General features: G+C 38.3%; 15 protein-coding genes and 1 long non-coding RNA gene across 19 annotated transcripts in view; 6 read left to right on the top strand and 10 right to left on the bottom strand.

The window, feature by feature from the left end:
- Positions 1-8596: 8596 nt before the first annotated feature.
- On the bottom strand, positions 8597-17634 carry psat1 (phosphoserine aminotransferase 1). Its single transcript, XM_023288621.3, has 9 exons — positions 17478-17634; positions 15668-15728; positions 15141-15210; positions 13875-14080; positions 12326-12498; positions 11680-11849; positions 10561-10689; positions 9704-9841; positions 8597-9030 (listed from the first exon to the last, which is right to left on the bottom strand). Exons 1-9 carry the CDS (start codon positions 17532-17534, stop codon positions 8928-8930), a joined length of 1107 nt encoding a protein of 368 aa, XP_023144389.2. The 5' UTR covers positions 17535-17634; the 3' UTR covers positions 8597-8927.
- A 2630-nt stretch (positions 17635-20264) lies between these two features.
- Positions 20265-30045, bottom strand: kiss1rb (KISS1 receptor b). Its single transcript, XM_023288623.3, has 10 exons — positions 29909-30045; positions 29749-29819; positions 28147-28612; positions 25982-27412; positions 25555-25801; positions 25033-25157; positions 24029-24164; positions 22765-23003; positions 22529-22681; positions 20265-21482 (listed from the first exon to the last, which is right to left on the bottom strand). Exons 5-10 carry the CDS (start codon positions 25772-25774, stop codon positions 21246-21248), a joined length of 1110 nt encoding a protein of 369 aa, XP_023144391.2. The 5' UTR covers positions 25775-25801; positions 25982-27412; positions 28147-28612; positions 29749-29819; positions 29909-30045; the 3' UTR covers positions 20265-21245.
- A 62-nt stretch (positions 30046-30107) lies between these two features.
- Positions 30108-36730, bottom strand: isca1 (iron-sulfur cluster assembly 1). Its single transcript, XM_023288633.3, has 4 exons — positions 36611-36730; positions 33021-33074; positions 31773-31878; positions 30108-31211 (listed from the first exon to the last, which is right to left on the bottom strand). The coding sequence occupies exons 1-4, from the start codon at positions 36689-36691 to the stop codon at positions 31063-31065; spliced, it is 390 nt and encodes a 129-aa protein (XP_023144401.1). The 5' UTR covers positions 36692-36730; the 3' UTR covers positions 30108-31062.
- A 660-nt stretch (positions 36731-37390) lies between these two features.
- Positions 37391-52386, bottom strand: tut7 (terminal uridylyl transferase 7). The gene is made up of 29 exons (XM_023288627.3): positions 52245-52386; positions 50980-51424; positions 50558-50712; positions 50249-50365; positions 49934-50111; positions 49685-49773; positions 48975-49026; positions 48773-48842; positions 48374-48500; positions 48130-48249; positions 47878-48012; positions 47366-47543; positions 45293-45990; positions 45042-45192; positions 44231-44317; positions 43970-44070; positions 43611-43668; positions 42922-43025; positions 42729-42818; positions 42490-42603; positions 42122-42199; positions 41834-42011; positions 40942-40989; positions 40742-40833; positions 40533-40648; positions 40238-40437; positions 39966-40039; positions 39780-39846; positions 37391-39075 (listed from the first exon to the last, which is right to left on the bottom strand). The coding sequence occupies exons 2-29, from the start codon at positions 51404-51406 to the stop codon at positions 39017-39019; spliced, it is 3963 nt and encodes a 1320-aa protein (XP_023144395.1). The 5' UTR covers positions 51407-51424; positions 52245-52386; the 3' UTR covers positions 37391-39016.
- Positions 52387-53260: 874 nt separating this feature from the next.
- On the top strand, positions 53261-56864 carry LOC111580746 (cyclin-O). The gene is made up of 3 exons (XM_023288620.3): positions 53261-54056; positions 55511-55696; positions 55788-56864. Exons 1-3 carry the CDS (start codon positions 53727-53729, stop codon positions 56403-56405), a joined length of 1134 nt encoding a protein of 377 aa, XP_023144388.3. The 5' UTR covers positions 53261-53726; the 3' UTR covers positions 56406-56864.
- Positions 56865-58040: 1176 nt separating this feature from the next.
- Positions 58041-60638, top strand: LOC111580765 (multicilin). The gene is made up of 7 exons (XM_023288650.3): positions 58041-58133; positions 58221-58293; positions 58429-58508; positions 58958-59018; positions 59115-59341; positions 59603-59713; positions 59828-60638. Exons 1-7 carry the CDS (start codon positions 58044-58046, stop codon positions 60263-60265), a joined length of 1080 nt encoding a protein of 359 aa, XP_023144418.2. The 5' UTR covers positions 58041-58043; the 3' UTR covers positions 60266-60638.
- Positions 60639-65086: 4448 nt separating this feature from the next.
- LOC111580759 (cell division cycle protein 20 homolog B) lies at positions 65087-81504 on the top strand. Its single transcript, XM_023288639.3, has 12 exons — positions 65087-65240; positions 65519-65567; positions 73378-73585; positions 74332-74441; positions 74926-74977; positions 75557-75673; positions 76819-77024; positions 77174-77268; positions 78498-78726; positions 79465-79590; positions 79669-79792; positions 80826-81504. Exons 2-12 carry the CDS (start codon positions 65523-65525, stop codon positions 80921-80923), a joined length of 1410 nt encoding a protein of 469 aa, XP_023144407.2. The 5' UTR covers positions 65087-65240; positions 65519-65522; the 3' UTR covers positions 80924-81504.
- Positions 67815-70605, bottom strand: gpx8 (glutathione peroxidase 8 (putative)). Of its 2 annotated transcripts, none has more exons than XM_023288637.3 (3): positions 70272-70605; positions 69924-70185; positions 67815-68428 (listed from the first exon to the last, which is right to left on the bottom strand). In XM_023288637.3, exons 1-3 carry the CDS (start codon positions 70548-70550, stop codon positions 68265-68267), a joined length of 705 nt encoding a protein of 234 aa, XP_023144405.1. In that variant the 5' UTR covers positions 70551-70605; the 3' UTR covers positions 67815-68264. The 2 variants fall into 2 exon arrangements, with proteins under 2 accessions (XP_023144405.1, XP_023144406.1); XM_023288638.3 differs by having other exon boundaries at positions 70344-70598.
- A 1666-nt stretch (positions 81505-83170) lies between the features above and the next one.
- On the top strand, positions 83171-89035 carry LOC111580756 (uncharacterized). Its single transcript, XM_023288636.3, has 5 exons — positions 83171-83366; positions 85150-85518; positions 86424-86732; positions 87160-87258; positions 87352-89035. Exons 1-5 carry the CDS (start codon positions 83321-83323, stop codon positions 87426-87428), a joined length of 900 nt encoding a protein of 299 aa, XP_023144404.2. The 5' UTR covers positions 83171-83320; the 3' UTR covers positions 87429-89035.
- A 585-nt stretch (positions 89036-89620) lies between these two features.
- LOC129349178 (uncharacterized) lies at positions 89621-109564 on the bottom strand. The gene is made up of 2 exons (XR_008602076.1): positions 108784-109564; positions 89621-93516 (listed from the first exon to the last, which is right to left on the bottom strand). It is a non-coding gene; the product is annotated as an uncharacterized LOC129349178 (long non-coding RNA).
- LOC111580749 (granzyme A-like) lies at positions 93850-98101 on the top strand. 2 transcript variants are annotated; one of them, XM_023288624.3, is made up of 5 exons: positions 93850-94000; positions 94181-94325; positions 95222-95369; positions 96978-97253; positions 97341-98101. In XM_023288624.3, exons 1-5 carry the CDS (start codon positions 93937-93939, stop codon positions 97497-97499), a joined length of 792 nt encoding a protein of 263 aa, XP_023144392.2. In that variant the 5' UTR covers positions 93850-93936; the 3' UTR covers positions 97500-98101. The 2 variants fall into 2 exon arrangements, with proteins under 2 accessions (XP_023144392.2, XP_023144393.2); XM_023288625.3 differs by having other exon boundaries at positions 93851-94000; positions 95231-95369; positions 97341-98087.
- LOC111580754 (granzyme A-like) lies at positions 100445-103572 on the top strand. The gene is made up of 5 exons (XM_023288634.3): positions 100445-100581; positions 100747-100888; positions 102415-102553; positions 102670-102951; positions 103052-103572. Exons 1-5 carry the CDS (start codon positions 100518-100520, stop codon positions 103214-103216), a joined length of 792 nt encoding a protein of 263 aa, XP_023144402.2. The 5' UTR covers positions 100445-100517; the 3' UTR covers positions 103217-103572.
- A 2692-nt stretch (positions 109565-112256) lies between the features above and the next one.
- On the bottom strand, positions 112257-118395 carry areg (amphiregulin). Its single transcript, XM_023288649.3, has 6 exons — positions 118224-118395; positions 117378-117554; positions 116615-116843; positions 116278-116439; positions 114507-114620; positions 112257-112610 (listed from the first exon to the last, which is right to left on the bottom strand). The coding sequence occupies exons 1-5, from the start codon at positions 118258-118260 to the stop codon at positions 114527-114529; spliced, it is 699 nt and encodes a 232-aa protein (XP_023144417.1). The 5' UTR covers positions 118261-118395; the 3' UTR covers positions 112257-112610; positions 114507-114526.
- Positions 118396-124116: 5721 nt separating this feature from the next.
- On the bottom strand, positions 124117-133042 carry LOC111580762 (proepiregulin). Its single transcript, XM_023288646.3, has 5 exons — positions 132882-133042; positions 128092-128172; positions 126645-126771; positions 126403-126558; positions 124117-125423 (listed from the first exon to the last, which is right to left on the bottom strand). The coding sequence occupies exons 1-5, from the start codon at positions 132919-132921 to the stop codon at positions 125357-125359; spliced, it is 471 nt and encodes a 156-aa protein (XP_023144414.1). The 5' UTR covers positions 132922-133042; the 3' UTR covers positions 124117-125356.
- A 908-nt stretch (positions 133043-133950) lies between these two features.
- epgn (epithelial mitogen homolog (mouse)) lies at positions 133951-135878 on the bottom strand. Its single transcript, XM_023288635.3, has 5 exons — positions 135723-135878; positions 135357-135506; positions 134859-134979; positions 134542-134694; positions 133951-134241 (listed from the first exon to the last, which is right to left on the bottom strand). Exons 1-5 carry the CDS (start codon positions 135754-135756, stop codon positions 134187-134189), a joined length of 513 nt encoding a protein of 170 aa, XP_023144403.1. The 5' UTR covers positions 135757-135878; the 3' UTR covers positions 133951-134186.
- Positions 135879-137572: 1694 nt separating this feature from the next.
- The window catches only part of mthfd2l (methylenetetrahydrofolate dehydrogenase (NADP+ dependent) 2 like), a 14903-nt gene continuing 12978 nt past the window's right edge, over positions 137573-139497 (bottom strand). For both annotated transcript variants that reach the window (XM_023288628.3, XM_023288629.3), the window contains exons 7-8: positions 138285-138410; positions 137573-138066 (exon numbers count right to left, since the gene is read on the bottom strand). In XM_023288628.3, the coding sequence (XP_023144396.1) occupies positions 137951-138066; positions 138285-138410 (242 nt within the window). In that variant the 3' untranslated portion in view covers positions 137573-137950. The remainder of the gene's footprint in view (positions 138067-138284; positions 138411-139497) is intronic.

Genomic DNA, 139497 nt, shown 5'->3' with positions numbered 1-139497 from the left:
CACTGCTATGATTCAGTGACATAAATTCATCATCAGAGGGTCCAGAGATTCTGTACAGACGCCTCCAAATTTCTGCAAAGGCCACCAATTGTGCATTCGTTGGAAAGCCAAAAAGAGCAATTTTGTCTTGCCTTGCACAGAATACATTGCACATAAACAGACCATGTCCTGTAAGCATTTTACAGATTACAGTTTATTAAGCCTATTGAAACAGCAGCACTGATATTTTTAATGTACATAGCAAAACTGTCAGCCTTCTTAGTTGTGTAATTTTCTGTCACTGACCAACATCTGTTATAACTCCCACTATTTTGTTCCCTGGTACCTGGAACAACCTTGAGAAAACACTGCAGCTTCATGATTTTGTTTGCATGGGAGAGTTCAAAGTGCTGATCAAAGATGTGTACAACTACCACTCCTAAGCTCAGTTTATTTTGTGCATCTTAATCCCCTGGTTGTTCCGATGCGTTTTATTCACTTCTTTTCCATGTCACTTGCGTTATGTTCGATTTAATATTTGCAATTTTAAAATGGATCGCCTAGACTCCGATTTTTTTTCCCCTTAAGAACTGGTGGAGGGAAGAGGGAATAGTGGATTTACATTCTCCATGTGGATGATCAAAGAAATGTAAGTACTGTTTCATATCTGCTATATTTAAGGGAGAAAAACATTTGTATAATATATTGGACTACCAAAAAACCAAAAGGATACTAGGGACTTATTTACAAATGAAACAAAATGCATATTGCAGATAATTACTCTGGAGAAGGTTTTATGTCACATAGAGCAAATATTTCCAAAAAAATTAACTTCTGGTGAGAAATACAATCTTTCTCTTTTGTTTAGTGGGGAAAAACTGTCCTAAATGTTCTGTAACGAGCAGTAAAAAGGGAAAAAGACATTAACTAGTTCAAAGATGCATTCAAATTTAGCAATTTTCCTCTTAAAGCAGGCAGCATATACTGTACATTATCTATAGAAAACAGCTTCTGAGGCTGTGTGTGTGTGACTGTATAAAGAATGTCAGTCACACTAAGTTTTCATGCTGCAAGCATGGATCTCTTGACATGAGACTCAATCAGCAGCACTAAAGCCTGCCTCTGCCTCTGCCACCCTACTTTTGTGCCGACTAATCTCCACTGTAGGATGTAGAGGAGCCATTTGATATTGTCTTCCCCGGTGTTTTTCATTATCACCGTCTTACTGCAGCCTGCCGGTGGCATTACCTCGACATTAGTGGGCTTGACAGGACGAGAATCACCACACAATCCTGTCACAACCTCCCATCTCTGCTGTAACCCTACTCGCATTTCAAAGCCCCTCTGCCTCTTCTTATCTTTCGCTTGCTTTTTTTTTCCTGCTTTGAGGTGGATCTGCAGCAGGGTCATGGACAATATTTTTTAGGAAAATTACTGAGAGGTTAGGTGTTTTGCAGGAATATAAAAGGCACAGAGTAAAAAAAAAAACATGCCATTGTGCACCTGATAGAGATACAAGAGCAGGATTTTCAATGAAAAGATTAAAAACATATTGCATAAAGCTAATATTATTGCATAATACTTCTCACTTAATACATTGCTGTTAAACTTAGCTCAACTGAATAACTGTCTTAACCTTGTCTAACAGGGATTTTTCTTAGAAGACACGTCTTTTTCTCAGGTTTGCTTTTGTCTGAGATGTTATTTCTTGCCTGACAAACTCAAGCTGCACCGTCCATTCAGAACCACAAGTACCAGCAGCAAGTCAAACACATTAGCTTGTTCCAATTAATGCATGACTGCTATTGATTATCCTGTCCTCCGGTGGCTGCTGTAGCCCACAGCTGCTCATTTTTAAATAGTTTGTTGTTTTAATGGACTGTCCAAGTTCTGCAGCTTCATCATTAACTCTACTAATGAGCAGTCTTACATCTGTGATTGTCAAAGGGGTTTTGTATTTACATCTCCTGATTTGTTTCGTTTCTTTCTCTAGTTTGAGTTACATGGCCTTCAGGGGTTTAAAGGTCTGTTGGATTTGCAATAAGATACCTGTTCAGTATTTCACTCCTGGAGCATAACTCATGTTGTAAAGATGCAGATATTGAAATGTCTCTCACTAATCCCTTTGCATAATTTCCTGTAAGTCACTCACAACAAGCAACAGTGGATGTTAGTGTACTTCACTCTGAACTGGAGGTCCCCATCCATCTACATAGGCTTTCAAATTTGTTACCAGAGGCCTGCATGGATTTCCAGATTGACTTTTCTAAGCTGGACAAGTAACAATGTGTCATACTGCTTTTAACCTCACAGCATCTACACGGTTGTTCAAAGCTTGATCTACCTGAAACTGGTAAAGCTTAAATCCAGAGACCGTATACAAAAGATGGACATAGTGACCATAATGTTACCCACTGGCATCTAGACTAATGTTTGAAGCCTCAAGTTTGGCATCTGACTGTCACGACCTTGGCCACATTAACGTAACAAGCGAGGGGTGTATCTAACTGAGAACCCAAGGACACGATGCACAAATATTGTCATGGCCTTTTAATCACAAGGTACCCTATTTTAATCTAACTGTGACCATAAATTACAAATTAAATATCGTATAACATTGAAGGAAATGTGAAACCAGTAATGGAGACCATAACCTCATGAGGAAACTGTTAACTGAGGTAACATATTAAGGGGCAAGTAAGATCATTTTGTCATAGTCTTCAACACAATCTGACTTATTTTTGCAACCAGAGAAGTCTCCTCCTGCTGGCTGTTAGAAAGAATGCAGGTTAAAGGTATGTCTGTATTGGTTTCAAGCCTAGAGGCAAAGTGCATCCATTATATAAAGTCTGTGCTCAAACTCTGCAAACAATTGATCAATCCAGAGATTATGGCAGATTTGTGCCACAAGTTAATATGATATACAGTTTGCACCCGACCATAGCAACATTGCAACTTGATGTGGTCCATCCAGCTTTTGTCATGACTTCAGCTTCAACATCAAAATATTTGTTGGGATTTTTTTTTTTTTTTTTTTTTTTTAACCTGAGCTCATTTTAGTCATATCAGAAACATGATTAAAATTTATAGTAATATTGGTTTCACACTATGGTCTTGACGAAATTATCCAAACTACCAGATTCATTCTACATTCATAGTTCCTGCAGGATGAATCATAGAAAAAACTTTGGTGATCCTCAGATTTTTACTCTCGCACCACCATGAATTTGACATGTCTGACATTTGTAATTTAAATGTATTGACAGCAACTGGATTGATTCCTGTTCAATTTGGTGTACATGTTCATGCCAGCCACATGATGACTTGTGATAACTGTGGTGATCCTTAAAGTAGTTTTCATCTAGTGCCTTTATCAGGGCAAAATATCAATTCCCCACATAATACCTCTATAATAACACATTTACATTAGCCTCAGCTGTATTTTTGTGCTAAATAGTGTGTTAATATGCTAAGCTAGGATGGTGAACAAAGTAAATATTGCGCCTACCAATCATTAGCATGTTAGTGTTGCTGATGCTGGTATGTTGGCATTGACCCCAAAGCACCAATGCGCTAAAATTCAACTTTACTGAGCCTCTCATATAGCTGTAGTCTTTTAATTAGGGTTTCCGTATCAAAAGCTGCTCTTCAACTTGATTTCAACACATCATCACAAATTTTGAAGTTGCTATCTTGTTCATTATGTTTCCAGGTTCAGTGGTTGTGAATTGAGACAGACAGTTTAAGTAAAACTAGGAGCAGAGTCAAAAACATACAATAAACTAAAATAGTAGAGAAATCTGTTGAGATGAAGTTGCTAATTATGCAAAGTCTCTGCACATTGAAGATCAGCTGCCAAATGAAGCAGCACTAAAGGTGGAAGTAGAGGAGCTCACGTGTGCACTGATGCCTCTGGGGTTCTAACAGGAGGTGGCAAACAACCATTAATTGATTACAAGACTAAAATGAGCACGATGCCAAAGTTCCTGCAGCTCATTGGGACGCAAATGCTTTCAGTCAGAGTTAAAGATGACCGTAAACTAACAAACTGAAAGACTCACTGCAGATATAAACGCAAAGAACAATATGTGACAGCGTCTTATCATACTGACAAATCTGCCTTAAAGCAATACTTCACGGCGGTGGAACATTTTTTACCTTTCAGCACACAAACCTTTGCAGCAGGTCCAACATCTCCCACCCTGGAGATCCAAAGTCAACAGCAGCATTCCGACTTTCTCCCCTGCTTTTGGTATTGATATTTGCTAACTGCCAAAATTACTTTTTGGGAAGAATCGCCTGGGATGTTATATAAAATAATAACTCCTGGATCAACTTTACCTTGTGTTTCATTACATTTCAAAATGAAAGTAAGAAAATGGCAAGGTGCTTTTGTGTGTGTGTGTGTGTGTGTGTGTGTGTGTGTGTGTGTGTGTGTGTGTGTGTGTGTGTGTGTGTGTGTGTGTATGGACACCAGCTGGATTCAGGAACACACGTACCTTTTAAGGATACAGTGATGTGCAAAAGCTTTAGGCTAATATTAAATCATCAAATGAATAGCTTTAAATTTTAAATTGACTTTGTATGAATTGCATTAAACAGAAAAGCCTAAATCAGTAAGTAAAAACTATGGATATATGATGTCTTGAACCTATTCAAAACCAATGTTGCAGGCCAAAATCCTCTGCACAATTTCTAAGGGAAAAAAAAAACGACATAGGAAACATCACTTCTACAAAAGCCAGCTGCAACATTTTAAGCCCAAAAACACTCTGAGAGACTCCCAGGTTAGTAGTTCAATTGCCATTTATGCCACCCATACAATCATTCATGCACTGACAGAGCTGTAAAGCATTAAAGATAAAAGCACCGACAAAAAGGTGCATCACATGCTCTATTAACACTCTATTGCCCACCGTGCACTAATAACCTTATCGTACCATCTGGAGAGGAATTATTCCACTTTATCACCTAAAAGGTCCAGTGGAATGAATTATATCATGTACATTACAACAATAACTGTGAACAGCATGCTTCTCTGTGGCTGATAAAGATGTATTTTCAGTGCTGGAAGGACTGAAAGAATGGGGAGAGTGTGTCTTTTTACAATCCCCAAACCATTATAAAGCAGAGATGTGTATTTTCTGAAAGGATACTGATTTATTTCTTCAGTTGAGGATGTTTTGCCTGCAGTGGTGAGTTGACCTATTCAGAGAAGCCACACTAGTGTCTAACAAAAACACAAATAGCTATTCTAAAATGAGAAAATAACAACAATTTCTTGTTTAAAGCGTCTTCAGTTCTATTTGTGTATTAATTATTGAATATTATAGTTGTTTCTTAATATATTATTGATCATGGTCTATCAGTCTCGATATATATATATATATATATATATATATATATATATATATATATATATATATATATATATATAGATTAAACGTTGTGAACAACACCCAACATGAATATAAAAAGACATAGACTCCCATTTGACCACTTCTAGGGCTTGCAAAAATATGTTTCTTGATGAACACTTCCACCTAGAGGTTATTTGGCACAAAAGCAACTAGATACCTTTGAGCGTGCATGTTTTGGGTTATGAGTGGGTATTCTGTCTTAAATCTATATATGTTACCTTAAGACTTTTCTCTCTGTCATTTTTTTTCTTGATTTTACCTAAATTGCGTCTTCCTTTCTTTTATCTCACGTTAATGGGATTTGTTTGACCTTTGTGTACTCCAGGTGTGTTATTAATAGTGATTCCATTTGATTTAATGTTATATGTCATATTCCAATTGTTGACTTTTCATTTGAAAAAACTGTGACAAACTTTGGGCTTTGAGAGGTGATCTACAAATAAAAATGATCAACTGTTAGTGCATATTTTTCAATGAGTGCCTGCTACATCTAGACTACATCTTGCTGGGCTGCTTAAATTTTTGTAACACTTCTTTGTACAATATTAATATTCTTATTTTCTGTATAAACTGCCTAAAGTACTAGAGAAAAGAAAGGACAAAAGTCTTACATGAACAGGGAGGAAAATATTTAACAATATCGTGACAAATGATACATCCTCGCAATGTCAAACCTGTTCAATTTAACCTTGTTACTCTTGCAATCCAACTTTTTTTTAACTTGTGCATTATTTTTAAAGGGAGGTTATAAGCCACAGAAGCCTAACATTTTTGTTTAGTGATAAACTGGAGCTGCTGGCAGGTTTGTTGCAGGTTCTGTCAATTAGAAAGACAGGAAAGAGAGACAAAGCTACAGCAAACACACACTCACCCCAGCTCGCATCATCTCCTCAAAACATACATTTCTATTCAAAAAATGCTTCAATCTCCACGAACTAAACCTACGTAAAACATCTTGTATTTTTAGTACCACCTCAGGATATGTTTCACCACTGATTCCTGTATTGAAATTCTCACTGTGCCACCTCCTGCTTCTTTACTTCTCCTCCCGAGAGGTCAGAGATCATGTTTAAACACACTGCTGAGCCTCGGCGGGTCGAACGCAGCAGGGACTGGCCTCTGGACATTCAGATAGAAACCATCCTGCTGCCCTGCTGATGTTATGCTTCCTGCTCACTCCTACATACTGAGCTGCTTCTCCTGTCAGCAGGCAGTGAAGAAGTAGGAGGTGATGGTTTAACCTCACAGGCAAAAGGACTAAGTCTGCTTGTAGTGTGTTGAATATTGTTATTGATAAGTTACTTGACAGCAGGCTATCAGAAAAGAAATAAATTTTCGCTGCACTCTGAGGGCAAAAGTTTCACATTTAATGCACCAGAAGTGATGCAACGGCACACTGACACACCCTGAAGTTCACCCAACATCACAGCAGCCAGATGAGACTTAGTTGAAGCACTGGAGGTCACGAAAGGAGGAAGATTTTCAGCTGATTGTTTCCTGATGCAGACAGCTGATGCTCTAGCATAGATTTCCAGCAAAAGCAGAAGTAAGCTGGATCTTTTGTTAAACTTTAAATAGATAAAATTTGGTTTTATTTGTTTTAGTTACCAGGTTGTGAGATTTATTTTTTTTTTTGCCTCTTCCCTAGTTTGGTGGAGGTGAAAGTTTTTTCCATGCTCTCCCTACTACAATTCCAATGTTATACAGTCATGGAAAAAATGATTAGACCACCCTTGTTTTCTTCAATTTCTTGTTCATTTCAATGCCTGGTTCCATGAAAGGTATATAACCTGAAGAACACAATGAACACGACAAAAACTGCAACTGATTCCATAACACTTTATGTCCTATTTGACATGCTTCAGCTTCATTGTGTTCCCAGGGTATATAAGAGGCCATTTCATTTCATAAGCAGCACAACTCCGATGTCAGTTGTCAGTTCTCAAATAATGCCTAAAACAAAAGAATTATGTGAAGCCACAAAGGCAGCCATTGTGGCACTGCTAGAAATTGGCATTGAGAGGCAGGCAGTGAAAAAACGGAAGATCTCCAAGACAGCCATTCAGAAGGCAGAGGAAAGACAGTTACTCTTTGCTGGGATCACAAGGATTGGACTGTTGAGGATTGAGCTAAGGTTCTCTTCAGTGATGAAGCCAATTTTCAGTTGATGCCCACTCCAGCTACCTTACTGGTTAGGAGGAAGCCTGGAGAAGCTACAAACCAGACTGTCTGCCTCTATAGTAAAACATGGGGGTGGATCAGTGACGATCTGGGGTTGTTTCAGTCTGGGTAGAACAGGGTAAATGAACCAGGTCATGTACAGGGCTACTCTTGAAAACAGTCTTCTTCCATCAGCTGGAAAACTCTTTCCTGTCTCCAATGACTGGATTTTCCAACAAGACAATGCCTCTTACCACACAGCAAGGTCGACTAAAGCCTGGATGGAGAACCAGAACACTGGAACCATGCTTTGGCAGCTCAATCACCAGATCTAAATCCAGCTGAAAACCTGTGGAAAATCATCAAAGGCTAAACAGAGAACCACAAGCTCCAAAACAAAGCAAATTTGTTTGAGTTTGTGCAACAGGAATGGGCTGCTGTGACAGCAGAACAATCTCAGAAGCTGGTGGTGAACATGACTACAGTCATCAAAAACAATGGTTATGAATCAATACTAACTCCTGTGTGGATCATGTGACTAAAACAGACAGAAAAGAAAACATGGAATGCCTAAAAGTTGTTTTTGGCAGTACAATGCCACAGCTACTGATGTAAGAACTTGAGGGATTTTGGTTAAGAAAACCATGGAAAATGTCTAGATATCAGCTCTTAAATTAAACTCTCATGAGCTATTTTTGTTGTTATCGTTACATTTGTCCAAACAAATGTAACTTTAGTTGTACCAGGCATTAAAATGAACAAGAAATTGAAGAAAACAAGGGTGGTCTAATAATTGCTTTCATGACTGTATGGCATTTCGTCAAGACAGCGCTGGAGTGCTTCATTAAGTCATAAATATCTTTTCTGTGCTTTGTTGTAACACTGTTCCACCCACAATACAGCAAAGCAGAATGAAGTTTAGCAGTGCTTCTCTGGTCTCTGAAGCTAAATCTTATCAATAAGGAAGTCTTAAGGTACAGAAATCCATCCACTGGAAAACAGCCTTTCAGCCAATAAAGTACACTTCAAAAAGTACATATGTTTTTGTGCGTCAGTAAGATTTACTGGAATGTAAACACATTTTGAACAAGAATTACCTACAGCATATGTACATCAAAGCACTGTTAGTCAACAAATTCACTTAAATAGTAATTCTATGATACACTGATATCATTAAATCTTTACTTGGAACAGCAGTTTAGGCTTTTTAGGAAACTAAGGGTTGGCGTTACAAAACAGGTGTCTAAAAGGACACCTTCCACATCCAACATGGATCTCAACGAGAAGTAAACAAGAGGATTTTTAAAAACTAAAGTAGCAAAATGCCACCGTGTGACATGAATCAACTCGTAGCAGCAGCAGTCGGTTTTATTGGTGCTCTTTGAGGAATTCCCTCATGTAGCCAGCGAGGGCTGCAGTGTCCTCTACTGTTACAGCGTTGTACAGGGAGGCACGGATTCCTCCAACTGACCTGCAGGGGGAGACAAAGTCAAGTTTGAGGTCTGCAAATGGAGAAGACTAATTCTTTGTGCATCTAGCCTTACATGTAAACAAAATTAAGATCTCTATGGGGGAATTATTGTAACAAAACTGTTCGTAAATGTGTATGGATGAGAACTGTGTGTCAATCTGTGTGTCTGTAGTGACATTTGTAAATGTGTACTGAGATTTGTCAATGTAATCTGCAAATGTCTTCAAAATTTGTGTGTCAGTAATTCGGTTTTCTAATGTGCAAAAAAATAAATAAATCTGCTAATCCGTATTAAAATGTGCACATGTAGTAAAACTTGTCAATGCATACAAATATCTGTGAATGTGTACACAGATATTTATAGATAGAAAAGTCTCAGTATTTGGCTACAAGTGCCGGACATACAGACAAATCACCAGTTACAAATCAAGCGGGCCTTAAAATTGGCTGTCTTTTTACATGTGTGAGATTTTGTATCTGTAACTGTAGGGTTTCTGTGCCCTGAGCTCAGGCTCACAGGCTCATTCATTCTGGCTGCATACCTCAGAAGTTATGCCGCAACTCTCCATACACATTTACAAATAGTTTTGCTACCATAATACCCCCATAGATGCTGTATTATCGTTAGCACCCATGAAACAGAAATAAAGTAGGTATTACTGGGACAACTGACCTGTGTCCTTTCAGTGATATCATTCCACGTTTGGATGCTCCTTCCAGAAATTCCTTTTCCAAAGCATCATCTCCTTCTTTCTTCCCCACACGAAACGGTACGTTCATGCGGCTTCGACAAGCCGTCTCTACAGGACACCTGAGCAGGTGAACATGGCAGTACGTTGTTACTAAACCCTCTGGACCCCAAGCAGTTTCTGGGCCTTTGCTGCTCCTGTCACATTTTTACTCGCTATACGCTCATTTTTCACTGCAATATAAAGTCCTGCACCTCTACTGAAGCAGCACAGCTATGGTTAGAAGTAGAGAGAACTCATGTTTTGTGTGTATTATGACAGTTATTAAGCCATAAATCCTAAAGAAAGACAAAAATAACAGCACTGTTCTACTTTAGTGTCTTCACATTCACCCATTCACACACGAATCGTGGCAGAGCTGTGAAGCAAGGTGCTAATGTGCCATCGGAGGCAACTTTGGGTTCTTCAGCATGCAGATGGACCCGAGATCAAACCTTTTGTTTTACCAACTGAGTCACAGAATTTGAAAAGACCAGTGGTTGGCCAGAGTGTTGTGTCACAAGATAGATACCCTAAAGCTTGAAAACAGAGCCAAGAGGAGGCATAGAAGGGTGTTTTCCTTTAACACTTGAGTTACAATATGGTGAGAATTTAATACGGGTTTTAATTTGCTCCTCAATACCAGAAAATGTCTGCCCAACTCAGCTTTAAATGTTGCCAGTATAGAGTGAAACAGACTGTGCAGCTAGACTGGCACTGATGCTTTACAGTGTATAATACTCCCAGAATGTCTTGACCCTCTCTGAATTTCCTGTTTTAACGCTGCCGTTTTAATACTTACGCATAGAAACCGTTAGAAGCGCTGATGATGTCATAAATCATGGCGGACTTCTGCTTGTTGAGCGTCTCCATGGCGGCGCTGCCGCCATTATTCTTAATCCACTCCAGAACCAGACCCATGATATAGATGCTGAACACAAAGGTAGAAATAGATCAAAATAGTCACATACAATAAAGTAGTAAATCCCATGTCTGTACATTATACCAAAGGCTATATAGTAAGCAGCTGGTTAGCTTAGCAAATAAAAAAGAACATAACAGGTTGAAGCAGCTGTAGTTTATAGTTGCTGTTTTAGTTTTGCCAGACAATCAGTCGAGACTCCAGGTAGTAGCTCTCAACCAAGAAACAGTCCAGCACATGAACCTCTGGAATGCTTTGAGTGGTTTTGCACTTCAGTTTTTGTAGTAATTAACTATGTGGGCTCCAGTTTCTAGGCACATTTTTCCTCACTGTGAGCTCATTTTGAATGCAACATAGAGTCTTTCACCTCTATGGAAACAGCATTTTTTGCCAGATGTAGAGAGAACGCCATAATATTTTTTGAGCAAGGAAAAATTTAAGTTGTTCAATTTTTTTTTCTTTTGGACAAATTTTCAAAACTTGTAATCAACATGTACAATATTTTTCCATGTACCCACAGGTATAACCAATAATGATAAAAATGGTAGCTCTACATAACAGAGATTTTTATTTATTTATTTATTTTTTTTAATTTTCAGTTGTTTTCATACTTATCTCCAATCTCCTCTGTGTAAATACAGCCAGCAGTTCAACTCAGTCACTGAAGTTTTTTTTATTTTTTATTGATTTTTTTTTAAAGATAATAAGCCTAAACCTGCCAGCATGTACTGTGGTTCAGAAGGTTAAACTGACACCCTAGAAGATGTTAACTTGTGAAATGTAGAAGTGCTGTTGATTTCTTATGTTCTATTTACAGTTTATGCTCACCTCTTGGCAACAGAGCAAATGTGCGCCTGAAAAAAAATTCAGCTGATATTTCCACAAGACCAACAGGAACCAGTAAAAAATGTTTTGTATTTTTCAATTTAATTTTGAAACATGTACATTTCACAAATATTGCTAATCTTCAGTCAGATATAAAACAGAGAAGCTGTGTACCTGAAGCACGGCGGCGTGTTGTAGAGAGAGTTCATCTCAGCCTGAACCTTGTAGTCCAGGACGATGGGACACTCCTTCAGAGCGTGACCCAACAAGTCTTCTCTCACGATGACCACAGTGACGCCGGCGCAACCCACGTTCTTCTGAGCACCCGCGAAGATTAGACCAAACTACACAACGCAAGAGGACACAACAAAATACAACGTTTTGTACAAACACATGAGCAACTTGTGGAAGAAGAACATTTGAACGTGGTGTGAAGGGGAAAACCTTTGCCAAGTCAAAAAGCGTTTATCCTCTCTACTCTGGTTAGCTTAGGACATTCAAATTGCCAGGCTCAATTCAGCATTGTCGTACTTTAAATTTTAATCTCAATATGCTATGCTGTGCTAATGGTATATAAACAGGCAAACAGGTGCTTAATGTTATAGCATGTTAACAACTCTGCTCTGTGATTTCTCTATTGTGTTTTATTCCTACAACTGTACTTATTTTGACTTAAATTATCATTTTATTATTTTTTAGCAGCAGTATTTCTTGTGTCGTGTTGTGCCTCTTCCATGGGTTCTGTTGTTTCTCATCAATTTCCATTACAGCGGAAGGATAATGAATGTTTTCCAGACTGTCAACTGTTCTTTCTTCTCACCTTCGACACGTCCACAGGTCGGGACAGGAAGTTGGACGACATGTCGCTGACGAGGACCACCCCGTTGGTTTCAGGTGTGAAGTTGTATTCCACGCCGTGCACGGTCTCGTTGCAGCAGTAGTACACGTAGGAGGCCGATGGGTTCAGGGTCCAGCTGCTGGGGTCGGGGATTTCTGGAGGGAGCAACAACACAACATATTTAAGAAGTTATACCAGTTTAAAGAGTCTATAGCCATGCTAGCAGCTCTGTGGGACTAAAGTGTCTAAATACTAACATGACTGCTCACAGTGATAATGCTAATATTAACAGAATAGACATCTATCCTGGGGCTGCACAGTGGCGTAGTGGTTAGCACTTTCGCCTTGCAGCAAGAAGATCCCTGGTTCACGTCCCGGCTTTCCCGGGATCTTTCTGCATGGAGTTTGCATGTTCTCCCTGTGCATGCGTGGGTTTTCTCCGGGTACTCCGGCTTCCTCCCACAGTCCAAAAATATGCTGAGGTTAATTGATTATTCTAAATTGCCCGTAGGTGTGAATGTGAGAGTGATTGTTTGTCTTTGTATGTGGCCCTGCGACAGACTGGCGACCTGTCTAGGGTGTCCCCTGCCTTCACCTGAGTCAGCTGGGATAGGCTCCAGCCCCCCGCGACCCTAGTGAGGATTAAACGGTGTATAGATAATGGATGGATGGACATCTATCCTTAATTTCAATCCATCAGATTGTTTCCACTGAAATACAAATATGTCAGGCTGTTGGTAGTGTTAGGAGGATCCCAACCTCAGTGGCAAGCAAAGAGTGCACATGGTCTTTGTAATAATTTGGCTTCATGATATCTTGTGCAATTAGAACACACCCACCATTCTTCAAACCAGTTTTCCTGCTCAGTTAAATGCAGTCCTCCACACCAAACCTCTCCCTTGTAAAAACATGCCTAAAGCGAGAACTGAAGATGAAAAGGACTTGCCGTCTTTCTAGATCTTTTTATTTGGAGGATTTTTGTCTCCACTAGCCAGTGACGTGGAAAAGAAAGACGAGTCGGCTGACTTTCTGTCCAAATTTTTAGGTGCTGCACATAAAAAGGAGAAACTCCTCTTTATAGGGAGAGCAGATGGTGTTTCAGGTCTAAGAAAAACTAGACGACGGACAATAGGAGCAACATACCTCAGATTTAGTGTTAAACAGCATTTATTAAGCTGCCTCTGCATATTTGGATAAAGAGGAGCCCCAATGTAAACCACCAATCAGACACAACCATGTGGAAACAACTGATTGCATACCAGAGTCTTTCACTGCGAGTCGTCTCTATTGTTTATTACGCAACAGTCTGGACACATGGCCTGATTGAGCAGCGAGGCAGTCCACATGCAGCCGGAATGACAATGACTATCTCCTAAAAGATCTACAACAAGTTTTCTGTGTGCTGACAATAATTAAAATGAACTTTATTTTTTTATTTAATCAAAACCTTGCCCTCAAAAACATGGTATTGGCCTCATTATTCACCCAAAATGGCATCGAGATATTTCTCCATTCACTCCCACACACTTACTTGTGTAACTATCCAACTTTGGATGGACGACGTTGACTTTTCCGTATTTCTCTGCTTCTTTCGCCGCTTTCGCTGACCACGTTCCGGTCACTATGTAATCGGCACACCGGTCCTCTTTCAGGCCGATCAGGTTGAGAGGAACACCGCTGAACTGTCCAGACCCGCCGCCCTGCAGGAACATGACTTTGTAGTTGTCTGGGATATTTCTGTGAAGACAAACATCTTCTGTGTTAAAACACCATATACAATGCAGACATTACTGTGTGCAGCAGTTAACTAAAAAAAATAATCTGATTCTTAAACCAAGCAAAGATCCAGGTTGTACAAGACACAATATCTCCCTGGTGCAGGTAAAGTGTCACAGTTAAAACATGCAGCCGTACTTTGTTCATCCATAGTTATTCTCTCTTGTGCATTTAATGCAAATGGTAAAATTAATGTAGTTATTAATCCTAAATTAGCGAGACTACTAAAAAGGTAGATTTAAGTGACTGCATAATGTCTTTTTCTTTAAAAATGATTTGATAATGGATAAAAATTCAAACCACTTATTAATCTAACATGAATATAACACCAGTTTCCACATTGTGTTTTTAGCTTTCGGTTTTCATGGTGATTCTTTATGCTATTTTCTTATATGTTTGGGTTTTGGGACTTCAGGAAGCCTCTCTTTTTTTGTGTACTTTAATACGGTTTATTTGTCCGATGATTTTATTTGCATGCTAAGTTATGACTGTACTTACCTACAAATATGTTATCTCAGCGAAGTCCCATACGTACACGTTTACAATAGCTTCGGTTTGGTTAAAATAGCATTAATTATAAATTTAGAAAATCCTTCACAATCCATACATTCTTAGCAACTCCACGGAGAAACACACCTAAGTGACTGACAAACACCATCTAAATTTTTTGGGCTTGTACGGCTAATTATTAATATTGTTCCTATACTTATCTCACACAAGAATTCATATGTAAGACCATGCTATTTTCTCAGACTTTAAATACCAAAATATTATGTGTACTTTGACCTAAAACAAGAAAAAAAAATGCTGTTTGGACATGTCCTGATGGTGTGAAGTAAAGTAAGACTGAAGAAGATAAGATAAAATAAAATAAGTTCTCAATTTTACAACAGCATATAAAAGCAAAATAGACTTTTTTCTTTCAAAAACAATGTTGACATCACATAAAATAGCAACTGACAAAACAGATATATGATGCAAGAATAAAAAAGAAGATGGTTCAGTACTAAAAGTCACTTACAACAACTCTCGCAGGAGATTCTCTGTTTTGTTGATGATTTTGTTGAAGTCTGATGATCGGTGGCTCATCTCTGGTTGGACAGAATCACAAACATGAGCATTTAGTCTCACTGTCATTGATATATACTCACATTTTAACAAACTGTGTTTCAGTTTTTGGTATTTAATACAGGAACATGACTAAATCACAGGTTCCAGAGAGAGAAAAAGCAACCATGAGAGCAGAATGAATGAATGCACCTGGTCTTTAACTCACAGTAAACACACACTGTGGATGAAGTGATTCAGAAATGGACTACAATCACCAACAAACACTTGTTTCTGTGCACTAAAAGCACAATGTTACAATTTTAAGAGTAGTCTTTAAACATCACTCAGGTGTCTATATGGAGGCTTAAACCAATTTACTTGCTGTAATTCTGCCTCCTGTCCACACTGGTTGTTAAAACATTCTTTCTTAATGCAGCTTTAGTCTAAGTGAGCAGAGACACAGGCCTCCTTTAGTGAATAAATGTATTCATTACTCACCAAGAACACTAATTCCAGAGCCACTGTAGTTGAGCAGCTCCTTCTGTGCTTGAAACAGCACCTGTAACACATCACACAGAATAATATCTCTTAAAAACACTAACAGAAAAGATGATGGTCGACATGTTTCATAAGAGATCTGAAAAAGAAAGTTTGAGCTGCAACAAGAAGTCAGATGTAAATCAAACTTCAACCAAGGTGACAGAGGCATTTTAACTTAACTTTATATTTTTCTCTTTAATTAGAGTCTATGTTATGCATATTTACAAGGTTTCAATTTAACAATTAGCACTGATTTATCAGCAGAATATTGTTTTTCACAATGAATCATCTGGTCTACAAAACATCAGAAAATAATTAATCACAACTTTCTGAAGAGTAATCATCCTTCCTGTCTGACCAGTGCACCGAAACTCAGAGATTTTAAATTTACAATCATGCAAGATGAAAGTAAAATGTTTGCATTTCTGCTTGAGAAAGACCTAAATTGTAATTAAAACTGATGCCTTTTAATGCTTTGTCGATCAACTAATCAATAAATTGGCTTTGTACAAAATTTTGAGTTTGGAGAAGTGGCTAACTCAAGTATTGTGGAGCTGAATGATACTTAGTTAAGAGCTCAAATGATACTGGATTTTTGGGGCGGATGCCAAAACAGATTCTTGGAGTGTCTTGGAGAAAAATGTTGATATTACTATAATGGCCAATATTATTTATTTTATTACTGTGAAGGAAAAATGACAGGGTCATTATTGATTACCTTTCCAGCAAAGTATTTCTGTCTGTATGAAATGGTGTCAGTTTGCTGTGATTTTACCTGTTTAAAATTACACTCAGTAACTTTTGTTGCATTATCTTCTGTACAAAAAGAAAAAAAAAGGATTGTATAACTGAGTATATTGGACCGTATATATGCTAATATCGAAATATCTGTAATATCGGATGATAATATTAGCAAACAGATACATTGGTTTGGTTCCAATTCAGTTATTAGGGCACAAAATGACAAAAAAGGAAACAAGAAGACGTAGAATTATGAAATAAGCATACATAGCAACTGCACATTAGTGGAATTACCTGTCATATGTTTTAAAGTTTTATCAATAATCAAATTGTCTGACTATGTTGGGATTATCAGGATCCACAAAGCCCCACACAGAGTAGTACAAACTCAGAGTACATTTTGTGCTTGGGACTGAAACTGCACATTTCACTGTTAAAAATGATTTTTAAATTAGTTTAATGCAAAGGATCAAAACTGAAACAGCTAATTCAGCTGCAGACACAGCAGAATGAGGCAGTTTCACCATAAAATCTGCACAAAATGTGACAAGTGAGACTGGAGAGTGGATCCTGTGGGGAGCTGGTTTTCTGCCATCTAGAGGCTGGATCTGCTGCTGCCACCCGTGAAGCACAAAGAAGCAGGTTTCCACATGAATGACTGAGGCTGATGCAACTCAACACACTGTTTTCATCCTGCTGGAGCTGCCCGCAAGTGGCAAGCCTCAGAAAGGCAGTCGTGTTCTCACATGACTGCATGCCAGCCTCAGATTCAAAGCTCAGGCAGCAGATCCACAGGGACAGCTGAGTTTTAAAGAACGATTTACAAACAACGCTAAATCAGAATCAAACACCACAAAGTCGAAAATAAAGACTAATCTGCAATGCATAAGACTCCTGCATCACAGTAAATTTAATTCTCTCAGCACAAGGGTCTTTTAGCTTTGAGGGAGTTTGCAGGTGGCTCCTGATTTCCAGCTTTTTCGCCGATTTTAATCGCTACACAGACAGAATGTAGATCCAGACTCACGGTTTGCGGGAGTTTTGCTGGTCCCGCTCCAAAGTTGATGGTTTGCTCCCGATCCATGATGTGGAATGATTGTGTGGATGTTTCTCGGTGGGATTCTGCGGTGCTGTGGACTGTCTTCCTCTCAGCTCTGCTCTCTGCTGCTGCTCCTCGTCGGTGTGGATGACAGCTGCCTGCGAAACGATGCGTTCAGGGACGCCTCCGGAAATTCGTAACCCCCACTTAAAAAGGATTTCCAAACGTCAGGTCAAGTCACTGTAATTTCTACAGCACATTTGAAACAACAGACCGTGAGCTTAAATGCTTTCCTATAGAGAAGCAAGATTGGTGTTTTATGCCTTCTTAAAAAAATCAAAAATTATGGGAAAGACCCAATTTACATAAAATATCAAGGTTAAGGTCTTACAATATTATATAGAATACACATCTACCTGATCAAAATAAATATTAAAGTAATTTCAATTTCTACAGATTTAGAAGGTTAAGATGCTATGAAAAAAATATAAAATGCAATGCACAATACACTTTAGCAGATATGGGGATTTTTGATTATTTTAAATGCAATGTATCTACAAATATGAAAAAAATAACAAGGCAAGAACAAATATTTAGCATGTTTTATTAAAAGTACATCAACAGCAACAAATTAGAGTCATCTCAGGTATAATAAATTTCAGGCAAACCCATCACTGGATGCACAACAGGCCTCCATGAACACACACTATAAAGGTCATAACTCCTGGTTTGACCTGTTTGGATAACTAACCTTATTAAGAGTCCCGATGCTTCATATTAACCATGGATAAACTTCTGTACAAATTTTTAAACAAAACAAGGACTGTGGATCATTCAGCTCGAAGCTGTCCTAGATTTAATCACACAACTAATTTTCTATGGCAGCTTCATTCTGTTCTAGCCTCATCCTGTGCTAAAATTAGACTCTTGACCCCAGATTTTCTATGTGCAACTGACTTTGTGGTCTTTTGACAGATCATTCTGGGCCTCAGATAATGATTTAGACCATGTAGGACTCATATTAGTTAAATAATCTAATTTCAATTTTTAGGTTATTTGTAGTTAAAAATAATAAACTACCTAAATATAGTTCAATGCATTGGAACATTTTAATCATCGTGTGGCATTTTGCTGTACAGTATTTATTCCTTCATGTGTATTCTGTGGTAAAACCTGGTATTTTTGGTGTCACCTGAAGGCAGCACCAGGATCCTAACTCTCAGCCAGTCATCCCATTGGCCAGGGTTGGCCATCACGGCTGTGATTGGCTAATATTGATTTGGCGCTCCGCTGATTGGTTCCTCTGTCACGCCACTGAAATGAGAGCGCGTAAAGCAGCAGGAAGTGTCGTACAGCTTCTTATATTCCCAGCTGACAGAACCACACAGTGTAGAATAATGGAAAGCAGTTTATAATAAACCTCTGACATTGTATTAAAGTCTTACATGCAAACAGATAAACTGAACTGAACTGAACTTTAAAATATGATATCTTTGAATGAGTGTGTTTCAAGGTGTCTAACTGTAAAATTAACACTTACTTCCTCTTACAAGTAATTTAGGTGATACACAAAAACAACAACCACCTTTGTTTGCTCTTTTGCAACATCACGTGTGTTCCATCAGCAATAATTCAGTGGTGCTGGTCAATATTTAAAGCTGTTTCTGTAAAGATACAGGATTTTTCTTCAAGCCATGACAAGAGGAAGGGTTTTTGAATGTGCAGAGCCTTTATGTGGGGCAGAAAAACATATTTTATTTAAACATTTTTACTTTTGTTTAAATGAAAGCGTGTTTCTGCTTTCACCTTCCTTTCCTTATGTATGTTCCTGCTACACACATTAACATCACACAGGAGCAGCTCACCTGAAATCTACAGCTTTCCTACAGCAGTGTTTAGATAAAGCACATTTTAGGTTTTAGCTAAATGCAGTGTCCTATATTCGTGCATGTTTCCCCACTATACGCTAGTTAGCAGACCAGCACAGTCTGAGTCTAACTATTAAATAAACTAAATAGCACAGTAAAAGGTGTGTGTAGAGACAGTCTTGTATAAATTGAAATAGGTCAATGTTTTTTCAGTTAATCAGACATAACCAGTTAGAAGAGCTGTGCTTAGGGTTGCCACCTTTCAGAAATGAAAATAAAGTACTCCCACCACGGCTCCTCGGGCCCACTACCACCCATGCAGTAGTATATTTAATTTAGAAAAAAAAAACATTTAGTCATATTTAAAGCTTTAAATGCACAGAACTGGGATTTTTTGTATTGTTTTATGATCAGAGGTTATGTATGAAAAGAAGTGGCACCATTTTAAACAGTGAAACTATACTAATAAAACAAAAATGTAAAGATTAACCAGTGTGCAATACTGTATTCTGAAAAACATAAATAACTGAATGCAGAATACTGAACAAAGAAATTCTCTACAAACGTTTTGTTTTTTTGTTTTTTTTTAAATCTAAATCTAAATTTTATCTTCACACAATTAGTACATTAACTTGTGCTGTTAACATATCAGAGTTCTGAGTGAATATTGAATCAATATGGGGCGCAACAATTAATTGTCAAATAAAGGACGATTCCATATTTAAGGGCCCCAGCTGTGCTACCGTGCTGGACAAAGGCAAGGGTTCACTTAAAAGAATGACAACAACGTTAAGAAAACAGTTCACGTAGAATTTGTTCAGCTTAAGGGTTTAACCCCACGCCTTACTTTATCATTTTCAATCATTGATTAAACCCTGAGATATCTAAATTATTATTATTATTATTATTGTAAATACCAGCACAATAATGAACCTTATTTCTTCTACCAACACAATTTTTTTTGTCTTCTTCTTTTTCTTATTTGTAACATGTGTGACACCTTGAATTTCCCAAATGGGATGAATAAAGTATCTATCTAAGGTTTTCCATTAAAATAATCTCTGCAGTTTGGATAGATTTGTTCCTCAGAAGTGTAATTCTGTGTTTTTGAGATTGCCATCGATACCCTGCATTTCACTTTTATGGCACAGACTGCTTATTTTGCTTATGATATGTCTTCCAGCACCATATGGACACTGTAACAAGGTAAAACAACTTGATTTTTGCAGGAGAGAGTCTTTAAATAATTCAAATTAGTGATGTTGCTGTCCACAAAGGATCCAGAGTTACAGTTGTTGTCCTGTACAGCTTTTCTTTTGTCCCGTTTTTTCGTCACCTTCACCAGAAGCTGCAAAGAAGCTAAAAGCAAGAGCGAGCTCAACCTGACAAATTGAGTGCACTGGTCCACCAAATCTGGAAAAATGTGACAAACATAATTGTATTTCAGTAGCTCGTGCTGGTCACGAGAGGCACCTGACTGGTTTGTCCATTTTAAGAGATCACATGGCAGGAATCACTACACAGTGTGTGTTTGTGTGCCTGTGGGTGGATATTTTTTGTTGCTGTGACCTATATCTCTTTACTCATTTACTTTATACAATTACATTATGGGACAAAAACGAGTCTCCATAATGCAAATCATTACATTTTAAGGTAAAGATGTGTTTAAAGGTTAAAGTATAGCAAATACTAGTTATGGTCAAGGTTAGAGTAAGTCTTCAGGAAATGAATGTAGGTCAATGTAATTCCCTCTGAAGCCGCAGAAACACAACTGTGTATGTGTGTGTTTGCCTTTGCACATAAATCACACTGAGCTGACTCCTCTCATCTCCACAACGTACCATAAATAAGCAATGAGTGCACAGTGTCCGAACGCCCCGTGTGGCCTTTAGGAGCCAGATGAAAGAAAGTGCATCTCGTCTTCTCCTTTGGGTGCCTGCGGATCCATCTCTCCCCCGTCCTCTGCGTCCAGGTTTCCCACCCTGACTCTCGCCCTCGAACGCCACAGAAACATGGTGGGGAAGGCGTTCCTGAAGGCCTTCCTGAAGTTGTTGCCCATGAAAGCGTAAACCAGCGGGTTGACGGAGGAGTTGGAGTAAGACATGCAGTGACCCCAGATCTTCAGCTGTGGAGGCAAAATGCAGCAGATTTAGACGGAAGGCATCAAACTAGAGAGTTTCTGTCACCACGGTCCTGCTGTTTACAGTCACTGTCTGAAAGGGGAACAATGAGGCTGAATTTATTGTTCAGTTTTCTGCCATAAATTGTTTTCTCTTCTTCTTCTTCTTCTCCATGTAGGTCTTGCTGACAATAGAGTAATGTAATATATTTGAACTATTTACTTGAATTAATTTCATGATAAAACATATCTGAACTTGAAACTGCTTATTCAAAAGCCTAAATTGCGTCCAGTGAGGCCAAATTTTACAATTCTAAAAACTTGATTGCGTTTATATAATGAGAGAAGAGCACCGTGAGTTTAAAGTCGACATCTACAGTGTACAAACAGGACAGATATTGACAAAAAATGTTCATAGCGCCTAATGTGGAAAGGCGATTGAGCATGAGGTACTGGGAAAATAACATTTGTATTTATTGCTTTTTTTATTTTTTACAAATGAGAATGCTTTTAGCAAAAAAAACAAAAAACAAAAACAAAAACACATCAACTCCTGTGTCCATCCTCTGCCATGTTCCACACAGTTAACCTTCAAAAAACTGATCACAAGGTAAAAGTAACAGCTTTATTCCCCAAAGCGCAATAATTACTCTGGTGATGATTTAAGGATGTTTCTGAGGATGACTGCCTATAGCCTATTTACATTCTGGTATATTTGCACCATGTAAAGTTAGATACAATCATAATGATTACAGTGATGCTGAAGAAGATGTTTAAATCTGATCATTATGAAACAAGAAAAAAATCTGATGTTCATGAGGAAGGTTGTTTCTGTATCATTTCTAAGCAGATTTGTGAAGATTCATTTGCCCTCAATGGATTATTGGAGATCGTAAGCCCACTAAAAACAGTTTATTCTCATTGTAATAAGTTGTGTATGATGGCTGTCTCTTAAGATTTGACTGAGGAGTGAATAGTACTTCAAAAATTCAGTTGAACCCTGACTACCTGCCAACACACATGCACGATAAGGATGATTTAACTTGACTCACCTTGTACAGAATGTAACTGCGGAGGCCGAAAGCTTGCAGGAGGATGCAGACCTGGATGGGCCCCCAGCAGATGAGGAACAGGACCACCATCACCACCACCATCCGGGAGACTCTCGCCCTCACTGCTGCTGCTCGCTCTGCCTGAGCCTGGAGCTGTAAAACCAGAGTGGCTTTATCATGTCTCTGTAAAGATCAGAAATATGTTGTGGCTTTGAAACGAGAACCTTTCCCCTGACTTGGTAGCTGCTGTCGATGGGATTCACGCTGGACTGGCCCATGCGCTTGAGCATGAAGGCGTAGCAGGCGGTGATGGTGAGCAGAGGCAGCAGGTAGACGGCCAGGAAGCTGTAGATGATGAAGGCTCTCTGGAGGCGAGCTGAAGGGAAAACCTCGGTGCAGTACGTCTGAGGACCAAACCAGTAACCGGCCTCCAGACGCTGGTAAACGGCTACAGGGATGGACAAGAGCAAGGAGCCTGGAGAAGACAAGGGGAATGGAGAAATAATGCATTTCTTTTAGGGCAAGTGTGTCAAACATTTGGCCCATGGGCCGGCGGGATGACTTTACAAAGTTTAAGAATTACAGAGGTGAAAATGAATCCTTATTGTGAAAATATTTGAAGACATTGACCATTATGCAATATAATGTCAGTCAGCAGCTACAGTACAAAAGAGTCTGGTTTGGTGGAATTGTGTCACAACTTTTATGTATTTTTTATGTATAAATTTCATACATTCACAAGACAGGGGGATAACTTAACTTTCTTCCTTAATAGTTCCAATTTAGTCTGTACAATGTGTCAGTTTAGGTGGTCAGGATTACCACAAAGATGTGGAAATTAATGTAAAATTAAAATAATCTCTAGATCTTGACAAGTAGTTTTGATCATAAAGTAAAATACTATATTATTGTTCAGTTCCTGATACCTGCGACTAAATGTTTTGTGCCTTTGTAGATACACTGTGATCTGTAGGTTGTTATGTGTAAATGATAAACTGAGGCAGAAATTGCACTTAATTTTCTTAAGAAATTTCAGGTTGTTCATAATGTTTTGTAAAAAGATAGGTCTTTAAATGTGAACATTTTCAGAATGTACATGTACTTTTTAAAACTAAAACAAAAGGAAATATTTGGAGTTGTTATTAATAGGTTATTATGCTGTGATTTTACTGGTCTGGCCCACTTGAGATCAAATTGGGCTGTATGTGGAACCTGAACTAAGATGAGTTTGACACCCCTGTTTCAGGGTTTCAGTTTCTAGTATTGACTGTGATTTAATAGTGATTAAACTGGCTTAAATAGTAACTTTAAAGGCATGTTTCTGTGAATGTTTCTCAGCCTGTCACACTGAGCATGCCGAGAGAAATGTCCTGTTGCCACTGTCACCAAAATCAGCTGCTCCATCTTTTCTGATTTCAACTTAATGCAGGATGTAATTCAAATCTGAGGGTGAGTTGTTGCCGCTGTCTCATTGCGAGTGTGTGTAAATGTGTGTGATACCTATCCAGATGGACACAGAGACGGCCAGAGCCATGCGGGGCGTTCGGTGTCGCAGTGACTGCAGGGGATAAACGGTCACGTAGCAGCGATCAACACTCATAGCTGACAGAGTGATACAAGTCGCCTGTGCAGTCACCTGAAACACATGCACACACGAGGAGCTTTTATTTTCTCAGTTCTAGTTTATAGCCACACTACATGAGGAACATTTCTCTTAGCTTGCCTTGTAGAAACGGAAAACATTATAATGTAGTACAAATCTGGAGGATTTTGTGCAGGATGTAATACACAAATACATTTTTTGCTGGTTCTTGTGTATACTGCACGTGCTATATGAAGGACACACACAAAGACTACTTACTTCATTATAAACATCTTCATAATGTAGCTCACCCAATATTTTGTAATTCATTATAACCCCATTATAACACGATGACAATGAATTTATTGCATTTTAGGAACATTATGCATTATTTTACACTATGCAATAATTAAATTGAATGCACACACTTACTTAACATCTAGCTTTTCTTTACATATGAAAATAACTGCAAATATGTGTGATGCAAATTTTAGTGTAAAAAGCATCATTTAATAAATCATATTTACTTAAGTGAAAGATTTGTTTTTGCTGTTGCTTTTTGTTTGTTTTAGGGTTTGTTTGTTTTTTGCACTAGCTGGGTAGCAGTAAATCTAATTGAAATTATTCTGTCCTTTGTATAATGCTCAAGAAAATCTAATTATTATTGCTGTGCCATGAATTGAGATTTTGGTTACTATGCTATAATAATAATAATAATAATAATAATAATAATAATAATAATAATAATAATAATAATAATAATAATAATAATAATAATAATAATAATAATAATAATAATAATAATGTGGTATAATATCATCTTTACAGTGGCTGTAATGGTTACGATGTTGTTTTCTACTGTTATTTCTCCAAATGTTCCTAGCCTGACTGTTATTTTTATGTGTGTGTTTATGTTTCTCACTTGCTGAAGGTAGTTCACCAGTCGGCACATAAACTCTCCAAAGATCCAGCTGGGCAATGGGTAAAGTGTGGCAGTGAAGGGCACACAGCAGACCAGGAACAGGATATCGGTCGTAGCCAGATTTACTGGAAGAGAACCAACAATAGTGATTCCTAAACAGAGAAATGTACTTTAGGATGTGTCGACATGAGATGCATTCAGTAAAATTGGCAAGTTTCTCTCAGAATGTGGCTTTTATGTTGTTTTTAATTGTCTTAGTCTTTGCACCCAAGACTTTCTGGAAAGCAATACTGATGCTGAGCGGATAATCTTGGTGAAATAGTGCAAATTAAATGGAACTAATCAAGGTGAAAGCATCAACATAACAGAAGTGGTGTTGGTTGTGATTTGTAATCATAGTAATGGTCAAATAAAACTTACTGGAACTCTTTACCTACTGCAACTTGCAAATGTATGGAACACAAATGAACCAAGAAGTGGTTGGGAGTGAAAGCTGATCCTACTGCACTGCAGAGATGTTACCTATGTAGAAATTGGTGACGGTCTTCATCTGCTGGTGCTTGGTGACCACATGGATGACCAGCGAGTTCCCGACCAGACCGACCAGCATGATGAGGCTGAAGAAAGTGGGGACCAGCCAGGCGTCGACCAGCACCGGTGGTCCCTGACCCTCCAGAGCTGAGGACTCGTTGCATACAGAGCCACAGTCTGGATCGTGATTGGCTGCTGAGTCTGCAATCATCTTCACAAACCAAAGCCAAGAATGTTTCTATGGCACATGAATAACATAGTCAGTGTCTGTTACATACATACAGCAGATTTAAATACAGTGCATGCATGATTTATTATTTTTCTTCAAGTTATTTAAATGAATACCGGATATTTTGGATTTCTGACACCACACCAAGCTAGATTAAGTATTTACGCACATTCAGTAAGCTTCTCCTACCTGTGTTGTGTCTCTCTGCTCACTATGTTGGTCTGCGATGGGCTGCTGTTGGTCTGTCTGCAGGTCTGAGATGAAAGCACTGTTATAAACCAGCAGAGCTGGTGGGGTGGGGGCAGCGGGGGTGTCTGGAGGTCGGAGTCATTTAGCTTTTTAGGTGAGAACGTCAGAGTGAGTTCTAAGCCAAATCTTCATCATTATGTGTAATTACCCAGGACTGGTTGCCCCTGTAAAATGACTGCAGCTGGATTCGAATCAAGTTGTTGCTAATCATCATGTTAACATTCAGTCAGTGTCTGCTGCAGCTCAAACTGCAGCTCTGAGCAGCCGAGCCAAGTCTGGAAGTGTAGAGAGGAGCCTGACAAACTGACCAAACAAATCTATAACAAATATATTGTTAGTCTTGGATGTGACAAAAGTCAAATAGTGACTATTGTCTGTGAAATCATATTGACTTCTACCACACACCAGAGTGTCTCGTCGAGGTGGTTCAGGGTCGCAGTGACAGTACAGATTGATTTCTCCTCACTTCCAGCACAACAAACAGCTTTTAAAGCTGTCATTACATCCTTCACTGAACCAGCTGCCAAGCAACAAGTGGAAAACCTGCTAATTTCACAACGTGATACGTGTGGAGAGTGAAGTGTGCAAAGGTAATGTTCGTTGGTTTTGCAGTTGCTGTTCCTGACCATCCAACATATAAAATCATTTGACATATTTTATTTTCTCAAACTAAAAATAAATGTAAACAAATTTTTTAGAGGAATTGTGCTTGTATGTAAAAAGATCTGTAGCTTGTATGCCCAGAATCTGGGCTTAAATGTGCTGAGATGTCTCTACAAATCAGGATACTTCGATCACAGTTGCTCCTAGTTGTTCTCTTTTTTTCTCTATTTTTTTTTTTTTTTTTTTTAAGATCACATATTACTCTCCATATATTTAAACAAAATTTGGAAGCATCTTTGGACTTGTGGAATCTCACTTAAATGTTTGGCTTTTCTCAATGTATTGCTGTGAAAAAAAACAGTTCCATTTGCTTTATGCACATAGAGCACATAATGGATTTTTGTCTTTTGCTGAAGATGATCTTACTTTGGAAATGTGTTGAAAAGAAAACAGTTTTTTATTAGCGTTTTTCATTTTCTGCATTGTGAATTTCTATGTGGTTTTCAACTCTTCAGTTAAATACAAGTTTTTAGTTGTCAGTTCTGGAACAATGATCAGTCTGCCACAAACTATTTCTGCCGTTTCAGTTGGATTTTTATCTTGTTTGTTCTTTTAATATTCTTCAACTGGGCAGCAAAGATCAGGGGTGGCGTGTAGTTTTTCCTTCTATCTGAGAGGTCCCTGGGACTCCAGATTTCTTTGAGGCACCTAAAAACAGCTTCCTCTGGAGGTCCGTCAAGTCCTCAAAGAACCACTCATTGGTCGGCCCTGGAATGATAAAGATCCAATATTAATTTACAAAATGGTCTCTCAATGTATCAAAACACTTTGCTGAATGAGATTATGTCTTTTCCTCTGACAGTGAAAAACACAAGGCCTTCGCTGTGATCACAAAATGGATTTAGTGCTCAGCAAAAGAAACTTTGCTTTTGTGGGAAGGAATATTTCACAACTTCCTATACTATGTTTTCCCTTTTAACATTATTATTCTGTCGTCACAAAAATCACAATATCAAAAATAAGCATTTCACATCTCACTTAATTTCTACTTATTATGATCTCAATAATGTCTGCATAATCGATCTCAACAACAGACGCTAATATTCAGATCAGAAATCTTAAAATTTTATCATCGATCATAAAGAAAATAATCACCTTTACTCATATTTGTAATTTACTACATGTCAGAATGCAGAATGAGTTATAAAGCAGCTCTTCCAGGCCTGTGTCTGTGATTTTATACAACTCATAAATCCAGAAGCTAACATTGTGTCTCATTATTGATTAGTTATTAACATAGTAAAGCTTTATTTCCAATCTGTGTAAGGTATGGTTTAGGAAAATACATATCCTGTTATAAGAATTACTTTGTTATTGATTTGATTTTCATTATAAGACACTGAAAACTGACTGTAAAACAGCTACAGCCTCGGGGCAGTGAGTGTGGAAGGAAAGCACTAAGGTTGTGTATTTAAGAAGGTTACAACCAGCTGTTTACTAACCAGGTGGGAGAACCTGTTGAGGCAGCATCCATTGTGCTTCACAGGACTGCTGTTTGTTCCAAGCATGCACTAGCTCCGGCTTTGTAATCTGCTCTCCAACACAGAGGATTGACTCTGAGGAAAACATTTTAGATTCTTCCGCCACATGTGCAGGAAAGACAGGATTTGATGGGGTTAAACTGTGTTGCCGTTGTTCCTCCTGAGATGAGGCCACTGCAGTGATGGAAGCAGGATCAGTTACTGCAGCAGATAAACTTTCACTTAGATAATCTCGCCTCTTGAACTGACACTGGGAGAGCTGCTTGATGTTTTCAGGGAGGACGGCTCTGGATCTAAAGCTACCGTGGATGTAAGAATTCCCTGCCACTGTTTTCCTCAGGATGGAGGTGGTGCTGGTGAGGCGGGGGTCAGTGGTGGCACAAGGCGGTGATTTCCACTCAGCCAAAGCCTTTATCAGGTCTGAAATCTGAGAAACAGCACAGACAGGCAGAAGATTTTCAGACACTGACACAGAAATGAAATATTTTTCATACATGTGTCCAAATTACATATTTTCTTCAAAAGGGCATAAGTAAATACTACCCCTGCAGAAAACAGATTAAAACATTCTTTAAATACTATACTGATAGTATAACAGTGATGATGACTTGTCCAAAAGTTTGAGAATCTTTCTTCTTAAGTCATTTCGTCTCACTGACAATGAACTGTCATTAGAAGTGGCCAGCTAATGACAGCTCCTGATCTTAATCATTTCTCCAGCTCTTCAGACCTTGAAATATCACTAAATAGCTATGTTATCATAAGTAACTGCCTGTAAATGAAGTTCTACCAATAGTTTGAAGTGCCACAAGAAAAAGGCGCTTAAGGGGGAATGTGGAAGTCAAGACAACACAAGAAAAACCAAAGCAACAAAGATTAAACTTCATGTCTGATGGGCAGAAAGGCACAAAGCAAAACCTCCATATGAGTTAGATTCTGCTTTTCTGGTCTCATTCAGTATAATGTTACTCTAATGTTTGATGCTGATATTGATGCAGGTTCTTCAAATCATGGCAATTTGCTTCTGCAGGATGGAAGACAATAAATGTAATATTGGCCCTGACAGGTCAGTGCCAACATCTAAGGCGTGACACAATAATCCACATTTCCATATTAGCAGCGGAGCAATCAACGTGTGTTCATCAGCTTAGTAAAACTTTTCTGTCATTCAGTTCATTATTTTGATCCATTTTAACATTTTTGCTCAACTCTCGCAATTTTATCAGTGTATTTTTTGTTGCTGTGAGCTACTTTTTTGCTGATATTAATTTTGTATGTACAGTTTTGTTTATCCACAGCAGCCAATAAAATATCAAATATAGCAGTTCTAAATAGCTTTTTAACTGTAATTATTAGCTAAATCACATTTTTCCTAACTGTGGTCATTATGAAATGTCATGATTTATGTGAATTCCTGAATGCAACAACGCATTTCCAAACATAAAGTCAAAACCAGATGATCTGTGCATCCCTTGATATTGACGGTATCCTTTACAGACTCACAGCATTCATGAAGTCGCAACTTTTCACCACTTAAATTCTGTAAGCATTGTTTCTCAATACCTTCAGGCCATGAAATTCTCCTCTGTCAGAATCTCCATCCTTACTTAGATTATCCATGACCCCCAAAAAACCTGAAACACAGTCAAGCAAAGTGACTCTTATGTCAAATTTATTGTGCTGAAATCCTTAAACAGTAATGAATCTTTCAGAATGACTGTACCTCCTTCTCCCTCTGCCTGAAGTCAGCTGATCAGAGGGGACAACAGCTGATCAGCCTCCATCATGATGCTTCACTGACACAGAATCTGACAACTGTGCTGTCTCCATGGCAACTATGATAAAGATTCTACTGACAACTGGTCCGTCTCCATGACAGCAGTCCCACAGGTAGCAAAGTTGGACATGAAACAGAGACCATATGACTTGGTTTAATGATTTATTATTTCATATGTACACAGACGTATTGCACAGGTTACATCTTAAGAGCACGCCATTTATACAAACACAAAGTTCTGGCTTCAATCAAGCAAGAAGAAACCACCGGCAACTTTGTGTTCTTTTATGTGAAGGATACATGTTTTTGTGCGTTGTGTTGGGTTTGTTTGTGCGTATTTGTTGTTCAACGGATTTACATTCTTTATATTTACACACACACAGAGATAAATATATAATTTTTAACTTTTCAAAAGATTTTACAAACTGATAAAACAGTTTCAAGACACTCTTCCACTTTTGCGTGCTAGTGGTACAGGACACGAGGACAGCACACCGTCTTACAGCGTGATTATCAAAGAGCTGATGATGGCTTATTAACTAAGGGTTTGGGTGGATGGATTCAAACCTGAAAACAGGATACCAATGGTATCATGCTTTGTCCTCAACTTAAACCTCATTAACTCCCAGCTGCAGTGACCACGTTCTCAGGCCATGCTGTACCATTTTCTCCTGCATGTAAAAGTCACAGTGAAGTTTGACTTAATTTCACAAAATAATGTGCGCATGTGTGAAATGGCAGCAAAAGCAAAAAATAACACCTTGCTTCTGAGGTCCTAAGGTTATCTAGATGCAAAGCCGAGAGTAAAAAAAAAAAGTTGTTGTAATCAGTGGGATCTGAACCTAAAATCATTTTTGTCGAGATGGTTTTGACGACACAGATGGTGTTGAAAACTTCCTCTAAGCTTGACGATTCATACATGGATTTCAGGTGTAGGTTTATGTGAGCGGTCTGCAGTAACAGCAGTGGTGGGAACTCAGGGAGGTCCACATCTCGTACTACTTCATGTCGGACTTCCTCTTCAACAGTCTCTCAGTCTTTCTATGTGAGACGGGGTTTTAGAGCAGGGAGGGAGCGGGAGGACGGAGGCTCCGTGACGCTCACATGTTGAAGCTTTCTCCACAACCACATGTGCCCTTGATGTTGGGATTGTTGAAGACAAATTCACTGGACAGCTTTGACTCCACAAAGTCCATCTCAGTTCCCAGAAGGGTCAGCTGAGCCTTCTTCTCTATAAACACCCTCACACCTGAAAATGGGACACAGTAGAGTCATCACTAGGTTTTAACCTCACATACAGGCTGGACTGAGCACAAAACATATGTGGTGGAGAAGCTGAGCAGCAGAATACGTGATTTTACTGACATCACGTAGAAGACCGTGAGCTTCAGTTTTGTTACTCGTTATACAAAGAAGTCATTCCCTCTATACGGATAGATTAATTTCTAAAAAATACACACATTTTGTAACCCATTTCTGTGTAAAAGGTCTGTGCACACCTCACATTAAAAATACAGATAGAAGACTGGCCAATTTTAACATTTGCAGCTGATCTTCACACTCCTGTCAGTGTAGTGTTCTAGCAGCCACTCTGCGAATGGTGTGCATTTGTTGCGTGTTCAGGGTAGTCATTCTTTCAGAGTACGTAACATTAAACACCTCTAAATACCTTTAAACCCCACAAAAACTAATGAAAACTTCCAACTTTAGCACCCTCCAGTGGCAGTGTTCCACTTAGAAAAGCACACCACAAATCAATCTATAAAAAGGTCTTCAATATCTGCGGTCTTCATAGTAGGACATAGCTTACCATCCTGTACAACTTCTTCATCAGATTTGTCTTTCTCCTTGGTGTAGTCCAGTGTATAAGTCAGTCCGTTACAGCCACGTGTTCTAACTCCAACCTTCAAACCGATCTGGTAAAGAACCAGATGCATGTTAACATCCACTTGTCTTCAAATCTCCTCTAAGGTATTCAGTACAAACAGAAATAATAGAGGAAAGAACGTAGATGGGTTAACTAAAACCAACAGGAAAATCTCATAACTGCATTGAAATAACACCTCAACAGACAAATCATTATTCCTACAATATTTCTCTGGGATTATTGTTACACAACTCAAAGCTCATTTGACTGATTATGGGATCCGATATTCAGCATTTCCTTGAACCAATTTTAGAAAAATAATAATAATCTAAAGTATAAAAGCTTTGATGCTGAGGCCAATCTCTCTCTCTATCTGTAGTCACAACTGTGATCTTGAGCAGTTTACTGCCAACAGCACTATCTGACTGGTTACATGTCACAAAGAGCAGCCTGTCAACACTCAAGGATAAACGCTGAAAAGTTCTTCTTAAATTAAAGATATATGAATCATAAATTAAGTCATTTCAATTAAGTTTTGTGCTGGAATGTGTCTTATTCTAAATTCTGGCACTAAGATTTTAATTTTTACTGTAAATGTACATCAGTTCCAAATATCTTTATCTTCCTCCTTGATTACTAAAAATCTGTATCAGCCCTGCAAAAAAAAAAACACCTGACCCCTAAATTTTTCTTTATTGCTAAAGCTTGTGTGACTCAGAGTAAATTAACAAATCAGTAAAATTTTAGTGTTTCAAAATGACTGTTCTGTTGCTGTTAATTCAATGGCTTTTTAAAAGGACAAGGGTAAAGGCTCTGATACGCTAGCACTGTTCAACAGATTGACATGTTGAGCCACAGTCCCATGCAAGGCTTTCTGATGTTCCTGTCATTTCCTCCTACCAGACATGACTTCCGGTTCCCTTATATGATCTTTCAATTTCACAATCTGTCTCCTAAAAAAAGAAGTATGTTTCACCAAGGAAGAAACACAGTGACAGTGTGGGCTCACATTTAAATAAGTGAAAATAAAATGTGCCTAAATATTCAAGAAAAGTAACTTATCATCCTGGTTTACTGAAAATGCAAAGCTCAAAACAACACAGCAATCTGTTGCTCTTAGAAAAGATGTAGTGAAGCTGTGTCCTCTTGAGGATGATGTTGCAGTGAATGATGGCCATATCAGTTACTCACATATTCTGGTCTGTCCTGCAGCAACAACCTGACCTTGCTCACAGCTGCTGGAGTCTACAATAAGACAATAAAAGGTACAGTGTTACTATTCAGAGGTAGGGTATACAAAGGATTCAGATGGAAGCTTTTATTTTGGTAAAACTGTGACTGTTTCCAACAGTGAGAGGAAGAATGACAATGCAGAAACAGGCTGAGTTTGTTTATATTCCCATTGCTGTTCCTTCACTGTGAACACACTGTTGCAGGGTTCAACACTTCAGCTTTTTCAAAATGACCTGCACTTCCATAGCTTCTCCTGTAACAGAGCATTTGTGGGTACAGAAAAGAGGGATCCTAAATGTTTGGGCTCTAATGTTGAGTCATATGGGAGACTGAGGTGAACTACATTAGCCACAAGGTGCTAATCTCGTAAAGCCCTTTAAATGTGACCATCTGTATGTGCTGCTGATTCCAAATGTAGAGTACATCCCAACCGTGTCACAGCTTGGAGTTGTTTCATAACTACACTGTTATGTCTAAAACTTAACTTGTAGGCCCTTTTATAGTGTGTAGTAAATAGCTTGACCAGCAACACAAATATTTGATACTAAATTGTAAATTCCCATTTCTTTTTATAGAATTTTTTGAAGGGTAGAATGGTTAAGCACATTGATATATAAAATGATATATGGTTATATCATGTTTGATGCATCATTTAGTAACATTTATGGCTATTGTTGTCCCTGAGGGCAAAAGTAAAAAGTACAGCAGAATCCTTATATGACACATCTGCAGTTGCGTCAGTATTGAAGGAAATCCCGCTACATTACGTTTACTTCAGTGCACTACCTTTATCAGCGCAAACCACAAACACTTTATCTTGCAGCAGTACTGTTGACAGAGCTCATCAGCTGATACTCACACGCCCATGACAACAAGCCACTACTTTCAGCTTCTGACACTCAGAATTTTATTTCATTTACAGGGTACTTAATTACTGTTTATTTTCTGGCATACTAGCTCCATCAAACAGCTAAAAGTGAAGAATGGCAGCATATTTGAGGGAAGAACATCACAGACATAAATGAGTGACAAAGTTAATGGGGCAACCTACCTAAAGCATTTTAGTAAGGTGCCTCCTTAATCACACATTTGTATTCAATTGAGTTGGGATTGGACAACCATAAAGGCCACAGGATATGATTAACAACATTTTGATACTCATCCAGTCCTACAGTGAGCTCTCGATCCCTGCAGTATTATGTTTCTCCACACATTATTCATAATTTTCCTGTTAGATGCCATGCATATGTATCTAACCAAGATCTGTGGGAATATAATATAGTTGAACTACAACACTGTCTAGTTTCATACTGAAGACCATATAGCTACTGCAACAACTGAATTAAAAAGTCCATCCTACAGGTTTAAACATAGGTCAGTTTATCTCTTGGGTGGGAAACTAGACTGGACAAAAAAACTCTGCAGTTCTCTCCAGGAAGTGCCAGAGTCGGCTCTTTTTCCTGTAGAGGCTCCAGTCTTTTAATGTGTGTGGCACCAAGCTGTGCATGTTTTTTCATGTCTGTGGTGGCCATTTTCTACACTGTGGTCTGCTGCAGGAAAAGCGCATTTAAAAGACCATCTTGGTCAAGGGGACAGATCTAGACAATCTACAAAAAGTAAGAAGATGTTGTCAAAACTCCTCTTTATCATAGAGAGCAACTCCTACCCTGTACACAGTGGTTGGCTAGCAACAAGAGTCCGTTTAGCCAGAGACTAGGAATGACTAATCCGTTGCCATGCAATCAGTTAATTACGCTTTACGATTAATTAAAATTACATTAACATTTGTTTTAATTATTTTTTTACATTTGAGCATCTGTTTCATGATAATTTCAATGTGGGGATAACTAGTGTTCTCATTTTCATTACGTTTGGCATAAATGTTGATATACGGGTTCAGAGGACTGTGTGCTCCTGGTTCAAGTTGTATCCATAAGTTTATATCTACAACTAACTTTAACCAATACACTCATAAAGAAATGGTGTCTTCTGCCATTATCCATGTCACATTATTATACCTGGTCTCTACACTGAATTATGATCAATCCAATTCTTATAACCAGTTGAAGCAGCTATAAAGGATCTATACAATTCATATAAAGCAGTTTTCCACTTGCCAAAAAGTAACTGCAGCCCCTACATTGTGACTCAAACATAAAATAATGCATAAAATTACTCGCTTTCATTCACAAGGGTTACATTTTAAAGATTACAGCCCACAGAATAAATATAAAATTCACCCATAAATCATGTTAATTACAGTCTAGTTTCCAAATATAAACCAGGATAGTAGACATACTAAACACATACAGCATAAACATCGGAATCAATACGATAATACTGACTGTAATGTAAATGATATGCCTCATTACACTATAAACTACAAGTATTTCGTTGGTGTCACAGTTACTCTGCAACAAGAGAGCTTTCACCAATCCATATCTTTGCAATTACCCCATACAAAGGGTTATGTGTATTTGCAGGTTATGACTGTTTGATCAAGATAAAAGCAGATGTAGATGTATACAAACTGAGAGATAATGACTTTTTTGGCATGTTGCCGGTCTTCCAGTTTAACTGGGGGTCACATTGCTTAGTGATTTTTGTTCAGAGTTTCAGATACTGGTGCAAACATCAGATAATTACAGTGGTATGTTTAGCATGTCCATGAGAAGTGCTCTAGTAAAAATGTCTATTAGAAATGATAGAAATCTAAAAGCACATAAATTTTAGTCTCTACATCATGAAGTTCCTATTTAAACAGCATAAACCACTAGCAAGTGATCATTCTGCTAAAGACAAGAAATGGAGCACAGAGAAAGCAATATGTAAACAAACATCCCCAGACAGCATGATCACCGGTTAAACTGGAACAACAGAACAAATAAAACGTTTTTGGTTGTACTATAGAGAAAAATGTGATCAAGTGTACATGGGACTTGCCAGGGACAAAAAAATTGAGGATATTCTCTGCTGGATCAATGTAAACCTCTCTTTTACCATCCTCTAAACTTAAAGAAAATGCTAAATTTAATGTCTGGAAGCTGCGTTTACTATCATGAAAGCTAAAATTCTTCGAAAATATAGATTTAGTTAAGTATTTATTTCAAGCTATTAGTGACAGCTTTATTCATCAATTACGCCTCGGCACTTTTCTGTACGTGTTTAACTGCTAATATGCAGTTCGCTGTCAAGGAACAGCCAAAGGCACATTACCAAACAACAGCTTAGTGAGCGTCCTGCGAGTAACGTTAGCATCTAATTAAGCCCAACGCCATTCTTGTAGAACCACTATAGCGTGTACAGCACCTAATATAAGCTCTTCAACATGATGAACAATGAATCGTATTTGTCAAAAAAGCTCGTGAATGAAACCGAGTTGTTCTGGGTGTAACGGTGAACTCGCAGATGCTGAGCTAGCTTAGCTAACTTACACAACTAAAGCAATTTAACAGTCGCTACCGTTAACGCCGCACTTTCTTAAGGGACACACCCTGGACTGACAAAAAGTGCCGTACGTGAGTTTATAACATAAATTAATAACTCACCAGGGTTAGTGCGGCTCTTGTGGGTAGTATCTTTCTTTTGCTGACCGCTCGGACGGTCGCTCGCACCATGGAGGCAGACATGTTGCTAATGTTAAAATCACAACATACAATTGCGCAGGCGTGTAAAAAACAAAGTCAAACGCCCCTAAGAGTCACCGCGCTCAGTGATTGGATACTATTGTGACAGACAGGCGCGACAGCCAATGGCCTGACAGATGAAAGTATGCCAAGTTTTCATCAGCTTCTGTTGCGTAACCTTCTTATAATATTGTACTGTTACAGAAGCACTGCCGATTCTGTTATACTCTTGTTTATTGTTCCTAGATCATCCCTCCTGTTCAACTGTCTTGTCATATTCATTACCACAAAGAAACGCTTAACTAAACGTCCACCAACAACACTTTTCCATAACTTGCAGCAATGACATTCTGGCTCTATAATGATGTTCTTCTCGGCTACATTTTGCGTCTTCTGATAGACGTTTAGATAGAAATCATAACACCCAGAGATCAGGGTGGACGAAATTCACTAATACCTTTCTGAATACGCTTAAAGCGCCTCGTGTAATAATGTACACTATATCCAGTTTCTTGTAAACTGGCCCATTAATATATATTACACAAAAAAGTAAATATGCAGAGTTACTCATTTAACCATAACTAAAACTTTGTCAGTCATTGCATCTTATTTTGGAAATGTCTGGTCACACTAGTGGCTTTGGTTCTATATAGTATGACAAATCCTTTGTCCTCAGAGCTATTTAAAAAAAGAACTCCACACTGGTATTTGATTTCATTTTAATGAATTTTTTGACACACAAAATGGATTGCAAGCCAACTTTTCCTGGCAGGATCAGGGTTCCTTAATACCAAACTAAACCTTCCATTTGAGTCCAACGAAAAGAAACACAATAAGGCTGGTGTTAAAACAAACCTACTTTAAAAATGAGAAATGTGATTACAATAACCACAACAAATTATTTTTTTTTAATAAAATTCATCAATATTAGAATGACAATAAAGCCAGACGGTCCATATTCAAAGCTGAATGATAAGCAGGTCTTTGAGACAGAATTAGCAGCAACAGAATTCAAGGGCGAGGACCCTCACAGTGCAGCTACCAATCCGTGGCATCATTACAATGACAGGAAGCCTCTGTGGCAAATAAATACATTTATCTTTCCAATGAACTAACTGAGATTACCTCTAGTTAAGGAGTGCAGTGTTTGCAGCAGTGTATGCCATCAGCTGGACCAGTCGATTGTTTGTCTTTTAAAAAAATTACCACCAAGTGAAAGCAGACAATCTTTTACACAATTTTGTCAACTAATATGTGTTGTTGCATTACTATTACCAGCCTTGGTAGCCTGTGTAGAAACACAAACAAGATGGGGCTAGCAGAGAAGTACAGTTACTGTCCTTCTGTTCGCACTTGCAGGCAGTTGCGGGGCAGTATGTAATCATGAATAGGTGTGGGCCAGCTATCTCACAGGACAAAATTATGATCCTGAAAAATGTATCTACGGGGTGGTTTCTCTAACAAAGAAGACACAGAGACACACTGCAGGTAGAGAGGATTTCAAGGCTTAAGGGGAAAGATGTCAGCACAGAGAACAAATTAAACCAAAATTAAAATAAGTTCAATAAAAAAAGCTCCTGGCCAATATGAAATGTACACTGCCATTTTGTTAAATCCCCCAAAACATCCTAACAACCCTTATAATTGGAAAATAAGGAATAAGCAAAATGATTTGTAGCTTATTTCAAAATGGCCTCAATCTTGATGATTCTAACTGACTTTAAGCCACTTGACTTGCAGACAACAATGCATACCATCGCCATGTTCATTTGTCTTACAGCTGTAGCATAATTTACAAACACCAGGGCTTACCAGTATGTGCAGACAGATTAATCTATACAGTGTCATAAAGTGTTAGCATCAAATATAGGACAAATACACAGTATGCTTTCTTCAAAAGACACCTTATTTTGGAGATCTAAGCTATTAGTCATCTAACACTGACACTTCTGAATTATTTACATTTTTGAATTTAAGAGATTTCACACTGAATCTGCGATGACATTGCGTGAAATGTAATGAGTTTAAAAAAAAGAAAATCTTGACTGGCAGAGTAGGTAAAGAAAGACATGAGGTGCATGCATAATGGCTTGTCTTGTTAAAATGAAAGCTTTAAAAAGCTCCTCTGAGGAGGAGGGCTTTAGGGGGAGAAAAAGAAACACATAAAAAGGCCCTATTTGGCTTCAAGTCAAGGTGTCCTAGCTTTGGCTTTTAACGGGCTCACACTGGCCCAACAGTACCATTCAGATTTAAGGGTTTCTGGACTTTGAGTTGCTGTCTGCCTGGACAGTAGTAGAATCTCAGGGTTTGTGTATCCACAGCTGCTGCTCATTCCACTGGGCTCTTCCTGTGACCCGAGCGACCCATATTTCTGCAGGCTAAACTACCTGAAACACACCAGAAAGCAACAAACATATAATTAAACTCACTGGCCACTTTTGTAATGTAAGAATACATGTATGTAATCAGGATAGATGGCAAATCGGGGAATTCTGATAAACTTGCAGCTGTATTTGCTTTATTTTTCTGCTTCCCTCAAATACTACGTTCTTATATACGTAGAAAACAACAGAAAAAGCAGGATCAAAATGCTACACTTCAGACAACACATCAGCAAGCGTTCACTCCAGGGTCCGGAGAAAGATGGATGAATCTGAGCCTGCAGCAAAATAGTCATGCCCTCATTCTCTCTCCTCACCAGCCCTAAACAAGACGGTAGACTCAGAATACAACAAGACACTCTTTGCTCTCTGAGAATAATGTCTTTGTATAAAGTAAACAGAGCACACAGTCTCCACAAATTATAAACATATTTTGGCTCAAACAAGTTGTTGGGGTCACAATGGAAAAATAATTAAAACATGGATTGACACTGCGTGCGGAAGAGAAATCTGTCATGAATGGAAAAATCATTTGTAGCACATGTGCATCATTTTCTGATAAATTAGGTGGAATATTTTTAATTACTTTCTATATTTAATTGAAAATAAGTGAGCTTGTGAATCAACTAAATGTTAAATGAACTATATAATAATGAAGTGATAAATCTTTCAGGGCGACAGTATCTTTCAATGGCTGTAAATTTAAATACCTGCTTGTGGACTTAATATCACATTTTGCTGCTTTCTCTTCTTCTTTTCTTCTTGTATAGGCAAACCCTGAAAAAAACATGGGAGATTAACAGGGGCACAGGTGTAGCAGTGCACATACCAACCAACCACAGTGTCAACAAGGAGATGTTTATTCATAGAATATTTTTCATTGACTGAAAACACACCTGTTTCTCCTTTTCTCTCAAATTCCTCAAGTGGGCCGAAGAGGGAGAAGAAAAGTTTTCCATCTTCAAATTACCTGCCAAATGACAATTCAAGATCAAACAGAAGCAAGTGACCTCTTCTCCATTATTGATATTTACTCAACACACATACTTTTTGTTTTTAGATTTTAAGTAAGGTTATCGAATGAACACAACTACCTATGAGGTTAACCGAAAAATCTATTGAAAGAGCTTACTAATGTCACATGAAACAATGAAATAAGTGTGTGAACCTGCAGGGCTTCTGTAAAGCTGGCAGTCCTTCTTGATGTGGGCAGTTGATCCACAGAGGTAGCAGCAGCGCATCTCCAGTGCATCTCTTTTCCTCCAGTGTTCACTCTTGTGTCTGACCTGATCGTTAGCATCCTCTGCTGTATCCATTCTGTCTCGCAGGTGCTCTGGCCTTTTCTCTGAATCCCTTCTGTGCTTTGACCTGGGCCAGAATCATTCACAATGTAAGTCTAACGTGGCAGACATTTAAGTAAGTGAACACTGATTAAATCGGACATGCTTTCTACTTATACCCACTTCTTACGCATCGGGCAGTCCTTCATGAAGTGGCCGATCTTGCCACAGATGCGGCAGCAGCGATCATTGGGAGCCACTTCTCCTTCAGTAAGTACTTCTGGGTCAAAGAAATACTCCTGGGATGGATGCAGATGAATCACAATGTCAGTGCTTAAAATATCACTATCACCACAATATGAAGACATAGTGTCTAGGCAGCAAATATTCACCATCTGACTGGGATACATAGGAGGAAATACTTTGACCGGTGTACCAAACACTGTTCTTCCATTGATAAAAGCCTTCATGATGAAGTTAGTCACTGTTTTGATGAGAGATGACAAAAAAAAGGGCACGTGAGAAGACATAAAACCTCTGAAAAGAAAGAAAAATAAAGTGGTAAAAGACAGAAATAAGGAAATAATCATACTTTTTCTGGACAGACCAGCACCCAAGTTATGATTCAGGTCAAATGGATCTGTAATATGAACAGGGAAAACAAAACAAAACAATTTAACAGGAAATTATGATTGCAATTACCTCATCACATTAATATGATTGAGCCGGTCGGGGAAGTTGCAGTTTACATCCATGTCTGCTTAGACTCATAATATATGTAATGAAGACATTGAAGTGTATAAGTGCATTGAGAGAAACAAAATATATGTTACTGCAAAAAAGCAAGAACTTTTCAACTGCGAACTTTGCACACATCTTGAGCCCAGCAGCACAGAAGATCTATGCAATCACCACACATTAGTCTCACCAATTTAGTAGAAAACCAAATGTCAAACATGGTCTCAGTCTCAGTGACTGTGGAACCCTTCTGTTCCTGAGTTTTGGTGTTGAATAATAGCCAGGGAAGTGTTTTTGACAGCTAAGTTGACTTTTGACCCCTTGGAAATAAAACCTCATCATTTAATCCTATTGGACCTTTGGTTGAAAATTTGTCATAATCAGTCTATGAATTCTTGATTATGGCCAAAAACTGTGTGGTCATAGTGAATTTTGACCACCAAAAAATAATGCATTCATCCTTGAGTCCAAATGGATGTTTGTGCCACAAGATTAAGACAGATGGACCTCCAAATCCTTCATAGCTGTCCCCAGCGTAGACACATACAACTATGTCCAAGAAGCCATACAGTCATTTAGATTGAGCAAATTTTTTAACAATACTTCTCAAAAAGTGTGACAAGCATTCAGTGTTCCATAGGTGAATATTTGAAATGTAGCGTAGTGATGCATATGTTCTATTTTTTTCATTTTTCCTTCGTCTTTTTATTGTATAACTTTGTGTCCTGAATGTCACAGAAACTAACCTTCAATGACAATGTATTTGGACGTCCACTGCTTGTTGAAGGTAGTGAGGCGGGCTTGCTGTCGGACACAGACGACATGTTCTCTGAAATCAAAGTCTTCAGTGTAAAAGCGGAGCAGGCCAAGCCACAGCTCCCCCACTGACTCCGAGTTCTTCCCATACTGAGGCCAGCGACTGGGCTGCAGGTGGAAGACGACAACGTTCATGTGTTATTAAGAGACAGTGTTAGATGTTCATTATAGTACTGAACAGGTTCACATAGAAATATGCACAAACACATCATACTTACTAGCGTTTTTAAATCATCGAAGAAATACACATTCCAACCATCAACTAGCACTTCTGGCTTCTTCTTTCCATCATAGATCTGCAATAAACCAATTAGTAAAGACTGTAAGACTGGAAATATAACATTGTAACCTAATATCCAAAATAAAATAACTGCACCAAAACAAATCTGAGTGAAATTGATTTTTACAGCTCTACAAAAAGGACTCCAGCAGCACAGTATTTGCAACATATCAAAATCATAAGGAAAATGAAAAAAAAAAGTAAAATATTTTCACATGGCAAAACTAAAACGCAAGCCTTCATAGAACGTAGTTAAAAGAAACATAAAAGCCTTTTTGAACATTGTTACAGACATTAAATTTGTACCTCTTGCAGGACAGGGATAATTGGTGGGTTTCTCTGCTGAAGGAAGAACAGCACCATGAGAGTGTAAGCGTAGGATGAGAGGCTGCCACGTGAAGCATCCCCAATGTCACACATCTGTAAGGGAATGAAAAAAATATGGTGGTCATACAGTTATGCTGATCAATATAATGGTACAAAATGGTGCATTTTATGAATATTTTACAAATATGCTTTGGCTGCGAGAGCTAAAGCATGTTCACCTTGGCAAAAACCTTCATGACATAACAGAGGATCTTCACTCTTCTGTCAATGGCAGCATATGAAGCCAGCAGGTGTGTGTTGTGCAGGGCCTGAAATGAAAAAGATTTGTCTCAAAACTTGTCACTAAAAAGTTATTTTTTTCCCACTGATCATTTGATCAATTTTATTTTATTGTGACAGAAGGAACCCTACCAGCGTGTTGTAGAGACTGATGTCTCCCTCCAAGCCGGTGCGAATGTGATAAAACTTCACAATGGGTACTTTTGCTGTGGTGATGGGTAGGATGTTCTTCAGACCTGGTGTCAGGGTGTAGATATAAAGACAGGTGAAAAGGGAAACAGGGCCATTTTTAGTTTTGTCAGTTAGGTTCCATTTCTTTTCTTACTTTACCAAGAATTATGGGACACACACACAGGAATTTCATTTGATCATTAGTTTTACTTGAAGAATAATTCTAGTTTATTTCAACATGGTATATTTACTATAAATATGGCTTTGGTGGCTAGGTAGGTCATGTTAACTTTGATCTTTCTGCCTCACAGAGATTCCAGGAAATTAATCACACACCCAGAATATGAACAATAAAAGCAGAAAGTCCAAGTTACTATTAATCATTTTTAAAAAAGTTTTCTTTTTGATTAAAAGTTAACATGGCTATTAGCTGCCATTTTTCTGGTGGAGGTGGAGAGTTTCATAGTTTGCATGATCCATACAACAGTCGCACTGATGGGAAATATGCCAGGATGAAATAAACCGGAGGAGTTTGTTGCCATTTGTTAAGAACTCAAATACATAATGGTGGTAAGTCACCAAACAAAAATATATAATGATGCACAAGAAGTACATGAATGCAGCTTTCACCCACACATGCTATGCCTTACCTGGATGTTTCTTCAGTAATCTCGCCAGGCTTTCAATGATGCTGATGCAGTCAACATCCTGTGAAGGGAAAAAAAAAAAACACAAATTAGGGATTCAAATTTAGAATAACAAAAAAAGTCACCATACTAATTACATACAACTGACTTTTGCCTGAGACTAGATATCAACACATTTATTTTGTTTCTCTAACAATAAAATACATTTTCTTTAAAGTGGTCAATTTCTTACAAAAATCTGAACTCAGGACAAATAAAGGCTGATCCTCAACAGAAACATAGCTGAACAGTAGATTGATAAAATGTGATGTACTCATGTAAACAAACAATGGGAGTAAAATATAAATAAATAACTAACTTACATCTATGGTTTCCTGTCCCTCCAGCACCATGCAGATGTCGAGGTCACTCTGTCTGAAGCCAAAACCATTTTTTGATGATCCAAACAGCTGTAGTCGGGCTCCTGTGTATCAAAAAAAAACACCATTTGTCATTTTAATCCAAAACAAACTCTGTTATGCATCTTGTAGTTCATGGAGAAGTGAATGAAATGTATTATCATGCTAAGTCTACTTTGGAAAAACTAGACGCTGCTAAAGTGTAAAGAGGGAAGTTTACTATACCAGCAAACTGTCGTCTGACAAAGGCCTCCAGGTCTTGAAGGATGTGTTCTCTTACACCCACTTCCAGTTCATCTGGGGCGAAGTCGCCTGAAAAGGGAGTGAAGAAATGACTTCAGAATATTTTGTGATTAAGTAATTTAACAGGACACAAAACCTACTGACGGTTCAGGCACAGGAAACACTTAATAAATTGGCTAAAACTGTTTAATACGCATTGAGTGCAGATTGCAACAACTACTTCTGCTGCAAGAACAAAGGATATAAGTGGTGACTTCACTTTGCAATCTTGAATTTCAATTTGTTACCAAATCTATTTTACAAAAAAACAATATATATTGTTTGAATAACTAAAGTTTAATCAATGCGAAACACATCACATTCCAAAAGGTGTTTCAGGTTCTTTATGCAAGTTCTGCTTTGCTTTAAAAGACACTTTTTGTCATCTAAATTTATGTCAGACATTTTTTTACATATCCAAATACTGACATGTGTTTTATTATGTTTTCCGCTGCTATTTTGTGCCAGCTCCATTTAAAACTCCCTGTTGGTTTTTTTTTTTTTTTTTTTAACACTTTAGAAGCAATTTACCGAAACCTGCAGAGGTTGTTCATGCTAATGGTTAAATTTCACAACACACAAAATGAAAACGACCAAATTACAACAAGGTCGAGAAACTAAGAGTTTGTGGAATTCTACTCTACTCTATTATTTTAGAATAAAAAATATATATTCTTGGCTTGAGTCCCACTGTTTATGCCACACATCAAAAAATTTACGTCTTAAAATACTTGTGCAATCACATAATACTCACTGTAGCACTGCTCACACACTTTGTTGAGGACACTGTGAAACTCCTGTGTTATTGGAGGTAAAGCATCCAGCTGCACTTTCTTGAAATCTTCCGGACAGTCTTTCTTCAGATGTCCGTCACGCTTGCACAAGCTGCAGACGACCATGTGTGACTACGAGATAGTGAAAGGAGTTTAACTTGGATGATCCACACAAGATTATTTATCAGTTAGATATTCATTGAAGTGAGAATAGCCATGAAGTCAAACTTGCCTTTCCTCTGGTGAAAGCTTGCTTGGTGAACTCATAAGACAGTTTGCTCTGTCTTTGTTTTTTATTTTCTGGGCCTTCATCTTTAACACTTTCTGCTGAAGGTGGAGGTGAAAGACTGCCAGCGACCTCTTCTTCCTCTTCCTCATCCATCGAAACAGGCGTGTCCAAATGTGGACCCTCTTCGTCAGACAAAAGCTCCTCCCCTGAGATCTCATCCACTGGGAAAATCTCCTCATCCTCTGTGGTGACGCTGTCCAAGTGGTGACGGTTATGCGTGTCCACATCAATGTCCACATCTTCCTCGTCCTCCTCATCCTCAGAGAGACTGCTTTTGCCCGGGTCCACTTTTTCCTTCTCCCTCTCTTCATCGGAGTCACTGTATTCTTCAACTTCCTCCTCTTCCTCAATAATGCAGTCAGAGTCTTCGGGACCGTTCTGTACAGCTTTAGGATGACTTGAATATTGTGACTGAATGTTGAGCTGACTGAAACCTGACAGTCCCTCAGTCTCTTCACCCAGACCCTTAGCATCGGCCCCTTCAACAGATCCTCGCTTTGAATCTCTTTTGTGATTAGCAGCTGGCGTATTGAGTGGCAGTGCAAAGTACTTGTATGTGGTTTTGAGGCAGTGGAGGATGTACTCGTACATCTGTTGGCTGTTCAACGTGCGAGCCACGTTTCTCTTTACAGCAAATGGGTCTGCAAACAGAAGCATTTGACAGAGTTAAACCACATACAAATATATGCTTTTCTTTGCTATTTGTATTCAACGTAAATATAAACTATGCTCAACATTTAAAAAGCTAACAGGCTTCTAAGAACAAATCTAGGGTTGTGTAAAATTTGTAGCTTTTCAGGACCACCTAATATCAAAACATTCTCATCAACAAAATCCCACAAACAAACCCAAAAATATTAACATATCCATTAATGACTGTTGTTTCAACCTGGCTATTATTATAGTTCTACTAGCCCTGATTATTATTCAAAATATTGATTGACCAATGTGGGATTTACGGGGTCAATACCAATCCCAATTATGGGTAATCAAGAAAGGTCGATAACCGATATTTGGAACCAGTATGTAATGTTTTAAACAGCATGTGATAGGCGTCTTCATTAATAAGGGTGACTATAACTGAATATGTAAAACAGAAATAAAAGTGAATAAATTAGGACAATCTTCTCTGGTTATGTGAGATTAACTGACATTGATCAGTTTGTCTCCTGCAGTTCTACTCTATTTTCTAAATCTTTCAGTTTTATCATTTTTACTGTCCACTAAGGTCCATATCCTACAGCGTTATTAATTATTGTTTTCCAGACACTTTTTCAGGGTAAGATATGGCTGCCTTCCAACCTAGCTGCTAGCTGTTTGTATAGCTTTAACCACTGTGAGAGTAGCTAATTTCCTGGTTTGTGGCAATGACTTGTGTTTTTTGTTTAGTTTTTGCAGTCTCTGCTTAAAAAAACATTTGAGATGATACAGATAGGGGCTGCACAGTGGCGTAGTGGTTAGCACTTTCGCCTTGCAGCTAGAAGCTCCCTGGCTCACGTCCCGGCTTTCCCGGGATCTTTCTGCATGGAGTTTGCATGTTCTCCCTGTGCATGCGTGGGTTCTCTCCGGGTACTCCGGCTTCCTCCCACAGTCCAAAAATATGCTGAGGTTAATTGATTATTCTAAATTGCCCGTAGGTGTGAATGTGAGAGTGCTTGTTTGTCTTTGTATGTAGCCCTGTGACAGACTGGCGACCTGTCTAGGGTGTCCCCTGCCTTCGCCTGAGTCAGCTGGGATAGACTCCAGCACCCCCCGCGACCCTAGTGAGGATTAAGCGGTGTATAGATAATGGATGGATGGATGGATGATACAGATAATTGGAAAAATGCCAAATATCTGCCACAATAATCAGGCAGGCCGATAATCAGTCTATCCCTCGTTCAAAACATCCCAAGTCAAAATTAACGCATAAAAAACATTTTTTATGTGATCCTTTTAACTCCCAATTACATCAAGATGAATGCATTAGCTTGATTTTGTACAAATAAGAAGAAGTCATTTGAGAAAGCTTCTGACCCTCCACAGCGATGCGTTTTTTCGGCCAGTCTTTCATCTCTCGGGAGAGGACAACACTGGTTCGCACACTGATCACATTGTCAGCCATGTTGAACTCCAGCGAGTAGAAGCGAAGCATTTCAACCCAGAGAAGCCCAACATCCACCGGCGGATGAGGGCTCTGAAACACCAGAGGAATCTGCAAGAAACCAGACAACACACACATGCATTATTACCAGTTTTTAAATACATGCCAAATTTTCTCAGGAACATTCCTCTGATTTGCCCAAAATAATGTTTTCTATTCACTGATTAAATGGCAATACAATCAATCTTGTCTTCAAATTAAACTTTCTGCATTTTGGTGTATAGGCTTCTGAAAGTTTTTTTTTTTTTTTAAACCACAGTGAAAAGCAAAGTAAAAGAATCTGATCTAGAAAAAGCACACTAATTTTAAAAAACACAAAAAAATATCATATCCAGTTGCCAAAAGTTAAGAAGATGAGAAACTACATTTGTGTCATCAAGATTACCTTCCCCTTTATAGTGGAGCCATCTGCTGGCTGCGATGATTCTTTGGCGGAAGGGGTGTAGGCCCAGTGTAAATATCCATCCTCCGTATGTGTGAGATTGAAGTCTGACAGCCTGCTGAGTGAGAACATCTTGATCTAAAGACAATCAGATGCTTAGGTTAATTTCCACTGAAAATAACTAGCAATACCAAAAGCCAAACTAATACTTGGTGTTTTGTTTATCATAGGGTTGAGATGAAAAGAAGCACACACCTCTTGGTTCAGGTACGTAGGCAAGAGAGACTCTTTGCGCTTCTGCAAGAAGTAGATAACCATGAGGGTGAAGACATACGGAGGCAGCCCTCCTTCCTCTGCACGGTCGATCTGACAGATCTAAACCAGAAGCAAAAATATCACACGCTAAAACCAAAATGTGACATTTGGCAAATAACATAGGCCTCTTGTACTAGCTGCCTGGCTAATGTGTCAAAGGTCATGGTATACAGTAGAAACAAACCTGGGCCCAGCGTCTGAAGCCCAGCACCAGCGGTAGGAGGAGAGGCTCCCGACTGGCTATAGCAGAAAGATAGGAGGTGGTTTGGAATGCATTTTCATTCCCTGCACTGACTTTGCAGATCAGGCCACTGTAGAAAGAAATAACAGTTTCAGTTTCCATTAGGGGTTTTTAATGCTCGTGCATTTTTGCTAATGAAAGCATGAGATGAGTAACTGTCTTTTTTTTCTCTCTTTGCATGTAAGAAAACCCATCGTGGTAGTTTCACAACGCCTTGAAAACTGGTCACCCAGAATCTGTCAAAGATCAGGACTTCAAAGCCTCTTTAAATCACAGAATTTGATTGACAAACCTCACAAGAAAACAATCTAGCAACTATGAACAACTGCAGTATATACTGACCTCTTTTTCTCTTTGCAGATGACCACAGGCACCCTGGCATGAAAATCAGCTTCCAGATCAACAAAGAGAGCTGGGAAAGGAATAACAAGGCATTTTAAATCGAAACCTTTTATGATAGTTTAACACATGATTGATTTTTCGATGAATGGGGTATTTTTTAATACAGAAAAAAAGCAATGGAATGAATATAAAGGTGACTCACGGCTCACAGAGAGGGTCTCTTTAACCAACAACAAGACGTCTGGCTGATGCATCTGTGAATACATTCCATTTCAAAGCCTTTATACAACATACAATATAAAAAGGACACCATCATCTATTAGAGAAACTCCAACACTTGCCACATTTAAGCTTCACCTAAAACAGTGGCTTAAGGAAAACCAGGCCTGTGAACATTTTTAGTGTAACTCTTCTTCTGTTTGTATTGTGATGTGTTTCTCTTTTTCTGTCACCTGCCTGGGGACTACAGATGGAAATTAGCATTTCTGCTATAATCTGGCATATTTACACTGCTATTGTTGCATGTGTTCATTAATATGCACTGTCCCTATTAAATAAACTAATAAATAAATAAATAAATAACATGAATGTGTTGTATCCTACAAGCACAATATTCACAAATCAATTACTGTGGAAACCTAAGATGTAAAGAATGCAACACATTTTGCCATTCACGCCATCATTATTTGTCTCTGCCACATACAGTCATATCACATGCTCATGCTGTTATTTTACATCTTCCTATTGCCGACCTAAAACTATTAATTCCTAACATCGTACAGATTTCTCTATTCTGCAGGGCGTTAGTTAGGGAGTTAACTTATTTTACCACAGTTCAGCAATTCTTAAAATTGATAGCAACGCTGTAATAATTTAGTATTCACACTACTGAACTCACACTGGGCTACTCACGTGAGGTGGATACTGAATGTCAATGTTGACATCAGAATCCTTAAATCCAAATGTCGTGCAAGATGATCCATACAGCCTGAGCCTGATCTCTACAAATGAGAAAACGAGAGAGAACAATGTTACTAGTATTAAAACGCAATTAACAGAATAACAAACCAAGCTAGCTGCCTGTTTGCTTTACAGCAGAAAGATTTTATTTAGGTCATGCTTCCGTCACTGAATGAATATTTCACAGTCAAGACATCTTACCAGGCAGGACGCACAGAAGGAGGTCTTGCATGACGGAGACAACACATTGTCTTTTCTCCACATCCTGGTCATTCATTCCATGTTCCTGTACAACAGCCTGAAGAGCAGCATTCACAGCACCGATCTGCTCTGGACCAGGAGGCAGAATCTCAGTCAGCATCACCTGCTCTTGCCTCTCCTATAAACACAAACACACACAAGTAAAAAGGTTGTCACCTCAGCTTTGAATGTATGAAGACTACTGCTGCACTCTGACAGTATAGTAGTGCCATCTATCAACAAATGCTTCTTATTATAAAAATGGCAATTTCTTACTCTGGCTCTTTTCTTGTGTCGTTTGTCTCTGATATGCCTGTAAGCATCAGACACTGATTCCAGGAGAACATCACACAGCGCGCAGGTGTAAAGAGCACCAGGGTTGCTGTGGGACTTCTGAACCAATTTAAAAATAGGAAAGCACAGATATTAGATGCAAAAATATTTTGAGACTGTCACAGATGCTCTTAACTCGCAAGCAACTTGTAAACAATTCAAACGTATCACTGAACAAGTGTAACTACAAAAAATTACATTGTCAGGTTTAACTACAATTGAAAAAAAACGTATGATAATCAGAATCTTTACCTTCTTCAGGGAGAAGATTTCCTCCCTGTTAAGCCGCCTCTCTGTTTGCCGCAGGCTGCGCAGCTCTTTGACTGAGAGTGCAGACTCTTCAATCACAGGGCCCCTGTTCTCCTCAGAAAAAGGTTTCTTTTTGTTTCTGTTTCTCCATTTTCTTCCTTGAAAAGAAAAAATTACCATGTCAAAAATATGTATGGCAATGTTTCTAGGTAGGTTGTGTTGGTCAGAACTGTTTATGACATAGAAGATGCAGTAGAGCCAGGTCTTACAGTCACACTTATCAGTGTGATCAGGACAATCGCAGTGCACTCCATTTAATAGCTCTCCATTCATACTTCCACCTTCGACAGCTTGCTTTAGATTTTAGGTGTAGATAGCCCTAACTGTTACACTCATTCCCTAGAGTCTGATTTCCACATCCTCACCTGAATTATTTGCACCATCATCCGGGATGTCTCTCCTTCCCTGTTCCCTGTCTTCCCTTGTACCTTCTCCCTGGGTACTTCTCCTCCAGTGCTGCTGCTGCGAGCGCTCTCTCCAGTTATCTTCTCGACCTCCACCACTGTTTTCAGGACCTGAGAACCACCGGAGGTCATCCCTCTGAGAGGGGCTGTGACCACCTCTAAATCCACCTGGAGAGTAGCTCAGGGGCCCCAGGCCTCCCTTCTTGGGGCTTGCCCAGTAAGGCCCACCTTGGTTCTTCTTGCCCTGCTGCTGGCCTCCCTCTGATCTGAAGTTCTGTCCTCGAACATGGTCCTGCATCCTCCAGCTTTCTGACTTGTCCGTTGGTGCTGATGCTCCCCTCTCCCAGCTGCCTTGCTTAGCCCGGTATGGCCTGCTGGGTTTATCCATGGTTCACTTGTGCTAAAACTAGAGGATGAAATGCCCAAGTAATGTAGATACAGTCCAGTTAAAACACCACTAACACAAACTGTATGTGCTAAACTTAAAGAAACTTTCAATGGCTGCAGGTTTTCTCGACATGTACTTCACAGGAGATTGTTGCAGATCTTTGCAGCTGAGGTGCAGATACTGAGTCAACAGGCAGCATGAGATAAATCTAGCAAATTTAACCCTCGTCTAACACAGTCTGACTTCTGCACATTCAACTTAACTGTTAAACGACTCTACCTGGCTACAAACGCTAACAGGTGTAAGCTGAAATTATGACTCCAGTATTAACATTGGCCATTCTCGGGATACCTTACCAATATTATTAAACGAATAACGGTCACTGTTTACGTTCAAATGTATCGTCTCCCAACGATCCAAGTTACTTGGCTAACTGCAACGTTAGCCCTCTAACCCAACTACCTGACTTTGTTTATGGCATGGTGTTAGCTTCAGCTAGCTCACTAGCTTCTGCTGTGTGATTTATCTCTAATGTCTTCCGCTCCCTCTAGTTAACGGTACATCATGTTATCAGGTATGTTCCTCACACACCGTCTACAAACGAGTGCTAGTCGCCACATTTAACGGTAGTTCCTGCTGCCATACAGCCACAGTCAGGCTAATGATAGCTGCGCTTGCTAGCTAGGGCAGCAGCCTGCTACACAGCTAGCAACAGCTAGCGTTGCTGTTTATTTCATAGTTTTTGTTGAGCTGTCCAAACTGCAGCTGCGGTCAAGGAAGCTGCCAGGTAAACAGCAGTAATAATTAACTATAAATGCTATTAAAGTCCTTACATTACCTTTTGTACGCGTACAGAGGACATACTTGGAGCCTTGTTCAGGTCTGACTTGGCATGATCTCTTGTCTTGCACTGGAGTTTGAAAGGTGACGTATCGGCTGTGTGTTTTCTAATCGTCAGCCTTAAAGTTCCGCCCACCGCTAAAAACAGCACAACTGGCTCCTCTTGTTGTTATTATTGCATAAAGTCACATCAAGTATTATTAATAATATTTTACACTGCAGCCAGGAAGCCTCCATCTAAAACTGAACTGAATACACTTTAAAATCTCCACAAATCTCTGCTGTTGTTCATGCTCCTGTTTGAGGACGTTCTCTCATTTAGTTTTACTTTATTTTATAATAACAATAATAATAATAATAATAATAATAATAATAATAATAATAATAATAATAATGAACAAATATAACCTAACACCCTTACATAACCTGACAAACAATATTTTGCCATATATTATATTATATTATATTATATTATATTATATTATATTATATTATATTATATTATATTATATTATATTATATTATTGAATAAATAGTAATAATACAATATGTATATTATATATTAAATAATTTACATAATATTATATATTTATGATGTATAAATTGTTTTGTAATTTTTTTCAGAGCTCTATTTGAATTTTATGAAAGGAGAAGGGGCATTTTTGAACTGTTCGTAGTATTTTAGTTGCATTGTTGTATTTTTATTGTATGTAAATATTGACTTTACTTTTCTTTGTTCATTCTCTGTTTGTTTGTGTGTTTGTTTGTTTGTTTGTTTGTTTGTTTGGTTGGTTGGTTATTTGTTTGTTTGTTTGTTTTTAGTAGCAAAATACAAGTTGTGCCCTTTTGACAGTGAAAGCATCCCATTTAGACAGTAATGCCTGTATAAAATAATCTTAGGACATAGTGTTTGGAGGGTTTCATCATTATATATTTTTTTCTTTTACATATTATAGGAAGAGTGTTGATGTTTATGGATTTGCATCAGGTTGGGAGTTGGGATTGTGAGTAGATTGTTCAATGACCCAAGTTTTCAGTGTCCAATTAAAATAAGAAAAAAATCATCTTAAATACAGTATTACCTGATATTGACTGCTATAACAATGTTTTTTCAGTCATATCTAGGTCAACTATAAATTAGTTTTTAACATCTTTGTCCGGTAACACATAAATCTATATTCAATCAATTATAATCAGGACAACGAATCTATAAACTCTCATTTATTTAGCAGTGAGACTTCCATCTCAACCATGATGGAGCTGAAAAGTCAACATTATATTGTGTTGCTGCTGTCTGGAGGTTGTTTGGCTTTGGTTGCCAGGGGCGACAGGAGAGAAGGCGAGCTGCACAAGCGGGGAAGACCCCGGGAAAAGTGACGTCAGCAGACAGAACTCCCCTCTCCATCCCATAGCCAGTATCCATCCTGGAGAGAACAGCTGAGCCGGACCCACCCGGCCACAGCGACATTCAGCTGCAGAGATGGTGTCGTTAATGGACGCGGAATGTGAAACTGTGCGCAAAAAGAGACGCACCAACTGCGCATCTCCTTCACCAGACGTTCTCACAACGGCTCAGCAGCGGCGGACAGATCGACACAGGAAACAGAAACTTCTGTCCACACTGAGTGACTCCGGTTTCGAGGAAGACTTGATATCCTCCCCGGCTCGGACAGAAGTTTCAGAGGAACCGGAGTCTGCAGCAGGACAACCGTCCACCTGGTACCTTCAGTATGGAGACGTCGGTTTCAGGATCCAGAGGGAGAAGGAGGCGCAGTTTCATCTCTGCAGAAGCCTGGCACGACAACCACAAGTAGGATGTTAAACATTTAGTACAGAGTTATCATTAGAAAACACAGAAATGTAGCCACAATGGAAAACAGGGCACAGAAATGTAGAAATGTGTACGACATTATTACTTTTGCACGAATTAGGCTTATTTTCTGCTTCTTTTTACTAAACCCAGTTAAAACTATATGAAAAAAAATCTACACAGTGAGGAAATGACATGTTTCTAACTGTATTTCTTTTTTTTTTTTTACACAATGTACTGTTTTTTGGGGGGGGTTCTGATTTTGCTTGTTTTGTTACATTGCAGACAATAAATCACAGAAGTATTCATTTACATGCAAACATTAACAAAAACAATAATGTCCACATTAAAAGTCTGTATTCTTACAAATTTGCTCATTTATGTTTAATGATAAAATTACACTGTTTTTACAGTGTTTTAATCTGCTAAAATATAATTATTTCACAGTTGTTTGTCAGTCTTTTGACGGACAAATTGAGCATATAAGGACTTAAAATTTGTACATTTTTTTAGACATGGGGAAAATATGTCCAAAACTGCACATCATGTCTATATCAAAAATCAATATTTTACAATTTGTAATTCACTCTTTTATGTTTAATGATAAAATTGCAGTATTTTTGAAGTATTTCAATCAGCAAAAATGTAAATTTATCAAAGATATTTTTCTTTGTTTGAAAGAGAAAAGTATGTATATTAACAAAATAAAAAAACGGCATGTCATTTTTTGAAACTATTATTTTATAGACTTTCCCTGTTTTGTTAAATTACAGATAACAGTTCGTCAATTTACAGAAAAAAATATTAGCTCACATGTTGACCATGAAAAAAAAGTCCAAAACTGTACATAATGTCCACATCAAACATCTATACTTCTGCAAATAGCATTTTTGTTGTTGTTGTTGTTGTTGTTTTTTTTTTTAACAAACTATGACAGTAAAATTTAATTTTTACTGGATTTAAATCTACTGAAAATATCATAGTTTTATGTCTATTTGCAGATTTGTGTAGTTTGTGGATGTTGCAGTATGCCACCATTTTTCATGAGTTCTTTTTGGTACCCTTGATGCACGACTTTTACCATTTTTGATGGGACTATTTTACAGGGTTTTTACATGTTGCACTAACAGGCCTACAGTTTACACATAAATATTGTTTTGTCATCGAGCAACAGGGCTCGTTATGGCTTGATGTGTTAAGGCAAAGACAGTATTTCAGACAGAAGACCGTTCAGGTCCATTGAGTAAACAAATGCATAACTGACAGAATACACAAAGATTTACAAATATATTTTGTAAAATGAAATAGCAGGTGAAAAGCACTTTATTATATTTTTGCCCATACTTTAAAAGGAAACACACACACTGTCTATCAGTAACTGTCCCTGATTGTTCTTCTGAATGTAGTACTCTCTATTTGCTGCTTATATCAATGGTTCTGTATTTTACTTGCAGTTGACAGCGGAGGCTCGGTGTAAGCTGGTCAGCTGGCTCATCCCTGTACACAAACATTTCCGTCTGTCCTTCGAGTGCTGCTGTCTGGCCGTGAACATCATGGACAGGTTTCTGGCCTCCACACCGGTCGCTGCTGACTGCTTCCAGCTACTGGGTGTCACTGCACTTCTCCTCGCCAGTAAACAGGTTCGTCACAGAGTGTGTAAGAAGCAGATTGTTTACATGTTTGGATGTCATTCAACATAACCAGCTATCTCCTTTTCTCTGCTCTGTGCAGGTGGAGGTGTGCTCACCACAGATCAGCCATCTCCTGTCATTGTGCTGTGATGCTTTCACCAAGGAGCAGCTCTGCAACCTGGAGTGTCTCATCCTCCTTCGTCTTAACTTCCGCCTGGCTGCGCCCACACTGGCCTTTTTTCTAGACTATTACTCCAACTGCATTGAGGCTGGCCAGCTTGTCACTGAGAAAACGAGTGCCGGCAGGTTTCTGAGAATGAATCCAGATACCAGAAGGCCCTGGCAGTGCAGCAACCTCGCACAAAAGGTGTGTGAGTTGAGTCTGGCAGACTATGCCTTCAACAAATACCCACCATCTCTGACTGCCAGCTGTGCACTGACTCTAGCCAGTGAGTTACTGAAAACTGAACAAGATCCTGCAATCATTCAATCTCAGGAAGACCAGTGGGACAGTGTTGTGGATGAACCATGTGCACAACCACCTTCTGGCCAATCATCTGAAAACCCTGAGCTTTCTGAGGGCGACTGTTTGGCCATGAAGGACCTGCCTGATGGTCAGAAGAGTTCAAACCACAATCTGGCACAGGAATGCAAAGACAACCTGAAGCTGCTGGTGTCACTAAACCAGGAGACTCTGGAAGCGATGTCCACCATGTGATTGCAAGTTTTCCACCCACATTCAGATGATAAAATGCCAAATTCCCTCTTCTTTTGGTTATATTCTAGAGCTTATTTAAACTCAGAAGTGAGGGTAAAGTGTCTTATTAAAGGTTGATGAAGGTGATGACTGGAAATATGTTTTTATGCAAACCTTTTTACTAAACCTCATATATACCTCATATACAGTCATTGGATGTTTCCCAACTTAGTATTATTGTTTCTTTTATTTATTTGTCATATGTTAAAGTATATTAATATATTATTTTTATCTTTAATTCATGATAATACGGAGTAATTCGTTCTGTATATGCACTGATCCACTGCAGGTTTATGAGTTATGTCACTTTTACAATCTCTTTACTGAAGGATTTGAACACTGTGTTGTAATGAATTGAATGTTGTAATTAAATAAATGATCAAAAATGAATATGTGCTGGCTTCTGAACTCTTATAATAAAATATGAACTTACAATTTCATTTTGTATGATGTTTAAAGATCACCTGAACTTGAAATAAGTTTGCCAGGTATCTGAATGTCTTGATCACATTAGTAAGGAATCATAAAGTCTGACAAAAAGCAGTGAAATGCCGTCTGTGTTGGCAATTTTACTGAATTTCATAGGCAAAACAGAGGAGACTACACAGCGCAGTTGAAAAACAGCTCTATTTGGCTGCTGAAAAGTAGACTAGATAAACCCATTCAAGCAGCAGACAGCACTTCGTTCTGACAGACATAAATCTAATAAACTACTCCACTGTGCTGTAACTGTGAGGCTGGATAACAACAGAAATAAACACTCCTCTGAAAGTCCTGATTTTTGCAGCCTATAGGCTATTGGCCTGTTTGCTTGAAGGTCAGTTTACGAACGGTTTCTGTTTACCGTTGGCTGTATTATTTGTAACCGACCTGTGCCAACACACTCTGGCCCACTGAGTGTCTTTATCTGATAATCCATTACGCGTGGCAGCTCGACCTGCTGACACAGTGTCGACCACACAGGTGCATTCAGCGTTAAGTAGACTTGCTCTTGTTTGTTTACTAATTGAGGCATTTGTCACGAGTGTTTACTGGGCTGTCTGCTGTAACTGCCCTTTTCCTTTTCCACTTGGCTTGAAATGTTGCAACAAGTCTTGGCCTAGTTTAAGTTGACATTTTACGCACAGTTGGATAGAAATTACGCACGGGCAGTTCTGGCCACAAACTCACTGACAGATTAATTTACTAATAACAACAACAGAAATATGTAATGAGAAATAAGAACGTTCAAAAGTTTTGTGTCATTTTTGAGAGAAATAAAGCTAGGTTTGGTGAGTTTATATGAGTGAGTATGAGCCTACGTGACCTCCATCACTCAGCCGCTGACGCAGGGGATATTTGGCCGCAGGTTGGAGGGAGGGCACCTGCTGCAATGGCGCCGTTACGCGCGGTACCACTTCTACACTTCAGACCGAAACCGTTAGTCTGCACCAATTTAATCTCCGAGGACGCTGTCACTCCCTGGAGACCGAATAAGTGCATCTGATTGGGTCAGAAGCATGAAACCGCGGCAGAGAGAGACACAGACCGGGAGAATGTCGACTATATCAGCTCTCAATCAAATCATGTCCCGTCAGTTCTGCAAACAGAACCGAACTGATGGAGATGCAAAAGGAGAGAAGGGCGTTTGGGGCTATTTGTCCCAACCTGAGGGGCCAACGGGGGAGCAGAGCTGCAGGAAACAATAAGGTATGACATCTTTCTTTATATGAAAGATGCACCATCAAAAATGCTCTGTGTAGTTGAAAATTTAGTAAAAATACTTTCTACTTGCAGGGTACAGTGTTGGTGCCAAGAAGCAGCAGTCCAGTCACTGTGTACGTTGAGCTCCCCTGCGTCACTGAACAAGGTATGCGCATCTCTGACGTCAGGGTGGAGTTTCATGCACTATCTCAGTGCATTTAAGTAAAAAAGAAAACACGTGTGAATAAGTATGCTGCATTTCGACGGTTCAGTCGTCAAGTTACACTGATTTGTGTTTCAGCTTTTTCAACAATTGCATGGAATGATTTGGAAGACTGTGCGTCTGTGGTGAGACAGGAGAGAAACTCCCTCTGCTCTCAGGTGAGGCAAAAGAACATCGAAACAGAAATTGTCTTATTTCGACCAGTAGCGTTTTGTGGCATCAGTTTTTTTTTTCAAGCCTTTCTAATAGTGCTGAAAGATGTAACATACTGGCAGATCTGCAGGTCTGCATCCCTCTGTTAATGTTTGACACGGTGTGCCGGAATCCTGCACGAATAGCATCGTAGTTTACTCATGACACACAGCCTACTAATTGGTCGGACCTCACAAAGTTTTTCCACAAACTGCCTCTTTGGCACAGATCACCGTGAGCTCATTACACACTGAAGGTCCACAGAAATGTCCACCAAGACATATTCTGCCTTTAAGCAACATCATCCTGCTTGGTCCTGGTGGCACTTTCAGGTAGATCTGTGACGATTTTTTGTGGATGGATTTTTAAAAATACATCCATATATGTGGTAACCTTCAGTTTTATTCATACACAGGTGAACGAATCTGATGCAGATGACCAAGACTTTGGAGATTATGCCTTGGATTTCATTGCAGGTGAGAAAAGATGCTATTACTGCTGCTGTTACTGTTACATCATCATCATCATCCACTCTAAAGTCATGCTACTCTGGTTGTTTGTCTCCTTTACAGATTCTCCTGCCACGCTGGAGAGCAGTCTGTCTCCAGCTGAACTGGTACCATTTCAGGGATGTGTCATACCTCCACTCACCCCTCAGCGGGAATTCTCTCCAGAGGACAGCCTGGTAGATTCATCCACAGAAAAAGGCCACCTGATCGCTCAGGATGGAGCTTCCTGGAAGGACATGGCACAGTGTTACAGCAGCGCATCCGGACATTCCATAGCAGTCAACAAACAGGTAAATCCTCACTGCACGGCCGCTTTTGTTTTATTGTCTTGTCTTGATGACTTTGGTGTACATGACAGAACAATATTTATATGTGATCTAAGTTATGCAATAATGAAATATTAATATTTTGATAAGCCTGGGTTTACCCAAGAAACCCCCAATGACACTTGCCATTCACTCTTCAGTCACCTAGACTCAAAGATTGTACATGAATTGGTTAAAAATTCTCAATCTCAGAAGCAGAACTGAACAAATTTGCTTTGTCTGCAGCTCCATGAGACTCTGAACAGGCAGCAGGAGGAGACTGACTCCCTTGAGGAAAGGAACGTTCACCTCCGGCAGCTGGCCAGTAGAGCAAAACACCTGGCATCAGTGCTGGAAGTAAGAATTTGATTGAGACAGACTAAACATGCAGACAATGCAACCTCCAACACTTGCACTGTTAGAAATGATGTCAAACATTTATTTCTGGTTTTGTTCTTTGACCGTTTTCAGAAACTGATGACAGTCAGAGACCCCAGTGTCAGAGAACCAGTGATGCCTTGCAGTGATAAAACCTCACTGAGTCCCTGTAAGCGGCAGCGAATGGACGAAGGTTATGAAACCGAGTCCTCTGACTCAGTGGAGGACATGCTGAGGGACGTCAGCACTCGCTGCAATGCTGTTCTGCACAGCAGCGCTACAGGAACAAGACTGCAGCAGGAATCAGAGACTGTACGGATGTTCGGAGCATTCTCAGGCCTGCAGACGACTACATCCAAAGACAGCAGCGTGACTCTCGATGGAGAAGATGCTGAAAGTGTGTCCTCTTTCAGAACCTCTGTTAGGGAACACTGCACCATAAGGACTCAGGTGTTTCCTCATGGACATGCTTTTACCTCCAGGACTCAACAAGGTGGATACCGCTTCCGCTGGGTTCCCAACCACAGCTGAATTCAAAGATGAGCATGTAAAGCTGTAGCCGTGACGTGGTTCTGATTAGTGATATGAAGGAGCCTTGAGTCTGTACAAGGCTGGAAGGAAGTGTGGGTGGGCATCAGCTGTTAATGCTTAACTGATAATCTATACTGATATCTGTAAATGATTAAATGATGGCTTCCTCAGGTAGCTCATAAGCTAATCTGTCAGAAGTGGCGTTCTACAAAGGAAATGACACTGCCTATGCTGTTGTTTACATTGCATTTCTGTTTACATGCCTCTATATTTTTGCATCTCACTACCGATGTTTGTACTGGAAAATATCAATGATTTGCAAATTTGGAAATAAAATCATTTTAAAGAGTGTAAAAAGGTATGTTTTGGGGGGGTTTTTTTGCAGACAACTTGGAATGGAATTATTATGAACAGAGGCCTTAGGTGATATTTAAGCAAATGGAAAGAATCTGTCTTCAGTGTGAACTTTGGTTATTTGAGCAGTGAAACACATGTAACCCCATGACCTGCTTTAAGAAGCACAGACTTCCTTCCCTTTTGTCTGCCTGACTGCGTGGTTTAAAAGAAAAGGACACTGAGTCATGAATGCTGCAGCCAACATCCTTGTTTATATCCTTCTTGGAAATTTAAACAGTTTTTCTTTTTGTCTAGACTACATGATTTATTGGAGCTCTGAACCAACCTGCTGACACTTTAGCTTTATAAACAGCAGAAGTCACAGTGGGGAAAAAACTTCAGGAGTCCCAAAAATGTTTATGAATCAGATTTTGGAAGCCTATATAAGGAAACCAAAGAGAAGGAATCAAAGCAAGCAGAAGAGATGAGCTTATCTGGAGAGGATGTGACCTTGTGACCTCTGGGTATCTGTAATGTATCTGGAGCTGTAAAGAGCAGATGAGGTGAGCAGGTCTGCAGGACAATGTCAAACCTCAGGTCAGGCACCTGTTTAAACTCCCCCAGACCTGGGCCTGTTTACTTTAGGGCAGTGAAGGCAACACTGCTGCCCCTCAGCTGAGGACATTTTACAGTTCTACTGCTGCTGTCATGAGCACAAGATGTATAAATGCAGATAAGAAGAATCTGATAGTGAGATGGACGTCTGATAAACACAGGTTTGACTTTTTGTTTGAGTTACATCACAACAGGAAGTTAGATGCATTTGAGGAAACTAATAAACAATTAACAACAAATTAGACGGGACATGATTTGGATCAACTCAAGTTGGATTCGTTTAATTTTCATCACTTTATATGAAGGTAATCTTTGCAAAAATGCCCCCAAAAAAATCAAGTTTCATTGTTCATTATGGCACAGATATAAAATATTTACACTGTTTTCACTTCTAAAAGTGAAATATGCCTCAGCAAAGACCCACTAAGACAGATAAGTATATTCAGTAGATTCTTAAAAGCATATTTATGGAATATGTGTATGCACTACTGCTACAGTGCATCAAAAAGTAGACTTGTGTAACAAAAAAAAGAATAACACAATATAGCAGCAGAATTCAGACACCTTTAACATTAGAAAATGCATACACTGTTTTTTGTACATGCATCTTGCAAAATCTGTTGCAATGGTGCATCAACAAGTAGAGCTGTGCAATAAAAATAAAATTTAAAGAAAAAATAAACTACAGAAGGCAACATATCAAAGGTGCATTTTTTTCTATATCAGCAGATTTGTCCAACCTGTAATTTGGTCTATTAATGTTAAGTGGTGAATTCCAAAAATGAAATAAATATATATATTTTTTAAAAAAACAACCGGTCTTTCAGATGTTTTTTTCAGGCTTTTTTTCCATGACTTTTTGAGCAACAATGCAGAATTCTGGCACCTTTAGCAGCGACTGACCAAACACTTTACTATTTGAATTCCAGCTGCCAACGTCCATCGATCAGGACGTTTCTCCTCAAACCTTCCTGTCAGCTTCGCTCATTGAGCCACTCGGACTGCAAACAAACGCGTCTGTCGCCGAGCAGAGCGCAGCACCGGAGCGAGGAGCTTTGTTTGAGCTGCTTGTGACACATTTGACCGGTTAAGCTGCCGCCAAACTGCGGGAGGGCAAAGAAAAATACAGACACAATGAGTTTCTAAGGTGACTGAAGCCAAACCTGGAGGGAGGCTGCAAACCACACGGAGTCCCGCGGGAAAAGAAAAAAAAAATCATTTATTCTTCCTGATCCTGGGCAGAATTACTGAGGTGCAAAGACTTCTGGGAAAATATGATTATGTCAAAGCTAAGATTTTATTTAAACCTTTTTATTGGCAAGTTGATTTTTTTTTTTTTAAGAAAGCTGCAATAAATGAGGAGAACGTCACAATTAATACACATGCAAATATAAAATTAATTAGATTCCCTAATTTCCTCATTCTTTGTATATTTTCATATTTATCATTTGACACCTTATGGCACATTTTTAACTTTAGTACATTTTTATCCATAATATATTTTACAATCTAGTGTACATTTTGTACTTTAGGACATTTTTCTTATTTATTTGTATTATGGTGGTGGTCACTTTACTCCTGCTTGCAACTCTAACAACAGAATTACTAAAATATTTCTATTCTTTTCTATTAAATTAGAATGTATTCATATTTAAATGTACGTGTAGCAAAAAAAATAGTTTAACATTTGTCATTTTGTGATTACTGAGACATCTAATAATGGATTAACAGTACAGTCTATGGGTGAAGTCAATAGAAGTGTCAAAAATAAAATGCAAATCTCAGACTTGCAGCCTTTTCTAAAACATACATTCTTTTTGTTTCTGTGTTTGGATAAACAGCAGCCTGAATTCTTGACCCAGCAGAGGGTTTTTAATGGTCCTATACATGGCAGCCTGCTGGTTCTCTCTGGTTCAGCACCTGTTCAGGCTCCAGGTCGAGGTGTGAGCGCATCTGTTGGTGGCAGGTGGTCGGTGCCAGAACGCGCCTTTCTGCGCACTTAGCGCCACACAGCTCCTCATTAAACGGTGTGACGCGCGGACGTTGCGCCTGAACCCGCAAAAAACACAGTGATCGTTACCTGGAGATCTGTTACGCGGCATTTATTGAATCAGACTGATCTAATTTAATAGTGTGATTGTTCAGGTTATTGATTTATTTACTGTCCACTGTGATAACGCAGTTTTACAAAGTAATTCAAGGGACCAGTAATCACCTTTTAATTAAATTCTAATCGATAAACTTTGGGTGCACATGATAGTTTTTGTAAAAGCAGCAACTTACATTTCAAACTTAATTCAAATTATACAGTTTTGACTGTAACTTTTTGAACAACATGCTGTTATTTTACAGATGTTCCCTGTTTTGTTACATTACACACAAGTAGGGAAATTACAGGGGGAAAAAAGAACCAATTTACATGTTAACCATGAAAAATCCCCAGAAATAAGTGTTCAAAGAAAAAAATCCACATCAAAATCTATATTTTCACAAATGGTTATTAATTCTTTTGCTGTATCTGACTGTAAAAGTCTACTGTTTTTCCTGTCATTAAATCAGTCCAAAAAATGTTCTTATTTTACAGTTATTTGCTATTATTCAAAGGGAAAATAATGTATATTAAGGACTGAAAAAATGATAAATAATGTTTTACTTTATTGACATCCAGCTGATCAATTTTTACAACATTTGGCTGTAAAATTACACTACATTTATATTTAAAATATCTTTATTTACAGATTTTGTTTTTTGGGGGGGAATTTACAGGATTCAATTTTTTAAAAACAGTGCTACTTTTTGTTACTAATTGCCTTGATAATTAATCTTTACACTGAGGTCAGGTGCATTATTTATGAATAATTGTCAAAAATTACTGAAAATATTTGAATATTTGTACTTAATTCTAACTATATTCATCACACATCTAACAAAAAATAAATAAATAATATTAAACTTAATTTAACTCCGAATGCTAACTCATGTTTAACTTAATTTACAGAAGTCTAGCCTCTGAGTTAATATAACTTTAATTAAATTAAGTTTGATAAGTTTTAAAAAATTACTCAAAACCAACATGAACTATATTCTTATTAAATTTAACTTTAGATCCAAAATAGGTCAAATATTTACACATTTTTGTGTAATCAGACAAATCGTAGTCTATTCAATATATATTTAGAAACTAAGAAGAAATCGTTTAACTTAATGTAAAAGAGAAAAAAGGCATCAGATTTTATCATTTTACGGTATTTTGGAAAAACAGCAAAACTATTGTTAGAATTTTCGTGTATTTTTTTTACCAGTAATTTATCACAGTGCAAAGTTGCTGGAATGAAATATTAACAGCTACACAATAACATCAAATAATACTAAACACCACCAAACTTATGCCACTTATTATTATTTCCAAAACATTCGCGTAACATTCATTTTAATTTCACGGATCTGATCATTGCACACTGCCGAAGCTATCCTCGTGTTATTCCTACTGGGAACGTTGGCACCATTTCTCATATTAACCTTTATTTTCTGCAGTCAGACTTGACGCTGAATCTCTAATAACCTCTAATAAACTGTGCAAACCGTCAGCATCCTGCAGAAATCAAAGTCTAGCAGGTTGTCCTTGTCTGGATCAGCTCATTAACCGATAAACTGCCGCCTCCTTTAAAACATCACCGCGCTGCTCTTTTTTTTTTAATTTACTCTGTCAAGCTTATTTGTTTCCAGTAGAAACCAGGACGCGGAGGGAATCCCTAAACAGAAGAACAGTCTCCTTAATTAAATACAGAAAGAAAAAAAACGCACCTAACCGCCAATAGCAGGCCAGAGGACGGAGCTTCCCGCTTCTCTGTCCGCCTGGAGACCGTATTTAGGTGGAGGAGCCCCGACAGCACAGGAGACAACAGGTGCAGCAGGCATGGACGGGCCAGAGCCCTCAGACAGGCTGGGAGGAGAGGAAAATGAGGTTTTACTGAAGTAATAGGCGATGGAGACGAAATTAAAGACTGGAAATCCACACAAACTGGTGAGTAGATGATGAAAATAATGTTAAAGAGCCAATAAATGGTGTTTAGTTGACCTGTTGCTGTTGCTGCTGCTGCATCCAGGCAACCACTTCCAACTCCAAACACAGGATTGTTCCTCTCTAACCAACTCTAACTACAACTTAGAGCAAATACATTAGCTTTTTTTGGTGGTATAGGATAATAAAATACCATAAATTATTCCTCAATTTGCTGATTAACTCGTTGAAACTACAGGAGGAAGTGGTTTCACATGATGTGTGTTTGTTTCCATGATCAGGAGGATGCTGACAGATTTCATAGGAAAGAGGAGGCACCGTCCCTCAGAGGTAAGACAGCAAACCTGCATTAAGACAGTGAAAATGTTCAGGTTAACGGTGCATTGTGTGTCTGAGCTGGTGGTGGTGGTGTGGCAGTGTCCTGCTGCAGGCTGTGTGTTATCTGATCGACAGCTGCCAGCTACACTCCTCACTGCTGCCACAAACTGACCTCAGCTGCTGCCACATAACCCCTTTCATTTGCCTGAAAATGTAAAGCCAGAAGGAGGGAAAACTGTGAATGAAAGAAAATTACATTCCACATTTTGCATAGTGATATACACTGATCAGGCACAACATTATGACCACCTGCCTAGTATTGTGTTGGTCTCCTTTGTGCTGCTAAAACCTCTCTGACCCAGTGGGGCATGGACACTGGACCTCTGGGGATGGTGGCAGTGAATCCTGTGGATCCTGCGGGTTGCAGGGTGGGATCTACCTAGATCAGGCTGATCCTGACATCATGGATGCTCAGCAAGAGTTACATCAGGGGAGTGTAGAACCCAGGTGAACACTTGAGCTCTGTTGTGTTCCTCGGGCCAGTTCTGAGCAGTTTTTGTGGTGTGTCGGGGTTCATTCTCCTGCTGAGGGTGACAACTGGTATCAAGGACTGCTGTTGCCATGGGGATTAAGGGGGTTGCTTGACCTGCGATGTTTAGGTGGGTGGGACATGTCAAACATCCACATGACTGTCAGGACTCAAGGTTTCCCAGCAGGACGTTTCATTATAATAAGATGATTGATATTATTCACTTCACATGTCAGTGGTCATAATGTTGCGGCTGATCGGTGTATATCTGGCTCATCAGATTAACACAGTCTAATGCATCAATTTGCATCTACAGAGTGCCTGACTTGGAGAGCATTTGCTTGTTATGGCTTCAGAAATGCAACCATTTGCTTGCTTTTATCACTTTTAGTGGAACTGGGTTAAATTTAAGAGTTTATTGATGCACAGAATCACTTGAGATTCGGTGAAAGTTGAAGTTACCTTCTGGTAGACAGATGCTCAAACATATCTACAAAAATGTCAGAAACATCTTCATTATTATTAATTCAGCAGAGTCAGATCCATGCATTTGCATTTCCAGAGGGCCTCTGGGATGTAGCTCAGAGAAATACCAAGACATTTACTTGTTACGGCTTCAGAAATGCATCAACCTGCTTGCATTTCTCTTTTCATATCATTATTTGAATGGCTGTAGGTGAGTTTCTTGTTGCACAGTAATACTTGAGTTTTAGTGAATGTTAAGGTTACTTTCCAGCAGACAGCTGCTCAAATACATCAGAAACTTCTTTATTATCACTTCAGCAGTCAGATCCATGCATCTGCATCTACAGAAGGCCTCCAAGTTGTGACACAGAAAGAGCAAAACATTTGCTTGTTACTACGACAAAAGTGAATCATCTTGCTCACTTTTCTCATTTCATTACTAGTGGAATATTTTTGGCTGTAGATGAGAATACTGTTGCACAGACTCCCTTTAGGTTTGGTTTGGCTGTTCGAATGTATCAGAAACGTGTTCATTATCATCACTTCAGTCGAGTCAGATCCGTGCGTTTGCATTTCCAGAGGGCGTCTGAGTTGTGGCTGGTTGGGAGGCAGTGTAATGTTAGCTGACGTTTCTGCAGCCAGCTCACACTGCTCTGCGACCTGAACAGCTACATTTCATCGCACTCACTCATTCTCAGTCACATTAAGAGAAACAAGCACCCGGATGCAAAAATAAACATCATTTTCAACTATGTAGCAAGTTTGCAGAGGTGAGAATGAGGTTTATTTTGAAGAAGAGCCTGTCCAGCTATCAGTGTTGGAGCCTATACCACTAACAATGCTAGGTCCCCAGATATTACCCAAGTGACAATGATTTTTCAGCTCCTTACTGTGGGTGGCTGGAAGGCAGTGTCTTGTTAGCTGGTTGGTTCTTCATGTGCCAGCTTACCTGCTGCTGCCCTTCGACTGTCCATTTGATCCACACCAGCAGGGACGATGTCTGCAATCACTATTATCAGTCAACAGTAGCATCTGAAATATTTAGACTACCAAGTGCCCGATGGCAAAGACACAGAAACAAGTGTGTTATCAATGATGTCGGACAGAAAAATCAACAATAACAGGCAGAATATCAGCAGCAATGCATATCTCAGTGAAGCTGGTGTCAATTTTCTGAGTCTGCACCTAAAATGTAGATAAAACGTCGGTTAATTGGGTATTTTTGCACCTAAAACATAAGAAACCTGCAGCAAAAGATCCTGAAATCAAATCAAAATGAAATCATTTTATTGTTGCATGAATGTTAAACAATTTGATGGTCTCAAAATGGGCTAAAATGCTTCATCTTAAGAAACAGGTTTGAATGTAAACATTAGAAAGAGATGGTATAAAGTACAAAATAAGGCACACTGAACATTTGTAAAAAATCCAACATGTCAAAGACTAAACAATCCTTCAGCTGCAGCAGTGGTCATTATTAGGAATGTTCATCCCGACTGTTGTCATTCCCCACAGGATGGTGCCATCACACACACATTAATGGACACAAACACCCCAGCCTGCCCTTGCATGACTATCATTGCCTTTGCGACTGACACTAGTGGATCTTCTCATCCTGCATGTTTCTGCAGGGAGACGTCTCAAACTGCACTCACTGGAAACAGTTCAGTCACCGACACGGACAAAACGTGTCCCGCATCCGTCGCTAGGCGCCATCATAGCTCCACCCGTTTCTTCAGGATGATTTCTCGCACCAGCGCTGTGGCCTCTTGTCGGACGCTTTCCATGGGCTCGTCTGTTCGCCAGAACCGGATCACTTTCCCTTCTGGACTCACCAGAAACTTCCAGAAGTTCCACTTTGGGGTTTTCTGCACAGAATCTGAAAAAAGTAGCACATTACAGAACAGTTAATAATAGTGTAGTGTAGATTTATTTATCTAATCTTTATTTTTTCAATTGAAAAAACCCTAAAAATCTGTTTTTTAAAAGTTTTTTGACCAAGATAGAAACAATAAGTACAAACAGACAATGCAAACAATTTAAATAATGAATGAAATTTTCCTCCAGTCATACAAAATACTACTACTACTAATAATAATACATTTTATTTGTAATACACTTTTCATTTAGGCAAAATCTCAAAGTGCTACATTTAAGCTATAAAATGGATAAAAACAAAACAATAATGTAATACTGCATCATATAGACAACAAAAGATACCTTAAATTATCCCAAGAATGGAATATAAATGATTAAGACTGAACTAAAACAGTGACTCTAAAATACTGGTCCATTATATTGCAGGGATTCCAAATCCCAAATGCTATAGCTTAAATTGTACATGTTTACATTTCTAATACTCATCATAAATCAACTTATGTACACACTACAGCCCCACACTTGTGTTTTATGGACTAATTAGAATTTTAAGAAGCTGTGAAACACTAAATACCATCAAATCTAAATTGTAGGGCAAATAATTGAGACAAGAACAACAATTAGCAATCGCCCTTTTTACTGCTCTTCATTAGGACTTAAATATAGAGATAAAATCCTGCTGAATAAAGTATAAAATAACTAAATATTCATGTCTGCTTTAGTCTAGAACAGAAACTGGGATGGCAATATACTCTCATCGCATCAACACAACATTCACATACTGCAGAATATTAGTTTCTCACGACTGCTGAGACAAAGCAGCAGAAAAAAAGTCAAAAATATGGAGAGCCATGAGACTAAATTGATATTTCACACCAACAAGCTCTTCAAGGCTTAAATCAAAGAAATGCGTAGAAAGTAAAACTATATTTTATATTCCAGTCACCTCAGACTTGTTCTTTCAGGTGTAAGATCATAAACATATTCTAAATGACCTCAGAGTGTCTGAAAGTGCTTTAAAACTTTGTGTTCAGCTGCACAATACAGTGACAGAGTTTTTGGTCTCTATAGGTAGCTAAAATTCTGCCCGGTTTGTCACTCTGGTTTTGGTTCAAGTCATGACAGCTGCCTCTAGAAGACAGGAGTGACTAAAACAGACTGTATGTTCACTTGTCTAGTTAAACAAAAACTAAACATTTGCTTGTTGTAGTTTCAGAAATGTAACAACCTGCTCGCCTTTCTTACTTCAGACCATTATTAGCTTAAAATTTCTGACTGTAGGTGAGAACAAGTTTATCACTTCTCAGAATTACTTGAGGTTTGGTCAAAGTTGAGCCAAAATGCAGGCTATTTTCTGTCAGACAGCTGCTCAAATGTATCCAGAAATACACCAGAAACTTGCATTTACAAGAGAAATAAATATCTATGAGTTCCTACATTTTCTTATAGTCTTTGTGCAGTTGTGTTATTTGATAAAATGTGTATTTCTGCCAAACCTGTGAGGAACTTGAAGGCAGGCTCAGCCTCTGATCCCATTATTTTGATCCTGCTGAAGAAGGGGAAAGTAACTCCGTAGGTGGACTTGGCGAAGGCCTCGATGTCCCTGCTGGTTCTGGTCTCCGTCTCCCCGAACTGTCCACAGGGGAAGGCCAGGACGTTGAAGTGAGAGGTGCCCAGTTCCCGGTGGAGCTCCTGCAGGAACCTGTAGTTCGCCTCCGTGTGCTCGCAATAACTCGCCACGTTTACAACCAAGGACGCCTGAACAGGAGAGAAATCAGTGTGCAGTTACTTGAAAACACTCCCAGAAATGCGCATGAAGCAGTAAAACCTGCTATCTTACTGACTGGATCTGAGTGGGAGAAAGTTTGAACCGATTTCTTGCCAAACTGAAACGACAGCTGATGATGTGGACATACTTTTCCTCGGTACTTCTCCAGGGAAACCGTCCTCCCCTTCGCGTCTTTCACCTCGAAAGAGTAAAAATCCTTCGGTTTTCTGGGTTTCACCAGCTGCGTCTGCAGGAGGAACAAACAGCCCACACCGACCGTCATGCTCAACAGCACCGTCAGTTTCTTTGCTTTGGGGTTGGAGGACTTGGCAGGGTAGCCCCCTAACGCCTCCATCTTGGAGGGGGAAGAACTGAACGGGGACTCCTGCCCAGAGTCCCGGGGAGGACCAGAGGAGGAGCTGCGTAAAGGCGCACACCGTCTGTGCGTAAAGCGACCTGCAGGGGCCTTCAAAATAAAGAAGCCAAAATAAAAGCTGCACACAATTTAATCATATTTCTCGGTGAAAGATTTAGATTAACCCTCCTGTTGTCTTCACTTATGGGCACTCAAAAAAATATTGTTGCTTTGCCTGAAAAAAATCCAAAAACTCAGCAAAAAATTCCCCAAATTTCTGACAATTTGCAAAACCTTCAGGAAGAAAATTCCAATAATTACTTAAAAGTTTCCATTAAAAGTTTTATTTCAAAAAAAAAAAAAAATCCCTCAAATTTGGCAAGAAAATTCTTGTAAATATTTTCAAATAATGAGTAAAACTCTTCAAAAAAATCCTAAAAATATCTAAAGTGATTACATATATATCAGTAAAACTTCTAAGATTTTCTTTAAGAACATTCACAAAAAAAAATCAACCAAAATCCAGTGAAATTCGCTGGATTTTGGTTGATTATATTATATATGTGTATATCCCCCCCCTCCAATTTTCAAACTTTAAAACGGGTCAATTTTGAACTGCAGGACGACATGTGGGTCATACAAACAGCTTGAGCAACAATTTAAGAATACTGTTACAGTCATTCCCATCTAAAATAGCATTTTCCAATAAATATTGATACAAAAAGGGAATCAATAACATGTTCAATGAAGCAGATGTTGCAGTGTTGCATCAGCAATTTCCATATCACAAAACATACAAAACCTGAGGTAGGTAAGAAAAAAAATACAAAAATATATATGTACATGTGTATATACACTACAGTGCTCATAAAAAATAAAATAAAGATTAAGAAAAATATAAGATAAAACTCTAACAGTGCAAAATGAAGATGAATCTGCAAAGAAACTCAAACAAATAAACTAAAGAACAAAAATATATTGTAAGAATAGAAAAAAGAAATAGCGAGTGTAAAAAGGTTGCATGTAAGATCATTCAGTTATAGTTATTTAACATATATTAAAGACATTTTGAATGCATCTGATGAATGTAAATTATTCTACCATTTTCTTTCTTTCTTTCTTTTTGATATTTTCCTGTTTGTTTATTTTTAATTCTCTTTTTATTGAGAGAAGTTAAATTTTTACAACACTCAAAAAATTAGACAGATATACACAAAGTATATACATCCAGAGAGTAGATGTAAAAAGCAACAACAACATTTACAGCAGCTTATTATTGCCTTGGCATATAGGATTTCAAAGTAAAGAATCAATAAATAAATCGATAAATAAAACACAAAAACATTTCCTTCAGTTAAAAGATTTTGAGTCTATATTCATGCAGTCATCCCATCAAAATCAAGTCTCAAAGTCATCACATATCTCATCCATCCCTCCCAGTGTTGCACAAAGGACTCCATCTTCAGGTTTACTAGAAAGGTTATTCTTTCCATCCTGTAAATTCCCATGGTTATGTCTATCCAGATATTTATTCTAGCATTTTCAATTGCAAAAATGTATTCTTCCTAATCTCATGCAGTTATTCCTAAATTCAGAGCAATGAGGGGAAAAAAGATGAGTATAACACTAAGTAGTCAGCCAGCTTCAACAAAGTCCTTATAGGCAAGTCTCTTCAGTCGTCCGCCATCTTGGTGACGCCCAGGCAGTTCTTTCAGGCTAAACAGAGCAGGTCACCATCTGGAAGAATAGGAACCATAACTGTATAAATCAGCACGTCTCAAATCACTACTCAAATCTGATCTGAACTGCTCTAGATGTTTGGTGACTTTGCCCAAAATAAGGTTTTAAAAGCATTTCCTGACGCCACACTTGCAACAACATGTTTGGCTGGTAGCTTTTCCTGTTTCGTCTGTGACAAAGCAGATGATTGGCTTTGTGTTTTTAGGCCTCGGTTATCCTTTCTGCAGATGCACACAGACAGCAGGAGACACTAAACTCATGTAGTGGTCGTTATACTGCTTTTCTATTCCATAACAATGCAGTTTTTCCATGTTGACTATGTTGTCCCTGCATGCAAACTACCTTTGTAGTGTAGTATCTGTGCAGACTGTCCTTGTAACCATACATTTTGGGGTATAAGTGGACTCTCGTGGACTTGGAAAGGTGATGAAATTTCTGTTATTTAGACCCTATAGTGGACCCACATACTGGCAGACGTGCACTTACCACTGTCGATAGTGGGAGGGGTTGGACATGAGTCATACAGCCTCCATCTTTGCTTCTATGGATCCTGTCATAGATTTCTGCTCAGGATTCTTTAAGTTTCTCCTGCATAACATCTCTGGTTGCAACCAGCCTGAATGTCATAGCAACCACTTAGCAACCAGACAGCAACCACGCAAAACAACATAGCAACCACTTAGGAACAATCTTAGCAACCATTAAATAAACTCAAATGGCCCAGAGACCTTCATAGCCGCCACCACCAGCATCTTAGTGACAACTGCCTCATCTTATCTGCTGCTTTGGAAACAATAAATAGTCACTTAGGAAGTTATCACAAAAAGTGTAATTACTTTTGCTTATTGAGAAAGCATGCTCAAACACACAAATACATAACAACAGACATTTTTTTGTGAACTGGGTAGTACAGGACAATATTTGATAAAACATGGTGCAGATATAATATCAGCCCTCTGGATGGGTTCCTTTGAAAGGCTGGTTTGGAAGTCTCAACTGAAATTTGTGCCAATTATTTGCATAATAACACAATTTTAAAAGTATTCTCATTATTAATATCATTATTGTCATTATCATGTCTTCTCAGGAACAACTGGATGCCCATCAACTGACATACAAGCGCTTCAGGAGGCGGATCCAAAGGAACAGCAGAGAGGGTCCGGCTGCCAGTACACCAGTGGCCACTTGGCGGCAGCAAAGCTTCGAGTTTGATCCAGTCTGTCAGCAGCTGCAGCTGGATTCTCCACCAAAGGACCATGAATCAGCACAGACAGTCCTTCAGGGAAGCCCTCAAGGTATAAAACAAACTCATCACAGAGGAATGTAGAACACCCTGATTGTGAGAAATAGTTACCTTGTCTGAAGTGGGACCAGTAAAGCAAGAAGTGACCCAAACTCAGCTTTTAAATGATTTATTTTACCAGTAAGGAGTAAAAATCTTGTAATTTAGGATTTCTTTTGTTGTCCTTTCCTGCTGTTTTACTGAATAATGACACAAACTGCTTGCAGCAGCTGTTGGTTTTCCTGTTTTTATCACCTCTAGAAATATTAAAGCATCTTTACCTTCTGTACATGATCTTTTTAAGTGGATAAAGGAACACTTAACTCGTGTCATATAAGGCCCAATAATGACTTATTACACAGTGCATATGTTATTGTATTGTATGATTATTATTACTTGTTCAGCTTAGTTAAAGGTTCAGGTAGTTTATGTGTCAGTACATTGCGTCACCTCCAGTTTCCAGGTTTAGTTCCAACTTTTGCATTGCTATATTTCAGGGCTGATTGTCAAAAACATATAATAAAAAATAAACTTAGACTGATCACCAGAATTCGATTAATCTCCTGTAGAAGCATCAGCATTGGACCACAAATCAATATCAGTCATAATGTAAGAGTTATTTATGTCTGATTATATTTGCATCCATTTTTTTAATGTAATCATCCTTACTACATCCAGATGTTTCACCATACATGAACAGTGTATTTATCCCAGTACTGTTGTGATGAAGTTTCCTGTGATACTGTTTTGCTTCATCAGAGGCAGCACTGGTTCAAGGTGTGTCCCACTGTGAGGCTTTTAAACCATCGAACACAACACGCTGTGTCGCTGCCAGCAGACTGCCTGCCGTAATAAATGCCACTGAACAGGTTTGTTTCAGGGACTTGTATCACTGTAGTTTCATTGGGGTTTTTGTGTTGTTTTCTGCTGTGTCACCAGCTTACAAGAAAAACAAAAATGAAAGCCGTGTAGAGAGATGGGAAAATTTAAGGGGGTGTTAGAATCCCTCCAGTGAGAAGGAAAAAATATTAAATCAGATGAAATGAGAATTTTTTTTTTTTTTTTAACTTCGGTGAAAATATCAGAGAAAAGCATTCAGTTTACCAAGATTACTTGAAATGAAATCAGAAAAGCTGTAAAATCATTTAAGATCAAGAACATTACCTAGTTTGCACTGACACTAAAATAAATGTGGGATAAAACTACGATTTTAAGTGCCATTATGCCACAAAATACATAAAACGTGGTCCAATTTGGTCAGAAAACCTGCAAAGTTTTGATTAATTCTCATTGTTAGAAGAAAAATGAATATCTGCCCCATTCATCTAAACAGTATTATTTCCTCTTTTGCAGGAATGGGTGTGGACAGCTGCAGGAAAAGAACGCAGAATATCACAGCAGGCTGGTACAGCATGAATGACTCGATAATCTGAATGTCAATCAGTGGAGTGATGCTGCATGATGTCAAGCCATTGTTAAAGTGTGTGTTTATGTCCACAGTTGCTGATACAATTGTCTTTTTACATGATCTCTTACAAGATAGTCACACATCCGCCTTGTCTTGTGTGGTGTTTATGGAGGGCTGGATATATTTAGAACAAAAACATGACATCATGAGAACAAGATACAATAATTTGATGTAAATCCTTAATCCAGACATTGAAGGACAACTCTCCTCAGACACTTTTAGACACACAGCTTTAACATATTGGGAAAACACACCTTTTCAGCTTTATTTAACCTTACATGAGCACTTCAGCTTGTGTATGTCCTTGCTTCAGTGCAGCAGATAGTTTAAATAAGATCTGCAACAAGTGTTTAAAGTGGTGTGATGTGGATGTTTGCTGCAATTCTATATTAATGTTTGGTTTTCTTTTAAACTTGTCACAAGCACTGGCTTCATTTAACAACAACAGCAGATCCAAGGTGCATATGTGCTTTACACCACTGTCTTTTTGTTTTTTTTGTTTTTTTGCCTTTGCAGGTTCTGATGACAGAAGACATGATTTGCAGCCATTTGACATCTTGAACGAAGCCCCTGTGACTCTGCAGGGAAAGTCAGTGATGAAGTTGGGGGCGCCATCGCTGCTGAATGATTACTGTAAGAAAAAATACATACTGTAATATATTTACAAATACATGTGGAAAAAGCAGTCGTTTTTTTTTCTGTTTCTGAGTTCAGAGGATGAAGCTGGTGATATTAAATGCTTTTCATATTTTTAACACATCCCATTAAAAAGTAACACTGGTGACCTTTCAGTACTGCCTACGCTGTGTGTGACACTTAACACTGAGCTTATTTGTTCCTACTGAAGATAATAACCTTGAACGATGAGTCAACAAGTCCATTCTCAAGACATTCTTAAAGTCTTAATAATTTCCTGTAACAGCTTGGCACTGTCATTTTTAAGCAGAGGTTATTCAGACAGCAGAAAAAATGTGTAACTGTTGAGGGACTATTTTAAACGATGGATGAATACATAGCAGCAGAACTGGTGTGTGAGAAGTGACTTATGAGTGATTTATGGCTAAGATGGCTCATACCAGCCTTGCTAGTAGTTGCTGGACAACATATATCAGACTTTAGTTTAGCTGAATATGGGATTGAATGACTTTCTCAGTGCAGTATAAAAACAGACGCGATTTTACCCAGCTACTAATGAAGACACTGATTTTGTTCATTTGTTGGTAATAGCAACAGGGATTTTACACTGGAATATGTACATTAAGCAATTTATGAGCCTATTCCAGTATTGCTAAACTCAGGTTTTCCAAAATGACTACCTTCAGATAACAACAGCATTAAAAAATAGGAATTTATTCCCCAGAATCTCATTTTTGACACTATGGCGGAGGCTTTTAAGTGCCATTTAGAGCAAAGTGCGTACGCATTTGACCCAAATACAAGAAATATGAAAACTAGAAGAGTCTTTTCTGTGCCCTGGTTTACAAAAACAATGAGTATGGGGTGTGTTGGGGTGATTTCAGTTTTCAAAATCATGTTTACAGCCATATAAGCTATGAAGAAATGACTAGAATGTCTTGTTATCAGTCTTTCTAACTATCATGGGGTGAAATGACCCTGTAGTTAAAAGAAGAATCTACTAAGGACACAGCAAAATATAGCTTCTGACTTGCAAATACACCCATATTAAAAACTTAGCTAATAAAAAGCTAACAGTTAAGAGTTATTCTGTTCATAGTAAAGCCTCTGTAGTCTTTTTTTTCCCATCTCTTTCCTTTCAGACACTAATCTCCTCGACTGTAGTTGTGATGGTTTGGTTGCATTAGCTCTGGCCTCCTCCGTTTACATTTGGAATTCAGAAACTCGTGCCCTGGTGGGACATTTGGATCCACAACTAGGACATACCCACCGTCAGTCCATCTCATCTCTGTGCTGGAGCAGAGACGGCAGAACTCTCTGCATCGGGACCAGACGAGGGCAGATACAGGTACGTTCTCCGGAGCTTCAAGTAAATGAACGCATTTGGTTGGAAACTGATTCACACAAACTGTGGTCTGGGGTCTGTGAAGGGGGAAGGGCAGCAATCGGCTGAATCAGCAGGATGACGGTTTGTGGTGTCTCTCTTTGACTTCTTAGCTGTGGGATGTTGAACAGAAGCAGAGCATGAGATGTCTGCTGTCGCACCTGTCTGTGGTCGCAGGCCTTTCCTGGAAGCAGCAGTTACTTAGCAGGTACAGTTTGTTTTTTTTTGTTTTTTTTTAAAAACAGAAAATTCATTATTTGAAAAAGGCTCAGTATGATTTTCAGCTTTATAACCTTCATCAAAGCCAGAATAACACAATTCCAGTCTAAAAATAAAACTGTTTAGAAGTTTTTAAACTGTCTTTAAACTGTTTTATTTGGGCAACTATTAATAATTGTCATCCTGGTAATACACTGAACCCATTGTAAAGTACAACACAGGATCATCCCACATGTGGATCCATAACTGCACAAGCCAGCCATCTTTTTTTTGTTTAAAGAGTCTATAATAAATCAGATTAATAAAAATAAATAAATAAAAATAACATATTTGTGAGGGAAATGTGTATATAGCTGTCCGGACGTGCATTTTAAATTCGAAATGTCAGACTGGACTGGTTGGATAATAGACCCAAGAATATCAGGAGGCAGGGATACTTAAAAGAGTATATGTGAGGAAATACTGCTAGTATTAAAATTATATATGTTAAAAAAAAAAATGAATGTAGAAAAAGGAATGTAGATACGGTCAAGACAACTTGCTGAAGTTCAAAGTGAGCATCAGAATGGGGAAGAAAGGGGTTTTACGTGACTTGAACGTGGCATGGTGGTTGGTGCTGGTCTGATGAGTCTTGATTTCAGCTGTGACATTCAGAAATCATGGATCCATCCTGCTTTGTATCAACGACGTAAAGGTGTGAGGGATATTTTCTTGGCGCACTTTGGGCCTCTTAGTAGCAGCTGAGCAGGGTTTAAACGTCACAGTCTACCTGAGTATTGTTGCTAACCATGTCCATCCCTTTATGACCACAGTGTACCACCTTCTGATGGCTACTTCCAGCAGTATAGTGCACCATGTCACAAAGCTCAGATCATCTCAAACTGGTTTCTTGAAAATGACAATGAGTTCACTGTACTCCAAAGGCCTCCACAGTCACCAGATCCCAATCCAATAGAGCTTTGGGATGTGGTGTAATGGGAGATTCATATCATGGATGTGAAGGCGACAAATCTACAGCAACCGCGTGATGCTATCATGTCAATATGGACCAGAATCTTTGAGGAATGTTTCCAACACCTTGTTGAAAGTATGCCACAAAGAATTAAAGCAGTTCTGAAGGAAAAAGGAGGTCCAATTTTTACTAGCAGTACGTACCTAATAAAGTGTTCAGTGAGCGTAAACTGTCTATTAAATGAAGTATTTTTGCTGGAAGAACAGCGGCTCTGTTCTGGGACACATCCATCACCTCGACCCTCGGGCCTCTACACCTCTAGTGGGCGTAGCCGTCCAGAAGGAGGCGATCTGCAGCCTGCAGTGGTCACCGGAGGACAACTGGTTGGCCAGCGGCTCCACGGAGGGTCACCTGCATATCTGGGATGGTGACATCACAGGTGTCAAAAGGTCACGTCAGCCAATCGCTACAATGAAACAGCCCAGCGCTGTTAAGGTCAGTGTACTTGACTTGAGATAAAAATGTAAAAAATGCCTTGTATTCATAATTAATGTCACATTCTAGTGGTCTGTTTTCACATGAAATTAAATAAATCTTTCTGTTTGAAAAAAGCCACATTAAATATATTTCAACATTTTCTGTTGTACTTTGAGCAAAAATGCTAACATGACTACAATGACAGCAATAATTCTACTATTTAACATAAAGACACTACCTTTGCCACAGTCTCTCTCATAAACATGTTTTCATGCTCACATTTCATGTCATTAGTTATGCTCGTATTTGATAAAAAATATGTCACCCAAACTTCTTACAGGACGTCCTGATGGGAAGATGAATATCTGCACCAAATATCGCTGCAATCTGCACAATATTTATTAAGATATTTCAACTGTGAATGCTGGACGCACCAACCAACCGATACTACCATCTGTGCAGCCTCACCTCTAAAAACATGACTTGGTGGTGCATCTTTTGACTGATCTGTGTCACTTTCTTCACTGGAGTACACCTGCATCATTTCTCATGGTTCACAGTTTTGGTGGCACAACCATGACACATGTTGCAAACAGCTGCACACTCGGTTGTACAACGTGATGATGACTAATCTCAAGCTGTGCAGACTTCACTAGCATGCTGCTGATTGCTACGCTTCAGATATTAGCTGTCGTTATACAGAAGCTTAAAACATACCACTAGCTGATCTTGCATTTTGTGCGTTTTGTGTGTTAGGCGATGGGATGGTGTCCATGGCAGAGACAGGTGATCGCTACAGGAGGAGGATGGAAAGATGGAGAGCTGAGAATCTGGGACACACTTTCAAGCTCTTGTTTGACGTCGATCAGCACAAATTCACAGGTTCTTCAGACTTAAAGTATAGATGCTTTTACTGTGTATAAAGGCTCCATAGTTAACTTCTCATGACTTCATTTGCAGATCTGTTCCCTTCGATGGGCTGAAAAGAAGCGATATCTGATCACAAGTCACGGCCTCCCTCATCACCAAGTCGCCTGCTGGAGGTGGGAGTTTCCCTCCATCAGCCCGATCAACCAGCTAACAGGTTAGAAACCCAAAATAATGTACTATCACTGCAGCCCTCATCGATTTCTGTTTAACACTTTACAACACCCACGTAGGAATAAATGCAGCGCATCATTACACATGCTGAGTAATAAAGACATTGCAGCGTCTGACATTTTGTCTCATTTATGTCCTGAACTTCTGCTGAATGTGAAACTATTAAACACATTCAAACCAGCTGCATTTGAAAAAATCCTTGTAGTATTGTGACTTCATGACGACAAAAGAAAGACTTGACAGAAGGAACTAGAAAACTTCAAATGTTCAGCAGTCTGCTGTGGTATTCTTTAACTCAAACTGCTTACCTGGTTGGTTTTTATCCTGATTTAAGCTACTGATTGGAGGGCTGCTTTAGTGTGGCTGGCCCTCTGACCCCAACTTCCCGTTAAATACAAAAACAGAATTTCCCCTTGCCAGATCAATAGCACATAAAGAAAACAAATAAAAAGACATAGCATTGATCTTGGCAGTTTACTGTGGATTTTCTTCTTCTTTTTGAGGGGTAGAGGGGCGATCTAACTCTAAATTCTAACCACTGAGTGGAGACAATTTCTGTCTTTGCGAGAGCTGTGGTTGTGGTTGATTTGAGAAGCTATCTTCAAGTTTTCCGAAAGGTTTTAAGAAGTAGGTCACTCTGAGACTTCATTACTTTTTCTCACAAGAACTTTTACAGCCCCATTGATTGTGTCCACTCTTGTCGAAGTTTTCTTGGCAGTTGTTCTGTCTCCATTTTCTCGTGGTAGCACAAAAAAAAATTCATCAATCAGCAAATGGTCTTAAAAATATTAATAAATCTTATAATCTTGGAAACTTTTTTCTTTATTAGCTATTTTTATACATTATTTTTATTCAAATGAGGTACTTGTGTGAAATGTATTTGACAGTTGGAGTCTATTTTATGTTTTTTTTGTATGTGTGATCCCACCACTAGCACTAACTGTTAGTACTTGTTACTCTACAGCAGTGGTGGTAATAAAAGACAACGTGTAATAACGTTGCTGTTTTTTATTCAGGTCATTCTCATCGAGTCCTGCACTTGGCCGTAAACCCTGACAACACTCAGATCTTCTCCGCTGGAGCAGATCAGCGCTTTCACAGCTGGGATCTGTAGTTATTAACATGACTGCTGAATGTTGTTGGCGTCTGGTCCGACCTGTGTGAAATCTCTATCCACATACATATTGATTAAATATTGCTCGCTTTCTTCTTTCTTTCTTTCTTTCTTTCTTTGTAAGAAACTGCTCACTTCCTGCCCTCCACACTTCACTTAACTAACCACAATATCAAGCTGTCTTATCATCAGTCCACATCAGCTGTCAGGCTTCATGTCTGACAAGATATTTAAATTTATAAAGATATAACAGAAACAATGCATTATTTAACACTTACACACAGTTTTACTGAATATTGTGCAGGTTTCAATAGTGATAGTGTCTTCTTCAGCCAAATCGCACTTTAGTCATAAAAAATGTCTCAGCATCGGTCATTTATAATCTTGTCACATCATCACAAATATGTTTTATATAAGTGATTCAAGCAACATTTGAAAAATATCGATGTCGCACTTGCATTATGTTAACATCTGAAAATACATTTTTGCAAAGTAACCTAATGGAAAACAGCATTTCAACACAAACCAACACTTTTACCAACTGAATTAAAATGTGGGAATCTTATTTTATCCTTGTTTAATTGTGTGCTTTCTCCTTTTCTATTTAGCTTTTTGCTTGATATTTGGCGATAAGTGAATTTGCTGTGGTTTATTTTGGAAGTTACAACACTTAAATAAAAGCTACACATGACTAGAAAGCAGAGTAAAGTCTAAAAGCAATTATGATGTGTGTTGCTTCTCCCGGTGAGGCCAGCTCAAACTACCCCTACTCCATTTTTTTCTAATGTAGAAAATAAATAAAATGAATCTGTTGTGGTTTATTTTGGAAGCTACAGCACCTTAGGCATCAACAGAAGGCAGAGTAAAGTCTGCTTGGCAAAGAGTTCTGTGCAGAAGAATTCTCATTGCAAATATGTAGCCAGACCAGAACACTTTGTGCAAAAGTACTGTGGTGAAGGCTTCCTTCTGAAGACAAAAACAAAAGCAAGACCTTCCTAATGTGGTATCTCTGGTGGGTAACAAGTTCACAGATACAGAGATGGAGAGATGCTGCTGCAGTGTGACCTCCTCGCCACAGATGTCTGCAGAAGACTACTCAGCAACACTTCAGACGAAGATGAAATATGTTGCAAACATTATAAATGCACATCATCACTAGCACATTTAGCTCAAAGCTCTGCCATGCCTCAAGTTCTGCCTCGCTGCACCAAAGCACAGAGCGTGAACCTGGGCAGCAGGTAAGTTTTTCACATCTGCAAGTGCAAAAATAAATGAAAAATGAAGCAAAATACACCACTGTCACAATGGTGACAATGGTGCTTGACAATTCAAGCAACAAAACATAAAAAAAACACACTGAAAGGCCCACATCAGCTGTGTGTCTATGAGTGTTTACTGCAGCCCAGAATCAACTCTATAGATCAGCCACAAGATATCACACGCACATCAGATGAACAGGATAGCACAGCTAGAGAAAAACTGGCTCTACAAGAAATCCTGCTCAAGAGCCAAGATCAAGGTCTACTTCATTGCTTGTTGAAATATCTCATTTACTGCCACACAGGACAAATACAGCAGCATTAGGAAGGTTCTGAGATTAGATATCATTTGCAGGATGTGTTTGCAAAGCCAGTGTTTACTTTTCTGACCCACTTTTCTGCTTTTGATGAAATGCACATTGTTCAATTACAGTTTCACATCCAATCCAGGTAATGCACACAGAGGGAAAAACTGACGTCTTTGCACGTCACTGCCTTTAAATGTATTTATTCTTTGTACATTTCTAAAAGCTGTGTTTGTTCTAATAGTACACTCAAACTAACATTAACTAAAGTGCTTATAATAGACTGCAGGGTGGAGCCCTGGTATTTTTAGCAGCTCCGATAAAATCCCAGCTCCTTCCTTTCCTGTAATCAGTTACAGCCTGTTCAACCACAGTCTGTTCTTTTGGTTCTTCAAAGAAAGCACAAAAGTTCAGTGACACCCATGTAGATTGCAAATGTTCAAAAAAATTGAAATTGGAGAAATATTTTGGGAAAGCAGAATCATTAAAAGGAAAGATTTAGCAGAAAAGTGCATGACTTGACAGAGTAACAACATGAGGTGAAAGTTTCGCTTGCAAAGTATTGATGAAAACTTCCTGATGCAGCTAATCAGTTAACTTTGGACACTCCCATTCATTTTCCCAGCTCTTGCGTCAGCCTACAGAATGAGCCGATGCTATAAACTTCCCTGAGCAGAAGGAGTTGTAGGCAGACGAGAGGAAGGGAGAGGGCGAGTGGAGTAACATGCTGCATAATCAGCACAGTTTTGGAGCTTTTCACATGATCAGCTGTTTGGTGAAAAGGAAGGAAAAAACACAAATCACCTTCCAGGAATATACACGGATTCTACTGCATGTTTACCAATGAGACGCAGGTTCTGCAGCGGCTGGTTGTTCTGGGTAACTGAAACTTCTCTAACTTGTGTCAAGATTGCTATAAATTGTCAATTATTTTTCATAATTTAACGAAATGTAACACCAAGTACAACAGCTGACAGGTGTTCATTTTTATCGGTTATGTTATTTTAAGTTAGGACTTTCTGTTATAAGACAGTTCTGCTGGAAGATACTTTAAAGTAAAATACAGAACCTCATCACTGAAGTCTTCACACTGTTCCTCACGCATCCTTTGTCTAAAACTGCCACCGGAAAAAATAAACAAGAGAGTAACACACCATAATCTACACACTGTACTAAAATAACAAGTCAGAATATGAGACGTAGGCCCCTGAGTCATACCTGTAAAAGCCCTCCTACATATGAGCAAGAATGAGCATCTCATGCCTTTTTTTAAAGATGTTTTACATCTGTTTTTACTTGTGTCTCTGCAGCTGTTACACCTCAGTTTGGTGTCTTTTTGTGTCTCCTTGTGGCTGTTTCATCTCTCTTTGTCATTGATTTGTGTCTCTTTACATCTGTTTCGCTTCTATGTCGTCATTTTGTGTGTCTTTGCACTTGTACTGCCTCTTTTCGTGATTGTCTTCCTTTCTTTGCAGCTGTTTTATCTCCGTCTGTAGTTGTCTTGTGTCTCTTTGCAGCTGTTTAACTTCTGTTTGTGGTCCTTTCATGTCTTTTTGCAGGTTTTTCACACCTGTGTGTTGTTTTCTGGTGTCCCTCTGCCCCTGTTTGTGGTTATCTTATGTGTGCTTGCAGCTGTTGCCTCTCTCTTCATGGTTTTCTTTTGTCTCTTTGCCTCTGTTTATTGTTATTTTGTGTCTTCTTGCAGCTGTTTCATCTTTTTTCATGGTTGTCGTGACTGTTTTTGTAGATGTTTCACCTGTGTTTGTGGTCTTTTTGCATCTCTTATCAGTCATCTTCCATCTGTATGTAATTGTTTTGCAGCACTTTCAGCTGTTTTGCATTTGCTTGGAGTCTTTTTGCATCACTCTGGACATGTTGTGTCCCTTTGTGGCCACTGTGTGTGTCCTAATAGAAATTTTGTATCTCTGTAATAATTTTCCTCCTCTTTTCAGGTTTGATATTTGCTTCTGTTTGCAGTCCTTCTGCATCTCTTTGCACTTGTTTCATCTCCCTTCGTGGTTGTCTTGTCTCTTACATCTCTGTTTGAGTCCTTTTATGTCTCTTTGCAGCTTTTTCACCTCTGTATGTACTTGTCTTGTGGCTCTCTGCAGTCGTTTTACCTCAATTTGTGGATGTCTTGCATCTTTTTACAACTTTTTACCTCTGTTTGTGGTCATTTCGCGTCTCCTTGTATTCATATTGTGTAGTGGTTTTGCATCTAAATTGTAATTCTGCTCTTTTTCTGTAGTTTTCTTTTGTGTAAATTATTGACAGATTGGCATCACTCTAACAGACTGATGAAGCCAGAAATGTTATGAATCTCCTCAAGAAACTTTAGTTTCTTGAAATGTCACTAAAAAAGCTTTAGTGACATTTTGCTGGTAAAATGAAACTCAAGTTAAAAGAAAAAGAACTTCAGCTTAATTTCAGCATTTGTTTACATTAGAGACTGTCAGACTTTTTCCCCAAAGTTCCTTTCCCACACAGAGACTCCTCTGCACAGGCTTTTTAGATACACAATTTAAAATTTGTGTTATGAACAACTAAATATACTAAAATTATAACCATTAAAGATAAAATTAAAAGACTCAGTAGGCCCAATAACCTTACACAGCTGATATCAACTCATCCATTTTCCTCTCTGTTATGTCCCCTGATATAGTATTGTGCCATGGCTTAGCATCAGGCCAGAGGCCCTCACATTACTTCCTGGTGCAACAACCGATGTCCTGGATCACAGCCCGGAAGTTTTGTCAGAGGCACTATGTGGACCTCGCTGTCCTGAGCACACAGGAGCAATACTTCACTCTCCTCAATGCCACAGCTGCAAACAAAGTCAGCTTCTGGCTCGGTCTGCAGCGCCAGAGTGTCTTCAGTGACTGGAAGTGGGTGAACGGGGAAGAGCTGCGCTACCAACACTGGTTCAGGAGAAACTACGAAGGCCGCTGTGCAAGTTTAGAGGCCATGTTGAAGAAAGATAAGAAGCTGCTGGCTCGCTACTGTAAAGAACCACACATGGTGGTCTGTCAGGGTAAGTAATGCTGTTATTTCAGGGTTAGAAACAGATACATACGGTAACTTAAAATACAGCGATATGGCGAACAAGTGAAAGTGTTTTGACAATGACATAATGAGTAAAATCTGGTCTTACCGGTTCTACCTGGGCTTCTCACACAGCATCACATCCCCCATTCGTTTTGATATGGTTGACATTGTTTTCATCCTGAAATGGTATCCGAATTCAGTTTAGCTGCTTCATCTTAGTATTTTCCAGGCTGGCTCACTCTCACACTTTCTTACTGAACAAAGTGCAGCCTGCATCAGTGTGTTATCAGTTACACCTGTGCATGTCCTAATATGACAAGTGTCAGCTGTGAAAAATGTTGTTGTTGAGTCTTTTTGCAGCCAGATAATGCAATTCAAATTGATTTCAATAGCAATAACTTGCAGCCTATGTCATCTCATAGCATTTCAGATATTTTAAACAAAGAACAGAGAACCCAACAATCCAACACTGCCTTTGGAAGGAATCCAAAGCTGCTTTCTTTAAGCTTAGTTTTGGATGGTGTCCATAGTGAAGCTGGAAACCTGTACAATAAATATGGCCTTTCACATATTTACACTTCATACTTCCCCCCTCTGTTTGTTTGTAATAAATTAGTGTGAACATGATATCAATCAGTTGACCCTGACTTCTCCCATGGTCATGTTTTAGTATTCTATGTATTTTAAGATCTTCAACTGATCTATATTTTTTAAGTCAACCTGTTTTCTCCATCAGTTTTTGTGCCCTAGTTCTGACCCCAGTTGTTATTTTTTGTAATACTCAGTCTAAAAAGATTCAGCAGATAACCCTCACTCCAGCTCCAACCAGTTATCTCAATGATGCCTGACCCAAACGTAAAATTTTCCTCTGACTTTTTTTTATCCTCACAGGTCCAGTTTCCCCACAGTCAGTCACAGTGGACTCGGTGGGTTCCTGTCATGTGAATCTCAGCTGGAACGTCTCTGCCTTTATGCAGATGACACCACACTCTTACAATGTGACCATATGCAGCAGCACGTGTCATACGCTCCTTCAAAACAACACCAACGGCTCTGCCTTCATGAACGTCAACATCTCCAACCTAACTTCAGCCACTGACCACTTTATAGAAGTTTCTGCTTTTATTGTTCGGTCTGACAGTTCTACAGGTGGGATTGTGATCCTTCAAAATAAACCCACGACTGTACAAGTCAAAACAGGTAGGAAGGACTTTAATTTATGTGCGGTAGATTCTGCTTTTCTAAATGCCTAATAATCAACAACAGCTTGACAATTACATTGAAATTAATTAATTTAAATCATGGCGAGTCACTCATTAAATAAAAATATGAACAATTCCAATGTCTATGTTTTTTCAGTAGCATTAAATACTCTTTGAACTCGTCATACATTTTATTTTTCATTTCTTTTTTCTTTTTTTGACGTCTTGTTGAATTACACAATATATTAATTTCTGGAAGATCTTACCAATATATTATCAGAATTATTTGGTATTATTAGAAATAACCTTTTTCTAAGCAGGTCCAAACACAACTTGCAGATCAATGAAGCAGATAATTTTGTAATACTCTGATGTTCTTAAAACTCATGTGTCTATATATATGTGTTTGTCTTTTTCCTTCACAGCTGACTCTTGCGAGCAGCACAAAATTATTCTTATCGTGTTTGTGTTGCTCATGTCGGTGGCTGCTTCTCTGTGGATATTTTATTGTGTCATGAAAACAGGCAAGTCTCCTTCCTTATGTCAAAAAATTAAAATACCCCTAAAATACTCCTCATAACACTGTTTTTCTTCTACAAATGATTTCACTTGACCAGATTATGAAGAATCACCGGTGGAGCTCTCAGGTGTGGAAGTAGTGCGAAGCGTTCAGAAAACCAGGGGAGTCAGCTAACAGGGAGAAGAAAAGAAATTCTTGACCTCAAAGACCGAGAAAAGCTATATAGTCTATTAGTACCTTTGTTCAGAATGTCATGATTTGTTTACAAATGTATGAAATGAAATATCCTGAAGAAAGCGAATATATATCAAAAGTAAACAAGTGAGTTTTGGGGTCTAAAAATGTCCAGAAATGGACACAGCTGGTCAGTTTAAGGAAAACAAGTGTTTGAGAATCTGACCAGACTTAGAAATGTGCCGTTGTGTCATCATAGCTCATGCTTCACTTTCCTGCTGCTGCATCACAATATTCACTTGCAAACAGGAATGAAACGACGACTATTAGCCAAGATGTGTTAATGTCACAGGAAGATGAGGATTGTTTGCATTTTTATTACACTAACACCCTAGTTTCTGTATTTATCATCCAGTTAGAGCTGGTTTCTGCGCTGCTTTCGTTCATATATGTTTTTATGAGTTAACACTAATGTAACACTTAGTGCAGCTGCTGCATAGTCAGAAACTTTTAGCACCAACTTTGCTGTGCAAAGTTCCTGTTGAAAGTTCTGCCTGTTGCCCTATTACATTGGTCTCAGTTTAAATCTGAATATTTGAGTCTGTTTTATGTTTTTTCAGTTGTTCACATTGAATCCCATAAATGAGGAAATGAAGTTAAAACTCTAAGACCTTAGGCTATGATATGATGAAAATAAACAGGCATTTGTTTTTATTATGAGCTTATCATTAGCTAAATAGATTTTTTTTAATTAAAAAAGCTACTACTATTCAGAAGAGAATATGTGGCTGTAGGTGGATGGTTTGTTAAATTAGAGATACATATGTGAAGGATGTCTCTAGACATTAAGACCAATGAAAATACAGCCTACATACACTGACACTGTTTGGACACTATCCAAAACAGGAAAGATAGCAGGAAGAATAATCTCTGGATTTTTAGGGCATCTTTGTGTCATATTAATTCTTTATTGTCCTATCCCTTTCTTCACTAAAGCTGCCCGACCTGCTTCTGTTTCTTATATTGTCTTTTCTGAGATAATGTGTCATCCTTGAAGTATCAGCATGGAGCAATGAAGCAAAGCATCACATGGGTGATTGCGGTGTCCATTTTACAGCAGGTTTATTTCTAGATGACAGCATCACGCAAGCTAGATTTTGAGGCCCTGCTTAATATTACAGCACAATACAAAGGTAGCTAGAAATATATCAGCTTAAAGTAGTTTTATTGTTAAACTCGAAAAGGCGGTGTGTTTGCAACTTCATATGACTGCAGCTGAGAATGAATGAAACTTATGTGGATTCTGAATCAGCAGCAAGGAAGAAATTGCAAAATATTAAGTGTTAAATTGTAGTTCTCTTCGTTTTGTTTTATTTTTTATTTTTAGTATTATTTTTCTATGCACATAACAGAAGGGTTATCCTGTTTGTTTCTTTTAAAATGCACAAGGTCCGTGCAATCTAATCTACTGTTCCTGGCCAGAAGTTAAAATATGGATGAGCATCAACTCTGTTAAAGTAAAAATCCAAAATATCTCAATGTGGTAGCAGATTTTAAAAGTACTAGTCACATTGTGAAAATGCAGCTAATTAAAGTATTTGATATTATTCTCACTCTGCACTTTTATTTTGCTACTATTTGTTTTCTCTTTGTGTTTTGTTTGATACTGTATTTTATTTTTCCCCTGGTCCTACTGATGCACGCTGATTATGGTACTTACAACTATCTACAGTTTCTTTTGAAATGCATTTACTGCTTCATATTAGTCGAAGTGTTAAACGTAGTCAGGCCTTTTGTGGTAACGGACTGTATAAAAAAGATGGACGTAGCCTTCGAGTCTGAAAAGCAAAGCCAACTCTGAAGTGCTTTAAACTTGCATTCTCTCTAATGTCCAGCAGAGGGTGACTCATATACTTGCAGCTAGTGTAGGAGTCTATGAGAAAATAACAGTATTTTTCCCTTGATCTCCTACCTTTGTAAACTATTTTACAAATAATTTATGGTCTCAGTTGGTAGTTTCCAGGTTTTTTGAATACAGCACAGTGTTCATTTTGTAAATTATTGGCCGAATTATAATAAAGTAGATCATAAAGAAGAGAATGTTTTAGAGTGTAGCTACCTTGTGATTGACAAATCTAGACCAGCTCAGGTTCTGCAGTCAGATCTAAAAAAACAACAAAAAAACAAGGTGGCAATGTTTAGAAGCCAAACTTTAGGTTTCAGTACAGTAGTCCACAAACCAAAAAGGGACATAACGATTGCTACGTACATCTTTTACATGAAACATATTTACATGATTTGAAAATAAAGTTAACGATTCAAAACAAGTAAAGTGTAATTTACAATTTTGTGATTAACAATGAGACATATCTCAGCTTTAAAAACAAAGTATAAAACACAATGAATGTGATTTACACAGAGATTGTGTTACGCCCAGCCGAGGGGTCACTGTGCGTAACACGAAGAGGCATCCTTCCCCTGGTCCCAAGCATTTCCAACACACGTTTTCGCAAAAAGATTAGGTATTTATTTCTCAACAAATTTTAAGAACTGAAACAATGGGGACTGGTAACTGAAAGCGACAGTGAGCAAAACCAAAACAACAAACAAAACGCCACTAAGCTATTAACCCAAAACTGATCTGCCAAAAACAAAAAGGTAAAAAGAACAACAAAGTCTAACCTCCCTATCCTAACTTAAACATGAGAAAAAAACGGTTAAACAAAAGGTGGCTGCTCACTGCGATCACTCAATATTAAATCCCTAAATCACAGCTGATCACTGGAACCCAAGTGTGCTGACGTGTAGGTTGGAAGCAGGGTAGGATGTAGCCACGCCCTCTGACCCTCTGACCCGGAGACGACGTCACGGTTCCGCCTTTATATCGCGGGCTTCCTGGTACAGCCAACCAATCCAGTGCCGAGCCGTCATCCTGGCGACCAACCGTGTCCGTGGTGCGGCGCAGCCCTATTTGCATACATGATAGGGACATAAAAAGGACACGCAGCACAGGAAACTACAATAACGACCGCAGTCGTAACACCCCCTTCCCCAAGAATTAAATACCCCCTCTAAGGTATTTAATTCAAATAGGACCTTGACAGAGTGTCAGCCAATATATTTTCAGAACCCTTCTTATGACGAATCTGCAAGTTAAAATCTTGCAGCAAAAGAGAGCAACGCATGAGCCTCTGGTTGCAATTTCTCATCCTAGAGAGAAACACTAGAGGATTATGGTCCGTAAAAACCTGAACTGTTTGTGAGCTAGAACCTAGATAAACTTCAAAGTTCTGCAGGGCGAGCAGCAAGGCCAGTGCTTCCTTTTCTATGGTACTATAATGTACCTGATGCTTGTTGAACTTTTTAGAAAAGTAGCAGATGGGATGGTCGAGTTTCTGGTCGTCTTCCTGCAGGAGAACAGCGCCTGCACCCCACACACGAGCATCCACCTCCAAATTAAAAGGACGCGCAAAATCGGGCGCAGCAAGAACAGGAGCGCTACATAACAGAGCTTTGGCTGACTCAAAAGCAGCTTGACAAGCGGGGGTCCACACAAAATTTCTTAACGGACTAACTAGGGCAGTAAGAGGAGCGACAACCTCTGAAAAATTTCTGCAGAATCCTCGATAATACCCACACATACCAAGAAAACGGCGCAACGCTCGTTTCTACTGAGGAACAGGGAACTCTACTACAGCCTGCACCTTGGCTGTTACTGGACGAACCTGGCCCTGACCCACCTGTTTCCCCAGATAAGTCACAGTTCCTTTCCCAAATTCACATTTTGCGAGGTTAAGAGTGAGAGATGCCTCTCCTAAACGACTAAATATCTCAGATAACGTCTTCAGATGCTCTGACCATGTGGAGGAATAAGCCACTACATCATCCAGATATGCGTCACAGGTTTTCACTCCAACCAGAACTACATGCATAAGACGCTGGAAAGTAGCGGGAGCGTTTCTCAACCCAAATGGCATAACAGTGTACTGGAGGAAAGCATCAGGAGTAACAAATGCGGATATTTCTGACGCACGGGGCGTTAACGGAACCTGCCAGTAGCCTTTTAGAAGGTCCAGTTTGGTCGCAAATCTGGCAGAACCCACCCGGTCTATACAATCCTCCATCCGTGGCAACGGATAGGAGTCGGGTATTGTGACTGCATTTACCTTTCGGTAATCATTACAAAAACGATGAGTGTTGTCTGGTTTCGGAACCAGCACACATGGAGAGCTCCATGCGCTGATGCTGGGACAGCTAACCCATGTTCCACAAGATAGCTCACCTCCTGCTGCATTAGGGCCCTTTTTGTCGGATTAACCCTGTATACATGTGTTTGATAGGAGGATGACCCTGCACATGAATATCATGGAACAACACACACGTTTGACGAGGATGATCCGAAAAGAGGAGTAAATTGTCCTCTATCAACTGAATAATGTCAGCTCTAGCTGACTCACACAAATACGATAGAAACGAAGAGGCATCCTTCCCCTGTCCCAAGCATTTCCAACACACGTTTTCGCAAAAAGATTAGGTATTTATTTCTCAACAAATTTTAAGAACTGAAACAATGGGGGACTGGTAACTGAAAGCGACAGTGAGCAAAACCAAAACAACAAACAAAACGCCACTAAGCTATTAACCCAAAACTGATCTGCCAAAAACAAAAAGGTAAAAAGAACAACAAAGTCTAACCTCCCTATCCTAACTTAAACATGAGAAAAAAACGGTTAAACAAAAGGTGGCTGCTCACTGCGATCACTCAATATTAAATCTCTAAATCACAGCTGATCACTGGAACCCAAGTGTGCTGACGTGTAGGTTGGAAGCAGGGTAGGATGTAGCCACGCCCTCTGGCCCTCTGACCCCCGGAGACGACGTCACGGTTCCGCCTTTATATCTCGGGCTTCCTGGTACAGCCAACCAATCCAGTGCCGAGCCGTCATCCTGGCGTCCAACCGTGACCGTGGTGCGGCGCAGCCCTATTTGCATACATGATAGGGACATAAAAAGGACACAGCACAGGAAACTACAATAACGACCGCAGTCGTAACAATTAACCAAATATCTTGCTGTCTTAATGCTCCTCAAACCTTCATCTTCAGTTTTTCCATCTCTGTGGTGCTTTTAGGGCATTATAAAACAGTCAGATTTCTTGTTAAACGTCACTTTGATCAACAGTAGAACATTACTGGAAGCAACTTTTATGTTATTTGGTGGATGTTCATGTAATCAAGAGTCATAAATAAAAATCTACTGAAACGTTTGATTTTTTTCTTTTACAATTTTTGCTCTTTAAAAGGAAAATTAAAGATTTAGGAGGCTCCGTTGGCTGTAGTAAAATGCATTGCTCACATTTATGTTTTCATGAGTGTATAATCGCCTGAAAATAAGAATCATTGGAGTTTTAAAACATTTTTGAATAAGGCCTTTGTCACAGCTTATCTTTGGGAAATGCAGACACTAGTGAGGACAAGCAAACCAGAGATTAAGTGAAAAAGTACTTATTTACAGGACATGAACATAATCAGGTGCACAATTGTTTACAGGGAAGCAAATCAGGTACACTAAATAAGCCCAGGGAGTGAGGTATGGAGAGCGAGCAACTAGACAAACCAAACTAAAGACTAAGTTAACAGCAGAAACTGAACACCAAAAACAGGTCGCCAGTCTATCGCAGGACTACGCATAGAGACAAGAGTTACCAGTTAACCTCAGCATGTTTTGGACTATGGGGGGAAGCCAGAGTACCCATGCATGCACAGACAAAGCATGCAAACTCCATGCAGAAAGATTCCAGGTCGGGATGCAAAACGGGGAGCTTCGAGCTGCAAGACGAAGGCGCTAACCAGCGAGCGACTGTGCAGCCCCCCAAACAGATCTAAGGCTGAACAAAACCAAGTACAACACAAGAACAGACTGAATGAGGAATCAAACAGAAACAACGCTGACAGATTAAATGCTAAAGACCAGGAAGACTTAACTGCAGGAGTCCATGAGGCAGAGACCAGGCTACAGGGTGGTAGTGGCCTAAACAGGTAGCAGAGCCAATGGAAGTGAATGCAGGGAAACCAGTTGAGCAGAGGGACTAGAGAGAGGGAAAAGAAAAGGTTAGGTTGCTTTTAGGTAACATAAAAAATGTCCTCCACTTATTTCAACAGTTAACCGTACTTTGAGTTAACTCTTAGATTTCTTGGTTTCACATGGCATCTTTTCCTGCTTGGTTTCACAGAAGCCGGTATGTTTCATTTTCTCACAGTTTCCTCTGATTCAGTGTGTGACATTATCAGAGACTCTCGTCAGTGTGGCTAGGGGGGTCTTGAGCTGTTCCCCACCACAGGCTTTCTAAATGTTCAGTTCATCACTTCTCATTTCATGCTTGCGTCCATTCTGCTGACTCATGCATTTCCACAATCAGACCACATCCTTTAGAGCTAAATGCATAAAGACGAGCATTGAGGTGGATTTCAGAGCATTCGGCATCAGATCAAAGACATAAGAAGAAGAAATGTCATCCCAGAAGGATCTCGGTGTTTTTATCTCATGTGTGCTTCTCCTCAGTGTCCAGTCAAGTGAGTGTTACTTTCAATACTGTATCAGTTTATGGAGCAATATTCTGCTTACTCATGTAAACAATGTACATAGTCATGTTACTAATTTTCTTACAGCAGTGCAAAGCATCTGATTGACTAGTTATTTACTCATTTATCTGCTCTTTTTGTTGAGTAAATGTCTGAATATTTTTGCCTTAGGTCATGGTTCTGAGATTATTGGAGGGAAAGAAGTGGATCCACCACACTCGTTGCCTTTCATGGCTCTGCTGGAGACCAACACGCCAGTATGTGGAGGGATTCTAATTGATCCTAAATGGGTCCTGACTGCTGCCCACTGTGTCAAGTAGGAACCTAAACTTTCAAAAAAAAAAATCTCAAATATGCATTATTTGTTTTTAACTGATTGTGTGAAATTTTCAAACTTTATGCTTAATACCAGCATTTCTTATTCACTGTAATAGTAAAAAGGATCCAATCAACATTATGTTTCCTTTTAAAATGGCATTTCTCTCACATATGGTTATTTATTTAACCTTTTGTCAGTGCTTTTGTAAGTTCTGCAAGATCAGACTGCTGTGCTCACTGACATTTAAACTCATTTATTTGAACTGGAGTCAGTATTTGTCAGCAAACACTGGTTCCTTGTGGGGTGAAGATCTATTGCCGATTTTAACAAGACTCCTTTTTTTGCAAGCATTATTCAAAAATTCATGTTTGCAGAATATATTAAAGTGTAAAGTTCAAGGTGGACAGATCTCTGTAAAGGAAGAAAAACTGGTGACGGCATTAAGCATAAATGTCACTTCAAGAAACCACAGAAGCCACAGGGCTTGAGTTAAGATGTGCTCTTGAGCCTTGAAACTTTTGTATTTGAACTTTACTTTTCAGTTTCTATTTGCACAACAGAATCTAAAGAGAGACAAGAGGCAGACACTGAAAACAAATACTGCAGGGCTGAGACAGAAACCACTGCTATAGGATAGTAGTAGCACATCAAAAAACCCCAAAAAACAACATCTTTGGGTGTTTATATCAGCTGTGTTAAGGGGTAAAACCTCCATTCAGCTCTTATCAGCCAGCACATTCTGCAGGTTTCAATGAAATATCTATATCACATCCTGACCTTGTTTTATATTTCCTATGAATGAATTCACTTACAGTAACTGTGATAAAGTCATCATTTCTACACACCCCTGACCTGTCAACTTTTACTATAGATGGACTGTTATCTAACATTAGCTTTTCCAGGATTGACAAAGTGCTGCTGGGGGTGCACTCCATCAAAGAAAAGGAAAAAGACTCCAGGCAGGTCCGAAAAGTGAAGAAACATTTTCCTCATCCCTGCTTTGATAGGACAGACATGGTCAATGACCTCATGCTGCTGAAGGTAAGGACAGAAGCAGCCATCTGAACTGGAAAGTGGTTGAAGATGACTGAGAAACACAATGGGAGCAATTTTGTTTGAAGTTAGTATTTGATAATGTTGTTTAGACCAGAGAGAAAAATGCTATTCACACTAAGTTTGGTCCAACTCCAATGATTGGTGATGCAAAGTCAAGCTTTTGCTCATTCTAGCAGTTTATCCCCAGTTTCTTCCAAACTGGACAATGTTTAAAAGTCTTTCTTCTAGGTCCATCGTCAGGAGTAAATTATCCACATCTTCATCTCTTGCTGCCAAGACTGTACAGCCACAGACTGTACATAGATGGTGCTCAGGTCATTTTTGACCCGGCAGTTAAAAATCACAGTCATAGAGAACTAAAGCACACACTCACATCACACACGTCTAAAACCACAACGACACACAAATGCACATCCTCCACTGCGCACACACACACACAATAAAAAATTTAGATTGCGTGCGTCACCCAGCAACAACAAATCTCAAGTTTTAACAAGTTCAACCAAATGAAACATTTCTTGAAAGCATCGTTTACTAACAGGGAATGTGTTCAGAGGCTAGAAAGGTGCTGCAGATGACAGCACCACAATCACCTCTTTGCTGAAGCCATGAGTGTAGTTTTCAGCACCCAGCAGGTCAGATTTTTTTCAGACATTCAGGAGTAACAAGAAGGACTGTAAAACTAATACTGTGTACTGTATATATTAGAAATACATTTGAAAAGTCCATGCCACACACCTGTATACTGTCTGACATATGCTAATTAGAGTTTAATATGTTCTTCATACTTTTGTTTTACATCTATTATTTCATTTTATTCTTATTATTGTTATGTACCTTGTGAGTGGGAACAATGATTCAAAAGATGCCAGAAGACTAGCATTTTGCAGTTGAGTTTTGTAGTTTTCCATTCCATTGTACAGTATACAGCAGACTGTTAGTTCTCTTCAAAAAATGCATTTAAAGCTACTTTCTGCACATTTCTGGTACTTTCTTAGGATATAGAAGTACTATCTCTTGCTAAACAAATCATGTTTACACCTATGCAGTACCTTTAGCAACAATAATAGTGATAATAAACCTCTACTTTAGCAAAGAAAACAGTCATAACGTCTGATGCAATAAAAACGAGTGGTGTCCATTTATTAAATAGTCTTTCTGCCCTCTGAAGAGTACAAAACTCAGACACTGAAAAAGTGTGTGAAGCATGACAGGTTGTTTCTTCATGTAAAATAGATTTTTGGTTGAAAATTCAATCAAGCTGCTCTATTTTAGAGGCTCAGTGGAGGCGGGTCATTTTTGACCCTTGAGGACAAGGAGAGTGCACAGGATCTGAAGACAACACAAGGGTTAACTGGTCTCACAAAGTTGCCTTGTAAAATGTTCACAGTCACTTTGTTCAATTCATTAAATTGCTGTATTGGAATGAATTGCCTGGAAACAGAAAAAATGAATGGAAAGGAATAGTTCATAAGGAGGAGGCTAGATAAAAATCATTTTAAATAAAATGTAAACCGACTTGCTATTTCTTTTCACATATTCTATTAAGACAATCTCTGTAAATGCAGCATCTATAAGTTATTTCTTTTTCAGCTTGATAAACCTGTGAAGGAAACCAAGACGGTGAAATGTCGCAAGCTGGGCAGAACGGTGGAAGAGCCAGCAGCTGGCAGCAGCTGTCTGGTGGCTGGATGGGGGAAAACAAAAAACAATGCCAAGCAAATATCAGACGTCCTGATGTCTGTCAACGTGACCGTGATCGACAGAATGAAGTGCAACTCTCCAGATTATTACAACCTCAAGCCTGTGATCACCAGCAGCATGATATGTGCCGGTTCAGATGGTAAAAACAATGCAGACACCTGTAACGTAAGTAACAGCCTTTCAGCTCCACATCACCAGCTTCACAGAAGGCCAGAGATAAAACAGAGTGTCATGTGTTTGTTCTCTCTGCAGGGGGATTCAGGAGGACCGCTGCTGTGCAATGGAGCACTAGTTGGAATCACTTCTTTTGGAAAGAGGTGTGGTGTGAAAAAAAACCCTGGAGTTTACTCTTTTCTCACAGAAAAACAACTCAAGTGGATCAAAAAGACAATGAACTCGTCTGACCTGTAATAAGCCCAAACTTCAAATGGTTGTTTTCCTGTTAATCACATACCTTTTATATGCAACAATCTCTTGATCAATAATGTAATGTAGTTAAAGTAGATTAGTAACCTTTTAATAGCTGTAAATGTTGCCATGTAAAGCTCACCTGTGTTTTTTCTACCTCCTGCAAAACCAAAAATATAAGAAGAAACATGTGGATCAATTTATTGCAGCAACCAAGTTGGACTTCACGCAGTAATAATGAAGCATGACTTCCAGAGCCACAGAGTTGGTTGATGAAGGGTTAATGCAGGGTTACAGGTGACATAAAGCAACATCATTTACTTGTAGCGCATTCGTCATGCAGTATTTCTACATGTATACTGTAAAAAAGCAAACTATGTTTTATCTTTTGTTGTGTTATCTTATGTTTAATGAAGGATATTTGCATTTGTTAAAGGTATGAAATTGCTTATAGAATATAATATTAGTATAATATAACGATGGATGGATTTGTGTAATTATATAAACAATCTCTCTTTTAACAAATAAATAAATGTAAAATTACAGGTCCAATATTTCTTTGTCTGTCCGATTGTTGCTAATTGCATTTGATTTTAGAAATATATCTTCAGTAGTAACTTGAATTTAACCATTTCCTCTGCTCAATAAAAAGAAAATATTTGCAAAATCACAATGAAGTTGATGTAAAAACTGTTTATTTTCTTTAAAAAAAGGGATTTCACGTTTTTTCATTATTACAGGCTTTTAATGTTATTTTATATTAGACATGTAAACTTACTGTATATTTTTGTAACTTTATATATTTGTGTATTTCAAAAATACAGAAAAAAGTAAACTAAAAAGGCTTTTTTTTCATAGTGTATGTGTCTTTGCTGTGGAAGTGAATTGAGTTGATGAGTTAATATCAGCAACTCCTGGTATTTACTGGATTTTAAGAAGTTGACTGATAATACTAAAAAGCCGTTTGCATGAAATATCAGTCAGTCCTCAACCTAAACTCCTTTTATCTTGTAACAGTAACAGTGAAAATGGAAATGTATCACATTTCAGACAGAGGTAGTACACGTTAAAATAAAATAAAGTGATCCTGCATCTTTAAGACCCTTTCAGAGGACTACTGGTTAATAAGCTGGACTCTTTAGAATCAGCAGCCACCCAACCATCAATCCACCACCGAGGAATGAAAGGCTGCTATTGTTTACCTCCCTCTGAAATCAATGACGCAATGTTTCAAAGTTATAAACAGTTTATGTGGCAAATCTTCCACCGTTGTAACTGTACGATATAAGAGCAGAAAGTTTGACTTGAGTTTGCATTTTTCCTGCTTTCATTTGGAACGACTAAAGCTGAATACTTCAGCCATTTATTCCAACAGAGTCTCATAGCAGTTTGTGAAGCAGTCATGATCTTTAATCTTCTGGACTGTGTACATGGACACGAATTATCCTTCTTTTTTTTTTTTTTTTAAGTAAAAACATAAATATTGAATTGTTGCATTATTGGCCACACTTTTTGCTCTTATATCCTTAACCAACCACTTTTCAGGATGTTTCTTGTGTCATATTAACACATTTTAAGCTTTTTATTTGTGTCTCCCACTGTTTTGCCCCCAGTGACATCTGTGAGGTCAAAGGTCAGAGGTCAACTGTCACAAAAACTGCTATCTGAATGTGGTTTTTAGTGATAAACATGAGCAAAGCAATCCAAAACAAAAATCTGCATTTTAAAGCAGGAAAAAATAGAGAAATTGCTTTAACAGCAGTGTTCTGATTTTAAAAAATAGACTTTTCTCAGCTATGCTAGTTAAGGTAGTTGTTGCAAATTTAACTCAACATCTAGGGTGACATGACAAGTTTACCCAAAAGCAAATATTTACAAGAGACATTTACATAAGGACATGCATTTACAGAAATAGAAATAAAGTGACTTACAGGAAGGCTGGTCCATAGGGTTGATATTTAGCTGCACTAATGATCAACTGAAGCTCAAGTGGAGGTCATTTGACAGATCGGAAACACAATCAGTCTTCCAAAGAGAGACGGCAGGAAAGTCAGCGGATGTAACAGTAGTAAAAAAGTGTTTATCTTGCCATTCTAATGTGTCTGCAGAAATGCATGTTGGGGACTACTGCTGCGATTGGAGGTTAAATCCATCCATCCATTACCCATACACTGCTCAATCCTCATTAAAGGATCTATCACAGGGCTACACATAGAGACAAACAATCAAGCACACTCACATTCACACCTACGGACAATTTAGAAGCACCAATTAACCTCAGCATGTTTTTGGATTGTGGGAGGAAGCTGGAGCACCTGGTGAGAACCCACGTGTGCACAAGGAGAACATGCAAACTCCATGCAGAAAGATCCCAGGCCCAGGTCGGGACGCAAAGTGGGGGCCTTCTAGTGGTGAAATTCCTACTTAACTCCTAGTTCACTTTTTTTTTGTACCAGCACTTAGAAAGTTTAATGGTTGTGTTTAGTAAAGTCACCAAGGAGCTGTTTCTCATTACTGTAAACACACTATCTGTCTATAATAGCTATAAAAGCTTCCCATACTTTGCCACAGTATAGCAACATCCTTTTCATCAAGTAGTAACACTTTTACCTCCACCAGACTGGTTTCCATGGAGATTTCATGTTTTTTTTTAGCATATTATAAGAAACGCTCAGAACTGTAACTGACTGTGTCCCACCTGCTGCTTTCACACACGAAACATCTCCACTGCACAAATGCTGAAAAAAATTGTTCTAACTACTGGTAAATGTTACCACAGACTTTAAATTCTCACCAGTTCTCAAGTCGGCGTGTGCATGCACGCGTGTGCATGTGTGTGTGTGTGTGTGTGTGTGTGTGTGTGTGTGTGTGTGTGTGTGTGTGCGAGCGAGGGTGTGTCCATTCTGCTGACTCGTGCTTTTCCATGGTCAGACCACATCCTTTGATTTTAACACATAAAAAGAAGCATCATGGTGGGTTTCAGTGTAGTCACTTTCACATGAAAGAGAGTGATAAGAAGAAATGTTGTGCCTGAGGGATCTCTGTGTTCTCATCTCAAGTGGGCTTCTCCTCATTGTCCAGTCAAGTGAGTGATTTTATTTTTGTTATTAATGAATGCAAACATGCAGAATGCAAAGTCATGTTACTTCAGTGCAACTGGTGGAAACTGCTGTGCATCTGGTTAAATAACTCCTGACTCATTTATCTGCTCTTCTTGTTGAATGAACTGTCTGGATATTTTTTGTCTTAGGTCATGGTTCGGAAATTATTGGAGGGAAAGAAGTGGAGCCGCACTCGATGCCTTTCATGGCTCTGCTGAAGGCAAAGTCACCACAATGTGGAGGGACACTAATCCATCCAAAATGGGTTCTGACTGCTGCCCACTGTGCCAAGTAGGAACCCATGTTTCTTAAACAGTCAATGCTCAAAATTTTGCAATGTTTATTTTGTAATAATTACGCTAAAGATTGCATTGTGGTTATTTAAAACTGCAATAGAGTTTCCATGAAAAACCTGCTTTTATTTTTAATAAAGCACATCAAAAACTAACAGGCAGTTCAATCATTTCTAAATGCAACAGTTAGATGAAAAGGTGGAAGGACTGTGCAATATCTGCAAATATTTAACTGTCATGAAGCAAAATTTTACTCACTTTAATCCTTTCATGCATAGAAGTCACTACAGTGTATAGCTATTTAAAAGCCGCCGTTGATTGGCTAGCCATAGCAAATGAATAAAAAACAAACAGTGAAACCAAGGTGGCCGACCAAGCTGCTCATTTTCTTCTGTTCAAACCTTCTATAAAAAGAGACCCTTGCAGGTAATAAAAATACGGTGACATCTAAGGAGTCATGCAATTGCAAAATTTTCCTAGTATTGATTTTATATTGGGAGGAAATTATGATAAATCACATTTCCACTAGGGGTAGTGTACTCTACTCTGGCTGACAGTCGATGGATAATGAGCAAGAGGCTTGGGAACCTATACAGCAGAGTGAATCACTCAATGGCGTTTCGGTCATTTATGCATAAATTGTATTATTTTATAGCTCACATCACATTTCACAGTTCAACACACTGTATATCATTTTATTAATTTGTTTGTTAAATCTATATTTCTAAAACAAAATGCATGCTGTCCAGCTGAGTGGACATGTAAATATTTTTTATAAAACGGGTTTAAAAAAATGTTCAGACCTTGTTTTTCATGCCTAAAGTTGAATAAAAACATTTGGTTAAAAAAAAATCCTTACTGAGGTTATCATAATTCATGCATGAAAAGACAACACAAAATCACAGCAAAGCACAGCATGGATCATGATTTGGATGATTTCATTTCAGTCAATTTGAATTTTGCGCACGCTGTTATTTTTTTCATCAGTGATATCTATAATTAAACAAGAAAAAGTGTGATAACCACCGGTATGCTGCAAAAGACTTTTTTTTTTTAAATTAGTCTCCACTCTGGTCCTGTAACCATTTTTACAAATCTTTTGAATTAATAAATTCAATTTGTTGAATTTTTGTGAAAAAAAAGACCGAAGGAGGTAAAAGGAAAAATGTTGATCAGGACTGAAACATCAAGCCCTGCTGCAGAATACAGAAAGTAGGTGTCTAAATGCAATGCAGTGAATTCTGCCTGTATAGATTTAATTCTGGGAGAGAAAACACAGCATACTGTTGTATTAACCCACACATGAGAGTCAATTTAACATTGAGGCCTCACAAGAAGGGAAATAATGTAAGTCTCAGTAAAACAACATACCCTGACCTTTTTACAATGTAGTAATTCACACACAGGTCTAAAAACTAATAATATTTTCAATTAAAATTGAAATATTTGACACTTTTTTGGCCTGTTAACCTTTATCATAAGTGAAGTGTAATTGCACAATACACTGTGTTTTTGTTCTTTCAGGATAAAAGAAGTGTTGCTGGGGGTCCACGCCATCAAAAAAAAGGAGAAATGCTCCAGGCAGGTCCAAAAGGTGAAGAGAAGTGTTCCTCATCCAGACTATAATAAGGTTACAGAGGGCAATGACCTCATGTTACTCGAGGTAAGCCGACATTACAATGACTGACAGTAAGCGAAGGAACAAAGCAAAAATCTGAACTGGAATTGGGGTTTTTTTGTTGTTTATTTGTTGTTGTTTTTTTTTTTTTCAAATTTTAGCTAAAGACACCAGTGAAGAAAACCGATTCAGTGGAATGGCTTGAGTTGGGTAAAACCATCCAAGATCCAGCAGCTGGCAAACGCTGTCTGGTGGCCGGATGGGGAGAAACAAGACAAAAGTTCAAAAAAGCGAAGATGTCAGCCGTCCTGATGTCTGTCAACGTGACCGTCATCGACAGAGCAGCCTGCAACTCTCCCAACCATTACGACCGTAAACCTGTTATCACCAGTGACATGATATGTGCTGGTTCAACTGGTGATAAAATGGCTGACACCTGTAAAGTGAGCTTTGTTTTGTTTGATTTTGGAAGTAAACACGTTGTCACTTTAACTGCTTTGAGCCGTGAAAAACACACTGCTCATGTGTTTGTTGTCTCTGTAGGGGGATTCAGGAGGCCCGTTTCTGTGTGACAGACAGCTAGTTGGAGTCACCTCTTTTGGAGGAAAGGTGTGTGGCGACAAGAAAGAAGTTGGAGTGTACTCTTTTCTCTCCAAAAAACACCTCAAGTGGATCAAAGAAACAGTGGGGATGTCTGACATTTCATGAATCAGCAGGCACAAACCTACTCATGAGCTAATGTCAGCTTAGTTAACTAGATGGGTGCCTGGCTAACTCACCTACATGACTATTTTGCAACTGTTATCCTTATTAACTGCAATTTTATTGGTAAATGTGTCACTGCTACGACTGCAAACTGCACAATTGAACCATATATCCATTACAGACTTATATATCTGTATGTTTAACTCCTAGCATTCTCTAGTTTTCACATGCTTTTAGAATCACAAGCATATCCATTATGGCGCCACTTGATGATGTTACAAAATCAATTTATTTTTTGTTTGTGCTTTTATTCTTCTACTTGTGTAAAAAATGTTAATTGAAATAAATTCTAAATTTGGTTTCTATTGTTTTCTAATTAACTGAAAGTAGCACTCAGGGTTCAAGAACTCTTACTAGTTGCACAGGCCTTCCTCTGCTGCAATTAAATTAGACGAAGGGGATTTTCATAATGAAAAACACCGAAGTGAGATTATTCAACCTTTTAACCAATCAGATTCACTACTTCCTGAACCAGAAGCTTCAATTGAAATTGAAGCTTCAGCTCAGATATTTTGAAAATAAATTTTGATCGGAACATGCTTTGTTATTTGTTAGCATTTATCCTAGTTATTTCTGCATGGAAACTTCAAAATAAAGGCCTTTTCTGCTGTTATAAAGGAACAACTTCTGATCAAACAAGTGTCCTGTCTTTCTTTCTTTCTCTTTCTTTTGATATTTGTACTGTAGCTCTTTCAAAACACCTTCTACATGACAGTAGCTCCTAATCATTTCACATATTTTGGTATCACGTGTTTGTGTTTCAGTTTTCTAGTGTTAGAATGAGATAAGTGTTCAAATTAAAGGTCTTTGATGTCTCAGGAAACAGAACACTGTGTGTGTGTTGTCCTTCATTCTATTGTTTGGATTAATTGTACGTTATCGTAAAAAGACTCCCTATGTGAGACAGATAAAGTGAAAACAAAGAACACTGAGTTCTAAAATGAAAAAACCAAAACATCATGTACTTACTCAGAGCAGACCACGTAAGACTAATTCCCACAGTAGCCCCGTACAGGAAATGTGCAAATGTCACAGTGTTGCATAACAGACTTTATTCAAATACTGCATGAGACATTAATGGTGAATCTACAGCAAACATGTCAGAAAATTAAAAAAAATAATAATTTGCTTTTGTCATTAAAGTTGGCACAGGAGCACTTCTGATAGGATTAATCATAAGCGTCTCTTATCTTAAACACTGTTGTTCTTTCATTCCTGTGGCCTGACAGCAGCCCATTAGCTTCTCCGCAATATTTGCTCCCCACTTTAAATTCTTTTGGTTTTCTTGCGTCACACAGTAATCATGTTAGCCTACTAATTACATCTATACACCCAGGTTTTATGACCCGGACTTCAATGTGGCACTGATGCTCAGTTCTCATAGTGTATCACTAGGTGGTGCTCTCTGCTATACTTAGTGCTGCAGTGGTGTCAGTGGATTCCACACAGTGCACTGCACTAAAGGTGAAACTAGAAAATACTTAAATACAAAGCAGCTCTGTTAATAAAAGGTAAATAAATTGAAAATGTGATATTTCTTGATTTAGATCCCCATGGACAACACTTTAGTGAAAATGGCACATATAACATTGAGCATCTAACTTGAAGTAAGACTGACAACCTCTGAGGGCATAAATCTACACCCATGGCTTCTAATGTTTTAAATTAGCTTTTAATTTAACTGAATCAGAACTACAACTATTGTCTCGCAGTTTTAAACTTCCACCAACCAGTCAAGTTGCAGTTTCCACCCATGTTGTCCAGTCCAGACTCCTGTTTTTTGACTGTTTCAGTTTGCTGACAGAAAGAAAAATCTGTCAGATTCTGAGTATGTGTTTACAAGTTTGGCAATTAAAGCTGACTCTGACAAAACTCCAAAGTTATGGCCATGACAGTAGACAATGCCCTAAATATGGATTTTATAGCAATCAGCTACAAATTCAGCACAGGAGATCTATACACTCACCACAGTTTCAAGGTGTGCAGCCAAGCTTAGCGTCACCACATCAGTATTTTAAAAAATGTGAAATATGATCACAATCCCCCCTCCGATCTCGAGGCATTTTGTTTAATATTATGATGCCACAGTGACACTGACCTTTGATCTAAAAGCTCATCAATGAATCATTTTATCTTAACGAATGCTTGTTTGAAATGTTGTCATAATTAGTGCATGAATTCTTAAAGTATGACCAAAGACATGTTCTGTGAGGTCCTAGTGACCTTTAACCATGAAGTTTATGACTGAATCCAAATGAATGGTGAACACTTATGTAGCACTTTCCTGTCTTAGCAGTAATCAGAGAAGTGGAGCTGTGAAGCTTGAACCCAAAGGCAAGATTCCTTTGGGTTCAATGTCTTGCCTGAGGACATTTCAGCATATAGAGGGAATGCTGATAAATCTACCAGCCATACGATTAGTGGAGACCCCTCTCTACCACCCGCATCTACTACAGCTGCCCAGAAGACATTCATGAAATGATAAAGTACTCCACAAGTATTCATGATATATCACATGCACAAGAATGGGAGTGATGTGAGTCCACAATGTCTTTGACCACCAAAATCCAATCAGTTTTAGTATTGGTGAACATTTGTGCCAAATTATAAGAAATTCTCTCAAAGCTTCCCTGAGATATTCATGAGAATGGGACAGATAGACAGGTGGATGGACAGACATTGGTACTACAATAGTGTCAACTCATAAAAACAGAACTTAGAGTGTACAACCATGCTCAGTGAGGTTGTATTTAGACACAGCGGTACATTTTCTAAAAATCACTAAGCACAATCTATTGTTGAGAATGGTGAGAATGTCATAGGTTTTGCAAATACTTGGTTCTAAACTAACTTTTTGGACAATTTAAACTTTTAAACTAATAAGAAGTTGTTGCAGTTCATCCTGAGAATAGCATGACTGTCAAGAAATTTCACTCAGTAGTAGAATCCCAAAGGCAGGATCCATAGCCTTAGTCATCTGGGGAGCCTGAGTGTATGCAAAAAAAAGCAAACAGCAATCCATCCAAGTCATTAAAGTATTTCAGATTGGACCAAAGTGGTTAAGAAGTAGACTTTGCCCCCTATAGAGCTCTGCCACAATAGTACGGCTAAAGATGAGCTGCTTGACAACTGCTACTATTTTGCTGAACTAGAAGTCTGTGATGGAAATCAAAATCACAAACACAGGAAAATAAAAACTACTTACCTTGGCAACTGCCCTGCTCCCTTGTACAGGTAAAGGAAAAAAAAAAACGTTACCACACCCATGAAATTCCAGCATGTCCTTAAGTGAATTATCACTGACCAGCCATCTGCCTGTGTGTTTACACTGTTTCCATGGCCACCCACAAAAGCGCACAGGCCCACCTCGTGCCATCGAAACTATCAAAGCTCACCACACCCATATTAACTTATTTTGTCAAATGGATGAATGCACAAGCGTTTATGAATGTTTTTGCCATGTTTAAATAGCCATTTTCACCTCGCAGATCGCTGTCACAGACGCACAACACGCGCCAACATGCACAAAATTAGAGTAAATGTTTACCTAGACTTGCATCACCTGTGTGTGCTGGATGAGCTGCCTTCCTTGCCTCACCTTTCTGTCACTAATGACACAGCGCCACACACAAACACAGAGTGAAACTTTGTTTACTAAAGGTAACTGCAAACTGTTGTATCCCATCAGGTGCGTCAGAAACTTTGTATGCAAATTAAAATACAAACACGTATCCTGTGTCATACAGTGTTTATGAAAGCATTCACCCGCTCTGGAAGTTTTCCACTTTTATTGGTTTTCAGCACTGAATTATGGACAATTAAATTTGGCTTTGTTGAAAAAAACTGTACCTAGAAAGACTCTACAAAGTAATGTCAATGATTTAAGAGTATAAAATGTAAAATAAATAATTGCATAAGTAGTCACCCAATTTGTTTTGTAATTGCAACACTAAGCCTGTGTGGATAGGTCTGAATCAATCTTTCACATCTGGACACTGCAATTTTGATCCAATTTTCTTCGAAAAATTTATCAAGTTTTGTCAAGTTGCACAGGGATCATGAGTGAATAACCCTTTTCAAGTCAGCCATAAATTCTTAATACGACTGGAGTCTGGGCTATGACTTGGCCACCTAGAAACCTGCCTTGTTATCTTGACAAATCTTCCCCAAGTCATAGTTCTCTTGCAGACTGCATCAGATTGTCCTTCAGATTTGATTTTCCTATACTTTGGTGCATTATTCTATCCTCTACCTTTACAAGGCTTTCAAAATCTGCCGCTGAGAAACATCCATACATTATGATGCTGCCACCACCGTGCTTCACAGTGAGAATGGTGATGCATATTGTTTGGCGTCTACCAAACACTGAGTCTAGCCTTAAAAAGCTCAATTTTGGTCTCATCAAACCAAAGACTTTTCCTCCTGTTGACTTCAGGGTGTTCCACATGCCTTTTGGCAAACTCTAGCTGGGGTTTAATGTGAGCCTTTTGAAGAGTGGCTTTCCCTTTGCCATTCTCCCATAAAGCTTAGACTGGTGACAAACAGACATCAGTCTCTCCCATCTCAGCTGCTGAAGCTTGTACATCTTTCAGGGAAGTCATAGGTGTCTTGGTGGATTCTGTCACTCATTTCTTTCTTGCACATAACTCATGTATTGACGATAACCTTCTCTAGACAGATTTGCACATTTGTAATCTTCTCATCTAACTTTCAGCAAGGATAGTAAATATGTGTAATACCCAAAATGTCACAGACTCTGTAAAGCAGTGGTCACCAACCTTTTTGAACCCGAGAGCAACTTCAAGGGTACTGAGTAGTACGAAGGGCACCTTGTTTGATACAAACTTCCTCAATAGCAAACTTGCACCATCATCTTTAAACAATAATAATAATAATGAAAATAATATGTAAAAAGACTGTCTGATCACATTTATGTTAATTATTCCTCACAATAACTATTAACAACAATTTCCACAACAATGACGGTAGGAAACACACACACACACACACACACATATATATGGAAATCTGTTCCAATATATAAAAGTCAGAGGTATCCCATCTCTGAAATATTTGCAGCATTTTGTTCAAAATCACACCAGTTACATTTCTGTGCAAATTATCACTTCTAACATTTTTAGGAAATCATTAACTGTCATCAAATCATGCTTCATTTGTACAAACCACTAACTTTGTAACATTTTAAACAATTCATGAACTCTGTCCCATGTTTGTACAAATTATCAGTTGTGTAAGAAAAAAATCAACTCTTTCACATTTTGAAATGAATCCTATCACATTAGTACTAATCACCAGCATTTTTCACCAGCATTGCAACATTTTTAACAGATAACAAATCATTACATGTTTTCAACAAATTATTTTTCACATTTTTGTGTAACGGCACGGTGTTCTGAATGACAACATATGTTACCTCTTTCTTCGTCTGTAAATGTGTGTTAGTGGGAAGCCTGGCATTGCAGAGCTTATCCTGTCAGCGGCAGTCTTACCTTTATCTTGCAGGTCACAGTTCAGATGGTTCAGTTTCCCAGTGATGTCCGTTAAAAATGCAAGGGCAAGAATCCACTCAGTATCCTCAAGCAGCAAGGTGTCTTCCCTTTTGGATTGCATCAACGCTTGGATTTCTGCCAACAGCAACAAAAAACGCTGCAAAACTGGTCCCTGCTGATCCATGGGGTTTCTGTGTGTAGTAACAGGTCACAATGTTCAGCTAACAGCTCCTCCAGCAGCACCTTCAATGTCCTGGTTGTTTGGCTTTGGAGCCATTTATGATCTTCACGACACGAGTCATCACATGATCAAATCCGGCCACTTTTGTACATACATATGTCCTGCTGGTGAATGATGCAGTGGTAATGTAGGAATGTCGGGAAGTCTGGATCACCTCTGCATCGTGCCTTTAAGTCCCGGATTTTCCTGTCCGTAGTGCGCATAAAGTCTATGTGCGCTACCAGGTGGCTAGTTAGCATGGCTAGTTAGCATGGCTAGTTAGCATGGCTAGTTAGCATGGCTAGTTAGCATGGCTAGTTAGCATGGCTAGTTAGCATGGAAGCTTTGTAGCGGCTAAAGTCGCGTCTCTCCACATTGTGCCGCGTTGCCGTCGCAATAGTCGCCCCGCAAATAGGACGCATACATTTATCTTTCACTGTCGTGAAAAAGAACTCTTCCTCCCAGTCATTGTGAAAACAGTGTTTTCTCTTTCACTTCTCTGTCATGTTTTGGGGGTAAAAACCACAACTAGCTTCCCAAAGTGTCTTTTTTTTTTTTTTTTTTATTGAATGTTCATAATAACATTACATTTATTATGCCAGGGGTTTTTACTTAAAACAAAACAGTGAAAAACAATATTGTTCAACAAATAAATAAAAATAATATAAAGACAATAAAAAATACAATCAGCAGTTATATTGCATGAAACCTTCCAATGTTTTCACAGCTTTGGGATTTGAAGAGTATTGAATAGAATCTTTGTACTGTGCCAGTTCAAGCAAGTATAGTTTAAATAGGGTTTTTTTTAGCAGTGAATTTACACTTATGAATATGAAATTTTGCAAAGATTAGTAATAAGTTAATCATGTAATATTCCTTTGTTTTGGGGCTACTTATGTTATAAAAACCAAAAAGCACATTGGGATAGGTAAGAGAAAAGTTAATGAAGATATTGGTCCGGACATAGAGAATGAAGTCTTTCCAAAATTTCACAGTAAAGGGGCATTTCCAGAACAGATGTATGACAGTCTCAGAGTCATGAGTACAGAAAGAGCAATTGTAGTCTGTGTCCTTGTGTAAGGATTGCTTGGCTGGGTAGCATCTGTGGAGCAATTTGAAACACACATCCCGTAGTTTGTTCGTAATGAGATATTTAGAGGGAAGAGTCCATACAACATTCCAATTGATATCAGGAACAAATTGTCTCCAATAATGAGTAACATGAGGCACAGTGGCAAAGTTTTTCTGTAGTAAAGCTCTAATGTTTTTATTTCTCGTGGCAGGACTTGATGCAAAACATATTTTGCCAGTCACTGTTTCAAAAACTGATGAAGATTTTATTGGTGGCCTCCCATTAGCTGAAAAATCTTCTCCTCTAAAGAGCATCATTACGCCCTGAGGAATAGCATCCATTACAATAGCGTACTCCTTAGGTGTAACTGGTATTTGATAGGATGATAAAAATTCAGAACATGACATCAGTAATCCTTCAGAGTTGAAAAGTTGTTGGACTAAAATTATATTATTATTGAACCAATTGGAGAAAAAAATGGTTTTGTTTTTATACAGAATATTACTGTTGTTCCAAATCTGGAATGTGTGGGGAGAGAAAGAGTGTTTATAAATAAGGGACCAAGCAAGGAGCATTTGTTTGTGGTAGTTTGCCAGTGCTTCCCAAAGTGTCTGGGCCCGGACACTTCCGCAGAGTGACGTAGTGGTTGGACATGCGCAGTGAACTTTGACTCGGACAAGGTCAGAGTTCATTTACACCAAAGACGTTTTGTTTTTAAAAATATATATATAATAAATATTGTAATTAAGGATAATAATCAGGAAATATCATGTTTTGGGTCAAAATACACTGACATTTCACTCCAGTCTCAAGTCTGTTTATAATGGCTGACATGACTAAAATTTGCTGTTGTGGATTGTTTATATTTTGCACTTTACCTTCAATAGTTTTCTTAACAGCTACTGTAAGTATCACTGATGTCAAGTGACTGAAATTCATGATGTTCTACCGGCCTCATTCAGCACTAAACTTAGTGCACCCAGTTTCTCAAGGTACTTGGCATGAAAGTTGTTCAAGAATCTTGGAGAACTTGCCACAGTTTGTGGATTCAGACTGTCTTCGTGTCTTCTGTCTTTGTCTGCAATCTCAGAGTGACTCCATCATGTTGAGATCAAGGGTTAATCATTTTTTAGGTCTCTGGCTGAGCATTTAGACGAGTCAGACTGGGGTCATTGAGATGCTGATGGTATTGTGTGGTGGATAAGAATCTAAACATCTAAAGTGCCTGTGTTTAGTGTCACCTATCAGCTTCCTTTGAAGAATGTTTACTTGCTGACACCCCTATAGCTTTATCTATCTATCTATCTATCTATCTGTCTGTCTGTCTGTCTGTCTGTCTGTCTGTCTGTCTGTCTGTCTGTCTGTCTGTCTGTCTGTCTGTCTGTCTGTCTATCTACATTTTTCATTTGAGACAAACCTGACTGTGCGCTGCTCTCTTTGTACACAGTCTATTCTGAGCTCCTTTGTCCTGAACCATATAATTACATTCAAGTCTTTGAGTTTGTGTGAGGAGAGTTACCAGAGAATTCCAAAATAGCTCAGACCAAACACTCCACTGCTTTTCCCAGTTTGCCTGTGCAAAGGTGCATCTCTTACCTATTCACAAGCTCAGGACATCACTTCAGTGCTGGGAATACTGCGCACCCATTAGTGCACAACATACACTACCATTCAAAAGTTTGGACGCGCCTTCTCATTCACAGTTTTTTAATTTAATTATTTTATACATTGTCGATTAATACTGAAGACATCAAAACTTTAAAAGAATACAAATGAAATTATGTTGTGAACAAAAAAGTGTTAATCTTCTCTATAAATATGTAGAAAATAATACAAATGAATAAAAAGCATTGAATGAGAAGGTGTGTCCAAACACATTGGTTTATTTTCCAAGACTCAAGCACTAAGGTACTATTTATCTGAATTTGGCCCAGCTTGTCTCACACTCACAAACGCACCTTAAACAACTTGCCACTCTCTCTGGCTTTTTGCATTGCTCTCATGATTGAATTCGTCAGTGATGTCAGATAGTTTTCTAAGAGCCTTTCTCATGATTATTCTTGTCTGCTGAATCTGTGTTCGGCTGTGTTTGTGTGAGCTTGCTGCTAAGGTATGAGACGCATCCAGGGATGGGAATGTAAACACAGAAACTCAGGCAGAGATGCATGAACAAACAACACGTTCACATAACACTGAGAGACTTTATTGGTGATCAAATTCCATCCCTTTTCCAGAGTGAGATGAAGAGCGTTTCTCTGACCTACAACAATAGCAGTGCAATAAATAAAACCAAACCTAGAGAACATCAAAAAGCTGAATGCTCAGCATTCGCACATAAGAGACATTATAATGGTGTCCAACATACAAATACAGTTGTTAGCAATAAATAGTTACACTAAATAAATTACATTGTAACAGGTACTGGACAGTGTTTTTTACATAGCATCTACTGAAGTGAAGCCGTCTGTTCACTCTAAAGCTTTCTCAGGTGCTCAGACTCCTCTGTTCGGCTTCGTCTTTGAATCGTGCTGCAGGCTGCGGAAAAGATAGAAATTAAAGGTCAGTAAATGTGTAAAAATAGAAATTCACAAACTACTTTGATAGAAAACTAAGCAAACTGCTTAAAATAACTGTACAGAGAATCCTTTTAGCCACTGAAAATAAAAATGCACACTGCGAGGGTTGGTTTTTGCAAAGACCATCTGCACAGCCAAAAAGCAAAAATCATTCAGGCAGTTTGTGGATTTATTTTACAGTTATATGTTTGCATTTGTCAAAAAAATAGACAATCCCTTTTAAAGTTAATTCTGGTTGCTGCTTAGTGTTGTTCTTTTGTTGTTGTTGATGCAACCACATTGTGGAGCCTTAGTGGGAGCGTACAAATCCAATGCAGTGGCTTTAAGTAATGTCCAAACTGCACCGTGGCTTTTAGACAGAACTAATATTTTAACTTTTTTATGATCCGAAAAGACAGATACATTATTTTATGGCAGTTCGGTTCAATAAAGTTTTTTCTGATGTTAGAGTAAAAAGTAAATTTGAGTACATTTGGGTAAAACTATGATCAAAACGATGAAAAAAAATAAAGTTACTCTCTACATACAATAATAAAAATATTCATAGCATGCATGGAAATTCTGTGAAAATTTTTATTTTTTAAAAAGAGACACATCTAAACTGCCACTTCTTCAATCTTTCCGTGGCTTTCTTTCCCAGAGTGGACAGTAAGTGACGTCAGACTTTAAAGAGAAACCTCATGGCCTCATTGATTGTCTCAAGGCCGAGATTTCATCTTCTAAACACGTGACGTCCGCATGCAAGTGTGCGTGCGTTTGCTCAGTGAGATCTGACCGCATGTAAGTTCAGAGATTAAGTTCTTACGTTACGGTCATCACGTGTACAGTCAGTGTGTCAGTACTGCTATTGTTTGGACACACAGGTGAATGTGTGCTACCGAGCGTGTGGTTTCCCTTTACGCTGGAATGCAGTTCAGAGATGGGACAGGTCGAGACACCCGTCTGCTAATCCACACTAATGCCTCTAGTGGGGATTCCTCTTTGCGTGATGCAACTCGCTGTGTTCAATAACAACAACAGGGCTCTTCCATCATCCTGCAAGCCCACTCCTTCCTGTTTGGCTTATAGCTCACGTGAGCAGACGCTACAGGACTTAAGCAAGACATACATCATCGGAAATAAACGATTACTTGACCCTCTTACAGCATCAAAATATACCTTGAGCAAATAGCATTTACACGGCATTTGCTTGGTGAAGGTTTCGGTTTTATTTAAGGACTTCTTGGGATGCTCTTCAATCTCAGTTGCGTCGAGCATAAGCACAGCTCACATTTAAATCCTAAAAATGCATAGCAATTCTTGCCAGAAATGGTTTTGGAGTCAATTGTAAACAGGTTTCTCATTTTCAGCTGGTAAATGTTGGGTTTTACTTAAACACAACAGCCCTAGCAAGTATATTTTAAGAGATACGGCTAACAGTCAAGTTATTTTAGGTTTAAAGGTACAGAATTAATTTCTAATGATTCAGATTGTCTCATTTTCAAACAAGAACTCGGCACAGGATCTTTAATTGACTCTTCATTTCTATGTGCATCGTGGAAATCGAGAAACATTATTATTCTGGAATTAGTCGTTGGGGTTGATTGAGTGCAAACTGCTCTATTGCCTAAATCCAATAGAGCAGGATGGAGCTGCTATTTCTTATACTAGCTGTAAATGCGTATTTTCCTTTCTTAATGTAAAGTAGTGAAGTAAATAATGTAAGTGGTGCAGTTTGAAATTTCCCCTGACGTCACTTACCCTGGAGTTAATTGTTTTGATGCAGTTTGGACTGCAGTAAATGCAGAGCAGTATAAAGCACAGTGGCTTTGTATTTGTGTTGGGACAAGTGGGTCAAAACCTCAGCAACACCCACCTCATCGTAACTCGACGCCCTCACACCACAACGTCACCGGCGGACTTCTGCAGCTTCTCCTGCTCCGACCCAGTTCCAAGATAAGATGCCAGGAAGTTTTTATGAGACCTGTAACTACAAAACGCATTCAAGGTGAGCATAAAAGCTGACAACAGCGCTCGTGATTCCCACATGATCAGTTATTTTGCACAACAGGAGTGCAGCTAATTGGAAAAAAATAAAGTTCAAAGTGTGTTTTTATTGTGTTTTGACTGTGACTTCTATGAATTGGTGCCCATAAAGTGCACTGATGTAATGCAATTAACCCTGTTTAACTCTCACAGTAATAAAGTCTACTTTCTATTCACCTTTGGACTTCAATGTTTCTGCCTAACTGTGGCTATAAAGTTTCAATTGCACTGCTGATGCTTATATTTGCACCAACTTGGACTATTGACTTTGTCCACCACCCAAACAATAGCTGTGGTTCGGCTACATATTGATAAGGAACTGTGATTATGCAGGAAATGACTCGTCATCACCGTTAAATAGGCTAAGTAATGTAGGATGGCAGTTGAATATAAAGTATGAGTAATGTAAAATTGGTGAAACTGTAGATTTCACTACAAGTCTACAATAAAAGTAAGAATGTAGTATGTGAGGCGTAGAAGTAACTGAATCCATGTTGTGAGGGTGGTGAGCAACACCTTTACAGTGTGGGTGTGTTTGGGTGTGTTAATGTGCCGTTTGATGTGTCAGTGAGTTCATTTGCCAAGAAGTGTTTCTGGGCAGGATGTGTGTGGATTGTAATGTGTGTTATGTTGGGATTCATGGGGTGTGGATGGTTTCTCCATTAATCTTACCTATAATGGTTTTAAAGAATAAAGATGAATAGGAGGACTTTCGTTCGAAACCACTGGCATCAGGTCTCGACTTAATGTCGTCCCAGCATTTGAAAAGAAGAATATATTGTGATCTGGGATTTATAATGTTTAGTTTTGATTTCTCACATATATCCAGTGAAATCAGAGTTGTGTTTTGATTTAATAGTTTGAAAATTGTTAAGTACCTAGAGATGCTGAAGAACCAATCAACCCAATGGATTTATGCTGTTCTGTCACCAAGGCCCAAATCCAGTGCTGGTAATTCTAAGTCTGTTTTTCATACACGGTAGCTTTGATTTGGGCTGATCTTGCTTTTTTTTTTTTTTTTTTTTTGTCGACTGTATAATCATTTCTCTTAGGAACATTGTGGTTTCTGCACACAATGTTACATACATGTACAAAAATGGGAAATTTGCTTGTAGAAATTATTTGAGTAATTAAAAAAAAATCAAAAATAACTAAAATAGTGAGGTAATAATCGAACCAATAAAAGATAACTAGAACATATTAAAATAAGTAAGATTAAATCAGTAAGTAGAACATTATTATATCAACTGATCTTAAGTAATTTAAGGTTTGTTTTTTAGCAATTGATTAGGAGTCAAAGTAAAGAAATTTGCCTTTCTTTTTACATTCTGTTTTGTTTATTTATCTAGGAGTCGTATTAATTCACATATTCAGTTTGATTTTGAATTGTACGATAACTTTTGACAAATGTTCCCTTTTTTTAAATCTGTTTTTGGAATACTGACAGTCTGTACTGAAATGCATTTTGCCGTACAAAAGCTTCTATTACTGCTGGAATAAACCCTGCCAGGAACTGAAGCCTGGTTGCGGCAGCTTTGAAATTCAGAAATGTGTGTCCGTGTGTGATTGTGTTCGTGGCCGTGTGGCGTTTTCAGACTCACTGAGCACAGGTCATGAGCAGGATGGCGGTGCAGCTGATGACTGACAGAACCACAGCGATGATCACTAACACCGTCTGAACCAGCTCAGTGTTGCTGCTCTGTTTGGACCGAGTCTCCAAGGTCTGGATCTCACAGCGCTGTCCGTCGAAGCCTTTCAAACATCTGCAGAGGGATCAGATGTAGTGTTATTTCAATAATGATACCCATCAGTCAATTAAATAGTCATTCACTTTTTATTCTATCCGGTCAAGAACTTCTTTAAACATATTCTGTGCATCATTCCTTCCTATAATTCTGTTATAGGAAGGTGATAAAAGGTAGCTGGGGTTGTACTCACATACACACTGGCTCCTTCAGGCCCTCGATGTGCTTGCAGGAGCCGTGGATGCAGTAGCCCAGGTGGGTGGAGGTGCAGGGATCCTCGGTGGTGCTCAGAGTGGACGTGGATCTGCTGGTGTAGTGGGTGTGCTCGGGGTTGAAAGCAGTCGTGCTTTTGCCCTTGTGCCTGTTCCTCCTCTTGCCTTTGCCCTTCCTCTTCTTCTTCTCATCTTTGGTGAGATGCAAGTCTGTATCAGGAAAGAAAGAGTTGCAAGTGAAGGTTTATGTTGTCGTTGTAGGTTTTTGCTGAGTTCATTAAACGACAAAAGAATCCTTAAATGGTTTCCTAGCCGGGTGTTGTGGGAAAATTACAAAAAGGAGCTAAATGATGATACTTTTTTGACAGTTAAATTGAATTTCAAGAGTAATAAGTAAAGAAAATGAACCAAGGGAAAATTATATCTATCACTGAATGTATTTATTCACATTACTTCAAGCCTTTTTAGAGGAAAAAGTTTCTTCTTCTGCTCTTTTTCACAAAAATCTATTGGATAAGCATCTTCTGTGTATGTGCCTTGATATTTTTTGGAAACAAATGTGGGATATTATATTTTAACTGTCAGTATTCTTTAAAATAAGTATTTAAATTCAGGATATTCAAGGTATCTCAAATTTTACGCTTTTCAACATCCTAACTTTTCACCTCTCTGTTCCACCTGAAGAATCGATTTATTGATCAAAAATACAAGTATTCAGAAGAAAGCTGTTTTTGGTTTTCGTACCGTGGAGGCTAAAATGTGCGTTGTCTCCTCCTGAAAGCTCCTCGTCTAGTTCCAGGTCGTCATTGTCGCCCACCGAACTCGGGAGGCCCTCGCCGGAGGCCGGACCCCCAGTAACTCGGGCTAACTCGGTGGAGTTAGTAGCCTCAGATGCCTGAGCACCTAGAGCACTGCACACTACTGTAAAACCAACAGGACACAGAAAATAAACTTCAGTTGACATAAACTTTACACAGTTGCATAATAATGCAATAAGGAGAAACTTAGGTCAAAGTTTATGTCGTTTGATGCAATTAAATCTCAATTCCTTATCTCTACGTCAGCATCTGGGAATATGACAAACATTCTTTTGAAGCTGTTTATTAGTTATAGTTTTAATGGAATCAAATTAGAAACTGATCGGAATCAGTTTTTAAAATTCCTCTTCACCAGGAAACTAAAGCGATTTATATTCTCAGCCCATTTGCTTCTGCGTCATTATTTCACCTCCAAATATTGAGAACAGCCTGAAACCAGTCCAACCAGTCCACATCCACAGCTGTACTGTACCAGTGATGAATAGTATTCAATCAAAAGGCAATCAAGTATTTCAAATATGTTGACCTTTTACAGCGTCAAGTGACATGACCTGCAAAAGATTTTGCCTATTGAGAGGCAAAAAGCTGCTTCTGTCGCAGATTCTTTTCTGTAAAAACACCGGAAAATCTCTCCCAAGCCTTCACATGCAGATACAAGTTTCTCTCTGGCCCCTTCCTCTGTTCCTCACAACGTTTCTCTTCTTACCATTTCATTGATTCAAACTATCAGCACAAACACACAGAGAGAATGTCAGTACAAGTCCAGACTTACCGAAGCACAGGAGACAGGTGAGGACGAGAGGGTTCATATCCCAGGAAGAGAGAGTTTAGTGTATGACAGTCCTGCGCTAATCTGTATCTGAGTGTGTAGAGGTGTGTGTGTGTGTGTGTGTGTGTGTGTGTTTGTCCCCTGCTGATAGACTTTTGCGCTTTGCTCTCTTTACCTCCTCTGGGTGCAGCTTTTATAGACCAACGCCTGCCTCTCGACTCCGAGCAGAAAGAAGGGGGTGTGTGTGGGAGAGCGCAACAAAATGCATTGTGTGTCTAATGATTAATCTGCCCCAGGCGACACATTTTCAACTCCTGTTCTCACATACGATGAGGCTTCTGTCTGGGAATAATAAGTCTGAATGAGGCTGAGACACAAAAGGGTTTGATGTATTCTGACTTGTTCCTCATCACCATTAGAGGCTCAGAAACAGCTGTTTTCTGCTTCTGTAGCTGCTGTTACTTCTTCTGTGGTCAGGAATGAGGCCTTAATTACATCTTCAGTCCGGTGGTGAATCATCAACACAGACGCACTCACAACACCGTTGGAGCTCTAACTTAAAAAAGATATTTTAAGCCCAAATTTGTTTTGAAAAGGTGTTTTGAGCTGGTTAGCTGCAGACAAAAACATGACAAAACAACCACAAAAATGGAGACACAATGTTCTCACTTGGCAGCGATGAAACACTTGTTTTTGTAATGAACTGTAACCCACACTATAAGTCATTTAAAGTTCATCCAGCTTAGAAACTTAAGTTCTACTGCCGCATAAAAAACGTGAGTTAACTGCTCTGTGGTTGGTTAATTTCTTGAGCTGAATTAACTGAATTTGAATAAACTACTTCAGTGAACTTAAGATATTAAGTTGAATCAATTACTCCCATAGACAAGGGTCACACACTGATTTTCTTTTTTTGCAAGTTTAAAGAGTTTCTCCATTTGTTGTTTAGAATCTACAGTACCAGCTGTCATATCCTTTTCTTTTTTTCACAAGAGTCAGTACAAAGACATTTTGTGAGGATGCTTCTGGTTACACTGAGATATATTATCAATCACAAATAGAATTCTCATAGTTAAATGTATCATGATTATTAAGAAAACAACCATAACTTGATTTAACATGCATCAAAGGCACACACACCAAGTTTCCATGTCCATGCCTGTTTTCCCAAACTGCAAAAAAAAAAGACAGGTGTCTGGGGATCTTTAAGTCGCCATCGACACATCCTGGGAAATTTTGCTACTTTTTGTGTCTGACCAACGCAATTTTAAGTCAGAAGAACTCGTGTTTAAAGTTCTAAAGTGGTTCAAAAATGTTTTAAAAAACACATAAATTTGAAATTCAACTAACTAGAAATTAGCCAGACTCATATATTTACATTAAGTAAACTAGAATAGACAAAGTGATTTGAGTGAATTCTTTTATGACGCTTTACAGTTCAGTGTCACGTCTACACTTTACTCAAGGCACAAATATGGTCAATAGTAAGAAATTACATGCCAATGAGGCCGATAGTGAGGATCATAAATACATGCGTTGTTATCGTGTACAGATATGGGCAAATGAAAACAAGCAGGTCTACAAACAGTGATACGAGACCATGTTTAAAGTGATAGCAATTCATGTCTGAATTTGTCTTTTTTTTTTTTATTTAAATAAATCATGTTTTCATTGTGTGCAACTGTTGAATATTGCTTTATATCTCTTTTTTTATTGAGCTGGTGGTTAGAATGTGCCTGTTTTACTTCCTTTTTTTCATGTTCTATGTGTGTGTTGTGTTGTGTTTGGTTCACCAGGGTGTCTTCCCGTGTCCAAATTGACATATGTGTCTGTGCGTTTGATTAAGTGATGCCTGGTGTTACTATTTCAGTAAGCTGTAACCAAGAAGAGACCTTAAGGCTTGGGCGGGGAAGCTGCACAGCAGGGTGTGTTGGTTATGTTGTTGTGTCTGCACAGAGAGGCCATCCCATCCTTCGTGCACAGTGGAATCCAATAGAAACCTGCCTGGAACGCTGTAAACTTACAAATCTCATTCCTGGGCTTCCACGGCGACCAGGAACTCCTGACACGCTTTGTTTATGGCCATTGAATTATTTGGATTATGTGTAATGGCATTGGGGATATGTGATATGAACGTGTGGAAAGACTGACACAAGTCTGGAGGGAAGCACCTCATAACAGCCGCCCACTGTAAACACACGGCTGCCTGGATGACAGCATGAAGGACTTTTACACACAAATGCAGCCACATGTCTTTGAAAAAAAAACTTTGAATCATGCATTTTTAGAAAACAGTTAAAAGCACAAAATAAAACCACCTAAAACAGGCATTATTGCGGTTAGATTCAACCTTTTAATGTCTATTCAGAATAACTGCAAACCAAACAGGTCTACCAATGCACAAAATGGAAACCTTTGAATTCTTGTGTTTGATTCTTGTGTTTCCCTGAACCTCATTGCCCTTAAGTTAAACTGTAGCTTCCGCCCCAGCTGGTTAGTCAATTTTCATAGCAAATTATCCAGAAGATGTCAAGACATTCCCCGATAAACTGCAGATGTCAGCTTCATTATGATGCTGAAGGGGAAATCGGGGGTCAAAGTCGGGTGAGCTCGAACCTTAAGTGTCTGTATAGGATTTCGTGACAGTTCAGTGCAAAAAGACTGGTGGAAACTTCTGAAAATCTGAGGACCACCAAGTTCGTTAGGATTCATCCTCTGAGCAACATGAATGTCAATATAAATTAATATCCGTAACTTTGTATTCCAGTTTGCACCAAATTGACAGACATTTCCATCCTTAGAGTCACGCTGCTAGCATACATGACCGCAAATAATAAAAATACCAGCAAAAATAGAGGCTAACACGAGCCTGCATTGAGCAGGAAAAACAAATGTGTACATGGTACACGTGGAAATTTTTGTTTTGTTGAAGGACACGCAAGGATGCAGCTTAATGGGGCTTCCACCATTACTCACTGCATGAGCAAGCTACTATTACTTATGCAATAATTAGGTAAGAATAGTTACATAGAATGAGCACAGTGCCCAGATTAGAGCAGCAGGTCCTGAATGTCGGATATGTTTATCCACCGGTGTTATATTTAGAACAGAATGGACATCACCGAGCGTGTGGGTGTGTTTGTGGGTCTTTGTGTGTGTAAGCGCACGCTTATGTGTTTTTAAGTATGTCTTGACACAGCAATGTCTGCAGGTGAGTTAATGTTTATGTGTCATCATCGCTGGTCATTAGCATGCAGAACCTATGCAGAGGATTCATTCAGGTGTTAAAAGTGCTTCACTGACTCTGGCTGAAGCACTAATCAGAGTGCAGGGAGTCAAATGGTGCTACTGATTAACTTGACGCCGGACGCTGCACTCAGTAGGTCAAATGTCAACAGCCGTGCTAGAAGCATATCTGTTCATTTGTGTTTAACAGGCATTAGTCATGTTTCTGTTTGTCCTTTCTTTTCATGAATCAGATTACATGAAAATAGTAAAAGTGTAAGTGGTTCTACATATCTCAACAATTTACATTAATTTTGTAGTCGCAGTTCTAAGTTGTTGGGGTTTTTTTTTTTGCAGTGAATGTCTGTAAAGCACATTTATATGGATGTAAAAGCTCAACCATGAATGATGTACGATTGTATGATTTATCTAAGGGTCAGTTAAGGTGACTCTATCTCATAATGCAAACAGTGAGGAGTCATGATTTTAACACGCTGGTCCATCCATCCACGATGAGGCCAGGAAGTGTGTAGGTGTTGTGTACACGAGGCGTCCTGTGTATAAATTGTGCAACGGCATGGATTTACTTTTGTTGAAGTTTTCACATTTGTCAAAAAAATGTGACAAAATCAGAGATCCCTGCGTGTGAAATGATCCAGTCCAAACCTGTGATTATTATAACAGGCTTCAAAAAGTGCAAATTCATCCTTGATTTAAGTTAGAGAATATAATACGATAGGAGCTACATCTTCCCACTGATAGCCCTGTATGCACTAGACATGGACTTGTACAGAAGTTTTGCCCTCTTATTGCTGTTTAATTGTGAATTATAGTAAATTTAATTTGACTTTATTGACAACAGTCTTCAACAAAGTAATAATATTAATGGCATCTCCTTTGGGGAAGTCATAGGTGTCTTGGTGGCCTCCCTCACTAGTTTTTCTTGCACAGTAACTGACACGTGCCATATTCCTTCCATTTCTTACTGATGGATTTACCTGTACTCCGAGGGATATTCAGTGACTTGGAAGTTCTCGAATACGTGCTTTTTAATGACCTTTTTCACAAAGTTGCTACTTAATGGTGTAGTTCTAACTAGGAGTACTGATTCACCTTCCAGATACAGGCGTCTTCATAAGACAATCACTCAGAACCCATTAACTACAATCAGATTGTATGACATCAGCTGGCTGCACCTGTGTTGAATTAGATGAGTCACGTTCAAGGAAGTGATACTTATGCAATCACTTATCGTAAGTTTTATATTTTTAATAAACTCACATTACTTTGTAGAAATCTGTTTGTCACTTTGACATGAGGGTCTTTTTTTTTGCAAATTCTTGTCAAAGAAGGTAAATTAAACTGACCATGATGCAATGTTGAAAAGCAATAAAAAGGGGAAAACTTCCAAAGTGGGTGAATACATTTTATAGACATTGTAACAGCAGGGAAGGGACTGGTCAATCAGAAATCCTTAGTGGTATTAAAGATCAGGGTCAGTTGCATTATGTCATAGTGAGCCAGAATGTAGACTAATAATAAAATGAAGAAATGCAGCTGTTAAGATAAAACACACATTAAGCTTACAGATACAGCAGCATCAGTATATTTTTATTTACAAAACAACACCAGGTAAACTCCCTTCTTACCTGTGTTATCCTTTATCATTTACCACCAACTCTTATGATTTCCGCTCATGTAAATGCTCTACAGAGTGTAGATTTGCTCAGAACTTGGTAAAAGAAAAACCTACTTTTGTGCAATGGTCATGGAATATACCTTAAGAACAAACTGCAGTTGATTTTGAAAGCTCTGATCGAGAAATGCAGAGATTGTGTTTGCTATATGTAACATGTGCTTTGCTTTTTGCATCTTTAGTTCCCTGTTGGTGTAATTTGCTGTACTTTTGTCCATTATGTGTGCTATTGTCATGCTTGGTTTTATATATATTTTTTGTAGCTTTACAGTCATGTCGTTTGAGACAGGAAATACTAAATGTTTCTTACTAATGGGACGATTTACTTTTATTTACTCTGTACTGAAACTCAGGACATCTACATTTTTTAACCCTCATCAGTACAGCTGGGTTTGATGCGGATCCCCAGGTGTATATAACTTGTCATATTTTTTTATTTGTAAGTTGGATTTTTCAGTCCCTTTAGGTAGTCGTCACCCACATCCTTGTCATCACATACACCAAAGCTTATTTAATTCCAACCAGATTTGTGGTGTATATATAAAAAATCATTTGGAGTACATGCGGATCCCAGCTGGACTGTGCATCTTTTATTTATGTATGTTTGTATTATGTTACTCTTGTGATGACTGCTTCAGTTGCATTGTGTTTCATTTCAATTCAGGAGTTCTTACACTAACATTGTAAGCAATACACATCAGTAATCAATAATAGTAATTTCATTGTTTCTTTTATATTTGTATCTATAGATGACACACGTCTTAGGAACACAAATGTGAAACAGATGAAATACTACTGGGGTCCAGCTGTATGGATTAATAGGTTTTGCCACATGTACTGATGAGGGTTAAGCGTTCTTGTGGAAAACTCCTGCAAATACACAATCAGTATCACTACAATTTAAAACAAATATTCACACTGATGTAGTAAATGAAGTAAGTAAGTAAGTTAGTAAATGAGTCCAAGCTGCAAATGTTAAATGTACATATTATTTTAGATTTTATTAGACATATTTTCTGGTACACTCACAGCTAATACTGTCATCGCAAGAATTCCATGTAAAAATGTCTTCAAGCAGCATTTAAGCATTTTTTTTTCTTACACGTGTTCCTAAAAAAGATATTCTTTAAAAGAGAACATGGAAGAAAAATGTAAAAACAGCGCGTAGACTTGAGAAGCATGTGAAAGCAATAAACATACAAATGTAAAAAAAAAAAAATCATTCTTTGCAGTAACAGAGCGAGAATCCAGTTTACACATTACTACTGTGAAATAAATAATTAAAATGAGAAGACTATATGACCTGGCAAAGTTTTAAACAATAAAACACAAAACTTTTACCCTCAGTGACCAGTTTAATAGCAGTAATAATGATAAAGGTGACTACTTTTAATGTTTTTGCTAGAAAAATCAAGAGACAATAACAAAAAGCTAAATCAGTCAGAAATGTGAAGCTTAAATTAAAAGTTTGGTTTAAGGAACCAAAAAATGGGGTATAGTGGATTTTAGGAAGTAAATTTGATGAGAAATGGCAGGCAGATGAAAACTTGATTATTCAGATTTTTGATCAGTTCTATTCTTAGATCTTGGAGGCTGATTAAAGCATCGCTAAATCTCAAAAACTAATCTGAAATCAGACCTCAGATACATAAATTATGGCAAAATAAGAGTTAAAACTGAAACTATAGCATGATAATGATTGTGATAAACATTCAGGCAGTTATTGCAAGCTGTGGCCTTTTGCCTGTCAACACATGAAGTTTGTTTTGCAAACAGTGACCTAAATATCTCCAAAAAGAAGTTACTACCGTTGCATTTGCCCATCCTTTGCCCTCACATTCATGCATTTTTCATGATTTTTCCACCATCATGTGGGTGGTTTCACACACACAGAAACTGTTTTTGTGTGTCTCCCTATTCATCTTTTCAAACTGAGTGTAACAGGTGCCGAAACTTTAGAACCGGTGCAGCAGGAAAACAATCGTGGCGCGTACAAAGCTGCTGCTTTTTGACCATTTTAATCTCTTTGTGATGATCTCCCTGCTGGATAAAGCCATGTGACGCGCTGCACTCTAAGCAGGAGCAGAACCAGTAAGCCGGCCACTGAGCGTGAGCTGGTCAGGAAGCATCGTGTTGAACTTTTCATTCAGAAAAGACGGGGGAAACCCTGGTTTGCATTTTTCCAGCAGCACATGCAATGGGTGTGAGCGCCTTTTTAAACAGCCTGGACTCCTTTGTAACTGTGCCGCTTCTGCTGACGTGGGAATCTGTTTTTTTTATACCTGCAAAAATGACAAGGCACATTAGTTATGGTAGATGAAAAGGCAATAATTACATCACCAACTTTGTATTTCATCATGCTTAAAAAATCCTTTGAAAAGCCTGTAATAAAATCAAAACTGTAGGTTGATGGGACTTCAGAGCCTAAAGAAATGGCTGTGAGATAATAATCATCATCTGGGCTTTGACATGTATCTGCATGAAAGGAGATGCTTAGGAAAGATTTCATGTCATGAACTGCTCAGTTTGAAACAGAAGGTAAACGTGAAGGTTTTACATGATAAAATCTCGTGTCAGGATCAGCCTCAGAATCTATGATCACACTTACCAAATTATCTGTATTTTTAAAAATAGTTATTCATAATGCGTGCAGCATTTGACCATAATTTTTTATTTAGCAAATATACCGAATTATTCTCCAGATATTATTATTATTATTATTATTATTATTATTACTATTATTATTACTACTACTAATAATAATAATAATAATAATAATAATTGGAAGAAAAATGTGCATATTAAGGTAAAAAAAATAATTTGGCTAATAATTTTCCTAGATTTGTTTTTGGTAAAGGACAAATAATATCTAATAAAAAAGAAACAAAAAAACAGTCCACATCAAAATCAGTATCTTTACCATAAAATATCATTGCTTTACTGTCTGTCATTTTCTTTAACAGATATTTGCCATTATTTTTTACCAGTTGTTGAACATTACAGTAATCAACTGTTCACAATTTTTTAAACATTTTTTTCCTTCCAGTGCAGCAGAAAAGGGACAGTTTGAAGAAGCAGCAGATTTAGCCTAATTTTACTGCAGTTTCTTGTTAGTCTGGAGCTTGTCATACAGTCAGATGTCCCATCAGTAGCTACAGCCTTCAAATGCAGGCACTAATAATCATTATTATCCTTATCTACTTCACCAATAACAGTGTTAACATATCTCAGAACTTGTTAAGTCCCATCAAAAGTTCTCACCATTTGCAGCAGAAGTACAGAGCTCCAGCCAGACCTATAATCAGCAAACTCACGCAGAAAACCACGACGACCACTTGCTCTTCGGCCAGCGGCTGAAAGACAAAGTCGTTCAGCCGCACGGTGCCGCACCTGGGGCCGGAGTATCCCCCCACACACCTGCAACACAACCAGAGGAGTCAGGAATAATTACAGGCGATGAGGAAGCTGCAGACACACTCAGCCTCCCACACTCTGGATCGTACTTGCAGTGATGCTCATTGATGTCCACCAGCAGCATGCACTGGCCGTTGTTCAGGCAGTAATCATCAAAGGTGCTGTCGCAGCTCTTTGTCATCCTCTTCACCACATGATGGCGCTCTTCTGTCTGCCCTGAAACACCAGCAACAAGATGCTGTTGGAAACCTTAGTACACCCCCTCTCAGATGACATTAAATATACAAACCTGTGTTTAGAATCATACCTAAGCCCCAGGTAAGAGTAGTACTGGATGAATGAGAAACTACACAGACATACTGCTGTCATTACTATATTAATATTGTTTTTGCAGTAAAATTATTATCAATATCTGAGTCATGGAGGCCTAGGAACATCTTTAAAATCAGTAAATTGTTATGAATGTTAATGTTATATTTGACGTGTTTTATGCAGCAACTAGTCAACAGAAAGAAAATGAATCGGCTGAAAATGATCACTATAAGTCTTTTTAAAGCAAAATGACCAAACATTTGATAGTGTCAGATCCTCAAACATAATAATTTACTGCTTTTATAGGTCTTATATTATAGTCAGCTGAATATTTTTGGGATTCTGGGCTGTTGATCAGACAAAGCAAGACCATCTGACTTGTATTTATAACTTTTTCTCTGATGTTTTATCGACCAAAGAAAGGATTAATCAGATTAATAAGTACTGAGAATGAGCCTTATTTGCAGACCTCATTTGTTAATTTCAATCTTTAGTCTTATTGTGTTGTTACATGTTATACTAGTTTTTTCTATCCCTCTAGTTGCCTGGTTCAATTTAAGCGCTGACCTGAAGAATTATGAATAAATTTGCAAATTTACTTTGGAAATGTGATTAATTTGCTGTACATTTCAAATATACTGTTACATCAGATTTCTACACATTTTACTTCAACAAATTCAAATTTTTATTGTTTTGGCTTTCTCGTTCAACACACTTGCTGTGAAACTTTAAAAAATTCAATGCATATATTGTTGACTTTCAACTTTAAGGACGATCAAATCCAACCCTGTTGGACTCAGTCTTAGTCGATGTAAACACCTTCAAACTACAATCAACATTTATTATCATTATTAATGAATATACTAGTTATTTGCTCCATTAGTCAGTTAGTAGATTGATCCCAAAATGTCATTAAACAGTCCAAACCCCAAATATATGTAGCTCAACATATAGAAACAGAGAAAACTGAAACTGAACTGTTACTGAACAGTTTATTATTGTTTCTAGATGGATATATTTCTACAGTCTGGTGCGAAGCTGCACCAAAAACTAAATAAATGAAGTGATATTATCAATTACAAGAGTATAATTTTCCCCCTATTAGATTTGTTTCTAACTCCCAAACTACATCCATCCCATACTTATCATATTTGACAAGGTCTGATGTATTATCCTACAAAAATCACAGCTCTAAATTCATCAGAGCAGCTAGTGAATGAATACCTGCAGATAGAGAGCTGCTGTCTGCCTGCAGCTTGGGTGAGACATTCTGTGTGAGGACAGACGGCCAGATCAGCATGACACCTGTTGAACAGGAAACAAATAGCATTAATCATACGGGATGAAGGATTGGCAGGTCAGTTTGATTCACATGATGTGTTTATGGCTGTAAAGGCCCTATGAAAGAGTGTTAGTATGAAAGTGTGACTCCACAGGTTATATTGCTGTGAGCTGTAATCGGTTTAAAGAAGTTACTCTCCATTTTCATAAGCTTTAACTGCTTTTGTGTAGATTTACATGGCATTAGATGTTGTATTAAAGACAATGAAACCCCCTAAACTCAAAACTTTAAAGTGATCACATATGAACACTTTAACCTAAATACATTTGTCATTACAGATGACAGTATATGTGGTTTATAAAACTTAAATTTGACATGAAAAAAACTGAACTTTACAGGCAAATGTCATGTTCACTTGAAGAGCTAGTGTTAAATAAACACCAGCATGTTTGATCTGCACGTTAGAAAGAGGATCATTATCCTGATTAGTCCACATCAATCTGTTTATGATTTATATCTGTTTATTTCGATAAGACACCGCGCCAGCATTAAGGAATATTTTAGAACTCGTAAAGATCACAGGAAAAACACATTATTTGGCGAGAATTGTCAGTTTGGCTGCCAGTTTTAGGTTGTGACGTGTTGCTTGTGCCGTCTGCATGACCCGCATGCCTGTACCAGCCTGCATGACTTTATAACGTGCTGCATTGTGTAGACGCCCACATTCCAGCGGAAGGAACAGAAAAACACATGAATCTGGATGCAAGATGTGTCTGGTTATGTCTGGTTATGAATCTGGTAGCAGCCACTATAAAGTCTTTACACTTTTACAGATAATTGCTATTAATTGAAAGTCAAATTAGGTACATTTGAGATTTCAAAAAATGATAAATCATTTTAAACTGCTATTTCATAGATTTTCAAAGTTTTGTTAAATTACTGATAATATGTAATAAAATCACCAAAAGAGTATTTATTTGCAAGTTAAAAACAGGCCATACTGAGTGTTTGATCATTAAAAACAAATAAATAAATAAAATATATGTTTTTATAATCAAAAACTGTACCATTTTTGACACTTATTAATATATATATATATATATATATATATATATATATATACATATATATATATATATATATATATATATATACATACATATATATACATATATACATATATACATATATATATATATATATATATATATATATATATATATATATATATATATATATATATATTTGGAGCAAAAAACAATCATTTTACTGATATTTGCTATTATTTGAAAGTAAAATTATGCATATTAAGTTAAAAAAATTTAATAATTTGGTGACAAATTTTCCAGATTTTTCCAGTTTTTTTTAAATTGCAGATGATGTCCAATAAAATTACAGGGAAAAAGTAATAATTTGCATGTTAAAAACAAACTATAAACAGGCCAAAAGTGTACAGAATGTCCTTATCAAAAATCTGCATTTTTAAAAATGATCATTTGTTTGTTTACAATCTGTGACCATAAAGTTACACTGTTTATTTGCTGTTCATTTTGACAGTTCGTTTTCCGCCCACATTCCAGAGGACGCAACAAAAAAAACACATGAATACAGGATGTGTCTGGTTATGACTGGTTATGAATCCAGTATAAAATCCTTCCCATCCACCCTTTCTGGGTTTCTGTCGGTTGTTATGGCTGCACAGGTATTTTTCTGTGTTTTCAGGGAGAGAACTCCGTCTGGTTGCTGGGTGGTTCTGAAGAACTCAACATACTGGAAATAGTGCCAAAGCTAATTTTGTGTATTACTAATTAATCAGCTCATTTATATCATTTGCCCGTGACTCACTAACTGCATGTTCTCAACACCCACCTTAAGTCATCGCATTAACTGAGATGAAAGTTAAAACTTGTATTTTCCCAACATTTTGCACCATCGGTGAAAAACTGTGACTTCTGAGCAGCAAAAAAACTGACTTTATGTGACTCACACAAGAGCTCAGAACAAAGGAGTAACTCTGAAATGTTTTACCCTAGAACAGGGGTGTCAAACATGCGGCCCGCGGGCCAAAAGCGCCCCCCCAGAGGGTCCAATCTGGCCCGCATAATGACTTTGCAAAGTGTAGAAACAGCGATGACATTAGCTGCAATTTTTCCATACAAGCAACTGCTATTTTAAATATGTCCACTGTACTGCCACAGCTGCTATGTATTTTTTGTGAGTAAATTTTATACATTTACAAGGCAGGCGGATAACTTAACCTTCTTCCTTAATAGTTCCCACTTTAGCTTGTGTGGTGTGTCAGTTCAGGTGGTCAGGATTACTACACAGATGTGGAAATGAATGTAAATTTAAAATAATTTCTCGATCGTGACAAGATGTTTTGATCATAAAGTAAAATAGTATATTGAGTATTTTGTGCCTTTTGTAGACACTCTGTGATCTGCAAGTTGTAATGTGTAAATGATAAACTGAGGCATAATATTGTTGAAATTGCTCTTATTTTTTGTTATGAAATTTCATTTTGTTCATGATGTTTTGTAAAAAGATAGTTCATTAAATGTGAACATTTTCAGAATGTACTTTTTTGCACTAAACAAACGGGAAAAATTTGGAGTTTTATGTTATTTATTGGTTATTATACTTTGATTTTACTGGTCCGGTCCACTTGAGATCAAACTGGGCTGTATGTGGTCCCTGAACTAAAATGAGTTTGACGCCTCTGCTGTATTAGTTGCTTTTTCTATTGAAAAAAAGTAAAAATCTTAATTATTACACCTACTTCTGTAAGGATTTACAGTGTTATTACAAATGCAAGCAGTCAAATATCACTCAGAAGTGCATCCTTTCATATATAACATACAATATAACAGCTTGATATACCCAGTAAGGGAAAATTAATTCAAAATTTTACAAAAGAAAGAAAAGATTAAGGAAAAATCCAAAGCATTGGGTTTGCACAACTTTTCTTTTTCTTCTCTTGTGACCTTTTAAAAGGACTTGATCTCAAATATTTACTCGCATGGAAGGTGGTTAAAACTCACTTTACCATTTATATTATTGCAGTCTACTGCAAAATATTGTCTTTCTGCAATCTCAGTATGTTATTCACCTGATCTCATCCACAAAATCTGTAATATATTAATTGCTGTTTGACTTTTTGCACAGAAGAATGAACCCGCTCGAGAAAATGACAGATTTAACCTGACTGCACATGCTGTTAGAATAATAAAGCTCCATTCATGGTTTAATTGCCGACATCCTCCAGCTCCCCTCAGGCTTTTGGCCCTAAATTGGCGTCACAGCGACGTGTCCTACATCTGCATCCAAAATTTCCACTCGAGCTGGTTTCAGAAATTACTTGTAGCTGCAGAAACAGGCCTTATATTTCATGATAGCTCAACTTCTGACTGATTTAACAAATGCAAAATATTCATGAAGTTAAAGCAAAAATTAAGTATCAAAGCATCAGCTGCTTAATATACCAAAGGATCAACAGTGAAACTAAGGATTTTAAATTTTACCTTGCATGCAGTCTGTAAAAAATGCACCTGCAACACCTTTGGATCCTAAATTTAGCTATATTCATCCTTTCTGTCCAGATTAAAAATTTATGACGTGACATATTATTTCTGACTTTAGCTGCATTTTAACTAAAAAAACTATAATAAAAAGGTATTTCAAGAGAATTAAAAGTCCTGCATTGATGATGTTTAGTTATTTTAGCTGCAGCAGAGAATATCTGAGCTTTTGTATTTACATTATTTAAGTAAAATAGTCATTACACAGGAAAATTTATGTATTAGAATTATTATTATTAAGCATTACACAACTGGTTGAGGTCACTTTGCGTTCTACACTGTTAAATCATCTCATCGCCTACATTTGCATGACTTAATCTTTAAACTGCTGTCATGAGAACACAGCAGCATGATGCAAAACTGAAAGAAACTAATTAAAAGTACTTTCAGTTCCTCTCCCACTAGTGAAGTTTTAAAAAATCCATCACGAGCTGCATAGATATGTGCAAACATAGCGGAGTATATCAGGATTTCTCTCCAAAATATTGTAACTAAGTTCGTTTATTCAATATAATTGCTATTTTTGGAAAGTTGCATTTTAGTTAAGTGTTTCTATTGCATGCAACTTCTACTGCATTGTACAGGGCTATATTGCACTTTTTTTTTACTCTACTGAATTTATTTGGCAGCTGTAGTTACTGGGGTTGCATTGCAGATAAATAGTTTACACATAAAAACCACCTTAAAGAATGCATTTTTGCTAATTAAATTACCCATAAACTAGCTAAAATGTCAGTATATATCCAGCAGTATTAAAATATTACATATAACAGTTAAATTAAAAAAGCATGACACCAACAACTGAGTGATTAAGCCATCTATTTAAAATAGGTTAAATAAAAATACAGAAATGCTAACTGGTAAAATGAAGAGAAGTGAAGTTACTAATTAAAAATCCCAATCTGGAGAGTAAAGAGCCACTGAAGCTGTGGAATAAATGCATTGTAAGTGTTCTAAACCGTTAATATTTGCGTAAATGTTAGTTTTCAGTCCCATACAACAGCTCATTTCTTGCCTTTTAACGTTAAATCAGGCCTGATCTTCTCTCTGGGCTCGTATCGACAACGTTATCTACCAACTCTACCAGAAACATTTTCTAAATTAAGATGTGATCCTGACTTTGCTGTATCAAGTATTATAAAAATAGACTTTACCGATGAGGGAAAGGATCGTTGAGGGTTTGCAGATCCACATGTTCGCTGTCAGGAGGCTCGATAAGAGAAGAAGACGAGTCGCTGCGGATCTTAAAAAAAACTCTTCCGACTTTTCCAAACAGACTCTCAGGTAGAAGCAGAGTCCTGCGGTCTGGGTGTGGTGACAGACTCCTGTAATTTAGACCATTTCACGCTTCAAAGGCCCAAAGAAAAAGACAGATCCTACCCTCTAATCGATAATAGACTTGTTGGAATCCAGGTGGAAATGGAATCTTCACCCTTAATTTGCAATTTAAGATAAACTGTGGTGGCAGAAGCTTCCACAGGGAGATTTACTTAGGAGTTAAAAAAAAATAATTATATAGCAATGTAAAAAATAGCCTATTGCAAGTAAATGTCCTTAATTCTAAATCCTACTCAAGTTAAAGTGCAAATCATTATCAGCAAAAGTGTATAAAAAATGCATTTGTATTATTAGGTATTATATTTCAGGATTTTTATGCAAAATCAACCAGCAAAAGGGAAACTGGAAAGTATAAAATTACATATAGTTGACCAAAAACATATCCAGCAGCATGAATGGAAAAAATACTCCATGAAATGTGCATGTCAACCTTTATTTTATTTTATTTACCATTTTTTCCCTCATTTTTAGATGCAATCTCAACATTAACTTTAGTAAATTCAACATACATGACAGCCTACTTGATGTTTTATATATGACCTCCTCAGTTCAAGAGTAGGGCCACAACGTAGCATCATTTTTGTTTCCTCAAATCTGCTGTCGGAGCACATTTGACCCTTTTGCATACTGACTTCTTGTTTAATTAGATTTTTTGGCTTTTGGGCTTAACAGGTGGCTTGTCTGCGGATGAAAGAGCATTATCCCTTCAAAGGATTAATAAGTGGAAATCAAACAGGCATTCATGAGTTTTTAAATAATACTATATGGGATAAGACACCTTAAGAATCTCCTGTCAGATTAAAACTGCTTGTTGAGCCTCCCAATTAGTTAATTACTAATAAAAACAACATGATGTGTGTGTACAGAAATTCAAACAACACATAGTCTTTTTCACAAATTTATTACAAAACTTTAAATAAACTGAAAACTAAAATAACTTAATAGCTACAATAAATATCTATCCCCTCTCATTCAGGCGTGATACAGCTTTCAGGTCTTTCCTCATCCAGATTTTCCTCCTTTCACAGCGTTGAAATGACATGATATGACAATCTTACTTATTTACATATTTTTCCAGCAGGTGATAAAGAAAAGGGAGGACAAACAGGGAGTTGTAGAAGTCACACAGAAATTTCAGATGGTGCAGATTTTATTAGTGGTGCTGATTTCCTACACCTGAGAACAAAGAAAGGAAATACATCAGAATTATTCACTTGTTCTTGGGGATACTTTAAGTTTTCTAGCAAAATACAGTTTCAGGCTCATGGTGAGATGCCACTAATGTAAAAGTATAATGAAGTGCAATTTAGATAGATTTGTATAGTATATAGCTGTTTTATCTCATTAGACCTGTTGAGTTCATGTTTTGTGACTCTGATTCTGTAACAGTAAAGTACATTTCCCCCCCATTTCCTAGGTGCCCTCATGTTTGCAGACAAGTGCAGTGTTGTACCAAGAAAGCCTGAAGATACTCACCTCTTAAGGGCGATGCAGTAAATTAAAATGGCCAGGAAAAAGATGAGCATGATTACTCCAAAGCCGATGGCAATCAGCTGCTCATTCTCGGGTAGAATATAGGTTTCTCCAGTAAATAACATGCAGCGATGCCCGCTGTAGGAGGTTGTGCAGCTGCAGACCAGAGGACAAATACGTGAGTGCATTCCAAAGGAGAACACGAACCAACACGTAGCATTTGGAGAATTTTTTTTACTGATCATAACTAAAATAATCGGAGCACACAGGGCACCTCTGCAGGAAGCATGCTGTGTTTGTGGTATCATTTTAGTGCTTACATGCAGAAGGGGTCGACGCTGTCTTGGGGGAACACACACTGGCCACCGTTACTACAGAAATTGTCGTGATCGCTGCCACATGGTGTGTGTAAAAACTGGACTCGTGGTCCCTCCACGCTGCCTGCAGAGAGAGAGAGAGGAGAGCATCACATGAGCAAAACTTGACTCAAACATACGGATGCCCTTTTGTGCTACAATCAAGTAAATTAATATTGTGATGAACCAATCAATGAATAAGTTAAAAAAAAATAAAAAGGCAATTTTACATGTTTTCCTTGTGGCAGGAAGAGGAACCCATACTCTAGTCTATTTATTAATTCTCATAATTTATTATTAATTTTATATCTAATCAGTTAAGTAACCCACACAGACGTCTACAGAGATATCTTTCAGTCTTAAATCATTTGCACACAAGCTAGGTAATTTATTAGGATATTTTGGGACGTTATGTAACGTATGTCTTCAGGCTGAAACAGAACCCAGAGTTAAGACACTTACTGTTGCTGAGCTGTGTGGTCAGAGGTGAATCTGTCGGAGGAGGAGGAGGAGGAGGAGGAGGAGGAGGAGTTGCTGTGGTCTGCAGGTTGTCAGTCAGCACTGCTGATTGTCCTGCTGAGGTCACAAGAAGCAGCACAGCAAAGAGGAGAGCTGGAGGGAAAAAACAGAAAATATTCATTTAAAATACTGAAAATGGTTTCAGGTCTTTGTGCTACAAAGCTTTACAAATTATCTGCAACTCTGCAGAATCTCAGTCATTTTTACTTCTATACACACACAAAAAAGGCTGTATTGCTACAACATTTCAAAAAAGTTCTCTCCTCAATCATCTAACTTCAAAGATGACCAACCACAGAGTAAACTTACCCTTCTCCAGGTATGTCTGTCTCTGTGTAAACATCTTGTCTTGTGCCGATGTGATGTTTTCAGTATCTTCTGGCTTTGCGATGTGACCAACAACATGCTTTTCTTGTTCTTATATACTCTTCTGTCAACCGCTGAAAAGATTTTCACAACCAATCAATGAACCGAAGACGTTTTTTTTTTTTTTTGAAAAATGAGAAGCATTGCCTTCCAAAAATCCACCTGCATCATTTCCTTTATTTGGGCTGACTCTACATGCACAGACAAAGTCTAACGTGGGATGACGGCAGAGGTGGGGGGGTTAGAGAATACCCGGAGGCTCGCTTCTACATTGGAAGTAACTTGCTGAGGCCCTTGGCTGCTTGAGAGTTTTACTCAGATACGTACTCTGCAGTTTGAAGAGGTTGCTTCATCTGATTACAAGTTGTGAAACCCTCAGTTTCTTCAGAGGTAATTTCAAACGAAGGCTTTAGTGGCTTCCGCTTAGAATAATTTCTGACAGGTGAAGAGAGGACATGTATGTAAGAAAGCTGTAGACACAGGAGACTGATGCTCTATAGATGAAGTTATCAGATGATGCTCCTGGTCAACATTGTTTGGAGTTTTATTGCAATCGCCACTTTCACGATTATGAGCTGTAATTAAGAGTTGTAATAATGATTAATAAATATGTTTATATAGATCAGATGTGCAAAATCCTCCACCAGTATATTTGCTTTGTTTGTTTCCTCTAAAATGTTTTGCTATCTTCACTAAATTGATTCGTCTATGCATGACACTGTGTTCAGACTTCTTGATTTGTGCTGCAGTGCTACATCCTTTGCTGTCTTGCCCAATAAAATGCATGCAAGCACACGCTCCCTGTAGATCATGTTGTAAAGTGAGTGTTGTATTTCTGCTGTTTATCTCATGATCATAGTAATGGAGGATAAAGTTGTTTACCTCCTGTGAACTCCAGAGTTGTAAAAGCATGTCATTCAAACTAGACTGCCTGCAGTCGTATTTCACTGTCTCACTGCGACCTGAAACAACTCGTCTTCACTGCTGCGGTGTTTGACCAACGGCTGTTTTTGCATGCTCTCTTTTGATGCATTTTTCAAGAGATTTATGTGATGAACTAGAGCAAAACTGTGTAAGTTAGACTACCATAACAGAACATAATCAGAGAAGTCTAAATCTATTTCATTTTCAAATTTTGTTGATGACTAGTTGTCTCCTTGTAGGGTGTCAACACGCTGGCATTTGAGAATTAGCACTGAACACAAATCAAGTTAGTTTGCAGGCACCAACACATTGGATTAAATTACATTTTCACGAGATTGTGTCAATATAAATACTCAGGGTTTCACCAAAGCCGTCAGGACTCAAAGATCTCTGTTGCACATTTTATGGCAACTGGTGAGACAACCAAAAACTGCCATTTCCACAGCTATGATGTTAACAGAATAATTCCTTTTTAAGAGCTTTATAAGGCTTTATTTTGTGACGCTATCTTGACTTAAAGCCAATGTGAGCAAAATATTTCTATTATAACGTCCTTTAAATTATTATGATGGCTGAAGTTTTTAGTCAAAAGTTGACAAACTAAGAGGAAATTATCATAGTTTATGTTTTACTTTCAGCTCTCTTTGTAAATTTCCCAGGTCAGATGCATTCAGTGAGATGGTACAAGCAACATGCTCTGTTGCCTGTGACAACGTTGACTTTAGTGCCAAAAGTCCCCAAATGAATGGTTCACAAGCCTCATGGTTCTTTGCCTTTGATGCTTATACACTTCTCAATACAGTGTAAACATTCCGCCCAACGCCAAAAAACACAGATCCACATAAGAAGGAAAATGCAGAAACAGACTGTAGTATTGGTGCAGAGCCATTTCTTTTCATTTCATTTCATCATTATTGTTAATTTTCCAGTGAATCTGGAATGCTCAAAATGAACCAAACTGACTTCAGTAGAAAAAATAGCAATCTAAATTCTTAAAAAGTGAAATCTGAAATAACTTAAATAAATAAACAATATAAACACAGTACATATCAAGTAGGTTTTCCAGCAGGTATGGAGTCTTGAGCTCATGGATGTTTAAATAAAAGTGTGTTGGATGTTTGGCAAAAGGTGTGTTTGTGATGTGTACGTAAGTAAACGTATGCATCTGTGTGTGTGTGTGTGTGTTTATATACTGTTTGTACCGTATGGCATTCATTTAAACGAATGGCTTTATACTGGTTCTGTGTTTAATGCATCAGTGCATTTCTGGCAGCAGTCACAGTGTTCTTCATCAGCATAGCAACTGTCATCGGACCCACACCTCCAGGAACAGGTGTGATGAAACCTGCTTTCTCCTTCACTCCTAAAACAAATCAAACAATTGACAGGGAGATGAGTAATATTCTTTATTCCCAAAGAATCTAAGCTAGTATTCACACATAATAATGTCCACACCTCTGTATTTCTGTGGAATACCATTACATGCAGTATGTCAGGAATCCTGTTTTTTATGTATCAGCAGTTAATTAAAAACAAACTCTTAAGCATCAATTTACTTCAGTTAATGTTTTAATTACTTACCCTCAAAGTCCACATCACCGATGAGCCGGAGTTTGCCCGTGTTTGGGTCTTGGATCCGATTTATGCCCACGTCAATGACTGCTGCTCCCTCTTTGATCATATCTGCTGTGATCAGCTTGGGAACACCTACGCATAGAAACCACAGGTACCGTGACAGAGGACGATTTTACTTCTGTTTCAAAGCTTTGCATTGAGCAACAACCACGAACAAAATTGTGAACAAAACTACACTAAAAACGTTTTTTACATGACACGAAACTATGCTGCATATATTCTTGTGCCCGTTGTTTTGCAATTATTTGATTAAACACATCTTAATTATATTTCATTTTATAGTCATATTGTGTGCAAAATATCAGCTGAAATAATTTAGCATAAGTTAGCATAAGTACCTCATTATCTGGTAATAAAGCAGGCAACTGCCAGATTCAAGAACAGGAGGATCTACCTAGTTGTTAACTTAGCTTTAGGACAAATGCTCAAAAAATTCTAAACATTTTTAGCAGAATAGATTTCAAACTGGTGACAGTCTCTCTAACTCCTGCTGATTTAAATTCTAGGACCAAAAATTATATATAATAATAAATAATATTATATTCTACCTGAAAGAACATTCTACAGTACTTTATGACTCCTCACTTGGGATTTGCATTGCAGGGTTCTCAGTGACAGGATAAATGTTGGAAGCAGTGAGTCAATAACAGGTCATTTCCATACACTTTCCCTTTATTTCACTCAAAATCCTGGACAAAGCCATAGCTCAGAATATCTCTATAAAATGCTTTTGTTCTCAAACATGGCTGTAGACGACCCTCAACCTGCCACATCAAAGCACAACACATATGCAACTGGAAAGAAAAATAGACTTTAAGGAGAAATTAACATAATCTCCAAGACCTCCTAATCAATATATAAAATACTGGGGAAAACAAGAACATATTCCAATATATCTATATAGTACTTATAGGATGTAAGCTATGTCGATGTGAAAAACTCTGTTCTGTATTTTTTTAATCGTCCACACCAACCCAGCTTTCAATCTGAAAACACCAAAAAAAAGTTCAAACTAGAAACTATTTCGCTACTGCTTTGTCGGTTGGTTAAAAGCTATCTGCAACCACCATGATGCTCACATTTCAAACACCATACCGATGTAAATAACCCATATCAAGACAGAGATAAGCATTCTGCAGAATCCAAGTTATCAAATCAA

This window comes from Amphiprion ocellaris, chromosome 6, assembly GCF_022539595.1.
Source record: "Amphiprion ocellaris isolate individual 3 ecotype Okinawa chromosome 6, ASM2253959v1, whole genome shotgun sequence".
Lineage (NCBI taxonomy): Eukaryota > Metazoa > Chordata > Actinopteri > Pomacentridae > Amphiprion > Amphiprion ocellaris.
Note: the sequence above shows the minus strand (reverse complement) of the source record. Positions and strands in the feature narration are given on the sequence as shown.

Excerpts from the sequence above, each read along its gene's own strand:
- areg (XM_023288649.3), bottom strand. The coding sequence starts at position 118,260 with ATGAACCCTCTCGTCCTCACCTGTCTCCTGTGCTTCG. Across the intron at positions 116,440-116,614 it reads CTGAAGGAGCCAGTGTGTAT|ATGTTTGAAAGGCTTCGACG; the intron begins GTGAGTACAACC and ends ATCCCTCTGCAG. Across the intron at positions 114,621-116,277 it reads CTGCTCATGACCTGTGCTCA|TTACAGGTCTCATAAAAACT; the intron begins GTGAGTCTGAAA and ends TGCGTTTTGTAG.
- LOC111580765 (XM_023288650.3), top strand. The coding sequence starts at position 58,044 with ATGGAGATGCAAAAGGAGAGAAGGGCGTTTGGGGCTATTTGTCCCAAC. Across the intron at positions 58,509-58,957 it reads GAAACTCCCTCTGCTCTCAG|GTGAACGAATCTGATGCAGA; the intron begins GTGAGGCAAAAG and ends ATTCATACACAG. Across the intron at positions 59,019-59,114 it reads TGCCTTGGATTTCATTGCAG|ATTCTCCTGCCACGCTGGAG; the intron begins GTGAGAAAAGAT and ends TCTCCTTTACAG.
- LOC111580754 (XM_023288634.3), top strand. The coding sequence starts at position 100,518 with ATGTTGTGCCTGAGGGATCTCTGTGTTCTCATCTCAAGTGGGCTTCTC. Across the intron at positions 100,582-100,746 it reads TCTCCTCATTGTCCAGTCAA|GTCATGGTTCGGAAATTATT; the intron begins GTGAGTGATTTT and ends TTTTTGTCTTAG. Across the intron at positions 102,952-103,051 it reads AAATGGCTGACACCTGTAAA|GGGGATTCAGGAGGCCCGTT; the intron begins GTGAGCTTTGTT and ends TTGTCTCTGTAG.
- LOC111580762 (XM_023288646.3), bottom strand. The coding sequence starts at position 132,921 with ATGTGGATCTGCAAACCCTCAACGATCCTTTCCCTCATCG. Across the intron at positions 126,772-128,091 it reads CAGCAGCTCTCTATCTGCAG|GGCAGACAGAAGAGCGCCAT; the intron begins GTATTCATTCAC and ends CTGGTGTTTCAG. Across the intron at positions 125,424-126,402 it reads CTGTACTTCTGCTGCAAATG|GTATAAAAAAAACAGATTCC; the intron begins GTGAGAACTTTT and ends TCATTTTTGCAG.
- LOC111580746 (XM_023288620.3), top strand. The coding sequence starts at position 53,727 with ATGGTGTCGTTAATGGACGCGGAATGTGAAACTGTGCGCAAAAAGAGA. Across the intron at positions 54,057-55,510 it reads GCCTGGCACGACAACCACAA|TTGACAGCGGAGGCTCGGTG; the intron begins GTAGGATGTTAA and ends TTTTACTTGCAG. Across the intron at positions 55,697-55,787 it reads TTCTCCTCGCCAGTAAACAG|GTGGAGGTGTGCTCACCACA; the intron begins GTTCGTCACAGA and ends TGCTCTGTGCAG.
- epgn (XM_023288635.3), bottom strand. The coding sequence starts at position 135,756 with ATGTTTACACAGAGACAGACATACCTGGAGAAGG. Across the intron at positions 134,980-135,356 it reads GACCACACAGCTCAGCAACA|GCAGCGTGGAGGGACCACGA; the intron begins GTAAGTGTCTTA and ends CTCTCTCTGCAG. Across the intron at positions 134,695-134,858 it reads AGCGTCGACCCCTTCTGCAT|CTGCACAACCTCCTACAGCG; the intron begins GTAAGCACTAAA and ends TCTGGTCTGCAG.
- isca1 (XM_023288633.3), bottom strand. The coding sequence starts at position 36,691 with ATGTCTGCCTCCATGGTGCGAGCGACCGTCCGAGCGGTCAGCAAAAGA. Across the intron at positions 33,075-36,610 it reads CAAGAGCCGCACTAACCCTG|ACTCCAGCAGCTGTGAGCAA; the intron begins GTGAGTTATTAA and ends GTCTTATTGTAG. Across the intron at positions 31,212-31,772 it reads TGAAGAAGTTGTACAGGATG|GTGTGAGGGTGTTTATAGAG; the intron begins GTAAGCTATGTC and ends TCCCATTTTCAG.
- gpx8 (XM_023288637.3), bottom strand. The coding sequence starts at position 70,550 with ATGGAGGCGTTAGGGGGCTACCCTGCCAAGTCCTCCAACCCCAAAGCA. Across the intron at positions 70,186-70,271 it reads CTTTCTCCCACTCAGATCCA|GCGTCCTTGGTTGTAAACGT; the intron begins GTCAGTAAGATA and ends TCTCCTGTTCAG. Across the intron at positions 68,429-69,923 it reads TGCCTTCAAGTTCCTCACAG|ATTCTGTGCAGAAAACCCCA; the intron begins GTTTGGCAGAAA and ends TACTTTTTTCAG.
- LOC111580756 (XM_023288636.3), top strand. The coding sequence starts at position 83,321 with ATGTTTACCAATGAGACGCAGGTTCTGCAGCGGCTGGTTGTTCTGG. Across the intron at positions 86,733-87,159 it reads GACTGTACAAGTCAAAACAG|CTGACTCTTGCGAGCAGCAC; the intron begins GTAGGAAGGACT and ends TTTCCTTCACAG. Across the intron at positions 87,259-87,351 it reads TTATTGTGTCATGAAAACAG|ATTATGAAGAATCACCGGTG; the intron begins GCAAGTCTCCTT and ends TCACTTGACCAG.
- LOC111580749 (XM_023288624.3), top strand. The coding sequence starts at position 93,937 with ATGTCATCCCAGAAGGATCTCGGTGTTTTTATCTCATGTGTGCTTCTC. Across the intron at positions 94,326-95,221 it reads ACTGCTGCCCACTGTGTCAA|CTTTTCCAGGATTGACAAAG; the intron begins GTAGGAACCTAA and ends ATCTAACATTAG. Across the intron at positions 97,254-97,340 it reads ACAATGCAGACACCTGTAAC|GGGGATTCAGGAGGACCGCT; the intron begins GTAAGTAACAGC and ends TTCTCTCTGCAG.
- psat1 (XM_023288621.3), bottom strand. The coding sequence starts at position 17,534 with ATGGATCGGGAGCAAACCATCAACTTTGGAGCGGGACCAGCAAAACTC. Across the intron at positions 15,729-17,477 it reads CAGCAAAACTCCCGCAAACC|GTGCTGTTTCAAGCACAGAA; the intron begins GTGAGTCTGGAT and ends GATGTGTTACAG. Across the intron at positions 12,499-13,874 it reads AAAGTTGGATAGTTACACAA|AAATCCCCGACCCCAGCAGC; the intron begins GTAAGTGTGTGG and ends TGCTCCCTCCAG.
- kiss1rb (XM_023288623.3), bottom strand. The coding sequence starts at position 25,774 with ATGATTGCAGACTCAGCAGCCAATCACGATCCAGACTGTGGCTCTGTA. Across the intron at positions 23,004-24,028 it reads CTCTGTGTCCATCTGGATAG|GCTCCTTGCTCTTGTCCATC; the intron begins GTATCACACACA and ends TGTCTTCTCCAG. Across the intron at positions 22,682-22,764 it reads CCATCGACAGCAGCTACCAA|CTCCAGGCTCAGGCAGAGCG; the intron begins GTCAGGGGAAAG and ends CTGGTTTTACAG.
- tut7 (XM_023288627.3), bottom strand. The coding sequence starts at position 51,406 with ATGGATAAACCCAGCAGGCCATACCGGGCTAAGCAAGGCAGCTGGGAG. Across the intron at positions 47,544-47,877 it reads GCTCCACTATAAAGGGGAAG|ATTCCTCTGGTGTTTCAGAG; the intron begins GTAATCTTGATG and ends GGTTTCTTGCAG. Across the intron at positions 40,834-40,941 it reads TGCTGGTCTGTCCAGAAAAA|TGACTAACTTCATCATGAAG; the intron begins GTATGATTATTT and ends TCATCAAAACAG.
- LOC111580759 (XM_023288639.3), top strand. The coding sequence starts at position 65,523 with ATGCTGACAGATTTCATAGGAAAGAGGAGGCACCGTCCCTCAGAG. Across the intron at positions 73,586-74,331 it reads CCTTCAGGGAAGCCCTCAAG|AGGCAGCACTGGTTCAAGGT; the intron begins GTATAAAACAAA and ends TTGCTTCATCAG. Across the intron at positions 78,727-79,464 it reads AACAGCCCAGCGCTGTTAAG|GCGATGGGATGGTGTCCATG; the intron begins GTCAGTGTACTT and ends TTTGTGTGTTAG.